Source organism: Somniosus microcephalus, unplaced genomic scaffold, assembly GCF_052327205.1.
Source record: "Somniosus microcephalus isolate GS21.2 unplaced genomic scaffold, FLI_Smic_1.0 scaffold2, whole genome shotgun sequence".
Lineage (NCBI taxonomy): Eukaryota > Metazoa > Chordata > Chondrichthyes > Squaliformes > Somniosidae > Somniosus > Somniosus microcephalus.
The window spans coordinates 3229951-3374129 of record NW_028225189.1 but is presented as its reverse complement, the minus strand read 5'-3'; the positions used below and the strand labels follow the sequence as shown (position 1 = coordinate 3374129).

General features: G+C 48.6%; 1 protein-coding gene and 1 pseudogene across 1 annotated transcript; one reads left to right on the top strand and one right to left on the bottom strand.

Annotated features, from left to right (window-relative positions):
* Positions 1 to 66159: 66159 nt before the first annotated feature.
* On the top strand, positions 66160 to 143823 carry LOC147084106 (uncharacterized). The gene is made up of 3 exons (XM_085979886.1): positions 66160 to 67515; positions 110067 to 110186; positions 143797 to 143823. The coding sequence occupies exons 1-3, from the start codon at positions 66352 to 66354 to the stop codon at positions 143821 to 143823; spliced, it is 1311 nt and encodes a 436-aa protein (XP_085836012.1). The 5' UTR covers positions 66160 to 66351.
* LOC147084107 (ferritin heavy chain B pseudogene) lies at positions 83870 to 85387 on the bottom strand (annotated as a pseudogene).
* Positions 143824 to 144179: the final 356 nt, after the last annotated feature.

Sequence of the window (144179 nt, the reverse complement as noted above, 5' to 3'; positions counted from 1 at the left end):
GATGGGATAGTGTAGAGGGAGATTTACTCTGTATCTAACCCGTGCTGTACCTGCCCTGGGAGTGTTTGATGGGACAGTGTAGAGGGAGCTTTACTCTGTATCTAACCCATGCTGTACCTGCCCTGGGGGTGTTTGATGAGACAGTGTAGAGGGAGCTTTACTCTGTACCTAACCCGTGCTGTACCTGCCCTGGGAGTGTTTGATGGGACAGTGTAGAGGGAGCTTTAGTCTGTATCTAACCCGTGCTGTACCTGCCCTGGGAGTGTTTGATGGGACAGTGTAGAGGGAGCTTTACTCTGTATCTAACTCATGCTGTACCTGGCCTGGGAGTGTTTGTTGGGACAGTGTAGAGGGAGCTTTACTCTGTATCTAACCCATGCTGTACCTGCCCTGGGAGTGTTTGATGGGACAGTGTAGAGGGAGCTTTACTCTGTATCTAACCCGTGCTGTACCTGCCCTGGGAGTGTTTGATGGGACAGTGTAGAGGGAGCTTTACTCTGTATCTAACCCGTGCTGTACCTGCCCTGGGGGTGTTTGATGGGACAGTGTAGAGGGAGCTTTACTCTGTATCTAACCCTTGCTGTACCTGCCCTGGGAGTGTTTGATGGGACAGTGTAGAGGGAGCTTTAGTCTGTATCTAACCCGTGCTATACCTGCCCTGGGAGTGTTTAATGGGACAGTGTAGAGGGAGCTTTACTCTGTATCTAACTGATGCTGTACCTGGCCTGGGAGTGTTTGTTGGGACAGTGTAGAGGGAGCTTAACTCTGTATCTAACCCGTGCTGTACCTGCCCTGGGAGTGTTTGATGGGACATTGTAGAGGGAGCTTTACTCTGTATCTAACCCGTGCTGTACCTGCCCTGGGAGTGTTTGATGGGACAGTGTAGAGGGAGCTTTACTCTGTATCTAACCCGTGCTGTACCTGCCCTGGGAGTGTTTGATGGGACAGTGTAGAGGGAGCTTTACTCTGTATCTAACCCGTGCTGTACCTGCCCTGGGAGTGTTTGATGGGACAGTGTAGAGGGAGCTTTACTCTGTATCTAACCCATGCTGTACCTGCCCTGGGAGTGTTTGATGGGACAGTGTAGAGGGAGCTTTACTCTGTATCTAACCCATGCTGTACCTGCCCTGGGAGTGTTTGATGGGACAGTGCAGAGGGAGCTTTACTCTGTATCTAACCCGTGCTGTACCTGCCCTGGGAGTGTTTGATGGGACAGTGTAGAGGGAGCTTTACTCTGTATCTAACCTGTGCTGTACCTGCCCTGGGAGTGTTTGATGGGACAGTGCAGAGGCTGCTTTACTCTGTGTCTAACCCGTGCTGTACCTGCCCTGGGAGTGTTTGATGGGACAGTGTGGAGGGAGCTTTACTCTGTATCTAACCCGTGCTCCACCATTCAATAAGATCATGGCTGATCTGATCTTGGCCTCACCTCCACTTTCCTGCCTGTTCCCCATGACCCTCGACCCCCTGTAGTTCAAACATCTGTCTATCTCCGCCTTGAATATATTCAGTGACTCCGCCTCCACAGCTGTCTGGGGTAGAGAATTCCAAAGATTCACGACCCTCAGAGAAGAAATTCCTCCTCATCTCCGTTCTAAATGGGCGACCCCTTATCCTGAGACTATGCCCCCGAGTTCTAGATTCCCCCATGAGGGGAAACATCCTCCCAGCATCCACCCTGTCGAGCCCCCTCAGAATCTTATGTTTCAATAAGATCACCTCTCATTCTTCTAAACTCCAGTGAGTATCGGCCCAACCTGCTCAACCTTTCCTCATAAGACAACCCCTTCACCCCAGGAATCAACCTCGTGAACCTTCTCTGAACTGCCTCCAATGCAAGTATATCCCTCCTTAAATAAGGAGACCAACACTGTACGCAGTACTCCAGGTGTGGTCTCACCAACGCCCTGTACAGTTGTAGCAGGACTTCCCTACTTTTAATCCCCCTGTAATAAAGGCCAACATTCCATTTCCCTTCCTAATTACTTGCTGTACCTCCATGTTAACTGTTTGTGTTTCATGTACGAGGACACCCAGATCCCTCTGTACCGCAGCATTCTGTAGTCTCTCTCCATTTAATAACAATTTGCTTTCCTATTCTTCCTACCAAAGTGGATAACCTCACATTTTCCCACATTATACTCCATCTGCCAATGTTTTGCCCACTCACTTAACCGATCCATATCCCTTTGCAGACTCTGGCCTAGAAATTGGGTTTTGGCTTAGCCAGGGCTTTAGCGCCAGAGGTTAGTGCCGGCGCTAAGTCCCACTGCGCGCGCCAAAAATTCAGTAGTACTGAAGGGTCTTAGCGCCTGGAAAAGGGCGCTAACTGCCGTTTAGCGCCGCAATTCCGGCGCTGCGGCACCCGATGCGGTGCGGCAGGCTGGGGAAGTGCAGGCCTCCTCCTTCCGTTAAGGAGGAGCTGCCTGCACCCGGCCGCGGCCCGCGCAAATCTGTTTAAAAATGAGCCCGGCACCTCGGACAAGTGCCGGGCTTGCATCTGTTCCGGGGGTGGGGGGGAGAAGTCCGGGGAGGGAGCTGCGGGCAGGCGGCCGGCCACCGCGGGGCCTTTAATGCACCGGTGCAAACACATGTTGGACTCTGTTGCCAGAGTCTTAGTTGCAGCTGCCACGGGCGAGGCGGCCGCAACTGAATTTTGGCGCTGGGGCCCGTCGGCATGGCAACCGGGACGCTGCGCACACCGATGATGTCATCGGTGCCGGCGCAGCGCTACCGGTGCAACGCCGCTTTAGGGCCCCAGGGAATTTTTCAACTGGCCATAACTCTGGCGCTAGTCCCTCTAGCGCCTCAAAAGCGGCGCTAAGGCTAGTGAATTTCTAGGCCTCTGTGTCCTCCTCACAACTTGCTTTCCCACCTATCTTTGTATCGTTAGCAAATTTGGCTACAGTACACTCGGTCCCTTCATCCAAGTCATTAATATAGATTGTAAATAGTTGAGGACCCGGCACTGATCCCTGTGGCACCCCACTAGTTACAGTTTGCCAACCTGAAAATGACCCATTTATCCTGATTCTCTGTTTTCTGTTAGTTAGCCAATCCTCTATCCATGCTAATATATTACCCCCAACCCCGTGAGCTCTTATCTTGTGCAGTAACCTTTTATGTGACACCTTATCGAATGCCTTCTGGAAATCCAGATACACTACATCTACTGGTTCCCCTTTATCCACCCTGCTCGTTACATCCTCAAAGAGCTCCAGTAAATTTGTCAAACATGATTTCCCTTTCATAAAACCATACTGACTCTGCTTGACGATATTATGATTTTCTAAATGCCCTGCTATCACTTCCTTAATGGGACAAGTTCAGAAACAAAAGATGACACGAGATGAAGTGTAAACGGAAATGGCAGCTGCCATGTGAGAGAGACAAAAAATGAAAGAAAGAGATCGGGGCCGAGGTTATGATCTGAAATTGTTGAACTCGATGTTGAGTCCAGAAAGCTGTAAAGTGCCTAATCGAAAGATGAGGTGCTGTTCCTCGAGCTTACATTGAGCTTCATTGGAACAGTGTAAGAGGGCGAGGACAGAGAGGTCAGAGTGGGAGTGGAGCGGAGAATTAGTGACAGGCGACCCGAAGCTCGGGGTCACCCTTACCGACTGAACGGAGGTGATCTGCAAAGCGGTCACCCAATCTGCGGTTGGTCTCCCCAATGTAGAGGAGAATTAAAGTGACAGACTAATCTAATTGAATTTTTTGATGAAGTAACAGGGAGGATCGATGAAGGGAATGCAATGGATGTTGTCTACATGGATTTTCAGAAGGCGTTTGACAAAGTACCACATAGAAGGCTGGTTAACAAAATTGAGGCTCATGGAATAGGTGGGTCAGTGGCAGCTTGGATAAGGAATTGGCTTAAGGACAGAAAACAGTGAGTTGTGGTAAATGGCTGTTTTTCAGACTGGAGGATGGTAGACAGTGGTGTTCCCCAAGGGTCAGTGCTGCGGTCACTGGAGGATTGTAGACAGTGGTGTTCCCCAAGGGTCAGTGCTGGGGCCACTGCTTTTTTTGATAGATAGATAGATATCGATATAATAGATGCATTGCTGGTCATCTTCCAAAATTCGATAGTCTCTGGAACAGTTCCCATGGATTGGAGGGAAGCTAATGTTACCCCACTATTCAAAAAAGGTGGAAGAGAGAAAATGGGGAATTATAGACCGGTAAGTCTGACATCAGTAGTGCGGAAAATGTCCATTATAAAAGATTTAATAGCAGAGCACTTGGAAAACAGTGACACGATCGGACAAAGTCAACATGGATTTACAAAAGGTAAATCATGGTTGACTAATCTCCTGGAATTTTTTGAGGATGTAACTGGTAAAATAGATAAGGGATGTGGTGTATTTGGACTTTCAAAAGGCTTTCGATAAGGTCCCGCATAAGAGATTAGCATGTAAAGTTAAGGCACATGGGATTGGGGCAAGGTATTGACTTGGATAGAGAACTGGTTGGCAGACAGAAGCAAGGAGTTGGAATAAATGGGTCTTTTTCCGAGTGGCAGGCAGTGACTAGTGGGGTACCGCAGGGATTGGTCCTTGGACCCCAGCTAGTCACAATGTATATTAATGATCTAGAAAAGGGAACTAGATGTAATATCTCCAAGTTTGCAGATGACACAAAGCTGGATGGGCGTGTGTGCTGTGAGGAGGATGCTGAGAAACTCCAGTATGATTTGGACAGGTTGGGTGATTGGGCAGAAGCATGGCAGATGCAATATAACGTGGATAAATGCGAGGTTATCCACTTTGGTGTCAAAAACAGGAAGACAGATTATTATCAGAATGGCAATAGATTGGGAGAAGAGGAAGTGCAACGAGACCTGGGTGTCCATGTGCACCAGTCGCTGAAGGTAAGCATGCAGGTGCAGCAGGCAGTTAAGAAGGCAAATGGTATGTTGGCCTTCGTAGCGAGAGGGTTTGAGTACAGGAACAAGCATGTCTTCCTGCAGTTGTACAGGGCCTTGGTGAGACCACATCTTGAGTATTGTGTGCAGTTTTGGTCACCTTATCTGAGGAAGGATGTTCTTGCCATGGAGGGAGTGCAATGAAGATTCACCAGGCTGATACCTGGGATGGCAGGCATGACATATGAGGAGAGATTGGGTCGATTGGGCTTATACTTGCTGGACTTTAGAAGAATGAGAGGGGATCTCATTGAAACTTATAAAATTCTAATAGGACTAGACAGACTAGATGCAGGAAGGATGTTCCCGATGGTCGGGGAGTCCATAACCAGGGGTCACTGTCGAAGGATAAGGAGTATTTAGGACAGAGATGAGGAGGAATTTCTTCAACCAGGGAGTGGTGAACTTGTGGAATTCTCTACCACAGAGGGCGGTGGAGGCCAATTCATTAAATATATTCAAGAAGGAGTTGGATATATTTCTTAAGTCTAAAGGGATCAAGGGATATGGAGAGAAGGCAGGGACAGAGTACTGAATTTGAATGATCAGCCATGATCATATTGAATGGCGGAGCAGGCTCGAGGGGCCGAATGGCCTACTCCTGCTCCTATCTTCTATGTCTCTATATTTCCCTCACTGATTGCGGCTCTTCACCAACACTGACTTTACAAAGAAAGCCCCGCGCGGCAGCCTGGAGCTCAGGGGCCCAGCGCGCAGGAGGATGATTGACAGGGGCCCAGGGTGTGTCCTGAGCATGCGCGGTGTGGGCCGGGCGCCTGTGGAGCAGGAGAGGGCGCGGCCATGTGGCGCATGCGCGGGGTCAGCCACAACTCAGCGCGGTGGCTGGAGCGCTTTCTGGAGCGCGGGGGCTTGTGGGGATTGCAGCCACCATTACTGTTGATCCTTTCAACCAACTTGTGCAGCAGCTGGGGCCTGAAAATCAGCTTCACTGCCCCTGGGCTGGGAAAGGGGGACATGAGACAACGTTCTCCCTCTTACCCCTTTCTACACTCCTTTTACAGGGTTTTAGAAGTGGAGCATTTACAGACAGGAAGCTCAGACCAAACATCACCTCAAGATCTGTCAGAATCGTTGGATTCATCAGGACCTGAATATCATCGGCCTTTGCACATGGAAGGAGAGAGCAGCGATCGCAGCACAGACCAACTGCACACGTGTTCCATGTGTGGACTCGCCTTCAGCCGATCGCCTGACCTGGCGAGACATGTGCACCGTCACACCGGGGAGAAACCGGGTAAAGGTGGGGATGGTGGGAATGGATTCAGTTCCCCGTCTACGTCAGAAGTTCATCGGCGCAGTCACCCCAAGGACAGTCCGTTCACCTGCTCCGTGTGTGAGAAGGGATTTGTTTATCCATCCCACCTGCTGAGACACCAGCTTGTTCACACTGATGAGAAACCATTTAAATGTTCTGACTGTGGGAAGAGCTTCAAATACTCCAGGGATCTGAAGCAACACCAGCAAGTTCACACCGATGAGCGCGCGTTTAAATGTTCTGACTGTCAGAAGAGCTTTAAATGCTCCGGGGACCTGAAGCAACACCAGCTTGTTCACACTGATGAGAGACCGTTTAGATGTTCTGACTGTGGGAAGTGCTTTAAAAGCTCCAGGGCTTTGACCAGACACCAGCGAGTTCACACTGGGGAGAGACCGTTCACCTGCTCCGTGTGTGGAAAGGGATTCCTGCAGTCCACCAACCTGCTGGCACACCAGCTTGTTCACACTGGGGAGAGGCCATTTCCCTGCTCTGTGTGTGGGAAGGGATTCTCTGATTCATCCAACCTGCTGATACACCAGCTTGTTCACACTGATGAGAGACCATTTACATGTTCTGACTGTGGGGAGAGCTTTAAATGCCCCGGGGCTCTGACCAGACACCAGCAAGTTCACACTGATGAGAGAGCGTTTAAATGTTCTGTCTGTCAGAAGAGCTTTAAAAGCTCCACAGACCTGAAGCAACACCATCTTGTTCACACTGATGAGAGACCCTTTAAATGTTCTGACTGTGGGAAGAGCTTTAAATGCTCCGGGGCTCTGACCACACACCAGCGAGTTCACACTGATGAGAGAGCGTTTAAATGTTCTGTCTGTCAGAAGAGCTTTAAATACTCTGGGGAACTGAAGCAACACCAGCTTGTTCACACTGATGAGAGACCGTTTACATGTTCTGACTGTGGGAAGAGCTTTAAAAGCTCCAGGGCTCTGACCAGACACCAGCAAATTCATACTGGGGAGAGGCCGTTTCCCTGCTCTGTGTGTGGGAAGGGGTTCTTGCAGTCCACCAACCTGCTGGCACACCAGCTTGTTCACACTGATGAGAGAGCGTTTCCATGTTCTGACTGTGGGAAGAGCTTTAAAAGCTCCAATGACCTGCTGAGACACCAGCGAGTTCACACTGTTCTGTAGCACAGGGCCCTGGTGAAATGAACGTGGAATGGATGAATGTTTTATACATTTTGTACTATTGTTTAATCTTTCAATCTGTTGTGCTGATGATTCCCTTGATTTGACTGTTAATGTTATTTTAGTTTTTCTCCTTATTGGCCTATTAAAAGTCAACCATCACAACCAATAAAACCTGTAACATAAAAAAAAACATCTGGGTGTGAATCTAATAATAACCTCACGGACCATATAGGTGTGATAACCAGATGGGCTTGTGGTTATAGTCTGGTCACAGATGGACTAAGTTCCCTGAATTAGCAGGAGTTCAGGACGCGGTCAACAGACGGGTCCAAACAATCCCATTTCCTGAGCAGTAACCAAGCTTGTGTATAAGAACAGGCCACTTAAGCCGTTGTCAGTTGGAACAGACTCGAGAAGATCGCGCGTGAATCCACTGTACTTCTATTCTCCAGATTGAGGGAATTATCACCCGATCTGTGTTATGCAGCGATCTTAATAAAGTCTGGAGAGACAATTTGTGTTCTTGTGAGCTTGATTATCTGATATCCGAAACCCTGGGACTCCCGATCATTAGAGTCAACCTCAGTGTGTGCAAAGGGATTCCCTGGTGTATCCCACCCGCTGACACACCAGAGTGTCCACAGTGTGACTGCGGTGGGTCGATTCCACTGTTTCCGATGCCTTTAATCACATCCAGGACTGAACCATGTTAATTCAGGCAACTGGGGCTTGTTAATGTTAAAACCCCAATAACTGGGCTGGATTTAAAGATTATTCCCTGTTCTCTCAGTAGTCGTGAGCAGAGAGAAGCTGATGTTATAGAATCATAGAGCACAGTAGGATGCCTTTCGGTCCATCGTGCTGGTGCCGGCTCTCTGAAAGAGCGATGCAATTAGTCCCACTGCCCTGCTCTTTCCCCACAGCCCTGCAAATTTCTGCTTTTAGTATATATCCAATTCCCTTTTGAAAGTTACTATTGAATCTGCTTCCACCTCCCATTCAGGCAGTGCATTCCAGATCACCACAATTCGCTGTGTAAAAAAAGTCTCCTCATTTCCTCTCTAGATTCTTTTGCCAATGATCTGAAATCTGTGTCCTCTCGTTACCGACCCTCCTGCCAGTGACAACAGCTTCTCCTTGTTTGCTCGATCAAAACCTCTCATAATTTTGAGCACCTCGATCACAGCTCCACTTAACCGTCTCTGCTCCAAGTTATATTGCTGTTGTTTTGTGAATTGTTGCTGTGATCGAGGTGCTGGATGTCCGTGCCTGGGGAATGGGACATTCTATCCTCGTGAGCACCGAGTGTCAGCATCCAGCAATCTCTGGTCAGGGACTGTCTTTTTAAACTGCCTCACTTGAGCTTTTTGACTCCCTGATTTCATTATTAAACATTTCAGAGTTTTTGCAGAGTGACCAAGGCTAAACAGATAAATGTGAGATATTACATTTTGATAGGAAGAATGGGGAGGTCACTTATCACTGGGAGGGTGCGAGTCTAGGTGGGGTAGAGGAACAAAGGGATCTCGGAGTACAAATACACAAATCACTAAAAGTTGCGACACAGGTTAGCAAGGCCATAAAAAAAGCAAACCAAGCACTAGGGTTTATTTCTAGAGGGATAGAATTGAAAAGTAGTGAAGTTATGCTAAACCTGTATCGAACCTTGGTTAGACCACACTTAGAGTACTGCGTACAGTTCTGGTCGCCATATTATAAAAAGGATATAGAGGCACTGGAGAGGGTGCAGGGAAGATTTACAAGGATGATACCAGAAATGCGAGGGTATACATATCAGGAAAGGATGAACAGGCTGGGTCTCTTTTCTCTTGAAAACAGAAGGCTGTGGGGTGACCTAATAGAGGTCTTTAAAATTATGAAAAATGTTGATAGAGTGGATACAGAGAGAATGTTTCCACTTGTGGGGAAGAGCATAACTAGAGGCCTCAATATAAGATAGTCACCAAGAAATCCAATAGGGAATTCAGAAGAAACTTCTTTACCCAGAGAGTGGTGAGAATGTGGAACTCGCTGCCACAGGGAGTGGTTGAAGCGAATAGTATCGATGCATTTAAGGGGAGGCTAGACAAGCATATGAGGGAGAAGGGAATCGAGGGTTATGCTGATAGATTTAGATGAGGAAAGACGGGAGGAGGCTCGAGTGGAGCATAAACACCGGCATGGACTGGTTGGGCCGAATGGCCTGTTTCTGTGCCGTATATCCGATGTAATCCTATGTCAAGTATCCCAGCTGGCTTAGCTCCAGGCACTTTAGCTCAGTGGGCAGCACTCTCACCTCTGAGTCAGAAGGTCGTGGGTTCAAGTCCCAGTCCAGAGACTTGAGCATAAAAATCTAGGCTGACACTCCAGTACTGAGAGAGTGCTGCGCTGTCAGAGGTGCCGTCTTTCGGATGAGATGTTAAACCGAGGCCCCCGTCTGCTCTTTCAGGTGGATGTAAAAGATCCCATGGCACTACATTGAAGAAGAGCAGGGGAGTTCTCCCCGGTGTCCTGGGGCCAATATTTATCCCTCAATCAACATCACTGAAATAGATTATCTGGTCATTGTCACATTGCTGTTTGTGGGAGCTTGCTGTGCGCCAATTGGCTGCTGCGTTTCCTACATTACAACAGTGACTACACTTCAGAAGTACTTCATTGGCTGTAAAGCACTCTGGGACGTCCTGAGGTTGTGAAAGGCGCTATATAAATGCAAGTCTTTCTTTCTCAGCAAGAGGGTGAGTGTCAGTGGTTGGAGGGAGGAGCTCAGTGTTGTCAGTGCATGGACACAGACAGATTGAAGCTAAAAGACAGAGAATGCTGAAGTTTGGAATGAGATGAGCCGTTTGCCTCGATAAGGGAGGTGGTTGCTAAGAGACCTACAGCGCTAATAACACTGCAAACTGCTCAGGCAGCAGACTTGTTGCAACATGTGAGGTCACGAGTGAGTTGGTGGACAGACAACAGAGACTTCTGCATTCCTGAGAGACAAACTGGTTCTGTAACCGGGAGAACAGGTTGAGGGAGTCACCCTATGTGGGACGGCTCGCCTGAGGTGTTAACACAGAGTCAGCTTGGGAATGGGATGATCAATGAATCATAGAATCAAAGAAATTTACAGCACACAAGGAGGCCATTCGGCCCATCTTGTCCGTGCCGGCTGACAAAGAGCTATCCACCCTAATCCCACTTTCCAGCACTTGGTCCGTAGCCTTGTAGGTTACGGCACTTCAAGTGCATAGCCAAGTACTTTTTAAATGTGATGAGGGTCTCTGCCTCTACCACCCTTTCAGGCAGTGAGTTCCAGACCCCCACCACCCCCTGGGTGAAAACATTTCTCCTCAAATCCCCTCTAAACTTCCGACCAATTACCTTAAATCTGTGCCCCCTGGTTATTGACCCTTCTGCTAAGGGAAATAGGTCCTTCCTATCCACTCTATCTAGGCCCCACATAATTTTATACACCTTAATTAGGTCTCCCCTCAGCCTCCTCTGTTGCAAAGAAAACAACCCCAGCCTATCCAATCTTTCCTCATAGCTAAAATTCCCCAGCCTAGGCAACATCCTGCTAAATCTCCTTTGCACCCACTCTAGTGCAATCACATCCTTCCTGTAATGTGGTGACCAGAACTGCACGCAGTGTTCTAGCTGAGGCCTAACTAGTGTTTTATACAGTTCAAGCATAACCTCCCTGCTCTTATATTCTATGCCTCAGCTAATAAAGGCAAGTATCCCGTGTGCCTTCTTAACCACCTTATCTACCTGTCCTGCTACCTTCAGGGATCTGTGGACATGCACTCCAAGGTCCCTCTGATCCTCTGCACTTCTCAGTGTCCTACCATTGATAGTGTATTCCCTTGCCTTGTTAGCCCTCCCCAAATGCATTACCTCACAGTTCTCCAGATTCAATTCCATTTGCCATGGTGTGGAGATGCCGATGTTGGACTGGGGTGGACAAATGCAAGAAGTTACACAACACCAGGTTATAGTCCAACAGCTTTATTTGAAATCACAAGCTTTCAGCAGCCATGATCTCATTAAATGGCGGAGCAGGCTCGAAGGGCCGAATGGCCTACTCCTGCTCCTATCTTCTATGAATCAAAGGTGTGAATGGTGTCCAAACAGGTCAGTCAGGAAAACATGATATCAAAGAACAATGAGGTGGGGTCACAAGGGGTCAAATGTTGCAGATGCTGGGGTCTGTATGGAAAACAAAAAACAGACAAAAATCATTTTTTTTGCTGGAAATCACATCAGGTCCAGTCGCATCTGTGTAGAGAGAACAAGCCAACGACGACTCGAGTCTGGATGACCCTACGTCAGGTGGGGTTACATGTAGCGTGACATGAACCCAAGATCCCAGTTGAGGCCGTCTTCATGAGTGCGGAACTTGGCTATCAGTTTCTGCTCGACAATTTGGCGTTGTCGTGTATCTCGAAGGCCACCTTGAAGAATGCTTACCCGAAGATCGGAGGCTGAATGTCCTTGACTGCTGAAGTGTGCCCCGACTGGGAGGGAACACTCCTGCCTGGCGATTGCTGCGCAGTGTCCGTTCATCCGTTGTCGCAGTGTCTGCATGGTCTCGCCGATGTACCATGCTCCGGGGCATCCTTTCCTGCAACGTATGAGGTAGACAACGTTGGCCGAGTCACATGAGCATGTACCATGTACCTGGTGGGTGGTGTCCTCACGTGTGATGACGGTATCTGTGTTGATGATCTGGCATGTCTTGCAGAGGTTGCCGCGGCAGGGTTGTGTGTTGTCGTGGTCGCTGTTCTCCTGAAAGCTGGGTAATTTGCTGCGAAAGATCGTCTGTTTGAGGTTAGGCGGCTGTTTGAATGCGAGTAGTGGAGGCGTGCGGATGGCCTTAGCAAGGTGTTTGTCGTCATCGATGATATGTTGAAGGCTGCGAAGAACATGGCATAGTTTAACATCCCTGTAGCCTTAAGAAATATATCTAACTCCTTCTTGAATATATTTCATGAATTGGCCTCTACTGCCTTCTGTGGTAGAGAATTCCACAGGTTCAACACTCTCTGGGTGAAGAAATTCCTCCTCATCTGAGTCCTAAATGGCTTACCCCTTATCTTTAGACTGTGACCCCTGATTCTGGACTCCCCCACCATCGGGAACATCCTTCCTACATCTAGTGTCTAGTTCTGTTAGAATTTTATAAGTTTCAGTGAGATCCCCTCTCATTCTTCTAAACTCCAGCGAATATAAGCCCAATTGACCCAATCTCTCCTCATACGTCATTCCTGCCATCCCAGGTATCAGTCTGGTGAATCTTCACTGCACTCCCTCCATGGCAGGAACATCCTTCCTCAGATAAGTCGACTAAAACTGCACACAATACTCAAGGTGTGGTCTCACCAAGGCCCTGTACAACTGCAGCAAGACGTCCTTGCTCCTGTACTCGAATCCTCTCGCTATGAAGGCCAACATACCATTTGCCTTCTTAACCGCCTGCTGCACCTGCATGCTTACCTTCAGCGACTGGTGCACAAGGACACCCAGGTCTCGTTGCACTTCCCCTTTTCCCAATCTATTGCCGTTCAGATAATAATCTGCCTTCCCGTCTTTGCCACCAAAGTGGATAAACTCGCATTTATCCACGTTATATTGCATCTGCCATGCATCTGCCCAATCACCCAACCTGTCCAAATCATACTGGAGTTTCTCTGCATCCTCCTCACAGCACACACACCCACCCAGCTTTGTGTCATCTGCAAACTTGGAGCTATTACATCTAGTTCCCTCGTCTAGATCATTAATATATATTGTGAATAGCTGGGGTCCTAGGACTGATCCCTGCGGTACCCCACTAGTCACTGCCTGCCACTTGGAAAAAGTCGCGTTTATAGATAGGGCATTCTGGGTAACAACCACCGCCATTGTCTCGGTCGGCTGAGTAGCGCAGAGATACATTTGGAGCAAGCAATAGGAGGAGGATGAGAAGATCAATGAAAGTTGATTCCTGTGATTTCAGATACCGGGATGAGCCGTGCGGCGTCCATTGGAGCAATGCTCGGATACACTCAGCACATGGGCAACTAGCACAATTTTAGAAAGGGTTAGAAGATGAGATTAAATTGTTATAGTTTATTATTCTATTAAAAAAATTAAGTGGATGATTAGCATGGGTTAGATACAGATTAAGACTCCCTCCGCACTGTCCCATTAAAAACTCCCAGGACAGGTACAGCAGGGATGAGATACAGAATACAGCTCCCTTTACATTCATGGGATGTGGGCATCGCTGGCAAGGCCAGCATTTATTGCCCATCCCTAATTGCCCTTGAGCAGGTGGTGGTGAGCCGCCTTCTTGAACCGCTGCAGCCCTTGTGGTGAAGGTGCTTCCACAGTGCTGTTAGGGAGGAAGTTCCAGGATTTTGACCCAGTGACGACGAAGGATCGGCGATATATTTCCAAGTCAGGATGGTGTGTGACCTGGAGGGGAACTTACAGGTGGTGGTGTACCCATGCACCTGCTGCCTTCGTCCTTCTAAGTGGTAGAGGTCGTGGGTTTGGGAGGTGCTGCTGAAGAAGTATTGGCGAGTTGCTGCAGTGCATCTTGTAGATGGTACACACTGCAGCCACAGTGCGCTGGTGGTGGAGGGAGTGAATATTTAAGGTGGTGGCTGGGGTGCCAATCAAGCGGGCTGCTTTATCCTGGATGGTGTTGTAAGAACCGGGTTTTTCTGGTCCTCTTCTTGAGTTCCGTAGTACGAAGAATTCCAGGCTCGAGGGTTCGGAGAGTTAAAACAACATCATTTTATTCATTACTGTCCGGAGTGGTCATACAGCATATCGACAATACATTCGTGTCCCGAGGGTCACCCCGGGTTAGACACGTGGTGCCAGCATTTATGTCCCCGGGAGATGTCTGACCCTCTTGATGTTCCACACGCCTTCTGGCTAAGAGAGAGAGAATACCGGTGATGTGCCTCAATAATTCCGAGACTCGATGTTAGCGAAACAAAACAAGGCTTTTATTAACTTAGAAAGTAACACGTAAGAGAGAGAGGTATCTTCCTTCTGGAGACTGAGGCCAGACTGAGCTAGCTTACAAAAGGGGCCAGGTATGGGCGGAGCCCTACACACAGCACATTCCAGCACATTCCAATAAACAATACAATGAGGACTGGGGGAAGGGAAATGACACTGAAACCGACCACAGTCACAGGCAGTGATGAATGGAATATTTCATCACATTCACCCCTTCTATAGATTTAGTCTGTTCGGGGGTTTGATAGTCCTTTGCGACCGACGTGGCTGTTGTGGTGCTGCGGGTGTCGGCTGGGTGTCCCCGGTAGCCTCCTGGGTCTCTGCCGGGGGTGCCGCCAGGGTTGTTGAAGGGGTAGTTGGTGGGGGTGCCATTGGTCGATGTTCTTCCGGGGGTGATGGAAGAGTAGTGGGTGGGTAAGAGTTGCTGTGATCGTTGTTGCTGCTATTGCCGTGGTTGTTGTCGATGCCGGCTGGGGCGACGTCTTTTACGGACATGGTGTCCTCCCTTCCGTCGGCGTGCCGGACATATGCGTATTGGGGGTTGGCGTGGAGTAGGTGTACTGGCTCCACGAGAGGGTCCGTCTTGTGGCCCCTCACATGCCTTTGCACGAGTACCGGACCTGGGGTGGAGAGCCATGACGGCATGGATACGCCTGAGGTGGATTTCCGGGGAAAGACAAACATTCGTTCATGAGGCGTGGCATTAGTGGCCGTACACAATAGCGACCGTATCGAATGGAGCACATCCGAGAGGACTTCCTGCCAGCGGGAGATAGGGAGGCCCTTGGTCCTTAGAGCTAGAGTGACTGCTTTCCATACTGTCCCGTTCTCTCGCTCCACTTGGCCGTTACCCCGGGGGTTGTAGCTGGTGGTACGGCTCATGGCGATCCCCTTGGACAGCATGTACTGGCGTAGCTCTTCACTCATGAAGGACGCCCCCCTATCCGCATGGACGTAGCTCGGCATACCGAACAGGCAGAACAGGCTGTTGAGGCATTTAATGACCGTGGCGCTGGTCATGTCTGGGCAGGGGAAGGCGAATGGGAACCGGGAGTATTCGTCCACAATGTTCAGGAAGTAAACATTGCGGTCGACGGACGGGAGGGGGCCCTTGAAATCTAAGCTGAGCCGCTCAAAGGGCCGTGTAGCTTTGATTAAGTGGGCTCTATCGGGGCAGTAGAACCGAGGCTTGCACTCAGCGCAAGTGTGGCAGTTCCTGGTCAGAGACCGAACTTCCTCAATCGAGTAGGGTAAGTTACGGGACTTTATGAAGTGGAACAGCCGCGTGACCCCTGGGTGGCAGAGGTCGTTGTGGAGGGTCTGTAGCCGATCCCCGGTGGCGCTGGCACACCTCCCTCGTGAGAGGGCGTCAGGGGATTCGTTAAGGGCCCCTGGCCGGTAAATGATGTCGTACTCGAAGGTGGAGAGCTCGATCCGCCACCTAAGAATCTTATCATTTTTAATCTTCCCCCTCTGTTTATTATTGAACATAAATGCTACCGACCGCTGGTCGGTAAGTAGGGTGAAGCGTTTGCCGGCTAGGTAGTGGCGCCAGTGGCGCACTGCCTCCACGATGGCTTGGGCCTCCTTTTCCACGGAGGAGTGTCTGATCTCGGGCCCTTGGAGGGTCCTCGAGAAGAAAGCTACGGGCCGCCCCGCCTGGTTGAGGGTGGCCGCCAAGGCGAAGTCAGACGCATCACTTTCCACTTGAAATGGAGTGTTCTCGTCCACTGCCTGTAGCGTGGCCCGCTCAATATCCTGCTTAATGCTTTTGAAGGCGGCGTGGGCCTCAGCAGAGAGCGGAAAAGAGGATGCTTTCAAGAGGGGGCGGGCTTTGTCGGAGTAGTTGGGGACCCATTGGGAATAATAAGAAAATAACCCCAGGCACCTTTTCAGGGCTTTGGGAGTGTTGGGCAGGGGCAGCTCCCGTAGGGGGCGCAATCGGTCGGGGTCTGGTCCGATTTCCCCATTCTCCACCACGCTGCCTAGTATGCAGAGGCGCGTGGTGTTGAAAACGCACTTGTCCTCGTTGTAGGTGAGGTTGAGTTTTTGTGCGGTTTCCAGGAACCTCTCGAGGTTCGAGTCGTGATCCTGCTGATTGTGGCCGCAGATGGTGACATTGTCGAGGTAGGGGAAGGTTGCCTGCAAGTGGTGGTCATCGACCATGCGGTCCATCTCCCTCTGAAAGACCGAGACCCCATTCGTCACCCCAAAGGGGACTCTGAGGAATTGGTAGAGGCGTCCGTTCGCCTCGAAGGCGGTGTACGGGTGGTCCTCTGGTCTGATAGGGAGCTGGTGGTACGCTGACTTGAGGTCGATGGTGGAGAACACCCGGTATTGGGCGATTTGGTTCACCATTTCTGATATGCGGGGTAGCGGGTAGGCGTCTAGTTGGGTGTACCTGTTGATCGTTTGACTATAGTCGATCACCATCCGTTTCTTCTCGCTACCCCTTACCACTACCACTTGGGCGCGCCACGGGCTGTTGCTGCGTTCAATAATGCGCTCTTTCAGGAGCCTGTCTACCTCGGTCGCGATAAACCACCTGTCCTCCCAGCTGTACCTCCTGCTTTTGGTCGCTATTGGCCGGCAGTTAGGGGTAAGGTTCGCGAATAGCGAAGGCGGCTTTACCTTCAGGGTAGCCAGACCGCACACTGTGAGGGGCGGCTGGGACCCACCGTACTTGAGCGTGATGCTTTGGTGGTTGCACTGGAAATCCAGGCCCAAGATCACGCTCGCACATAGGTTCTTCATGATTAATACTTTAAAATTATCGTATACAGTTCCGTTAATGCCCAATTGTACCGTGCAGTAACCCAGAATGGTCGATGTCTGGGTTTTATCAGCCATAGAGATGGTACCCTGAGCAGGGACCACCTTTAGGGAGAGTTGTTGTGCCAGTTCAGGGTGGATAAAACTCTCCGTGCTTCCACTGTCAATTAAACATTTAACCCGGCACCCGTTTACCTCGATGTCCACCATTGATTTGGATAGCGGGTGCGGCCTGGTCTGGTCCACTGTGACCGATGCCACTGTAGGGCCCTGATTGATACAAGATGGCGTCCACGCTGAGAGGTTCGTACAAACCTTTAAAAAAGCAGTAAGGGCCATGTGCGATGACGACATTCCACTGCAGCATAAGGTGGACAATTTCCTGTTAGCCGACAGAAATGCGACACATGCAGTCACCAACCAGACCCCGGCCATGATGTTCTTTAACTGAAGTTTGAGATCTCGTCTGGATTTGCTCAGACCAAATGTACGAAGAGATGTTGAGAATAAGCAATTCCAGCACATCAATGAGAAGCCGACAAGGAGCTTCAATGTAGGGCAACCAGTCTTGGCCCGCGACTACCGAACAGAGAAATGGCAACCAGGAACGATATGCACACGGCAGGGGCCACTAATGTACACAGTGGATGTTGGGGAGAACATTGTGAGACGCCATGTCAACCAGATCCTAGAGTCACAGGAACGAGTCAACTCCAGGTCTCGCGTACCTGGTGATGAACCCGACATACAGGTAGCATCTACCCCAGAAACAGTAGCATCGGAAGCTGATGAACCAACCGATGACAGGGGGCCAGAATCGCCTCCGCACCAAGAGCAAGACACTCAGGAAAGGCGCTATCCAGAAAGGATCAGGAAGCCGCCCCAAAGACTGAATTATAAATGGACTATTTGCAGTTAATGTTGCATGTTAAAAGTGTTAATTGTTAAATGAATGTTATGGTACTGTTAATCTAAAAGGGGAGGAATTGTAGTGTATGTACATTTAAGGGGAGAACTACTTTTTACAGCTCCTGTATACTGTAGTACCGGCAGTGACCACAGCTGTATATAAACCCTGAGTAGGGATCTGTACTTTAGTTTTAGAGTAACCTTCATCCAGTAAACACCTGTTGATTGTTCCTCTGCAGTCTCTGTCGATTTATTGAAGGACACCATACATCAAAATTCACGGATTTAACAAGTTATGCTAAGCCTTTATAAAACACTGGCTAGGCTTCCGCTGGAGTATTGTGTTCAATTCAGGGCACCGCAGTTTAGGAAGGATGTCAAGGCCTTAGAGAGGGTGCAGAAGAAATTTACTGGAATGGTTCCAGGGATGAGGGACTTCAGTTATGTGGAGAGACTGGAGAAGCTGGGGTTGTTCTCCTTGGAGCAGAGAAGGTTAAGGGGAGATTTACTAGAATGGTACCGGGGATGAGGGACTTCAGTTACATGGAGAGACTGGAGAAGCTGGGGTTGTTCTCCTTGGAGCAGAGAAGGTTAAGGGGAGATTTGATAGAGGTGTTAAAAATCATGAATAGTTTGGATAGAGTAAATAAGGAGAAACTTTTTCCAGCGGAGGAAGGGTCGTTAACCAGAGGACACAGATTTAAGGTGATTGACAGAAGAACCAGAGGTGACATGAGGAAACTGTTTTTATAGAGCGAGTTGTTGTGATGGGGAATGCGCTGCCTGATAGGGCGGTGGAAGCAGATTCAACAGGAGCCTTCAAAAGGGGACGGGATAAATACTTGAACGGAAATAAATTGCAGGGATATAGGGAAAGAGCGGAGGAGTGGGACTAACTGGATTGCTCTTCGAAAGAGCCGGTGCAGACTCGATGGGCCGAATGGCCTCCTTCTGTGCTATTCTATGAATACAGAGAGACAATGTCCCTTCAAACATCGAGGTGTTACGCTGAGGTAAGGAGACACATTGTCCCTTTTGTTACAAAGGAGAAGACAAAAAGGTCACAGACTCTTTAACTGACACCAATACTCCGAGAGAAGAGGATGTGACGGTCGATGTCTGTAATGAAATCTGTTTGTCTTGATTCTGTCAGTCTGTTTGTCTTGATTCTGTATTCGTTTTGCACTCATGTATATTACCCTCCCCCACGGTGTATCGTTTCACTTCCTCTTTCCCGACTAACCTGGAAGGTTCTAGGTCTTGGCTCTTGGCTCCGCCCCTGACTTCTCTTACATAAAGATCCCAGGATCTGTATGACTCATTCCTGTGAACCAGTCGGCGTGTTGAGATGTTAGCTCTGATCTTAGTGATTAAAAGCCAACTTGTTTAAGTCTATAACTTCTAGTTTTGTGGTTATTGAAGGCCCATCAATTTTAATCACTAAAGAATACTAGGATGGGTCGACTGCTAAAACCAGAGCATCTGGACTTGGATCCACATTCTGCTGAAGCATCAAATCAATTTGGACACTGGCTCAAATGCTTCGAACTCTTCGCGGGGGCCTCATCCGCTAGCGAGGTAGATAAACTGAGTCTACTGACTACTCGCGTAAGTCATCGGATTTATTCATTCATCCGGGATGCCACCTCTTACACGGAGGCCATCACTATCCTGAAGGCCCAATACCAGAGGCCGGTAAATGAAGTGTACGCCAGACATCTGCTGGCTACACGCAGGCAGCGACCAGAGGAATCAATGGACGATTTCTTACAGGGCCTAAAGGACCTGGTCCGGGACTGTAACTGCAAGGCCGTGACGGCCAACGCGTACTCTGACGAATTGGTCCGCGATTCCTTCATCACGGGCCTCAAATCGAATTATATCCAGCAGAGACTGCTGGAGAAGGAGGTCCTGGACTTAAAAAAGGCAGTGGCCACTGCGCGATCGCTGGACGTGGCCCAGAGAAACTCTGACTCTTATTCTTCTGGCCATGTGGCCCTCACCGCCTCGTGCGCGCCGAGGGGGCCGCCATCTTGGAATCAGCCATCTTCACCATTCAGGTCTCAGACCAGCTCTACGCCGCCGGAGTCCCCACACAGAAGTTCACCCAGGAGTCCTACTACAGCGGCAATGTCTCGAGGCCCGAAATGCTACTTCTGCGGCCAGGCCAAGCACCCCAGACAACGATGCCCAGCGAAGGACGCTACATGCTTCAAATGTAAGAAAAAGGGGTATTTTAGCAAAGTCTGCAGGGGGAATCCATTTTCCAACTCCGTCACCGCCTCGTGCGTGCTGTGCGGGCCGCCATCTTGGGATCCGCCATCTTTTCCCGACTCAACGGCCGCCCAGGGCCCAACAGTGGCTTCGATCATGGTGGATCAATCCAGGCCACACCCGTTGACAAAATCCATGATGGACATACAGGTAAACGGGAATTTAACTAAATGTTTAATTGACTGTGGGAGTACCGAGAGTTTTATCCACCCTAGCCTGGTACGGCGGCACTCATTAACAGTAACCCCTACACGGAGCAGAATTGCAATGGCTGCTAAGCCCCACACTTCGGACATTTTGGGCTACTGTGTGGTAACACTGACTGTAAAAGGCACGGACTACAAGGATTTTAAACTCCTCGTGATGCCAGAACTCTGTGTTAATGTAATCTTGGGCCTGGACTTCCAGTGCCACCACAAAAGTGTCACGCTAGCATATGGCGGGTCCCAGCTGCCACTCACAGTCTGTGGCCTATCAACCTTAAAAATCAGCCCGCCCTCTTTATTCGCTAATCTCGCTCCGAACTGTAGGCCCATAGCGACCAAAAGTAGACGGTACAGTCTGGAAGACAGACACTTTATCAAGGCGGAAGCGGACAGACTCCTGCGGGAAGGCATTATTGAATGCAGTACCAGCCCGTGGCGTGCCCAAGTAGTCATAGTTAAAAATAGCAAAAAGAAACGGATGGTAATTGACTACAGCCAGACTGTTAATATTTATACCCAGCTGAACGCCTACCCTTTACCCCGCATATCAGAAATGGTCAACCAGATTGCGCAATACCGAGTCTTCTCGACTATCGACCTCAAATCCGCGTATCACCAGCTCCCCATTAGAACGGAGGACCGCCCATACACCGCCTTCGAGGCGAACGGGCGCCTCTACCATTTTCTCAGAGTGCCCTTCGGGGTAACAAATGGGGTCTCGGTCTTCCAACGTGAGATGGACCGCATGGTTGATGAGAATAAACTAAGAGCTACCTACCCCTATCTGGACAATGTCACTATCTGCGGGCACAACCAGCAAGACCACGATCTAAATCTTGCGAGATTTTTAAAAACTGCCCGAAAGCTGAATCTAACCTACAACAGAGACAAATGTGTCTTCAACACAACCCGTCTCTGTATCCTCGGCTGTGTGGTGGAAGATGGGGTAATTGGACCGGACCCTGACCGATTACGCCCCCTAAAGGAACTGCCCCTGCCACACAATCCCAAAGCTTTAAAAAGGTGCCTGGGATTTTTTTCGTATTATGCCCACTGGGTGCCCAATTACTCTGATAAGGCCCGACCCCGCATTAAATCGACGTCCTTCCCACTATCAGCTGAAGCTCGGGAGGCTTTCACCAGTATTAAACAGGACATTGAAAGGGCTGCAGTGTGTGCAGTGGATGAATGCATTCCCTTTCAAGTCGAAAGCGATGCATCAGACTTTGCCTTAGCTGCGACCCTCAATCAGGCTGGGAGACCTGTGGCCTTCTTCTCCCGAACCCTTCAGGGACCTGAAATCAGGCACTCTTCTGTCGAGAAGGAGGCACAGGCTATAGTGGAGGCAGTGCGGCACTGGAGACACTACCTAACCGGCAAACGTTTCACCCTGCTCACCGACCAGTGGTCGGTGGCTTTCATGTTTAATAACAAACAAAGGGGGAAAATCAAGAATGACAAAATACTCAGATGGAGGATCGAACTATCCACGTTCGACTATGATATTATGTACAGGCCGGGAGCCCTTAATGAACCCCCAGACGCCCTATCGCGGGGAATGTGTGCCAGCATTCATACGGACAAATTACAGGGTCTCCACAACGACCTCTGTCACCCAGGGGTCACCCGACTATACCATTTTATAAAGTCCCGCAATCTGCCCCACTCCATCGAGGAGGTCAGGGCAATGACCAGAGCCTGCCACATCTGTGCGAAATGCAAGCCTCGTTTCTACAGGCCTGACCGTGCACACCTTATCAAAGCCACACGGCCATTCGAGCGCCTAAGTCTGGACTTCAAGGGACCCCTTCCCTCTGCCGACCGTAACGTATTCATTGATGAATATTCCCGCTTCCCCTTCGCCATTCCCTGCCCAGACATGACCAGTGCCACGGTCATCAAGTGTCTCTGTAATCTATTCTGCATGTTTGGCATGCCGAACTACATACACAGCGATAGGGGGACGTCATTCATGAGTGACGAGCTGCGCCAGTTCTTGCTCTCGAAGGGGATAGCCACTAGCAGAACCACTAGCTACAACCCCCGGGGTAATGGGCAAGTGGAAAGGGAGAATGCTACTGTTTGGAAGGCTGTCACGTTGGCCTTAAAGTCAAAAGGCCTTCCCACCTCCCGCTGGCAGGAAGTCCTCCCAGACGTGCTCCACTCCATAAGGTCTCTGTTATGTACAGCCACTAACGCTACCCCTCACAAAAAGATGTTAGTTTTCCCACGGAAATCCACCTCGGGCATATCTCTACCCGCGTGGCTGACGTCTCCAGGGACAGTACTATTGCAGAAGCACGTGAGAGGCCATAAAACGGACCCCCTTGTGGAAAAGGTACAGCTCCTCCATGCAAACCCTCAGTACGCCTATATCGAATACTCTGACGGGCGAGAGGACACTGTTTCCATAAAAGACCTCGCTCCCTCGGGGAGCGGAGAGAATGATGGGAGACTACCCGATGAAGACCTACACTACAAAGAGACAGGACGCCCAGAGGTATCAATACCCAACTTTAACCTGGAGGACACTGCAGATAACCTGGAAGACACTGCGGAGGCCCGGACAGCGGAGGAACCAGAATCCACTCCCCTGGAGGCCCCCCAACTGGCTTTGCACCGATCACTGAGAACTGCAAAACCTCCTGACAGACTCACTTATACCAACTTTTAAGAAACATCACCCCGATGGACTAAATCTATAGAAGGGGTGAATGTAATGAAATCTGTTTGTCTTGATTCTGTCAATCTGTTTGCCTTGATTCTGTATTCGTTTTGCACTCATGTATATTACCCTCCTCCACTGTGTATAGTTTCACTTCCTCTTTCCCGAATAACCTGGAAGGTTCCAGGTCTTGGCTCTTGGCTCCGCCCCTGACTTCTCTTACATAAAGATCCCAGGATCTGTATGACTCATTCCTGTGAACCAGTCGGCGTGTTGAGATGTTAGCTCTGATCTTAGTGATTAAAAGCCAACTTGTTTAAGTCTATAACTTCTAGTTTTGTGGTTATTGAAGGCCCATCAATGTCCCTTTAACTGGGCCGCACATGCCTGTGATTAAAGGCATCGGAAACAGTGGAATTGACCCACCGCAGTCACACTGTGGACACTCTGGTGTGTCAGCGGGTGGGATACACCAGGGATTCCCTTTCCACACACTGAGGAGTACTCCAGATGTGGTCTCACCAATGCCCTGTATAACTGAAGCATAACCTCCCTACTTTTGTATTCAGTTTCCCTCACAATAAACAATAACATTCTATTCGCTTTCCTGATTACTTGTTGTACCTGAATACTAACCTTTTGTCATTCATGCATTAGGACACCCAGATCCCTCTGCATCTCAGAGCTCTGCGATCTCTCACCATTTAGATAATATGCTTCTTTTTTATTCTTCCTGCCAAAATGGACAACTTCACATTTTCCCACATTATACTCCATTTGCCAGATCTTTACCCACTCACTTATCTATATCCCTTTGTAGCCTCCTTATGTCCTCTTTACAATTTACTTTCCTACCTATCTTTGTGTCATCAGCAAATTTAGCAACCATGCCTTCAGTCACTTCATCCAAGTCATTTATATAAATTGTAAAAAGTTGAGGCCCCAGCACTGATCCCTGTGGCACACCACTCGTTACATCTTGCCAATCAGAAAATGACCCATTTATGCCTACTCTCTGTTTCCTGTTAGCTAGCCAATCTTCTATCCATGCCAACATGTTACCCCCGACACCATGTGCTTTTATTTTCTGCAATAACCTTTGATGTGGCACCTTATCAAATGCCTTCTGGAAATCTAAGTACAGTACATCCACCGGTTCATTGAAACATAGAAATATAGAAGATAGGAGCAGGAGTAGGCCATTCGGCCCCTCGAGCCTGCTCTGCCATTCAATGAGATCATGGCTGATCATCCAAATTCAGTACCCTATCCCTGCCTTCTCCCCATATCCCTTGATCCCTTTAGCCTCAAGAAATATATCCAACTCCTTCTTGAATACATTTAATGAATTGGCCTCCACTGCCTTCTGTGGTAGAGAATTCCACAGGTTCACCACTCTCTGGGTGAAGAAATTACTCCTCATCTCTGTCCTAAATGGCTTACCCCTTATATTTAGACTGTGACCCCTGGTTCTGGACTCCCCAACTATTGGGAACATCCTTCCTGCATCTAATCTGTCCAGTCCTGTTAGAATTTTATGTTTCAATGAGATCCCCTCTCATTCTTCTAAACTCCAGCGAGTATAAGCCCAATCGACCCAATCTTTCCTCATACGTCATTCCTGCCATCCCAGGTGAATCTTCGCTGCACTCCCTCCATGGCAAGAACATCCTTCCTCAGATAAGGCGACCAAAATTTCACACAATACTCAAGATGTGGTCTCACCAAGGCCCTGTACAACTGCAGCAAGACATCCTTGTTCCTGTACTCAAACCCTCTCGCTACGAAGGCCAACATACCATTTGCCTTCTAACCGCCTGCTGCACCTGCATGCTTACCTTCAGCGACTGGTGCACAAAGACACCCAGGTCTCGTTGAACTTCCCCTTTTCCCAATCTATTGCCGTTCAGATAATAAGCTGCCTTCATGTTTTTGCCACCAAAGTGGATAACCTCGCATTTATCCACATTATACTGCATCTGCCATGCTTCTGCCCAATCACTCAACCTGTCCAAATCATACTGGAGTCTCTCGGCATCCTCCTCACAGCACACACGCCCACCCAGCTTTGTGTCATCTGCAAACTTGGATTAATTACATCTAGTTCCCTCGTCTAGATCATTAATATATATTGTGAATAGCTGGGGTCCAAGGACCGATCCCTGCGGTACCCCACTAGTCACTGCCTGCCACTCAGAAAAAGACCCGTTTATTCCAACTCTTTGTTTTCTGTTTGCCAACCAGTTCTCTATCCAAGTCAATACCTTGTCCCCAATCCCATGTGCCTTAACTTTACACGCTAATCTCTTATGCGGGACCTTATCGAAAGCCTTCTGAAAGTCCAAATACACCACATCCACTGGTTCTCCCTTATCTATTTTACCAGTTACATCCTCAAAAAATAAATAAGGAGAAACTGTTTCCAGTGGAGGAAGGGTCGGTAACCAGAGGACACAGATTTAAGGTGATTGGCAAAAGAACCAGAGGTGACATGAGGACTCTTTTTTTCCACAGCGAGTTGTTGTGATGGGGAATGCGCTGCCTGATAGGGCGGTGGAAGCAGATTCAACAGGAGCCTTCAAAAGGGGGCGGGATAAATACTTGAACTGAAATAAATTGCAGGGATATAGGGAAAGAGCGGAGGAGTGGGACTAACTGGATTGCTCTTCGAAAGAGCCGGCACAGACTCGATGGGCCGAATGGCCTCCTTCTGTGCTATTCTGTGATTCTATGAATACAGAGAGACAATGTCCCTTTAAATATCGAGGTGTTACGCTGAGGTAAGGAGACACATTGTCCCTTTAGTTACAAAGGAGAAGACAAAAAGATCGCAGACTCTTTAACTGACACCAATACTCCGAGAGAAGAGGATGTGACGGTCGATGTCCCTTTAACTGGGCCGCACATGCCTGTGATTAAAGGCATCGGAAACAGTGGAATCGACCCACCGCAGTCACACTGTGGACACTCTGGTGTGTCAGCGGGTGGGATACACCAGGGAATCCCTTTCCACACACTGAGGTTGACTCTAATGATCGGGAGTCCCAGGGTTTCGGATACCAGATAATCAAGCTCACAAGAACACAAATTGTCTCTCCAGACTTTATTAAGAGCGCTGCATAACACAGATCGGGTGATAATTCCCTCAATCTGGAGAATAGAAGTACAGTGGATTCACGCGCGATCTTCTCGAGTCTGTTCCAACTGACAACGGCTTAAGTGGCCTGTTCTTATACACAAGCTTGGTTACCGCTCAGGAAATGGGATTGTTTGGACCTGTCTGTTGACCGCCTCCTGAACTCCTGCTAATTCAGGGAATTTAGTCCATCTGTGACCAGACTATAACCACAAGCCCATCTGGCTATCACACCTATACGGTCCGTGAGGTTATTATTCGATTCACACCCAGACATTGTGCCTTTTCTTTTCTGGCACTTCATCCCATAACACGGGTACAGGGGCTCAGTAATGTTTCATTCATCAGAAAAAGACAAAGTACAACAACATACTGGGCAGCTTAACAAAATCTCATCATAATTACGGGGCCATAAATATAAGAGTCACTAAGAAATCCAGTAGTGAATTCAGGAGAAATATCTTTACCCAGAGAATGGTGAGAATGGGGAACTCGCTACCACAGGGAGTAGTTGAGGTGAACAGCACAGATGTATTTAAGGGGAAGCCACATGAGGGAGAAAGGAATGGGAGGAGATGTTGATCGGGTTAATTGAAGTAGGGTGGGTGTGGGGCTTAAACACTGGTATGGACCAGTTGGGCCGAATGGCCTGTTTCTGTGCTGTACATTCTATGGAACACCATGAACAGTCAATCGAAGGGAATCATCAGCACAACAGATTGAAAGATTAAACAGCAGTACAAGAATTTATAAAACATTCATCCATTCCACGTTCATGTCACCCCAGCTGTCTGTGGGGCCCTGTGCTACAGAACAATGTGAACTCGCTGGTGTGTCAGCAGGTGGGCTGACCGAGTGAATCCCTTCCCACACACAGAGCAGGTGAACGGTCTCTCCCCAGTGTGAACTCACTGGTGTCCCTTCAGATTCCCGGAGCTTTTAAAGCTCATCCCACAGTCAGAACAGTTAAATGGTCTCTCATCAGTGTGAACTCGCTGGTGTGTCACCAGGCTTGATGACTGAGTGAATCCCTTCCCACACACGGAGCAGGTGAACGGCCTCTCATCAGTGTGTACTCGCTGGTGTCTCACCAGGTGGGCTGACTGAGAGAATCCCTTCCCACACACGGAGCAGGTGAACGGTCTCTTCCCAGTGTGAACTCGCTGGTGTCCGTTCAGATTCCTGGAGCTTTTAAAGCTCTTCCCACAGACAGAACATGTAAATGGTCTCTCATCAGTGTGAACAAGCTGGTGTTGCTTCAGATCCTTGGAGCATTTGAAGCTCTTCCCGCAGACAGAACATTTAAATGGTCTCTCATCAGTGTGAACTTGCTGGTGTAGCTTCAGTTCCATGGAGCTTTTAAAGCTCTTCCCGCAGACAGAACATTTAAATGGTCTCTCATCAGTGTGAACTCGCTGATGTGTCAGTAGGTTGGATGACCGAGTGAATCCCTTCCCACACACGGAGCAGGTGAATGGCCTCTTTCCTGCTTTCTCCAGCTGGTCTCCCTTCAGCTCCTGGGACCTTTTAAAGCTTTTCCTACAGTCGGAATGTTTCACCAGTTTCTCCCCAGTGTGAACTCGCTGGTGTATCATCGGAGCGGATGGCTGAGTGAATCCCTTCTGGAACACAGGGCCGGTGAACGGGCTCTCCCCAATGTGTAGCCACTGGTGTCGCTTCAGGTGCTTGTAGATCTTGAAGCTCTTCCCACACTCAGAACATTTAAAAGGTCTCTCATCAGTGTGAACTCTCTGGTTCACTGGTGTGCCAGCAGATTGGAGGACCGATTGCATCAGGTCCTGACGAATCCTGTAACTCTGTCAGATCTTGACGTGATGTTTGGTCTCAGCCTCCTGTCTGTAAAGGCTCCACTTCTAAAGCCCTGTGAAAGGAGTGTAGAAAGGGGTAAGACGGAGAATGTGGTCTCAATTTTTTAAATATAATCATTCATAGAAACATATAAGATAGGAGCAGGAGTCGGCCATTCTGCCCCTCGAGCCTGCTCCACCATTCAATTGATCCCTTTAGCCTTCACGGGATGTGGGCGTCGCTGGCAACACCAGCATTTATTGCCCATCTCTAGTTGCCCTTGAGAAGGTGGTGACGAGCCGCCGCCTTGAACCGCTGCAGTCCGTGTGGTGAAGGTGCTCCCACAGTGCGGTTACACTTCTTTGCAGTGGTTTGGTACAACTGAGGGGCTTGCTAGGCCGCTTCAGAGGGCAGTGAAGAGACAACCACATTGCTGTGAGTCTGAAGTCACATATAAGCCAGTCAGATTAGTGAACCAGATGGGTTTTTAACGACGGTTTCATGGTCACCATTACTAGCCTTTTAATTCCAGATTTATTTAATTAACTGAATTTAAGTTCTGCAGCTGCCGTGCTGGGATTATATAGAAACATAGAAGATAGGAGCAGGAGTAGGACATTCGGCCCCTCGAGCCTGCTCCGCCATTCAATGAGATCATGGCTGATCATCCAAATTCAGTACCCTGTCCCTGCCTTCTCCCCATATCCCTTGATCCCTTTAGCCTTAAGAAATATATCTAAGTCCTTCTTGAATATATTTAATGAATTGTTAATGACACAGATTTAAGGTTTTGGGCAAGAGATACAGGTTGGACGTGAGGAAAAACTTTTTTACGCAGTGAGTGGTGAGGACCTGGAACTCGCTGCCGACGGAAGTGGTGGAAGCGGAGACACTCGATGTTTTCAAGGGGAGACTGGATAGGCACTTGGGGGAAATAAACTTGCAGGGCTACGGGGATAGAGCGGGGGAGTGGGACTGACTGGATTGTTCTACAGAGAGCTGGCACGGACTCGATGGGCCGAATGGCCTCCTTCTGTGCCTCTATGACTCTATGTGGTTGCTGTGGATCACACTGGGGTCCACCAGCTCCCACATGCTACAGCTGCAACACATCACCTGCCCCGCCATCTCTATTGTATTTTATTTAACTAATTAGGTTTTCAAGTTTTGAAATACCCAATTGTCTATTAATAGTTATTAATCTAAGTAATAACCTTGTTTAATTTATTACATTTAGCTATATGCTTTAGGTCTTTACTGTAACTTAGCCCACAGTCCTAATTAAACCCTAGTTGTTTATATTTTTTTACGTATCAAGCAGCAACTCTTACCCCCACCTCACCGAATTCGCTCACTCACCCAATTCCCGAGTTAAGTACTCTGTAGAAGCCGTACTCCGTAGAACTGGACTCCGTGCTACTTACCTCCCAAACATTTCCCCTTCCACACTCAAAAGGCCGATGAATTTCAGGTCCCGATGAATGGAGTGACTCTCTGAGCTCTTGATATGAAGTTTGGTTTGAGTTTCCCCGTCTGTCAATCCTGCCCTTCTCACAGCCGGTGAAAGGAGTTTCCAAAAGCCATCACTGAGAGTCCAGGACAGAAATTGACAACATTCTCCCCCAGCAACAATTCTCTTGTCCTCACCCAATCACGTTCCCTTAGCAACAAGGTATTGAAACTTCTTTTATACATTCTCGCAAAATATTACACACAGGTGTCTTCAACCAATCTCGCTCCCCAGCAACAACTCCCCGGTCCTCACAGGATACTAGTTTGGCAACATAAAATGACATGGAACCTTCCAGAACTTTGGGCACTTTTTAATGGTTAATTACAAAACGGGCAGTTTTGCAGCTACCAATTACTGTAACTCATCAATACTCACAATTCTGATTCATCGACTTTGCATTATAGAATAGTAGAATTACATTAATACATCCAAAGGGCTTCCAGCAAATAGTTTGCAGAAGGCTGCACCACTGAATAAATGTGAAATATTTAGTGTTTCCCACATTCAATAACTGTTCATTTTATTTTGCCTCATTTGAACACATTAATCTGACTGGCTGAAGGGCACTGATGTAATTTGATTGGAGGCCTTCTATCAATTATCTTGCCTACCCTCAATCTGGCAAGAAACTACTTAAAAATGTCGACTATTCCTCAATTCAATTAATGTCAAGCACAATGGTTTTAATGGGAACAGACACAAACAGTTAATTCCTGCCCCTTGCCCACCACAACAGCACTTAGACACACTATGGGGAATCCTCATGGGACAAAGATGGAAGCTTTGTGAATTTAACACAAAATGGGGGCAGCGAATGTTGTAAAGCCTAAGGGGGAATTACAGTTTGTGTCCCGAGCTGAGCCGCCCCCTCTTAAGCTGAGTTTGTTTTGTCTTGTTTCTTATTTACAAGTTCACTTCTTACAATACATTCTTTAATTCTTTATGTTGCTGCTTTCAGCTATATAATTTTCACCCTAACAGATATGCACTTGAAGTGCCGTAACCTACAAGGCTGCGGACCAAGTGCGGGAAAGTGGGATTAGGGAGGATAGCTCTTTGTCGGCTGGCATGGACAAGATGGGCCGAATCGCCTCCTTCTGTGCTGTAAATTTCTATGATCCTATGATTCATTGATCATCCCATTCCCAAGCTGACTCTGTGTTAACACCTCAGACGAGCCGTCCCACGTAGGGTGACTCCCTCAACCTGTTCTCGCGGTTACAGAACCAGATTGTCTCTCTCAGGAATGCCCAAGGCTCTGTTGTCTGTACACCAACTCACTCATGACCTCACATGTTGCAACAAGTCTGCTGCCTGAGCAGTTTGCAGTGTTATTAGGTCTGTAGGTCTCTTAGCAACCACCTTCCTTATCTAGGCAAAGGGCTCATCTCCTGACTTTGGGTGTCAGCATTCTCTGTCTTTTAGCTTCAATCTGTCTGTGTCCACCCAGTGACAACACTGAGCTCCTCCCTCCAACCACTGACGCTCGCCCTCTTGCTGAGAAAGAAAGACTTGCATTTATATAGCGCCTTTCACAACATCAGGACGTCCCAGAGCGCTTTGCAGCCAATGAAGAACTTCTGAAGTGTAGTCACTGTTGTAATGTAGGAAATGCGGCAGCCAATTGGCGCACAGCAAGCTCCCACAAACAGCAATGTGACAATGACCAGATAATCTATTTCAGTGATGTTGATTGAGGGATAAATATTGGCCCCAGGACACCGGGGAGAACTCCCCTGCTCTTCTTCAATGTAGTGCCATGGGACCTTTTACGTCCACCTGAAAGAGCAGACGGGGGCCTCGGTTTAACATCTCATCCGAAAGACGGCACCTCTGACAGCGCAGCACTCTCTCAGTACTGGAGTGTCAGCCTAGATTTTTATGCTCAAGTCTCTGGACTGGGACTTGAACCCACGACCTTCTGACTCCGAGGTGAGAGTGCTGCCCACTGAGCTAAAGTGTCTGGAGCTAAGCCAGCTGGGATACTTGACATAGGATTACATCGGATATACGGCACAGAAACAGGCCATTCGGCCCAACCAGTCCATGCCGGTGTTTATGCTCCACTCGAGCCTCCTCCTGTCTTTCCTCATCTAAATCTATCAACATAACCCTCGATTCCCTTCTCCCCCATATGCCTGTCATGGCCTCCCCTTAAATGCATCGATACTATTCGCTTCAACCACTCCCTGTGGCAGCGAGTTCCACATTCTCACCACTCTCTGGGTAAAGAAGTTTCTTCTGAATTCCCGATTGGATTTCTTGGTGACTACCTTATATTGAGGCCTCTAGTTATGCTCTTCCCCACAAGTGGAAACATTCTCTCTGTATCCACTCTATCAACATTTTTCATAATTTTAAAGACCTCTATTAGGTCACCCCTCAGCCTTCTGTTTTCAAGAGAAAAGAGACCCAGCCTGTTCATCCTTTCCTGATATGTATATCCTCGCATTTCTGGTATCATCCTTGTAAATCTTCTCTGCACCCTCTCCAGTGCCTCTATATCCTTTTTATAATATGGCGACCAGAACTGTACGCAGTACTCTAAGTGTGGTCTAACCAAGGTTCGATACAGGTTTAGCATAACTTCACTACTTTTCAATTCTATACCTCTAGAAATAAACCCTAGTGCTTGGTTTGCTTTTTTTTATGGCCTTGCTAACCTGTGTCGCAACTTTTAGTAATTTGTGTATTTGTACTCCGAGATCCCTTTGTTCCTCTACCCCACCTAGACTCGCACCCTCCAAGTGATAAGTGACCTCCCCATTCTTCCTACCAAAATGTAATACCTCACATTTATCTGTCAGCCTTGGTCACTCTGCAAAAACTCTGAAATGTTTAATAATGAAATCAGGGAGTCAAAAAACTCAGGTGAGGCAGTTTAAAAAGACAGTCTCTGACCAGAGATTGCTGGATGCTGACACTCGGTGCTCACGAGGATAGAATGTCCCATTCCCCAGGCACGGACATCCAGCACCTCAATCACAGCAAAAATTCACAAAACACTGGCAATATAACTTGGAGCAGAGACGGTTAAGTGGAGCTGTGATCGAGGTGCGCAAATTTATGAGGGGTTTTGATCGAGCAAACAAGGAGAAGCTGTTGTCACTGGCAGGAGGGTCGGTAACGAGAGGACACAGGTTTCAGATCATTGGCAAAAGAATCTAGAGAGGAAATGAGGAGACTTTTTTTACACAGCGAATTGTGATGATCTGGAATGCACTGCCTGAATGGGAGGTGGAAGCAGATTCAATAGTAACTTTCAAAAGGGAATTGGATATATACTAAAGGCAGAAATTTGCAGGGCTGTGGAGAAAGAGCAGGGCAGTGGGACTAATTGCATCGCTCTTTCAGAGAGCCAGCAGCAGCACGATGGGCCGAAAGGCATCCTACTGTGCTCTATGATTCTATAACATCAGCTTCTCTCTGCTTACTAGTACTGAGAGAACAGGGAATAATCTTTAAATCCAGCCCAGTTATTGGGAGCTCTTAACATTAACAAGCCTCAGTTGCCTGAATGGTTCAGTCCTGGATGTGATTAAAGGCATCGGAAACAGTGGAATCGAACCACCGCAGTCACAATGTGGACACTCTGGTGTGTCAGCGGGTGGGATACACCAGGGAATCCCTTTCCACACACTGAGGTTGACTCTAATGATCGGGAGTCCCAGGGTTTCGGATACCAGATAATCAAGCTCACAAGAACACAAATTGTGTCTCCAGACTTTATTAAGAGCGCTGCATAACACAGATCGGGTGATAATTCCCTCAATCTGGAGAATAGAAGTACAGTGGATTCACGCGCGATCTTCTCGAGTCTGTTCCAACTGACAACGGCTTAAGTGGCCTGTTCTTATACACAAGCTTGGTTACCGCTCAGGAAATGAGATTGTTTGGACCCGTCTGTTGACCGCCTCCTGAACTCCTGCTAATTCAGGGAATTTAGTCCATCTGTGACCAGACTATAACCACAAGTCCGTCTGGTTATCACACCTATATGGTCCGTGAGGTTATCAGATTCACACCCAGACGTTGTGCCTTCACTTGTCTGGCACTTCATCCCATAACACGGGTACAGGGGCTCAGTAATGTTTCATTCATCAGAAAAAGACAAAGTACAACAACATACTGGTCAGCTTAACAGAATCTCATCATATTTATGTGGCTATAAATATAAAAGTCACTAATAAATCCAGGAGGGAATTCAGGAGAAACTTTTTTATCCAGAGAATGGTGAGAATGGGGAACTCGTTACCACAAGGAGTAGTTGAGGTGAACAGCACAGATGGATTTATGGGGAAGCCACACAAGGGAGAAAGGAATGGGAGGAGATGTTGATCGGGTTAATTGAAGTAGGGTGGGTGTGGGGCATAAACACTGGCATGGACCAGTTGGGCCGAGTGGCCTGTTTTTGTGCTGTACATTCTATGTAACACCATGAACAGTCAATCGAAGGGAATCATCAGCACAACAGTCTTAAAGATTAAACAGCAGTACAAGAATTTATAAAACATTCATCCATTCCATGTTCATGTCACTCCAGCTGTCTGCGGGGCTCTGCACGACAGAACAATGTGAGCTCGCTGGTGTCTCAGTAGGTGCGATGACCGAGTGAATCCTTTGCCACACACTGAGCAGGTGAACAGTCTCTTTCCTTCACTCTCCAGCTGGTGTCTCTTCAGGCCCTTTGAACATATAAATGTCTTACCACAGTCAGAACTTTTAAATGGTTTCTCATCAGTGTGAACTTGCTGGTGTGTCAGCAGGTGGGATGACTGAGTGAATCCCTTCCCACACACGGAGCAGGTGAACGGTCTCTCCCCAGTGTGAACTCGCTGGTGTCCATTCAAAATCCCAGTGCTTTTAAAGCTCTTCCCACAGACAGAACATGTAAATGGTCTTGCATCAGTGTGAACTTGCTGGTGTTGCTTCAGATCCCCAGAGGTTTTAAAGCTCTTCCCACAGTCAGAACAATTAAGTGGTCTCTCATCAGTGTGAACTCGCTGGTGTGTCAACAGGTGGGATGACCGAGTGAATCCCTTCCCACACACGGAGCAAGTGAATGGCCTCTCCCCAGTGTGAACTTGCTGGTGTCCGTTCAGATTCCTGGAGCTTTTAAACCTCATCCCACAGACAGAACATGTAAATGGTCTCTGATCGGTGTGAACTTGCTGGTGTACCTTCAGTTCCCCAGAGGTTTTAAAGCTCTTCCCACAGGCAGAACAGTTAAATGGTCTCTCATCAGTGTGATATCCGTGGTGTCTCAACAGGTGCGATAACTGAGTGAATCCCTTCCCACACACGGAGCAGGTGAACGGTCTCTCCTCAGTGTGAACTCGCTGATGTGTCAGTAGGTGGGATGACTGAATGAATCTCTTCCCACACACAGAGCAGGTGAACGGTCTCTCCCCAGTGTGAACTCGCTGGTGTGTCAGTAGGTGGGATGGCCGAGTGAATCCCTTCCCACACACAGAGCAGGTGAATGGCCTCTTTCCTGCTCTCTCCAGCTGGTGTCCCTTCAGCTCCTCGGACATTTGAAAGCTTTTCCCACAGTCAGAATGTTTCACCTGCCTATCCTCTGTGTGAACTCGCTGGTGTGCCAGCAGATTCGAGGACCGAGTGAATCCCTTCCCACACACTGAGCAGGTGAACAGAATCTCTCCTGGTCTCTCCAGCTGGTGTCTCTTCAGATCCTGGGACCTTTTAAATCTCTTCCCACAGTCAGAACATTTAATCGGTCTCTCATCACTATGAATAAGCTAGTGTCTCAGGAGGGTGGCAGAATGAGAGAATCGCTTCAAAAACACGGAGCAGGTCAATGGTCTCTCATCAGTGTGGACAAGCTGGTGTCTCAGCAGCACGGAGGGTGCAATAAATCCCTTCCCACACACAGAGTGGGTTAAAGGTCTCTCCCTAGTGTGATCTTGCTCGTGTGTCATCGGAGTGGATGGCTGAGTGAATCCCTTCCCACACACGGGTTTCCCCCAGTGTGAGGCCACTGGTGTCGCTTCAGGTATTTGTAGATTTTGAAGCTCTTTCAGAACATTTAAAAGTTCTCTCCCCAGTGTGAACTCACGGCTGTGCCAGCAGATTGGAGGAGCAACTGAATCAGGTCCTGAGGAATCACGTAACTGTCAGATCTTGACGTGATGTTTGGTTTGAGCTTCCTGTCTGTAAATGCTCCACTTCTAAAACCCTGTAAAAGGAGTGTAGAAAGGGTAAGGGGGGAAGCAGGGTTTTTTTTGGGCTTATTTTGCCTTAGAGTCCAAACAGGGCAGAGCCGGTCCCACTGATGTCCAGCTGTGCCCACAATAACCAGCGGGCCAGAAACAGCCCAATCCACCTCACTGACTTGGCCCTGAAGTCTCATCAAAGTCTCATCAAATGACATCCTTTGTGACTGTGACAAAGGTAAACTATCTCTCCTCGTCCTTCCTGACTTGTCTGCAGCCTTTGACATGGTTAACCACTCCATCCTTCTCCCAATGCCTCTCCACCATCGTCCAGCTGGGTGGGACTGCACTCGCCTGGTTCCATTCTTATCTATCGAATCGTAGCCACAGAATCACCTGCAATGGCTTCTCTTCCCGCTCCCGCATTGTTACCTCTGGTGTCCCCCAAGGATCTATCCTTGGGCCCCTCCTATTTCTCATCTAAATGCTGCCCCTTGGTGACATCATCTGAAAACACAGCGTCAGTTTCCACATGTACGCTGACGACACCCAGCTCTACCTCACCACCACTTCTCTCGACCCCTCCACAATCTCTAATCCGGTTCTGGGTGAGCAGAAATTTTCTCCAATTAAATATTGGGAAGACTAAAGCAATTGTTTTCAGTCCCTGCCACAAACTCTGTTCCCTAGCCACTGACTCCATCCCTCTCCCTAACATCTCTCTGAGGCTGAACCACACTGTTCACAACCTCGCTGTCATATCTGACCCTGAAATGAGATTCCGACCGCATATCCGCAGCATAACAAAGACCGCCTATTTCCACCTCCGTAACATCACCCGTCTCCACCCCTGCCTCAGCTCATCCGCTGCTGAAACCCTCACCCAGGCCTTTGTTACCTCTAGACTCGACTATTCCAACGCACTCCTGGCTGGCCTCCCACATTCTACCCTATGTAAACTTGAGGTGATCCAAAACTACCCGTGTCGTAACTCAACGCCAAGCCCCGTTCACCCATCACCCCTGTGCTCACTGACCTACATTGGCTCCCGGTTAAGCAATACTTCGATTTCAAAATTCACATCCTTGTTTTCAAATCCCTCCATGGCCTCGCCCCTCCCTATCTTAGTTATTCCCTTCAGCCTCACAACCACCCGTCCCCCGCGATAGAATCACAGAAAAATTACAGCACAGAAGGAGGCCATTTGGCCCATCTTGTCCGTGCCGGCCGATTAAGTGCTCTCCACACTAATCCCACTTTCCAGCACTTGGTCCGTAGCCTTGTAGGTTACGGTACTTCAAGTGCATATCCAAGTACCTTTTAAAATGTGATGAGAGTTTCTGCCTCTACCACCCTGTCAGGCAGTGAGTTCCAGACTCCCACCACCCACTGGGTGAAAACATTTCTCCTCAACTCCCCTCTAAACCTCTGACCAATTACTTTAAATCTACGCCCCCTGGTTGTGGACCCTTCTGCCAAGGGAAATAGGTCCTTCCTATCTCGGCCCCTCAGAATTTTATACACCTCAATCAGGTCTCCCCTCAGCCTCCTCGGTTCCAAAGAAAAGAACCTTCCCCCCCGCCCCCCCCCCCCGAGACATCTGCGCTCCTCCAATTCTGCCCTCTTGAGCAGCCCTGATTATAATCGCTCAACCATCAGTGGCCGTGTCTTCTGTTGCCTCGGCCCTAAGCTCTGGAATTCCCTCTCCGCCTTGCTAATTTCTTTTAAGACATAGAAACATTGAAGATAGGAGCAGGAGTAGGCCATTCGGCCCCTCGAGCCTGCTCCGCCATTCAATGAGATCATGGCTGATCATCCAAATTCAGTACCCTGTCCCTGCCTTCTCCCCATATCCCTTGATCCTTTTAGCCTTAAGAAATATATCTAACTCCTTCTTGAATATATTTAATAAATTGGCCTCCACTGCCTTCTGTGGTAGAGAATTCCACAGGTTCACCACTCTCTGGGTGAAGAAATTCCTCCTCATTTCTGTCCTAAATGGGTTACCCCTTATCCTTAGACTGTGGTTCTGGACTCCCCCGCCATCGGGAACATCCTTCCTGCATCTAGTCTGTCTAGTCCTGTTAGAATTTTATAAGTTTCAAAGAGATTCCCTCTCATTCTTCTGAATTCAAGAGAATACAGGCCTAGTTTACTCAATCTCTTCTCATACGACAGTCCCGCCATCCCAGGAATCAATCTCGTGAACCTTCATTGCACTCCCTCTATGGCAAGTATATCCTTCCTTAGGTAAGGAGATCGAAATTGTACACAGTACTCCAGGTGTGGTCTCACCAAGGTCCTATATAATTGGAGTAAGACTTCTTTACTCCTGTACTTATATATTTCTTAAGGCTAAAGGGATATGGGGAGGAGGCAGGGACAGGGTACTGAATTTGGATGATCAGCCATGATCTCATTGAATGGCGGAGCAGGCTCAAGGGGCCGAATGGCCTACTCCTGCTCCTATCTTCTATGTATTCAATCTTTCCTTGTAACTGAAATTCTCTAGTCCTGGCAACATCCTCGTAAATCTCCCGTCTGGAGCACACAGTCACATCTTTCCTGCAATGGGGACGACCAGAACTGCACGCGGTGGCCTAACTGGTGTTTTGTAAAGTTCAAGCAGAACCTCCCTGCTCTTACATGATACAGAGAGAGGCACTGCCCCTTTAAATACCTGGGGGGCACCCATTCCCCTTTAAATGGCCAAGCAATTTTTTTTGTTGAAAAGGGGCCGCAGTCCCCTTTGACTCCCCCCACCCTCTCACCCACCACAAATACTCACAAGAGAGAGAGAGAGAGAGAGGAGGAAGAATGCTGGTCTTTGTCCCTTTAAAAGTGGCTGCCCACCAAAATGTTCACAGCACCAGGGCTCTTTGTTCTGGATAAAAGTCGAAAAGAGAAAAGGTTCACTTATTTTTAAATGAATGCAGTTGATGAATAGCCTTGCAATAAAGGTAATGCAAAGGAATAAACACTCACAAGCTGGGTTTTTTCCACCCCCTCCCTTTAACAGCTCCTGCAGACAATGAAAGCAGGAAAGCGGCCTGCAGCCCACCGAGGTCCCGCACCCCTCCATCCCGCGCCGCCATTGGTTGGAGGACCGTCAGCCCGCCCGGTCCTCCCAACGTTTTTCGCGCTCCTGATTGGCGGGCGCCTCGCGTCAATCACCCCCCCTCCGATTACGCGCTGACGCCAGCACGCAACGCCCAGTGTTCGGTTGGATCGGCGCACGCCACCGCGAGGTAAAAAAAAAGACACCCCACACAAATGAGGAAAAAACAAAAATAATAATAATCGCACTTTAGAGGGGAGGAGGTTGGGGGAATTAATGAGTGTTTTCAATTGGTTTCGCAAAAAAAAATATTTGAAAAGCTTCCCAACGGGGCCAGGCGGGCTGCGCATGCGCTCCAGCCAGCCTTTGTCTCCCCCACGTGGGCCGGGGCCCGGACACGCCCACTTGCCTTCCCCTGCACCAATCACAGCGCGGGCAGGCGCAACACGAGGCTGCCAGTGCGCCTGCGCGGGGCCTCCGGGGACCGCCCGGAAGGCCGGGCCCGGGAAAGAGGCGGAATCAGCGGCCGGGGTAAAGTCAAGTGTTGGGGAATCGATTTAAATCGAGGTGAGGGGGGAGCGGAGAGCGAGATTATAAAGTAAAATACCAGAAAAACCAAACCTGAGAGTCGGGCGGGCGGGACCTCCGCGGACACCGAACGGAGCGGATTGACCCGCGCGGGTGGCGGAGTGAGCCGGAGCAACGTCATTCTGACTGACGGGAGCGCTGACCAATAGGAAGAGGGCTGAGGTGGGAGGACTGAACTGGTCGGACTGGTCCTCCAACCAATGGCGGCGCGGCAAGGGGGCGGGGCCTCCTCTCCAGCTCAGGTGCGCTGGGGCCGATTGTGACGCGCTGTCCCCAGGTGAGAGCAGCTCAGTCAGCACAGAGCTGGGGCTGGAATCTGGGAGAGGGGCCGCAGGCAGCGGGCCTGGCAAAGGGACACAAGCTTCACAATACAACCTTCTTTCAAATGCAAAATTGTTTCCTACACACAGCCTTGGTCACTGCAAAAAAAACTGTTTAACAATTCATCATAACGCCCCTGCTTTAGGAGAGGCGTAGAGTGCAAAAGCAAGGAAGTTATGATGAAACTGTGTAAAAGACTGGAGTCAGCTGTGGCTCAGTGGATAGCAGAGTCGGAAAGTTGTGGGTTCAAATCCCGCTCCAGGGACTTGAGCACATAAAGCAAGGCTGACACTCCAGTGCGGTGCTGAGGGAGCGCCGCACTGTCGGAGGGGCAGTACTGAGGGAGCGCCGCACTGTCGGAGGGGCAGTACTGAGGGAGCTCCGCACTGTCGGAGGGGCAGTACTGAGGGAGCGCCGCACTGTCGGAGGGTCCGTACTGAGGGAGCTCCGCACTGTCGGAGGGGCAGTACTGAGGGAGCGCCGCACTGTCGGAGGGGCAGTACTGAGGGAGCGCCGCACTGTCGGAGGGGCAGTACTGAGGGAGAGCTGCACTGTCGGAGGGGCAGTACTGAGGGAGTGCTGCACTGTCGGAGGGGCAGTACTGAGGGAGTGCCGCATTGTCGGAGGGGCAGTGCTGAGGGAGCGCCGCACTGTCGGAGGGGCAATGCTGAGGGAGCGCCGCACTGTCGGAGGGGCAGCACTGAGGGAGCGCCGCACTGTCGGAGGGACAGTGCTGCGGGAGAGCCGCAATGTTGGAGGAGCAGTAATGAAGGAGCGCCGTCCTATGGATGAGATGTTAAACCGAGGCCCCCGTCTGCCCCCTCAGGTGGATGTGAGGTTGCGAGGTGAGGCCCGATCAGAGTATCGGACCTGTGAGGGGGCAGTGACTGGCGGCAGAGCTTAATAGCGGCGGCAGTTGCGAGGTGAGGCCCGATCAGAGCATCGGACCTGTGAGGGGGCAGTGACTGGCGGCAGAGCTTAAAAGCGGCGGCAGTTGCGAGGTGAGGCCCGATCAGAGCATCGGACCTGTGAGGGGGCAGTGACCGGCGGCAGGGCTTAAAAGCGGCGGCAGCGAACGAGGCCCGACCAGAGAGCTTGGACCTGGGGGAGAGCAGAGGCGCGACCGGCGGCAGTTAAAACCGGCGGCAGCGAACGAGGCCTGACCAATTCAACAGCAGAGGAGAGAGGTAAAAAGTAATCCAAGTGTGACGTCACCAGGAAGCAGGTAAGTGATTGGTTGGTGAGTATTTCTTTTATTACAAGCTTAAATTCTGCAGTTTATATTTTCTTGGGTCTCTGTGGTGTAGTGGGGACAGTTGGTAAATAAGCGCCCTAGAGTATATCTTTAACTCGTGGTATTGAATTAATTAAAATTAATTAAAGGGGTAAGTCATGCCAGGAGAGCCCAGCCCCATGTTGTGCTCCTCTTGCTCTATGTGGGAATTCAGGGACGCTGCCAGTGTCCCCGATGACCACGTGTGCCAGAAGTGCATCCAGCTGCAGCTACTAACGGGCCGTATTGAGGCGCTGGAGCTGCGGATGGATGGGTTGTGGAGCATTCACGATGCTGAGAGGGTCGTGGATTACACGTTTGATGAGTTGGTCACGCCGCAGGGTAGGGCTGCACAGGCAGGAGGGAAATGGGTGACCACCAGGCGGAGCAGTAGAAGCAGGCAGGTAGTGCAGGAGACCCCTGTGGCCATCCCCCTTTCAAACAGGTATACCAATTTGGATACTGTTGAGGGGGATGACTCACCAGAGGAAGGCAGCAGCAGCCAGCTTCCTGGCACCGGGAGTGTTGCTGCTGCTCAGGAAGGGAGGAAAAAGAGTGGGAGAGCAATAGTGGTAGGGGATTCTATCGTAAGGGGAACAGATAGACGGTTCTGTGGCCGTAGACGTGACTCCAGGATGGTTTGTTGCCTCCCTGGTGCCAGGGTCAAGGATGTCACTGAACGGCTGCAGGGCATTCTGAAGGGGGAGGGTGAACAGACAGAGGTCGTGGTTCACATTGGGACCAACGACATAGGTAGGAAGAGGGATGAGGTCCTGCAACAAGAATTTAGGGAGCTAGGGAGCAGATTAAAGCGCAGGACCTCAAAGGTTGTAATCTCTGGATTATTCCCGGTGCCACGTGCTAGTGAGTATAGGAATAGGAGGATAGAGCAGATGAATGCGTGGCTAAAGAGTTGGTGCAGGAGGGAGGGCTTTAGTTTCCTGGATCACTGGGCCTGCTTCTGGGGAAGGTGGGACTTGTACAAGTCGGACGGGTTGCACCTGAACCAGAGCGGGACAAATATCCTCGCGGGGAGGTTTGCTAGCACTGTTCGGGGGGGTTTAAACTAAAATGGCAGGGGGTTGGGAACCTGAGCAGGGAGACAGAGGAAAGGAAAACAGGGATAAAAGCAAAAGATAGGAAGGAGAAAAACAAAAGTGGCAGTCAGAGAAATCAACGGTTTAAATCAAACGTGGCCACAGTAAATAATAATTCTAATAGGTCTAAGAGCGTTAAAAAAACAAGCCTGAAGGCTTTGTGTCTTAATGCGAGGAGCATTTATAATAAGGTGGATGAATTGGCTGCGCAAATAGAGATAAACGAATACGATTTGGTTGGGATTACGGAAACGTGGCTCAAGGATGGCCAAGACTGGGAACTCAACATCCAGGGGTATTCAATATTCAGCAAAGATAGGCAAAAAGGAAAGGGAGGTGGGGTAGCAGTACTGGTTAAAGAAGGGGTTAATACAATTGTAATGAAGGATATTAGCTCTGATGATGTGGAATCTGTATGGGTAGAATTGAGAAATACTAAGGGGAAAAAAACATTAGTGGGAGTGGTATATAGACCTCCAAACAGTAAGGTGGAGGTTGGGGATGGCATTAAAAGGGAAATTAAAGAAGCGTGCAATAAGGGCACAGCAGTCATCATGGGTGACTTTAACCTACATATAGATTGGGCCAACCAAATTAGTAACAATACTGTGGAGGAGGAATTCCTGGAGTGTTTACGGGATGGTTTCCTGAACCAATATGTCGAGGAACCAACCAGAGATCAGGCCATCTTAGACTGGGTATTATGCAACGAGAAAGGATTAATTAGCAATCTTGTTGTACAAGGCCCCTTGGGTCGGAGCGATCATAATATGATCGAATTCTTCATTAAGATGGAGAATGAAGTAGTTGACTCAGAGACTAGGGTCCTCAATTTAAATAAAGGAAACTACGATGGTCTGAGGAGCGAGTTGGGTAGGATTGAGTGGGGAATGGTGCTCAAAGGGTTGACGGTGGATAGCCAATGGCAAGCATTCAAAGACCGAATAGATGAGCTAGGGTACTGAATTTGGATGATCAGCCATGATCACATTGAATGGCGGAGCAGGCTCGAATGGCCGACTCCTGCTCCTATCTTCTGTGTTTCTATGTAAAAGATCCCGTGGTGCTATTTGGAAGAAGCTATCCCCGGTGTTTTGAGCCCAATATTTATCCCTCAATCACCATGACAAAAAAACAAATTATCTGGTCATTATCACATTGCTGTTTGTGGGAGCTTGCTGTGCGCAAATTGCCTGCGCGTTTCCCACATTACAACAATGACTACACTTCAAAATTACTTCACTGGCTGTAAAGCGCTTTGGGACGTCCGGTGGTCGTGAAAGGCAGTTAAGAAGGCAAATGGTATGCTGGCCTTCATTACAAGAGGATTTGAGTACAGGAGTAAAGAAGTCTTACTCCAATTATATCTTCTTCTTTCTTCTTAGGCAGTCCCTCGGAACCGAGGATGACTTGCTTCCACATTAGAAATGAGTTCTCAGGTGTAAGGGTAAACCGGGAGAGCTTCTTCTCCCCGAGACGGACCCTCTGATATAAAGGGTCGACTGGATCCATGTTTATCTGTAATTTAAACAGAGGTCTGGTCGTCTTCCGAGCTCTTTCCCCTAGAGGAGAGGGTAGAATGGGGGTCTTTAGTGTTAAATGGTTTCACCTGGGTCCATTGCTTCCATTGCATACCTGTCGGTTCCTGTAGACAAACACACGTATCACTTGTCATTAATACAGTACATGGCCCCATCCAACGGGCCCCATTCCCTGTCTTCCGATAACTTGCGTCATTACTTGTTGACCTATTCTGGGCAACTCGTCTGGTTTAAGTCCAGCATTCTGCCTTTCTAGATCTTTAAGCTGTTGTTGGTTCCTTACTTCTTTATTTAGTGCTTGTACCTCCTGATTTAGTTGTACTAAGTATCGCCTTAATCTATCTTGTACTGGTCCTGGTTCTCCCACCCCTCCAGCCAAATCCTCTGGTAGTCTCATAGCTCGTCCTGTCATTAATTTATAGGGGGTCAGTCCGGTCGTTCGTCCTGGGGTGGCTCGCAGCCTCATTAGTATGCTGGGTAATAATTCCAACCATCCCTTCCCTGTTTCTTGGATGACTTTTGTCAGTGCGTTTTTCAGTGTCCTATTCATTCTTTCTACCATCCCCGAGCTCTGGGGGTGATATGGTCTGTGATATTTTTATGTCACGTAGCAGGTTACAGATTTCTTTCATTATTTTGCCGGTGAAATGAGTGCCGTTGTCTGAGTCAATTTGCAGAGGCACTCCCCAACGGGGTATAACCTCGGTAGCCAATATTAGTGCAACTGTTTTTGCAGAGCAGTCTCGGGTGGCAAAGGCTTCCACCCACCTGGTAAATTGGTCAATTATTACCAGGCAATATTTCTTCCCCCGGTCCTGCGCTAAGGGGCCGGTAAAGTCAATGTGTAAGTTTTCCCAGGGTCCTTGGGGCCTGGGTTGGTTTGCTACTCTAACTTTACATCTCTGCCCTACATTATTCTTGCGCATATTATACAGCGGTGGCAATATTTCGCTACTTCCCGACCCATCTTTGGCCACCACCAGTACTGTGTCAGTAGGTGCAACATGTTACTTCTGCCAGTATGTGTTACACCATGGTATAGCGCCATCAGTTGTTGTCTACAACATTCCGGTGCCACCACCTGGTTACGTGGGCCCCATTTCTAAATTCCATCTTGTAATTGCGCGCCAGCTTGTCTCCATTTCTCCTTTTCCTCTTTACTAGTATTTTCTTGTAGCTCCATTATATTCACTTCCTGTACCCCACTGACTATCATGACCATATTTATTTTGTTTTTGAACGCGTCATCTGGTTGCATTTCTTCCGCAGCTAGTTTTGCGGCTAGATCTGCATACCTATTCCCCATAGGGGCCTGGTCCTGGGGTACATAGAAGATAGGAGCAGGAGTAGGCCATTCCACCCCTCGAGCCTGCTCCGCCATTCAATGAGATCATGGCTGATCATCCAATTTCGCTACCCTGTCCCTGCCTTCTCCCCATATCCCTTGACCCCTTTAGCCTTAAGAAATATATCTAACAACTCCTTGAATATATTTAATGAATTGGCCTCTACTGCCTTCTGTGGTAGAGAATTCCACAGGTTCACCACTCTCTGGGTGAAGAAATTCCTCCTCATCTCTGTCCTAAATGGCTTACCCCTTATCTTTACACTGTGGCCCCTGGTTCTGGACTCCCCGACCATCGGGAACATCCTTCCTGCATCTAGTCTCTCCAGTCCTATTAGAATTTTATAAGTTTCAATGAGATCCCCTCTCATTCTTCTAAACTCCAGCGAGTACATGCCCAATCGACCCAATTTCTCCTCATACGTCATTCCTGCCATCCCAGGTATCAGCCTGGTGAATCTTCGCTGCACTCCCTCCATGGCAAGAACATCCTTCCTCAGAAAAGGCGACCAAAACTGCACACAATACTCAAGGTGCGGTCTCACCAAGGCCCTGTACAACTGCAGCAAGACATCCTTGTTCCTGTACTCGAACCCTCTCGCTACGAAGGCCAACATACCATTTGCCTTCTTAACCGCCTGCTGCACCTGCATGCTTACCTTCAGCGACTGGTAAACAAGGACACCCAGGTCTCGTTGCACTTCCCCTTCTCCCAATCTATTGCCATTCAGATAATAATCTGCCTTCCTGTTTTTGACACCAAAGTGGATAACCTCGCATTTATCCATGTTATTTTGCATCTGCCATGCTTCTGCCCAATCACCCAACCTGTCCAAATCATACTGGAGTTTCTCGGCATCCTCCTCACAGCACACACGCCCACCCAGCTTTGTGTCATCTGCAAACTTGGAGATATTACATCTAGTTCCCTCGTCCAGATCATTAATATATATTGTGAATAGCTGGGGTCCAAGGACCAATCCCTGCGGTACCCCACTAGTTACTGCCTGCCGCTCGGAAAAAGAGCCATTTATTCCAACTCTTTGCTTCCTGTCTGCCAACCAGTTCTCTATCCAAGTCAATACCTTGCTCCCAATCCCATGTGCCTTAACTTTACACGCTAATCTCTTATGCGGGACCTTATCGAAAGCCTTTTGAAAATCCAAATACACCACATCCACTGCCCCTCCGACAGTGCGGCACTCCCTCAGTACTGCCCCTCCGACAGTGTGTCGCTCCCTCAGTACTGCCCCTCCGACAGTGCGGCACTCCCTCAGCACTGCCCCTCCGACAGTGCGGCGCTCCCTCAGTACTGCCCCTCCGACAGTGCGGCGCTCCCTCAGTACTGCCCCGCCGACAGTGCGGCGCTCCCTCAGCACTGCCCCTCCGACAGTGCGGCGCTCCCTCAGTACTGCCCCTCCGACAGTGCAGAGCTCCCTCAGTACTGCCCCTCCGACAGTGCAGCGCTCCCTCAGCTTTCTGTGACTGGAAGCCTGTGTCCAGTGGGGTACCGCAGGGACCGGTGCTGGGTCCCTTGCTGTTTGTGGTCAACATTAATGATTTGGATGTGAATGTAAAAGGTATGATCAGTAAGTTCGCCGATGACATGAAAATTGGTGGGGTGGTAAATAGCGAGGAGGTAGCCTCAGTCTGCAGGACGATATAGATGGGTTGGTCAGATGTGCGGAACAGTGGCAAATGGAATTTAACCCTGAAAAGTGTGAGGTGATGCATTTTGGAGGGACTAACAAGGCAAGGGAATACACAATGAACGGTAAGACCCTAGGAAAGACAGAGGATCAGAGGGACCTTGGTGTGCATGTACATAGATCCCTGAAGGCAGCAGAACAGGTGGATAAGGTGGTTAAAAAGGCATATGGGATACTTGCCTTCATTAGCCGAGGCATAGAATATAAGAGCAGGGAGGTTATGATGGAGCTGTACAAAACGCTGGTTAGGCCACAGCTGGAATACTGTGTAGTTCTGGTCGCCACGCTATGGAAAGGATGTGATTGCATTGGAGAGGGTGCAGAGGAGATTCACCAGGATGTTACCTGGGCTGGAGCGCTTCAGCTATGAAGAAAGACTGGACAGGCTGGGGTTGTTTTCCTTGGAGCAGAGAAGGCTGAGGGGGGACCTGATTGAGGTGTACAAAATTATGAGGGGCATAGATAGGGTAGATAGAAAGGAACTTTTCCCCTGAGTAGAGGGGTCAATAACCAGGGGGCATAGATTCAAGGTAAGGGGCAGGCGGCTTAGAGGGGATTTGAGGAAAAGCTTTTTTCACCCAGAGGGTGGTTGGAATCTGGAACTCACTGCCTGAAAGGGTGTTAGAGGCAGGAACCCTCACAACATTCAAGAAGCATTTAGATGAGCACTTGAAATGCCATAGCATACAAGGCTACGGACCAAGTGCTGTAAAATGGGATTAGAATAGACAGGGCTTGATGGCCAGCGCGGACGCGATGGGCCGAAGGGCCTCTTTCTGTGCTGTATAACTCTATGACTCTATGACACTGCCCCTCCGACAGTGCGGCGCTCCCTCAGTACTGCCCCTCCGACAGTGCAGCGCTCCCTCAGTACTGCCTCTCCGACAGTGCGGCGCTCCCTCAGTACTGCCCCTCCGACAGTGCAGCGCTCCCTCAGTACTGCCCCTCCGACAGTGCGGCGCTCCCTCAGTACTGCCCCTCCGACAGTGCGGCGCTCCCTCAGCACCGCCCCTCCGACAGTGCGGCGCTCCCTCAGTACTGCCCCTCCGACAGCGCGGAGCTCCCTCAGCACCGCACTGGAGTGTCAGCCTCGCTTTATATGCTCAAGTCCCTGGAGCGGGATTTGAACCCACAACCTTCTGACTCTGCTATTCACTGAGTCACAGCTGACTCCAGTCTTTTACACAGTTTCATCATAACGTCCTTGCTTTTGCACTCTACGCCTCTCCTAAAGCAGGGGAGTTATGATGAATTGTTAAACAGTTTTTTTTTTGCAGTGACCAAGGCTGTCTGTAGGAAACAATTGTGCATTTGAAAGAAGCTTGTATTGTGAAGCTTGTGCCCCTTTGCCAGGCCCGCTGCCTGCGGCCCCTCTCCCAGATTCCAGCCCCAGCTCTGTGCTGACTGAGCTGCTCTCACCTGGGGACAGCGCGTCACAATCGGCCCCAGCGCACCTGAGCTGGAGAGGAGACCCCGCCCCCTTGCCTCGCCGCCATTGGTTGGGGGACCAGGCCGCCCTCGTCTATAAGAACATAAGAAATAGGAGCAGGAGTAGGCCAATCGGCCCCTCGAGCCTGCTCCGCCATTCAATAAGATCATGGCTGATCTGATCCTAACCGCCAATCCACTATCACAGAACCATCTCCTGAATCTAACAGAATTAGACACACGAAATAGGAGCAGGATCAGGCTACACGGCCCCTGGGCCCGCTCCGCTACCCACTGGGCCATGACCGATCCGAACCTAGACTCCTGTCCAAATTCCTGCCCGCTCCCCGTAACCCTTAATTCCCTTTACTTCTAGGAAACTGTCTATTTCTGTTTTAAATTTATGTAATGATGTAGCTTCTACAGCTTTTTGGGGCAGCATATTCCATGGACCTACCACCCTCTGAGTGAAGTAGTTCCTCCTCATCTCAGTTTTGAAAGAGCAGCCCCTTATTCTAAGACTATGCCCCCTGGTTCTAGTTTCACCCATCATCGGGAACATCTTCCCTGCATCCACCCGATCCAACCCCTTCACAATCTTATATGTTTCAATAAGATCGCCTCTCATTCTTCTGAACTCCAATGAGTAGAGTCCCAATCTACTCAACCTCTCCTCATATGTCCATCCCCTCATCCCCGGGATTAACCGAGTGAACCTTCTTTGTACTGACTCGAGAGCAAGTATGTCCTTTCTTAAGTATGGACACCAAAACTGTACGCAGTATTCCAGGTGCGGTCTCACCAATACCTTGTACAACTGAAGCAATACCTCCCTATTTTTATATTCTATCCCCCTAGCAATGAAAGCCAACATTCCATTGGCCTTCTTAATCACTTGCTGCACCTGCATACTAACCTTTTGAGTTTCGTGCACCAGGACCCCCAGATCCCTTTGTACTTCAGTACTTTCCAGTTTCTTGCCATTAAGATAATAACTTGCTCTACGATTTTTCCTGCCAAAGTGCATAACCTCACACTTTCCAGTATTGTATTCCATCTGCCAAATCTCTGCCCACTTACTTAGCCTGTCTATGTCCCCTTGCAGGTTTTTTATGTCCTCCTCACTCACTACTTTCCCTCCCATCTTAGTATCATCTGCAAACTTTGATATGTTACACTCGGTCCCCTCCTCCAAATCGTTAATATAGGTTGTGAAGAGTTGGGGACCCAGCACTGACCCCTGTGGAACACCACTAGTTACTGATTGCCAGTCTGAGAATGAACCATTTATCCCAGCTCTCTGCCTTCTGTTCGATAGCCAATCCTCTATCCATGCCAGAATATTACCCCCAATCCCGTGATTTTTTATCTTAAGCAATAACCTTTTGTGTGGCACCTTGTCAAATGCCTTTTGGAAGTCTAAATACACTACGTCCACTGGTTCCCATTTATCCACCCTATACGTTACTTCCTTAAAGAACTCCAGCAAATTTGTCAAACATGACTTCCCCTTCATAAAACCATGCTGAATTTGTCCTATTAAATTATGATTATCCAAATGTCCTGTTACTGTCTCCTTAATAATGGACTCCAACATTTTTTCCAGCCTTCTATCTACTGCCCTTTTATAATAAGGGTGTTACATTAGCAGTTTTCCAGTCTGCCGGGACCTTTGCCGAGTCCAGGGAGTTTTGGAAAATTATTACCAATGCATCCACAATCTCTACCGCCACTTCCCTCAAGACCCTAGGATGTAAGCCATCAGGTCCAGGTGATTTATCCGCCTTGAGTCCCATTATTTTACCGAGTACCACTTCCTTAGTGATTTTGATCGTGTTTAGCTCCTCCCCCCCCCCCTTTAGCACCCTGTTTGTCCAGTGTTGGGATATTCTTAGTGCCTTCTACTGTAAAGACTGATGTAAAATATTCATTCAGTGTTTTTGCCATCTCCATATTTCCCACCATTAATTTCCCGGGCTCATCCTCTAAGGGACCAACATTTACTTTAGCCACCCTTTTTTTTTAATATAACTATAAAAACTCTTACTATCTGTTTTTATATTTTTTGCTAATTTACTTTCATAATAACTATCTTCCCTTTCTTAATCAATCTTTTTGTTATTTTTTGCTGTCTTTTAAAGTTTTCCCAATCCTCTATCCTCCCACTAGATTTGGCTACCTTATATGCCCTTGTTTTTAGTCGAATACTATCCTTAATTTCTTTACTTAGCCACGGATGGCTGTCTTTTCTTTTACACCCTTTTCTTCTCAGTGGAATATATATTTTTTGGAAGTTGTAAAATAACTCCTTAAATGTACACCACTGATCATGTATCGTCTTACCCTTTAATCTATTTTCCCAATCCACTCTACTCAATTCCGCTCTCATATCTTCATAGTCTCCGTTATTCAAGCTTAGCACGCTTGTTTGAGATCCAACCTTCTCGCCCTCTAATTGAATATGGAATTCAACCATGTTATGGTCACTCATTCCAAGGGGATCCTTTACTAGGACATTTTTAATTAATCCTGTCTCGTTACACAGGACCAGATCTAAGGTTGCTTGCCCCCTGGTCGGTTCAGTTACATACTGCTCAAGAAACCCATCCCTAATACACTCAATGAACTCATCCTCAAGGCAGCCCTGCCCAATTTGATTTGTCCAATTAATATGATAGTTAAAATCCCCCATAATTATAGATGTTCCCTTATTACAAGCCTCAACTATTTCCTGATTGATACTCCGTCCAACAGAGTTGCCACTGTTCGGAGGCCTATAGACTACGCCCACTAGTGTTTTTTTCCCCTTATTATTCCTTACCTCCACCCAAACTGTTTCATTATCCTGATCTTTTGACCCAATATCATTTCTCTGTATTACAGTGATTCCTTCCTTTATTAACATAGCCACCCCACCTCTCCTTCCTTCCTGCCTGTCCTTCCTGATCGTTAAATAACCTGGTATGTTTAATTCCCAGGCATTGTCACCCTGCAGTCATGTTTCTGTAATGGCCACAAGATCATACCCATATGTAGTTATTTGTGCCATTAACTCGTCTATTTTGTTACGAATGCTACGTGCATTCAGATAGAGAACTTTCAAAGATGTTTTGTGACACTTAGTTCCTGCTTTTGCCCTTTTTATTACTTTACCTTTTACTCCATACCTTCTGCCCCTTCCTAACACGCTCTGGTTTTTAATTTCCCCACTGCTACCTAAGTCTATATGACCTTCTCTGTTGTCATTTTTATTATTTGCTCTCTCGGAATCTCCCCCCCACTAGTTAGTTTAAAGCCCTCTCTACAGCCCTAGTTATATGATCCGCCAGGACTCTAGTCCCAGCACTGGCCAAATGAAGCCCGTCCCAACGGAACAGCTCCCTCCTGCCCCAGTACTGGTGCCAGTGTCCCAGGAAGCAAAACCCATTTCTCCCACACCAGCCTTTGAGCCACGCATTTAACTCTCTAATTTTATTTGTCCTAGCCAAATTCGCTCGTGGCTCAGGTGATTATTACCCTTGTGGTTCTGCTTTTTAATTTGGCCCCTAGCTGCTCAAACTCCCTCAGCAGAACCTCCTTCCTTGTCCTATCTATGTCGTTGGTACCAACATGGACCACGACAACTGGATCCTCCCCCTCCCACTTTCTCTCCAGTCCAGAGGAGATGTCCTTAACCCTGGCACCGGGCAGGCAACACAGCCTTCGGGACTCTCGCTCTCGGCTGCAAAGAACTCTATCTATCCCCCTAACGATACTATCCCCTACCACTACAACATTTCTTTTAACTCCCCCCACTTGAATGGCCCCCTGCTCCACGGTGCTGTGGCCAGGTTGCTCATCCTCCCTGCAGTCCCTGCTCCTGTCCCCACAGGGAGTAAGAGCCTCGAACCTGTTGGACAAGTGCAAGGGCTGCGGCTCCTCCAACACTACCTCCTGGATCCCCGTACCTGCCTCACTTCTAGTCACACCATCCTGACCCTGGTCACGGACTACATCTGAATTAATTAATCTAATTGGTGTGAATACCTCGTGATACACAGAGTCCAGGTAACTCTCCCCCTCCCTGATGTGTCTCAGTGTTTGAAGCTCAGACTCCAGCTCTTCAACACGGAGCCGGAGTTCCTCGAGCAGCCAACACTTACTGCAAATGTGATCACTGTGAGCATCAATGGTGTCCACCAGCTCCCACATATTGCAGCAGCAACACATCACCTGATCTCCCATTCTATGTAATTAATTAAATTTATTAATATTATTCTTAAATACCCTCTGTCCCGATTCTAGATGGTGAATATCACACCTTAGAAACTATAAACCAAAGAGATTTAAGCTTAAAAAGGGAGAAACACTTACCAACCAATCAGTTACCCGCTTTCTGGTGACGTCACACTTGGATTACTTTTTACCTCTCTCCTTCCCTCCGAGTTCCCAGACTGGAGACTGGTAAACCTACCTGGTCTCTGGGGCCTTTTATAGCCCCGCTCTGCCGCTCGAGATTCCCGCCGACGCTGTGAGGCCTTACCTGGTCTCTGGGACTTTTATAGCCCCGCTCTGCCGCTCGAGATTCCCGCCAACACTCTTTTTTGGATAGTAATTATTAATGGATGTTGGCCTAGTTCTGCCCTGCATGCATTGTTTACGGTTTTCCTTTGAGTCCGGAGGATACTTTTACAGAATTCTGCATGTAGGATCTCAATTGGGTGTTTGTCCCATTTTGCAAATTCTTGTTGTGTTAGCGGTCCCCACACCTCACTGCCATAGAGTGCAATTGGTTCAATTACTGATTTAAAAATTTTGAGCCAAATGCTAATTGGGATTTCTATTTGGATTGATTTTTTAATGGCATAGAAAGCCCCCTTTAAGAGCCCTCCGCCCACCACTTCCACCTTTTTCTTAAAGTCTTTGAAATTAATAATAAAAATTCTTGCAGAAAAAATGTGAGTGTGTGTCTGACTGTATTTTAGTGAGTATCTGTGTCTGTGTGTCTGTCTGACTGTATGTGTGTGTGTCTGTGTAGAATAGCATCATAGAATGATACAGCACAGAAGGAGGCCATTCGGCCCATCGTGCCTGTGCCGGCTCTTTGAAAGAGCGATCCAATTAATCCCACTCCCCCTGCTCTTTCCCCAAAGCCCTGTAAATGTTTTCCCTTCAAGTATTTATCTCAATCTCTTTTGAATTATAATATCGAATCTGCTTCCACCGCCCTTTCAGGCAGCGCGTTCCAGATCACAACAACTTGGTGTAAAAATCTGTTTCCTCATGTCACCTCTGGTTCTTTTGCCAATCGCCTTAAATCTGGTTTCTGTCCCTTCAGCCATTGGAAACGGTTTCTCCTTATTTACTCTCTCAAAATCCATCCTGATTTTGAACAACTCTATCAAATCTCCTCTTAATCTTCTTTGCTCTAAGGAGAACAACCCCAGCTTCTCCCGTCTCTCCACGTAACTCAAGTCCCTCATCCCTGGTCCCATTCTAGTAAATTTCTTCTGCACCCTCTCTAAGGCCTTGACATCCTTCCTAAAGTGTGGTGCCCAGCGGAAGCCTAGCCAGTGTTTTATAAAGGCTTAGCATAACCTGCTTGCTTTTGTCCTCTATTCCTCTATTAATAAAGTCAAGGATCCTGTTTGCTTTTTTAACAGCCTTCTCAACTTGTCCTGCCACCTTCTAAGATTTGTGTACATACCCCCCGAGGTCTCTCTGTTCCTGCACCCTCTTTAAAACTGGACCATTTAGTTTATATTGCCTCTCCTCATTCTTCCTACCAAAATGGATCACTTCACACTTCTCTACATTAAATTTAATCTGCCACGTTTCTGCCCATTTCACCAGTCTGGCTACATCCCCCTGAAGTCTGTTACTATCCTCATTGTTTGCTACATTTCCGAGTTTCGTGTCATCTGTAAATTTTGAAATTTTGCCCTGGATCCCCAAGTCCAGGTCATTGCTATATATCAAAAAAAGCAGTGGTCCGAATCAATGTTCACGTTAAGTTGCGCAGCCGGCTCACCGCCCTATAAATGGAATAAACGCGCATGCGCGGAAATTTGAATCGGCCGTGCAGCCCGTTAAAGGGGCCACGCACCTCAAAAAAAAAAAAAAAAAAAAAAAAAGAGGGAACACTGGTCCTAATACCGACCCCTGGGGAACATCACTGTTTACCTCCCTCCAGTCTGAAAAGAAACCGTTCACCACTACTTTCTGCTTTCTGTCCCTTGGCAGAAAATTGGGAGGGGGCGAGTGCAAACAGCACCTGATTTCTCGCTAAGCACTCACGGGAGCAGGGGATTTGCCCTACTTTAAATGTCAGTCTCTTACATATACATTAGTAAAAAGGGAGATGCTGTCCCTTTAAAATCGGTCATCCACGGGGACGCGGTCCCTTTAATGAAAATCTCATAGAAAAAGAGAGTGCCTGTCCCTTTAAGGGAACCCCCACCACTCCCATATTTCTCTTAATAAAATGCTTGAAATTAATAATTAAAAACGCAGAAAATTAATATTTAAAAAAGTAATTCAGGGAGAAAAAATATTTTTACTCACATTTGCTTCACAGGGTTTCTTGTTTCTGTTTCATCAATTTAAAAACAAACTGCTTTTTTTATGATCAGCCATGACCGCATTGAATGGCGGAGCAGGCTCGAAGGGCCGAATGGCCTACTCCTGCTCCAATCTTCAATGCTTCTATCTTAAAACAAGTATCTTCTGTAAAATAAAATTAGTTTGAGCTGTAAAATGGGAAAGGAACATTAAAAATAAACTTTCCCAGGATCACAGATTCTGACCAGGCCGCTTTACAAAATGGCGGCAAACCGATCCCAGGTCCCGCCTCCTCCTTCGCCGCGATTGGTTGGAGGACCAAAGCCCCTCGGTCGGTCCTCCAGGCTCCGCCTCCCCTCGCTCATTGGTGGAGAGCTCAGTGTCAGGCAGTGCACGCCGGCGATGTCATGACGTTGCAGGGTGGGCGGTTGCAGCAGGCGGGAAATTAAATTCATTTAAATCAAATCTCCCGTCAGCCTCCTCTGTCCCACTCAGCCGGCGCAAGTCCCGCCCCTCGGGCTCCCCGATTGGTTGGAGGACCCGCCGCCGGCTCGCTCCTCCAGCCCCGCTCGCTCCCTATTGGTCGGAATCTCCCGTCAATCAGGCCCTGGGCCCGGGTCCTATCTTCTATGTACTTTCAGTGATGACTTTTATAAACTGGTTTTACAGGAAGTTAGAAGAGGAGGGGAGAGATTTGAAGACACTCGGTTCCTTTGTGACTCTAAAGTTGCAGCTGACCCCGCGCATGCGCCCCATGGCCCCGCCCCCTCCTGCTCCACAGGCGCACGGCCCGCACCACGCATGCTCAGCACATCCCCTTGGGCCCCTGTCAATCATCCTCCCCCTCTGAACAGGCCCCGCCCCTCCCCCTACTCCGCATGCGCCGCCGGGCCTCGCTCCCGAGGATGAGACGCAACGCGCCTGCGCAGGGCCTCGCATTCTGGGGAAGGCCCGGGCAACCGCGAGAGTCCGGATCACCGGCGGAAAGTGAGTTTTATCAGGGTTTTTTTTAATAGCGGAGAGAAGCGCGGGCGGGGAGATAAATAAAATAAAATACAAACCGCGCCCTCCCGGCACCGAGCGGAGCAGATTCACCGGCCGCAGCTCCTTGTTTTCTGCAGGGAGCCGGACTGGGGCACGTCATCAACTCCACGGGGGTGACTGACGGGAGCTCTGACCAATAGGGAGAGCGCGGGCGGAGCTCGGAGGACTGAGGTGGCGGCGGGTCCTCCAACCAATCAGAGTGCCCGAGGGGCGGGACTTCCGCCGCCTGCTTCTCCCGCTGCTGAGACAAGTGGAATGCAGCAGAGGGCGCTCTTCTGAGTTTGGGGCTCAGGCCTGTTAGTGGAGCAGTGCAGAGGGAACTTTACTCTGCACTGGGCTTTACTCCCTCAGCACTGCACTGGAGGGGCAGCACAGAGTTTTAGACTCCAGTCTCTGGAGTGGGACTTCAACCCACAACCTTCTGACTCAGAGGAGAGAGTGCTGCCGCCTGAGCCACGGCTGACACTCTGTATCTAACCCGTGCTGTACCTGCCCTGGGAGTGTTTGATGGGACAGTGTAGAGGGAGTTTTACTCTGTATCTAACCCGTGGTGTACCTGCCCTGGGAGTGTTTGATGGGACAGTGTAGAGGGAGCTTTACTCTGTATCTAACCTGTGCTGTACCTGCCCTGGGAGTGTTTGATGGGACAGTGTAGAGGGAGCTTTACTCTGTATCTAACCCGTGCTGTACCTGCCCTGGGAGTGTTTGATGGGACAGTGTAGAGGGACCTTTACTCTGTATCTAACCCGTGCTGTACAGGGGGCAATGGGGGGGGAGGAGTTAAAGACGATTAAAATCACTAAGGAGATGGTACTCAGTAAAATAATGGGACTTAAGGCGGATAAATCCCCCGGACCTGATGGCCTACATCCTAGGGCCTTGAGAGAAGTGGCGGTAGGGATTGTGGATGCATTGGTGATTATTTTCCAGAACTCCCTGGACTCAGGAAAGGTCCCGGCAGATTGGAAAACTGCTAATGTAACACCCTTATTTAAGAAGGGAAGTAGACAAAAAGCTGGAAACTATAGACCAGTTAGCCTAACATCTGTGGTTGGCAAAATGTTGGAGTCCATTATTAAGGAAACAGTAACAGAGCATTTGGATAAACATAATTTAATAGGACAGAGTCAGCATGGTTTTATGAAGGGGAAGTCATGTTTGACAAATTTGCTCGAATTCTTTGAGGATGTAACATACAGGGTGGATAAAGGGGAACCAGTGGATGTAGTGTATTTGGACTTCCAAAAGGCATTTGACAAGGTTCCACACAAAAGATTACTGATCAAGATAAGAAATCACGGGATTGGGGGTAATATACTGGCATAGGTGGAAGATTGGCTATCTAACAGAAAACAAAGAGTTGGGATAAATGGTTCGGTCTCGGGCTGGCAATCAGTAACTAGTGGTGTTCCACAGGAGTCAGTGCTGGGACCCCAACTCTTTACAATCTATATTAACGATTTGGAGGAAGGGACCGAGTGCAACATATCCAAGTTTGCCGATGATACAAAGATGGGAGGGAAAGCAGTGAATGAGGAGGACTTAAAAAACCTGCAAAAGGACATAGACAGGCTAAGTGAGTGGGCAGAGATTTGGCAGATGCAATATAATGTTGGAAAGTGTGAGGTTATGCACTTTGGCAGAAAAAATCAAAGAGCAAGTTATTATCTAAATGGAGAGAAACTGCAAAGTGCTACAGTACAAAGGGATCTGGGGGTCCTGGTGCATGAAACACAGAAGGTTAGTATGCAGCTGCAGCAGGTGATCAGGAAGGCCAATGGAATCTTGGCTTTTATTGCGAGGGGGATGGAGTATAAAAACAGGGAAGTCTTGCTGCAGTTATACAGGGTACTGGTGAGGCCACACCTGGAATACTGCGTGCAGTTTTGGTTTCCATATTTAAGAAAAGATATACTTGCTCTCGAGGCAGTTCAGAGAAGGTTCACTCGGTTGATTCCAGAGATGAGGGGGTTGACTTATGAGGAAAGTTTGAGTAGGTTGGGACTCTACTCATTGGAGTTCAGAAGAATGAGAGGCGATCTTATCGAAACATATAAGATGGTGAGGGGGCTTGATCGGGTGGATGCGGTGAGGATGTTTCCACTGATGGGTGAGACTAGAACTAGGGGGCATAATAAGAACATAAGAACATAAGAAATAGGAGCAGGAGTAGGCCAATTGGCCCCTCGAGCCTGCTCCGCCATTCAATAAGATCATGGCTGATCTGATCCTAACCGCCAATCCACTATGACAGGACTATCTCCTGAATCTAACAGAATTAGACACACGAAACAGGAGCAGGATCAGGCTACACGGCCCCTGGGCCCGCTCCGCTACCCACAGGGCCATGACCGATCCGAACCTAGACTCATGTCCAAATTCCTGCCCGCTCCCCATAACCCTTAATTCCCTTTTCTTCTAGGAAACTGTCTATTTCTGTTTTAAATTTATGTAATGATGTCGCTTCGACAGCTTTTTGGGGCAGCATATTCCATGGACCTACCACCCTCTGAGTGAAGTAGTTCCTCCTCGTCTCAGTTTTGAAAGAGCAGCCCCTTATTCTAAGACTATGCCCCCTAGTTCTAGTTTCACCCATCATCTGGAACATCCTCCTTGCATCCACCCGATCCAACCCCTTCATAATCTTATATGTTTCAATAAGATCGCCTCTCATTCTTCTGAACTCCAATGAGTAGAGTCCCAATCTACTCAACCTCTCCTCATATGTCCATCCCCTCATCCCCGGGATTAACCGAGTGAACCTTCTTTGTACTGACTCGAGAGCAAATGTGTCTTTTCTTAAGTATGGACACCAAAACTGTGTGCAGTATTCCAGGTGCGGTCTCACCAATACCTTGTACAACTGAAGCAATACCTCCCTATTTTTATATTCTATCCCCCTAGCAATGAAAGCCAACATTCCATTGGCCTTCTTAATCACTTGCTGCACCTGCATACTAACCTTTTGAGTTTCGTGCACCAGGACCCCCAGATCCCTTTGTACTTCAGTACTTTCCAGTTTCTTGCCATTAAGATAATAACTTGCTCTACGATTTTTCCTGCCAAAGTGCATAACCTCACACTTTCCAGTATTGTATTCCATCTGCCAAATCTCTGCCCACTTACTTAGCCTGTCTATGTCCCCTTGCAGGATTTTTATGTCCTCCTCACTCACTACTTTCCCTCCCATCTTAGTATCATCTGCAAACTTTGATGTGTTACACTCGGTCCCCTCCTCCAAATCGTTAATATAGATTGTAAAGAGTTGGGGACCCAGCACTGACCCCTGCGGAACACCACTGGTTACTGATTGCCAGTCTGAGAATGAACCATTTATCCCAACTCTCTGCCTTCTGTTAGATAGCCAATCCTCTATCCATGCCAGAATATTACCCCCAATCCCGTGATTTTTTATCTTAAGCAATAATCTTTTGTGCGGCACCTTGTCAAATGCCTTTTGGAAGTCTAAATACACTACGTCCACTGGTTCACCTTTATCCCCCCTATATGTTACTTCCTCAAAGAACTCCAGCAAATTTGTCAAACATGACTTCCCCTTCATAAAACCATGCTGACTTTGTCTTATTAAATTATGATTATCCAAATGTCCTGTTACTGTCTCCTTAATAATGGACTCCAAAATTTTACCTACCACAGATGTTAGGCTAACCGGTCTATAGTTTCCAGCCTTCTGTCTACTGCCCTTTTTAAATAAGGGTGTTACATTAGCAGTTTTCCAGTCTGCCGGGACCTTTGCTGAGTCCAGGGAGTTTTGGAAGATTATTACCAATGCATCCACAATCCCTACCGCCACTTCCCTCAAGACCCTAGGATGTAAGCCATCAGGTCCAGGCGATTTATCTGCCTTGAGTCCCATTATTTTACCGAGTACCACTTCCTTAGTGATTTTGATCGTGTTTATCTCTTCCCCCCCCTATAGCCCCCTGCTTGTCCAGTGTTGGGATATTCTTGGTGACCTCTACTGTAAAGACTGATACAAAATATTCATTCAGTGTTTTTGCCATCTCCATATTTCCCACCATTAATTTCCCGGTCTCATCCTCTAAGGGACCAACATTTACTTTAGCCACCCTTTTTCTTTTTATATAACTATAAAAACTCTTACTATCTGTCTTTATATTTTTTGCTAATTTACTTTCATAATCTATCTTCCCTTTCTTAATCAATCTTTTTGTTATTTTTTGCTGTCTTTTAAAGTTTTCCCAATCCTCTATCCTCCCACTAGATTTGGCTACCTTATATGCCCTTGTTTTTAGTCGAATACTATCCTTAATTTCTTTACTTAGCCACGGATGGCTGTCTTTTCTTTTACACCCTTTTTTTCTCAGTGGAATATACTTTTTTTGGAAGTTGTAAAATAACTCCTTAAATGTACACCACTGATCATGTATCGTCTTACCCTTTAATCTATTTTCCCAATCCACTTTACTCAATTCCGCTCTCATACATTCATAGCCTCCTTTATTCAAGCTTAGCACGCTTGTTTGAGATACAACCTCCTCACCCTCTAATTGAATATGGAATTCAACCATGTTATGGTCACTCATTCCAAGGGGATCCTTTACTAGGACATTTTTAATTAATCCTGTCTCGTTACACAGGACCAGATCTAAGGTTGCTTGCCCCCTGGTCGGTTCAGTTACATACTGCTCAAGGAACCCATCCCTAATACACTCAATGAACTCATCCTCAAGGCAGCCCTGCCCAATTTGATTTGTCCAATTAATATGATAGTTAAAATCCCCCGTAATTATAGATGTTCCCTTATTACAAACCTCAACTATTTCCTGATTGATACTCCGTCCAACCGAGTTGCGACTGTTCGGAGGCCTATAGACTACGCCCACTAGTGTTTTTTTCCCCTTATTATTCCTTATCTCCACCCAAACTGTTTCATTATCCTGATCTTTTGACCCAATATCATTTCTCTGTATTACAGTAATTCCTTCCTTTATTAACATAGCCACCCCACCTCCCCTTCCTTCCTGCCTGTCCTTCCTGATTGTTAAATAACCTGGTATGTTTAATTCCCAGGCATTGTCACCCTGCAGCCATGTTTCTGTAATGGCCACAAGATCATACCCATATGTCGCTATTTGTGCCTTTAACTCGTCTATTTTGTTACGAATGCTACGTGCATTCAGATAGAGAACTTTCAAATGTGTTTTGTGACACTTAGTTCCTGCTTTTGCCCTTTTTATTATTTTACCTTTTACTCCATACCTTCTGCCCCTTCCTGACACGCTGTGGTTTTTAATTTCCCCACTGCTACCTAAGTCTATGACCTTCTCTGTTGTCATTTTTATTATTTGTTCTCTAGGAAAGGTTGAGTAGTTTGGGACTCTACTCATTGGAGTTCAGAAGAATGAGAGGCGATCTTATCGAAACATATAAGATTGTGAGGGGGCTTGATCGGGTGGATGCGGTGAGGATGTTTCCACTGATGGGTGAGACTAGAACTAGGGGGCATAATCTAAGATTAAGGGGCTGCCCTTTCCAAACTGAGATGAGGAGAAACTTCTTCACTCAGAGGGTAGTAAATCTATGGAATTTGCTACCCCAGAGAGCTGTGGAAGCTGCAACATTAAATAAATTTAAAATGGAGATAGACAGTTTCCTAGCAGATAAGGGAATAAGGGGTTACGGGGAGAGGGCAGGGAAGTGGACGTGAGTCTAGATTCAGATCAGCCATGATCCTATTGAATGGCGGAGCAGGCCCGAGGGGCCGTATAGCCTACTCCTGCTCCTACTTCTTATGTTCTTATGTACCTGCCCTCGGGAGCAAATTTGGCTAGGGTAAATAAAATCAGAGAGTTAAATGCGTGGCTCAAAGACTGGTGTGGGAGAAATGGGTTTTGCTTCTTGGGACACTGGCACCAGTACTGGGACAGGAGAGTGCTGTTCCATTGGGACGGACTTCACTTGGCCAGTGCTGGGACTAGAATCCTGGCGAATCGAATAACTAGAGCTGTAGAGAGGGCTTTAAACTAATTAGTGGGGGGGGAGGTTTCAAGAGAGCGAAAAATAAAAATGTCAGCGGAGAAGGCAATAGAGCAAGGTAGCAGTGGGGGAATTAAAAACCAGGGCGTATCAGGAAGGGACAGAATATATAAAGATAAAGGTAAAGTAGTAAAGGGGGTAAAAGCAGGAATAAATTGTCACAAAACATATTTAAAAGTTCTTTATCTGAATACACGCAGCTTTCGTAACAAAATAGACGAGTTGACGGTACAAATAACTACACATGGGTATGATCTGGTGGCCATTGCGGAGACATGGCTGCAGGGTGACCATGATTGGGAACTAAACATCCAGGGGTATTTGACTATTAGGAAGGACAGACAGGAAGGAAAAGGAGGTGGGGTGGCTGTGTTAATAAAGGATGGAATCACTGCAATAGTGAGAAATAATATTGGGTCAAAGGATCAGGATAGTGAAACGGTTTGGGTGGAAATAAGGAATAATAAGGGGAAAAAGTCACTAGTGGGCGTAGTCTATAGGCCTCCTAACAGTTGCAACTCTATTGGTCGGAGTATAAATCAGGAAATAGTTGGGGCTTGTAATAAGGGAACAGCTATAATCATGGAGATTTTAACTTTCATATTGACTGGACAAATCAAATTGAGCAGGGCAGCCTTGAGGAAGAGTTCATAGAGTGCATTAGGGATGGGTTCCTTGAGCAGTATGTTACTGAACCAACCAGGGGGCAGGCAATCTTAGATCTGGTCCTGTGTAATGAGACAGGATTAATAAAAAATGTCCTAGTAAAGGATTGTAAGAAGTCACACAACACCAGGTTATAGTCCAACAGTTTTATTTGAAATCACAAGTTTTCGGAGCGCTGCTCCTTCGTCAGGTGAAGTGGAGAGATGCATAAAGACACAGCTTATATAGTCAGAGAATAATGCCAGATGTTTGCAGGTAATCTTTCTAACTGCCAGTTATTTCTGGTGGGCTGGGGCCCGATTGTGACGTCATCAGAGGAAGCGGCCCAATCAGGTGGATGGAGGCAGGTCCGGCCTGTGACTGACGGGAGCTCTGACCAATAGGACGAGGGCTGAGATGGGAGGACTGAACTGGGTGGCCTGGTCCTCCAACCAATGGCGGCGCGGCAAGGGGGCGGGGCCTCCTCTCCAGCTCAGGTGCGCTGGGGTCGATTGTGACGCACTGTCCCCAGGTGAGAGCAGCTCAGTCAGCACAGAGCTGGGGCTGGAATCTGGGAGAGGGGCCGCAGGCAGCGGGCCTGGCAAAGGGGCACAAGCTTCACAATACAAGCTGCTTTCAAATGCAAAATTGTTTCCTACACACAGCCTGCGTCATTCTGCAAAAAAAAACTGTTTAACAATTCATCATAACTCCCCTGCTTTAGGAGAGGCATAGAGTGCAAAATCAAGAAAGTTATGATGAAACTGTGTAAAAGACTGGAGTCAGCTGTGGCTCAGTGGATAGCAGAGTCAGAAGGTTGTGGGTTCAAATCCCGCTCCAGGGACTTGAGCATATAAGGCGAGGCTGACACTCCAGTGTGGTGCTGAGGGAGCACCGCACTGTCAGAGGGGCAGTACTGAGGGAGCTCCGCACTGTTGGAGGGGCAGTACTGAGGGAGTGCCGCACTGTCGGAGGGGCATTACTGAGGGAGCGCCGCACTGTCAGAGGGGCAGTACTGAGGGAGCGCCGCACTGTCGGAGGGGCATTACTGAGGGAGCGCCGCACTGTCAGAGGGGCATTACTGAGGGAGCGCCGCACTGTCAGAGGGGCAGTACTGAGGGAGCGCCGCACTGTCGGAGGGGCATTGCTGAGGGAGCTCCGCACTGTCGGAGGGGCAGTACTCAGGGAGCGCCGCACTGTCGGAGGGGCAGTACTGAGGGAGCGCCGCACTGTCGGAGGGGCGGTGCTGAGGGAACGCTGCTCCATCGGAGGGGCAGTACTGAGGGAGTGCTGCACTGTCGGAGGGGCAGTGCTGTGGGAGAGCCGCATTGTTGGAGGGGCAGTAATGAAGGAGCGCTGCACTGTCGGAGGTGCCGTCCTACGGATGAGACGTTAAACCGAGGCCCCCGTCTGCCCCCTCAGGTGGATGTAAAAGATCCTGTGGTGCTATTTCGAATAAGTTATCCCCGGTGTTTTGAGCCCAATATTTATCCCTCAATCAACATGACGAAAAAGCAGATTATCTGGTCATTATCACATTGCTGTTTGTGGGAGCTTGCTGTGCACAAATTGGCTGCCGCGTTTCCCACATTACAACAGTGACTATACTTCAAAAGTACTTCATTGGCTGTAAAGCGCTTTGGGACGTCCGGTGGTTGTGAAAGGCAGTTAAGAAGGCAAATGGTATGCTGGCCTTCATTACAAGAGGATTTGAGTACAGGAGTATAGAAGTCTTACTCCAATTATATCTTCTTCTTCTTAGGCAGTCCCTCGGAACCGAGGATGACTTGTTTCCACATTAAAAATGAGTTCTCGGGTGTAAGGGTAAACCGGGAGAGCTGCTTCTCCCCGAGACAGACCCTCTGATATGAAGGGTCGACTGGATCCATGTTTACCTGTAATTTAAACAGAGGTCTGGTCGTCTTCCGAGCTCTTTCCCCTAGAGGAGAGGGTAGAATGGGGGTCTTTAGTGTTAAATGGTTTCACCTGGGTCCATTGCTTCCATCGCATACCCATCGGTTCTTGTAGACAAACACACGTATCACTTGTCATTAATACAGTACATGGCCCCATCCAACGGGCCCCATTCCCTTTCTTCCGATAACTTGCGTCATTACTTGTTGACCGATTCTGGGCAACTCATCTGGTTTAAGTCCAGCATTCTGCCTTTCTAGATCTTTAATCTGTTGTTGGTTCCTTACTACTTTATTTAGTGCTTGTACCTCCTGATTTAGTTGTACTAAGTATCGCCTTAATCTATCTTGCACTGGTCCTAAATACATACTTTAGTTCTGTCTTCACAAAGGAGGACACAAATAACCTCCCAGAGATGTCGGGGAACATAGGCTCTAATGAAAGGGAGGAACTGAATGAAATTAGTATCTGTAGGGAAATGGTGTTAGGGAAATTGATGGGATTGAAGGCTGATAAATCCCCAGGGCCTGATAATCTACATCCTAGGGTACTTAAGGAAGTGGCCCTAGAAATAGTAGATGCATTGCTGGTCCTCTTCCAAAATTCGATAGACTCTGGAACAGCACCCATGGATTGGCAGGTAGCTAATGTTACCCCACTATTCAAAAAGGGTGGTGGAGAGAAAATGGGGAATTATAGACCGGTAAGCCTGACATCGGTAGTGGGGAAAATGCTAGAGTCCATTTTAAAGGATGTAATAGCAGAGCACTTGGAAAACAGTGACAGGATCGGACAAAGTCAACATGGAGGGTCCCTAAACTTACATAGAAACATAGAAGATAGGAGCAGGAGTAGGCCATTTGGCCCCTCGAGCCTGCTCCGCCATTCAATGTTCAAGTTTCTGGAGTGGGACTTGAACCCACAACTTTGTGCCTCAGAGGCGAGAGTGCTACCCACTGAGCCACTGGCTGACACTAAAGAACAAGCAGTCCTGACGAACGGTCATCAACCTGAAACATTAACTCTGTTTCTCTCTCCACAGATGCTGCCTGACCTGCTGAGTATTTCCAGCATTTTCTGTTTTTATTGAAGAAACGAGGGAGTGATTGCTGACAGGAGGAATGTTGGGTCGTCCTGCACATGCGCACCTCCTTGGCGGCTGAGGCGAAACACCAACTCGCCCCCACCTGAGCCGCTCATGCGTACCAGATGTTGCGGCTCCGCATGCGCGCCCGATGTTCCAACCGCGGGGTTTTGTGCGCTGAGCATGCGCGTTGTGGACCGATCGGGACGGGCGATTGTGGAGCAGGAGGGAGAGCGTGGGGGCCATGAGCACATGCACGGGACTCGGAGTCAACAGAGTGCTTTCTGGAGCGTGGGGGCTTGTGGGTATTACAGCCGCCATTACTGCTGATCCTTTCAACCAACCTGTGCAGCAGCTGGGGCCTGAAAATCAGCTTCACTGCCCCTAGGTTCGGAAAGGGGAAAATTAAACAACAGTTTGCCTCTGATCCTTTTCTGATCTCAATTTACAGGGTTATAGAAGTGGAGCAGTTACAGGCGGGAAGCTCAGACCAAACATTACGTCAACATCTGACAGAGTCGCTGGATTCATCAGGACCTGAATATCATCGGCCTTTGCACATGGAAGGAGAAAGCAGCGATCGCAGCGATGACAAACCGCACATGTGTTCGGTGTGTGGACGCGGATTCAGCCGATCGCCTGACCTGGCGAGACACATACACCGTCACACCGGGGAGAAACCGGGTAAAGGTGGGGACAGTGGGAAGGGATTCAGTTCCCCGTCTACGTTGGAAGTTCAACGGCGCAGTCACACCAGGGACAGTCCGTTCACCTGCTCCGTGTGTGGAAAGGGATTTGTTTGTTCATCCCACCTGCAAATACACCAGCGAGTTCACACTGATGAGAGACCATTTCAGTGTTCTAACTGTGGGAAGAGCTTTAAAAGCTCCGGGCAGCTGAAGAGACACCAACTTGTTCACACTGATGAGAGACCATTTCAATGTTCTGACTGGGAAGAGCTTTAAAAGCCCCAGGGAACTGAAGGAACACCAGCTTGTTCACAATGATGAGAGACCATTTCAGTGTTCTGACTGTGGGAAGAGCTTTAAAAGCTCCGGGGAGCTGAAGGGACACCAGCTTGTTCACACTGATGAGAGACCGTTTCTGTGTCCTAACTGTGGGAAGAGCTTTAAAAGCCCCGGGGAACTAAAGCAACACCAACTTGTCCACACTGATGAGAGACCATTTCAGTGTCCTAACTGTGGGAAGAGCTTTAAAGTCCCCCGGGAGCTCAAGCTACACCAGCTTGTTCACACTGATGAGAGGTCGTTTAAATGTTCTGACTGTGGGAAGAGTTTTAAAAGCTCCGGGAGTCTGAAGGGACACCAGCTTGTTCACACTGATGAGAGACCATTCACCTGCTCCGAATGTGGGAAGGGATTCACTCAGTCATCCAACCTCCTGTCACACCAGCGAGTTCACACTGGGGAGAGACCGTTCACCTGCTCCATGTGTGGGAAGGGATTCACTCATTCATCCACCATGCAGACACACCAGCTTGTTCACACTGACGAGAAACCCTTTAAATGTTCTGACTGTGGGAAGAGTTTTAAAAGCTCCGGGGAGCTCAAGCGACACCGGCTCCTCCACACTGGAGAGAGGCCATTCACCTGCTCCGTGTGTGGGAAGGGATTCACTCTGTCATCCACCCTCCTGTCACACCAGCTTGTTCACACTGACGAGAGACCCTTTAAATGTTCTGACTGTGGGAAGAGCTTTAAATGCTCCCGGGAGCTGAAGAAACACCAGCGTGTTCACACTGACAAGAGACCCTTTAAATGTTCTGACTGTGGGAAGGGCTTTAAAAGCTCCGGGGATCTGAAGGAACACCAGCGAGTTCACACTGACGAGAGACCGTTTCAGTGTTCTGACTGTGGGAAGAGCTTTAAAAGCTCCGGGGATCTGAAGGAACACCAGCGAGTTCACACGGACGAGAGACCGTTTCAGTGTCCTAACTGTGGGAAGAGCTTTAAAGGCTCCAAGGATCTGAAGGAACACCAGCGAGTTCACACTGACGAGAGACCCTTTAAATGTTCTGACTGTGGGAAGAGCTTTAAAAGCTCTACGAGCCTTAAGAGACACCAGCGTGTTCACACTGATCATCGAATCTAACAGCACAGAAGGAGGTGATTCGGCCCATCCTGTCTGTGCCGGCTCTTTGAAAGAGCTGTCCAATTTAGTCCCAAACCCCAGCTTTATCCCCAGAACTCTGCAAACTAGTCCTCTTCAAGTACGTGTACAATTACCGTTTGAAAGTTCCTGTGGAACCTGATTCCAGCATTCTTTCAGATGGTGCATTCTAGATCTTAACAACCCTCTGTGTGAAAACAATTCTCCTCATTCCCCTCTAGTTCTTTTAGCAACTATTTTAAAGCTGTGACCTTTGGTTACCGACCCACTTGCCAGAGTGAACAGTTTCTCCCGACTTGCTCGATCAAAACCCCTCATTATTTTGAACACCTCTATTAGGTCTCCTTAACCTTCTCTGCTCTAAGGGGAACAATGCCAGCTTCTCCAATCTCTCCACATAACTGAAGTCCCTCATCCCCGGTACCATCCTGGTCAACCTCCTCTGTACCCTCTCCAAGGCCTTGACATCCTTCCTAAAGTGTGGTGCCCAGAACTGTACACAAGACTCCAGCTGAGGCCAAAACCCTGCAGCTGCACAAAACCCTGGTTAGACCACACCTGGAGCACTGTGAGCAGTTCTGGGCATCACACCTTAGGAAGGATATATTGGCCTTGCAGGGAGTGCAGCGTAGGTTTACCAGAATGATACCCGGACTCCAAGGGTTAAGTTACGAGGAGAGATTATATAAATTAGTGTTGTAGTCCCTAGAATTTAGAAGTTAAGGTGTGATCTGATCGAAGTTTTCAGGATATTAAGGGGAACAGATATGGTGGATAGAGAGAAACTATTTCCGCTGGTTGGGCAGTCTAGGATTAGGGGCACAGTCTAAAAATTAGAGCCAGACCTTTCAGGAGTGAAATTAGGAAACACTTCTACACACAAAGGGTGGTAGAAGTTTGGAACTTCCTTCCACGAATGGCAATTGATGCGAGATCAATTGTTAATTTTAAATCTGAGATTGATAGGTTTTTGTTACCCAAAGGTATTAAGGGATATGGGCCAAAGGCGGGTGTATGGAGTTAGATCACAGATCAGCCATGATCTCATTGAATGGTGGGACAGGCTCGAGGAGCTGAATGGCCTCCTACTGTCCTATGTTCCTCACTAGTGATTTGTAAAGGTTTAGTGTAACTTCCTTGTTTTTGTATTCAATGGCACTATTTGCAAAGCCAAGTATCCCACACACTTTCTGAACCGTCTCACCAACTTGCTGTGGCACTTTCAAAGATTTGTGAATATGGACCCCCAGGTCCCTCTGCTCTTGCACCCCCTCAAAATAGTCCCATTTAGATTATACGGCCTCTCCCTGTTGTTTCTCCCAAAGTGCATCACTTCACACTTATCCTCATTTAATTTCATCTGCCTTGTGTCTGCTCATTTCACAGTCTGTCTCTGGCCTTCTGAAGTCTGCTACTACTATGCTCACTATGTACTGGCCGCGCTAGACGTGCTCCTATCTAGTTATCCAGCAAGTTAAACACTTATTCAAAATAATTCTTCGTGAAGCCGTTTGCTGTTTGAAGCCTTTACTTGAACAATTTTGTGAAACTGTAAACAAAGATAAAGTATGTTTTGTACATAAACTGAGTACCATACATTCGATATTACATAAGATATAAACATATTTACAACAGTAGAATAGACTAATTGTATAACTAACTAACATTTGGACTCACTTCTGTAACCATCAAATATTAACCTTTTATAAAAATAGTATTATCAAAATACTACTCTGACAACATTGCTATTATGCTAAGAAACAAAGATACAGATATTGCGCTTGGCCTAACATGAAATCAGATTACATTGGATTGTGAAACCCTTATGGAATCCTCCATTACTGCCAGGTTCTTCCTGGAATTCTACTTCCTGTGTTACACAGAAAGAAAGGTATGAAGGTCAAATGACTTCTCACAGGAAGAAAGGAACAAAGGTCAAATGACCTCACACAGGAAGAAAGGAACAAAGGTCAAATGACCTCTGCTTCATACAAACACACTGCTAACACAATAACCACCACCAGAGGGTACTATCTGCACACATAAAATAGTCCATCGGTCCAGAACACTCCCCGTCTGGGGTCGTTAATGACTCCACATAGTCCGAACTCTACTTGTCACTGGAGTCCTCTGGCGACAAAAGAAGAACCACCTCAGAGACGGTCCATCGGTGTCGATGATAGGATGCAGCTTCCGTAGACTGCTGTGAGGGGGTAGGTTGCGTTCTGCTATGCACAGTTCCAATCTGGGTATGGTGAGGTCTGGCTGGGGCGCCAACTTGACTCTATCAAAGATGAAGCCGATTTTGCTTTGTCCTTCTTGAGTGGTGACCTTCAGATAAGCCACGCTTGCAATGGCCTTAGCGGATGCGTCTGCAAAGACACGAAGCTCTTTGAATTGGGCATTTGAGGGAGAGAAAGACGTAGAGCAGTGAGGTATTTGGATCTCCTGTAAGCCTTGGAATGAGTCTCTCCATCTGTCCCACACTGCTTCCATCTCTTTGGGGAGAGGTGAATCCCACTCTTCAGTGCGTGTGGAGAGTTCCCTGAGGAGCAGCCTGCCTTGTATGGTGACAGGGGCTAAGAAGCCGAGAGGGTCGTATAGGCTGTTGACTGTAGAGAGCACTCCTCTACGTGTGAAGGGTTTCTTGGCGTCTAGGACTTGGAACGTGAACGTGTCTGTTGCTATGTTCCACGACACCCCTAGGCTACGCTGTAGGGGGAGGTCATCAGTGAAGAGGTCTAGGTCCTTGACGTCCTTAGCACGATCTTCAGGGGGGAATGCCTCCATCACTGCTGGTCTGTTAGAGGCTATCTTATGCAGCCTGAGGTTGGATAGTGCAAGTAGTTCCTGGGCTCGTCCGAGGGTACTGATGGCCTCTGCTTCGGTCGGGAATGACTTCAGTGCATCGTCGATGTAGAACTCTCATTCGATGAACCCTCTCACATCACTGCCAAAGTCGTCGTCTTCTTCCTTGGCAGCCCTCCTTAGTCCGTATATGGCGACAGCAGGGGATGGGCTATTCCCAAAGACATGGACACGCATTCTGTAGTCCACAATGTCTCTATTGGGGTCATTGTCTCGATACCACAGGAAGCGGAGGAAGTCTCTGTGGTCTTCTCTCACCACGAAGCAATGAAACGTGCTGGATATCGGCAGTGATGGCGACGGGCTCTTTCCTGAATCTCATGAGCACTCCCAAGAGGCTGTTGTTAAGATCGGGCCCTGTGAGGAGTACGTCGTTGAGAGAGACTCCCTGATATGGTGCACTGGAGTCAAACACCACGCGGATCTATTCCGGCTTTTTGGGGTGATAGACTCCGAAGGAAGGGAGGTACCAACACTCTTGGCCTTCCTGGAGTGGAGGAGCTATCTCTGCATAATCGTTGACAAGCATTTTCTTGACAAATTCTAGGAAGTGTGCTTTCATCTTTTCAGATTCCTGGCGACATCCTACAGGGTATACATTAACGAGGCAATCTTGGAGCATGCTCTTGTGCTCACTCCTTCTCCACACACCTCGGTGCACCTGGATGTAATCTCTGGACCAGCAGCTCCCTCTCTCTCCCCGCCGTGCTCTGAAGCAGGAGGAGGTGTCTCTGACTTCCAAGGAGCTGGGCCTGGGTGTAGTGCTGAAACGTGCCGATCACTTTCACATTCAGTGCATTTTGCATCTACCTTGCAGTTCTTGGCGAGATGGCTCGTGGATGAGCAGCACTTGAAACATGTAGAGTTCTCTTTAAGATATTGATTCCAATCTTCCAGGGACATCTCCCTGAAGCCTCTGCACTTCTTTAAAGGATGGGGCTTGTTGTGGATAGGGCATTGTTTGCTCATATCCTCAGGTTTCTTCTGAATCTTTGTGTGCTCAGTTGAGGACACTTGCATTTTGTGGACAGATATTGGTGTCTTTCCATGTCTGGCAAACTTGTCTCTTCTGGCAAGTGCTGGGTGGGAGGAGAAGAAGTTGAAGCTGGGGTCGTTTCTGGCTTTGGCTTCTTTACGGATGAATTTAACAAACGCAGAGAATGGTGGGAACGCCACGTTGTGCTTTAGCTTGAACTTGGATCCAAACGTTATCCACTTCTCCTGCAGGTTAAATGGAAGCTTCTCAATGATGGGACTTACCCCTATGGAAGTGTCTAAGTACGATAGACCGGGTAGGTAGCCGTCCTGCTTTGCGGCTTTGAGTTCCGACAGCAGATCTCCAAGGTCGCGGAGCTTCTGGGGTTCCTTACTCGTCAACCTCGGAAAGTTCGCCAACCTGTCAAAGAGAGCCCTTTCAATGGCTTCGGGCAAGCCGTAGCTTTCTTCCAGCCTCGCCCAAGCCTTCTTCAACCCCTCTGGCAGCTGCCCCACATTGGCCGCTTTTATCCTGCAGGCCTGTCTGGCGGACTCTGGGCCGAGCCACTTGATAAGGAGGCTGAGCTCTTCTCCTGCCGACAGGTCTAAGCCCGATATGGCATCGTGGAAACAGGACTTCCAAGCCCGATAATTCTCCGGCCTGTCATCAAACTTAATTAACCCCGAAGTCACCAGCTGGGTGCCTGCAAGGTATTTGGCGAGGTCATAGGTGCTGGGACCTGTGCCAGGGTTGCCTTGGCTAGGGGCTCTGTTGGAGGTCTCAAGGAACCGAGAGGGGATTTGCCTCTGACTTTCTCTATTCGGCGTCCTATTCCTCTGCACCGTGTCTTCCTTTCTGCTGGCGGAGACTCTGCGGCTTGAGGCACGCCGTCTGCTTGGACCTTGGTTGGCAACTTGTGGCATGTTTTACGAAGTGCTTGCGTCTGTAGAGATGTGCAGGCCTCCATCCCTTTCTCCTGTAAACTGTATGTCGGCATGGTCGCTCACGTAATCTATGGTGCGCTGTCGTCGATTCTGCTGTGAAACGGGAATTAAAGGTTTGTAAGCTGTCTCGGGATCAACTCCCTCCAAAATTGCCTCGAATACATGTGTCTCGGCTAATGCAGCATCTATCTCTTTTTGTTGCTGCAGAGCGTCTAATGTGGCTTGGAGACGGGCCTATTCAGCCTGGCATTCAACTTGGTGATGGGCCTGTTCCGCTTGGAGTCGGGTCTGTTCTGCTTGGAATCGGGCCTGTTCTGCTTGGAATCGGGCCTGTTCTGCTTGGGGTTCAGCTTGGAGACGGGCCTGTCTTACTTTTATTTCTATTTCACTGTTCGCATGCGCAGCTCTGGCTTGAGCTGCCACTAGCTTAGCCCGTGCTCTGGCGATAGTCACGCTTATTCTAGAACCACCTGATGACCGTGTACTAGCTTGCGATCTGACGTAACCGGAGCTTATAGACCGATTGTCACCTTCTACAGTTTCGTCTGCCTGTTTAAGGTCTTCTCCTCGCTGCAAAGCATTTTCGTTATTATCTTCTGACATGTTGATGTGAGGTAGATGTGCTCTACGAGGTTAAGGCTTACATTGGGTTCCTCCTGCTCTGCTCTTCACAGCTAGCCGTATTGCTATCTTTTCACTGATATCTTTTCACTGATATGTTTTCACTGCTAGCCGTATTGCTATCTTTTCACTGATATCTTTTCACTGTACTGGCCGCGCTAGACATGCTCCTATCTAGTTGTCCAGCAAGTTAAACACTTATTCAAAATAATTCTTCGTGAAGCCGTTTGCTGTTTGAAGCCTTTACTTGAACAATTTTGTGAAACTGTAAACAAAGTTAAAGTATGTTTTGGACATAAACTGAGTACTATACATTCGATATTACATAAGATATAAACATATTTACAACAGTAGAATAGACTAATTGTATAACTAACTAACATTTGGACTCACTTCTGTAACTATCAAATATTAACCTTTTATAAACAAAGTGTTATCAAAATACTACTCTGACAACGTTGCTATTATGCTAAGAAACAAAGATACTCACAGATATTGCGCTTGGCCTAACATATGAAATCAGATTACATTGGATTGTGAAACCCTTATGGAATCCTCCATTACTGCCAGGTTCTTCCTGGAATTCTACTTCCTGTGTTACACAGAAAGAAAGGTATGAAGGTCAAATGACTTCTCACAGGAAGAAAGGAACAAAGGTCAAATGACCTCACACAGGAAGAAAGGAGCAAAGGTCAAATGACCTTACACAGGAAGAAAGGAACAAAGGTCAAATGACCTCTGCTTCATACAAACACACTGCTAACACAATAACCACCACCAGAGGGTGCTATCTGCACACACAAAATAGTCCATCGGTCCAGAACACACTATTTACTACGTTGCCAAGTTTTGTATCATCTGTAAACTTCAAACTTGTTCACCTATACCCAAGTCCAGGTAAGTTATATATAACAAGAAAAGCAATGGTCCTAATCCCGACCCCTGGGGGACCCACTGCATACTTCCCTCCAGTCAGAAAAACATCCCTCAGCACTGCTCACTGTCTCCTATCCCTCAGCCAATTATATACCCAAATTACCATCAGCCCTTTAATACCATGTGCTTCTCTTTTCCGAGTAGGTCTCTTGTGTGGTACTTTATCAAATGGCTTTTGAAAGTCCATAAGAAATAGGAGCAGGAGTGGGCCATACGGCCCCTCGAGCCTGCTCCACCATTCAATAAGATCATGGCTGATCATCGACCTCAACTCCACTTTCCCGCCCGATCTCCATATCCCTTGATTCCCCGAGAGTCCAACAATCTATCGATCTCAGCCTTGAATATACTCAAAGACTCAGCATTCACAGCCCTCTGGGGCAGAGAATTCCAAAGATTCACAACCCTCTCAGTGAAGAAATTCTTCCTCATCTCGGTCTTAAATGGCCGACCCCTTATCCTGAGACTATGCCCCCTAGTCCTAGACACTCCAGCCAGGGGAAACAACCTCTCAGCATCTACCCTGTCAATCCCCTTCAGAATCTTGTATATTTCAATGAGATCACCTCCCATTCTTCTAAACTCCAGAGAGTATCGGCCCATTCTACACAATCTCTCATCATAGTTGGAATAAACGGGTCATTTTCCGAGTGGCAGGCAGTGACTAGTGGGGTACCGCACGGATCGGTCCTAGGACCCCAGCTGTTCACAATATATATTAATGATCTGGACGAGGGAATTGGATGTGATATCTCCAAATTTGCAGACGACACAAAGCTGGGAGGGTATGCTGTGAGGAGGATGTCGTGAAACTCCAGTACGATTTGGACAGGTTGGGTGATTGGGCAGAAATATGGCAAATGCACTATAATGTGGATAAATGTGAGGTTATCCACTTTGGTGGCAAAAACAGGAAGGCAGATTATTTTTTGAATGGCAATAGATTGGGAGAAGGGGAAGTGCAAAGAGACCTGGGTGTTCTTGTGCACCAGTCGCTGAAGGTAAGCATGCAGGTGCAGCAGGCAGTTAAGAAGGCAAATGGTATGTTGGCCTTCGTAGCAAGAGGGTTCGAATACAGGAACAAGGGTGTCTTGCTGCAGTTGTACAGGGCCTTGGTGAGACCGCACCTTGAGTATTGTGTGCACTTTTGGTCGCCTTATCTGAGGAAGGACATTCTTGCCATGGAAGGAGTGCAGCGAAGATCCACCAGGCTGATACCTGGGATGGCAAGAATGACGTATGAGGAGAGATTGTGTCGATTGGGCTTATACTCACTGGAGTTTAGAAGATTGAGAGGGGATCTCATCGCAACCTATAAAATTCTGTCAGGCCTGGACAGACTAGATGCAGGAAGGATGTTTCTGATGGCTGAGGAGTCCAGAACCAGGGGTCGTAGTCTAAGAATAAGGGGTAAGCCATTTAGGACAGAGATGAGGAGGAATTTCTTCACCCAGAGAGTGGTGAACCTGTGGAATTCTCTGCCACAGAGGGCGGTGGAGGCCAGTTCATTAAATATATTCAAGAAAGAGTTGGATATATTTCTTAAGGCTAAAGGGATCAAGGGATATGGGGAGAAGGCAGGGACAGGGTACTTAATTTGGATGATCAGCCATGATCTCAAATGGCGGAGTAGGCTTGAAGGGCCGAATGGCCTACTCCTGCTCCTATCTTCTATGTTTCTATAGGACAGCCCTCTCATCCCAGGAATCAATCTAGTGAACCTTCGTTGCATCACCTCCAAGGCAAGTATATCCTTCCTTAGATAAGGAGACCAAAACTGTGCACAGTACTCCAGGTGTGGTCTCACCAAGGCCCTGTACAATTGGAGCAAGACTTCCTTACTCTTATAGTCCAACCCCTTTGCAATAAAGGCCAACATGCCATTTGCCTTCCTTATTGCTTGCTGTACCTGCATGCTAGCTTTCTGTGTTTCTTGCACGAGGACACCCAAATCTCTCTGAAAACCTACATTTGAAAGTTTCTCACCATTTAAAAATTATTCTGTTTTTCTATTCTTCCTACCAAAGTGAATAACCTCACATTTCCCTACATTATACTCCATCTGCCACCTTACTGCCCACTCACTTAGTCTATCTATATCCCTTTACAGACTCTCTGTGTTCTCCTCACAGCTTACTGTCCCACCTAGCTTTGTATCATCAGCAAACTTGGATACATTACACTCGGTCCCTTCATCTGGGTCATTAATATAGATTGTAAATAGCTGAGGCCCCAACACTGATCCACGCGGCACCCCACTAGTTACAGCCTGCCAACCTGAAAAAGGTCCGTTTATCCCTACTCTGTGTTTTCTGTCCGTTAACCAATCCTCTATCCATGCTACTATATTACCCCCAACCCCGTCAGCCCTAACCTTGTGTAATAATCTTTTATGTGGCACCTTGTCGAATGCCTTTTGGAAATCCAAATATACTACATCCACTGGTTCCCCTTTATCTACCCTGCTAGTTACATCCTCAGATAACTCTAATAAATTTGTCAAACACGATTTCCCTTCCATAAAACCATGTTTACTCAGCCTACCCATGTTATGATTTTCTAAATGCCCTGATACAACTTCCGTAACAATGGATTCCAGCATTTTCCCAACGACTGATGTCAGGTTAACTGGCCTGTCGTTCCCTGTTTTTTCTCTCCCTACTTTCTTGAATAGCGGTGTTACATTTGTGATCTTCCAATCCGCTGGGACCGTTCTAGAATCTCGGGAATCTCAGGAATTTTGGAAGATCAAAACCAATGCATCCACTATTTCTTCAGCCACCTCTTTTAGAACCCTTGGATGTAGGCGGTCAGGTCCAGAGGATTTCTCAGCTTTTAGTCCCATTAGTTTCTCTAGTACTTTACATTAAGTTCCTCTCCCTCATTAAACCCTCGGTTCCCCACCATCTTTGGTATGCTTTTGTGTCTTCTACTGTGAAGAGATACAAAATATTTGTTTTATCGTTTCTGCCATTTCCTTATTCCCCATAATAATTTCTCCTGTCTCTACCTCTAAGGGACCAACGTTGTCAGCTGTGGCTCAGTGGGCAGCTCACTCGCTGTGGTAAACCACTGTTATTGTTGTTCACCGTTGTTGTTGTTGTTGCACACTGTTGTATCTATGCATGCCTCAGCTGGCTCTGCCCCTGGCTCCACCCACAGGCCCAGGTATAAAGGTGACTGCTCTGCAGCCCCCTGCCTTCTTGGAAACCAGTCAACCACAAGAGGCATGCTCTGTTCTTTGTTAATAGAAGCCTTTTAGTTACTCTCCTAACTCTCCGTCTTTTATGAGTAATTCATAGCGCATCAATTTTATTAACAAAAACAAAATGTCGGCACCAAACGCTGAGCAGCAGGAAACGACGGCACCAAACGCTGACCAGCAGGCGCTGCAGCAAACGACGGCACCAAACGCTGAGCAGCAGGCGCTGCTGCATGCCCTCAGACCAACATGCCTGGACCTAGACCCTCAAGAGGCGGGTTCATCTACCAAGTTCGCACAATGGCTGCGTTGCTTCGAAGCTTACCTGGAAGCCTCAGCCGTGACACTAGATGGAAACAAACTAAAAATCCTGTCCTCCAAGGTGGGCCACCAAGTCTACACGCTCATCCAGGACGCGACTACCTACACGGCGGCTATCGATCTGCTAAAAGGACAATACACACGCCCGGTAAATACGGTTTATGCCAGACACCTCCTGAGATCCTGCAAACAGCAGTCCGGGGAATCGTTGGAGGCATTCCTACGGGCACTACAGATACTCGGCCGAGCCTGCGATTGTAAAGAGCTATCAGCCGTGACACACACGGAGGGACTTATCCGAGATGCTTTCGTTGCGGGCCTCAAATCCGACTACTCCCGGCAGAGACTGCTGGAGAAGGGCGAAATCGACCTGAAGAAGGCAGTGTCCCTCGCGCTCTCGCTAGACGCAGCCCACCGGAATATGGACGCATTCTCCCCTAACCACTCCGCACCATGGACACCGCAACCTTGGGTCATGGGACCCCCGGCACCAACTGCTGCAGCGATGTCCAAGGGCCCGAAATGTTACTTTTGTGGCCAGGCAAAACACCCCAGAGCACGCTGCCCGGCGAAAAACACTACCTGCTCTGGCTGCGGGAAGAAAGGACACTATGTCAGCGCCTGCAAAGGTAAAACCGCTAACGCCAGCAGCGCCGCGTGTGAACCGTGGGGGCAGCCATCTTGTCCGCCATCTTGGACACCTCCAGCCGCGTGGGGATCGGGATCATGGGCGCAGCCATTTTGTCCGTCATCTTGGACGCCTCCAACTCCAATCGCGGGTGACCCGGACTCAACCACCGCCTCGTCTGACGACCACAGTGACTCGCTTGACCATACGCTGGCCTCCGTGACGCTGGACCAATCTCTCCCTCACCAACTGTCCAGGTCCATGATGGACATTACGGTAAATGGCCGCGCCACTACCTGCCTTTTCAACAGCGGGAGCACGGAGAGCTTTATCCACCCCGACACGGTGCGCAGTTACTCTCTCCCGGTCCTGCCAACGTGCCATCAGATCTCTATGGCTTCCAAATCCCATTCAGCAGACGTCGGTGGCTACTGTGTAGTGACCCTTTCAGTAAGGGGCACGGAATACAAAAATTTTAAACTTCTTGTCCTGCCCCATCTCTGCGCTGCCGTTCTACTGGGGTTGGATTTTGAGTGCCACCTTAAAAGTGTCACATTAGCGTACAGCGGACCCCTCCCCCCACTCACAGTCTGCAGCCAGCAGCTTTTAAATCGCCCGCCGCGCACCATTTGCAGCCTCTCCACGCTTAAAGTCTCCCCCCCCCTTGTTCGCTAACCTCACCCGCGACTGTAAGCCCATCACTACCAAAAGCAGGCGGTACAGTGCCAGGGATAGGTGCTTCATTAAATCCGAAGTAGCAAGACTCCTGAAGGAAGGGATTATTGAGGGTAACACTAGCCCATGGCGAGCACAAGTGGTGGTAGTGAAGACTGGTGAAAAACAGCGCCTAGTTATTGACTACAGCCAGACGATCAATCGCTACACCCAGTTAGATGCATACCCACTCCCCCGCATATCTGACATGGTCAATCAGATAGCACAATACCGGGTGTTCTCGATGATTGATCTGAAGTCGGCATACCACCAGCTCCCCATCAGGGCTGAGGACCGCCAGTACACAGCTTTTGAAGCTGATGGTCATCTCTACCACTTCCTCCGAGTCCCCTTCGGTGTCACCAACGGGGTTTCGGTCTTCCAAAGGGAGAAGGACCGAATGGTTGACCAGAACACGCTGCAGGCCACCTTCCCCTATCTAGACAACATCACCATCTGCGGCCACGACCAGCAGGACCATGACGTTAACCTAGAGAAATTCCTCCGTATGGCCCAGCGGCTGAATCTAACATACAACAAGGACAAATGTATGTTTCGCACCACATGCCTCGCCATTCTTGGCTGCGTAGTGGAGAACGGAGTCATCGGCCCCGACTCCGACAGAATGCGCCCCCTTATGGAGCTCCCCCTCCCCCACTGCCAAAAAGCACTGAAGAGATGCCTAGGGTTTTTCTCTTACTATGCTCAGTGGGTGCCCAACTATGCGGACAAAGCCAGACCCCTCATCAAGTCCACCTCCTTCCCCCTGACAGCAGAGGCATGTGCAGCCTTCACTCTCATAAAAAAAGATATTGCGAAGGCCACAATGCACGCAGTGGATGAGTCCATCCCTTTCCAAGTGGAGAGCGACGCATCCGACTTCGCCCTAGCTGCAACCCTTAACCAGGCGGGGAGACCCGTGGCCTTTTTCTCAAGGACCCTCCAGGGCCCCGAGATTCGACACTCCTCTGTCGAAAAGGAGGCCCAGGCCATTGTGGAAGCGGTGCAACATTGGAGGCATTACCTGGCCGGAAAATGATTTACCCTGCTCACTGAACAGCGTTCAGTCGCTTTTATGTTTAATAATAATCAGAGGGGCAAAATCAAGAATGACAAGATCTTGAGGTGGAGAATTGAACTCTCCACCTACAATTACGATATCTTGTACCGGCCCGGGAAACTCAATGAGCCCCCAGGTGCCCTATCACGTGGTACATGCGCCAACGCGCAGGTTGATAGACTGCAGACCCTCCACAATGACCTCTGCCACCCGGGGGTCACCAGGTTCTTCCATTTCATCAAATCCCGTAACCTGCCCTACTCCATCGAGGAGGCCAGGACCATGACCAGGAACTGCCAAATCTGTGCCGAGTGCAAACCGCATTTTTATAGGCCAGACAGAGCAAGCCTGATCAAGGCCACTCGTCCCTTTGAGTGCCTGAGCATCGATTTTAAAGGGCCCCTCCCCTCCTCTGACCGCAACGTGTACTTCCTCAACATAATTGATGAGCACTCCCGTTTCCCGTTTGCCATCCCGTGCCCAGACATGACCAGTACCACGGTCATTAAATGTCTGAATGACCTTTTCGCCTTGTTCGGCTTCCCTAGCTATATCCATAGCAACCGGGGCTCATCCTTTATGAGCGATGAACTCCGTCAGTACCTGCTCACGAGAGGTATTGCTACAAGCAGAACCACCAGCTACAACCCCTGGGGGAACGGCCAGGTGGAAAGAGAGAATGCGACAGTTTGGAAGGCCGTCCTCTTAATCTTAAAATCTAAGGGCCTTCCGACCTCTCGCTGGCAGGAGGTCCTCCCTGCGGCGCTCCACTCCATTCGGTCACTGCTTTGTCCGGCCACCAATGCCACCCCCCATGAAAAAATGTTCACTTTCCCCAGGAATTCCACATCGGGGACCTCGCTACCGACATGGCTGACGTCTCCAGGACCTGTCCTACTGCAGAAGCACGTGAGGTCCCATAAAATGGACCCCCTAGTCGAGAGGGTGAGCCTCCTCCACGCCAACCCCCAGTATGCTTACGTGGCGTACCCGGACGGGCGGGAGGACACAGTCTCCATACGAGACCTCGCACCTTCAGGTGCCCCTGAAACACCACCATTGCAGGAGGACACAGTCTCCATACGAGACCTCGCACCTTCGGGTGCCCCTGAAACACTACCATTGCCATCCACCACTACCCACAACCCAACCCCGGTAGATGGCATGCCGCAGCCCCAGGACCCATCATTGACCACCCAACCACTCAATGAGACGCCAGATTCAATGTTGGATGTTGCACCATCACCGCCGCCACCACGATGATCAGGATGGCATACAAGGCCACCTGATAGACTTACTTACACGAACCTTTAGTACACTTCACCCCGCCGGACTCAATTTTAAACAAGGGGTGAATGTGGTAAACCACTGTTATTGTTGTTCACCGTTGTTGTTGTTGCACACTGTTGTATCTATGCATGCCTCAGCATGCCCCTGCTGGCTCCGCCCCTGGCTCCACCCACAGGCCCAGGTATAAAGGTGACTGCTCTGCAGCCCCCTGCCTTCTTGGAAACCAGTCAACCGCAAGAGGCATGCTCTGTTCTTTGTTAATAAAAGCCTTTTAGTTACTCTCCTAACTCTCTGTCTTTTATGAGTAATTGATAGCGCATCACTCGCCTCTGAGTCAGAAGGTTGGGGGTTCAAGTCCCACTCCAGGGACTCGAGCACATAAAGCTAGGCTGACACTCCAGTGCAGTGCTGAGGGAGTGCGGCACTGTCGGAGGGGCCATCTTTCGGATGAGACGTTAAACCGAGGCCCCGTCTGCTCTCTCGGGTGGATGTAAAAGATCCCATGGCAGTATTTTGAAGAAGAGCAGGGGAGTTCTCCCCGTTGTCCTGGCCAATATTTATCCCTCAACCAACATAACAAAAACAGATTATCTGGTCATTATCACATTGCTGTTTGTGGGAGCTTGCTGAGTGAAAATTGGCTGCTGCACTTCCCACATTACAACAGTGACTACACTTCAAAAAGTAAAGTGCTTTGAGACATCCAGTGGTCGTGAATGGCGCTATAGAAATGCAAGTCTTTCTTTACTTTTGCTACTCTCTTCCTTTTTGATGCTTTTGATTTAATGATTAAACATTTAAGAAATTATTGCAGTGACAAAGGCTGTCCGTGAAACTGGAGGAAATTTGTCTTTAAATAATCTTTAAAAAATGTTTTTTAATGTAAAATTGAACATTTTATTGACAGTGAATGACATTTACAGAGCTCAGGTCTCAGCTCTTTGTACAAAGTCACAAGCCCTCATGCCTACAAGGCAGGGGTCCCAGTCTCTACAAGCTTCTTGGTCATCTTCACTTGTTCATCCGGATAATGGGTCTCCAGGAATTCACACAGATGAGGGTCGGCGCTCCCAGTGGAGGGTTTGTGCAGATCCAGCAGACTCTGGTTGACATTCTTCTCCATCTGCAGGGCTCTCTGCATCGCCGAGCGGAGCCTCTCGCTCTCCCGGCCGAACAAGTGGACTGTAATGAAACTTAAAAACTTAAATTAATTTTTGAAACTTATCAAATTAAATTAAATTCACCCCGGCCAGGGTGACAATGCACTCCAGTCCCCGCGGTGCCCACCAGTCTCGGAAGGTCTCAAGTGTGCCGGCAGACACCGCGTGCTCCATCTCCAGGGCCACCCGGGCGTGAACATGGCCGCGGAAGAGAGGCAGGCAATCGGGCCGAAGGACCCCCTCAACCGCCCGCTGCCTGGACCTGTTTATGGCCACTTTCACCAGGCCCAGGAGCAGTCCTATGAGGAGGTCCTCCGCCCTGCCCGCTCCCCTCCGCACCGGGTGACCAAAGATCAGGCGCGTGGGACTGAAGTGCAGCCAAAAATCGAGGAGCAGCCCCTTCAAATAGTGAAAGAGGGGCTGCAACCTCTCACATTCCACATAAATATGGAACACGGACTCCTCCAGGCCGCAGAAATAGCAAGCAGCCTGGGAGTCCGTGAACTTATCCAAAACTTATTGCATGGGACTGCTCCATGCAACACCCTCCAGGCCAAGTCCCCAATAGATAAAGGGAGGACTCCCGCACAGAGAGCCCTCCATTGGGGACCTCTGCCTCTGCTGGACAGCAAGATGGCATGCCAAGGCGTGTCCGGACAGCAGGCGAAGATGACAAAGTGGAGAGTGTGCAGGAGCAGCCCGTACAGGAATCCCCTCCGCGCAGAACTAAACATCACGGAGGGCATTTCCCTGAGATGGCTCAAGTTGAGAGGCGCCGGTTCCCGAGAGGGGTTTTGGGGCCGTGCGCTGATGAGGAATTCCGTCTGAACGGGGGTCAGTTCGGACGGGATCACCCCATGTGCTTGAGCCTCCTCGATACACCTAGTGGAGTTGGGGCCCAGTGCCACTTTCAGCGTCTCGATGGCTTTGAACGCGAGCTGGGTGTTGGCCCAGGACAGACGCTGTGCCAGCTCCTCCGGCGCCATCCAGCCCACTCCTCCGCCATCGAGCAGGTCCCCGACTCTGGTTACCTTGCCAGGCACAGCCCTGCCCTCCGCCAGCCACCCGAACCCGTGATCTTGGAGGTGTGGATTCCTGAACAGCGGCTCCCGAAGGAGAGCCGCCACTCCTGACTGGGGCGAACTCCGCCTGGAGGCGATGCTGTTCCAGACCCATAGCAGTTCCTGGTAAAAGACAGGCAGCTCCCGCAGGTAGGCACGCGTACGGCCCAATTCCACAAACAGGAGCTGCGTGTCATAATTGAGGCCATGCAGCTGGCGGAAGAAATACGTCACCAGCGCACACCATCTCGGAGGATTCTCCACGTACAGGTACCTCTGCAGCCTCTGAAGATGGAAAGTCGCCGCCCGGGTGCGAAGGCACACCAGCGCCTGACCGCCCTCCCTAAGCGGGAGACTCAGAACCGCGGCAGAGACCCAGTGCTTCCTTTTGTCCCAGAGGAAGTCGATGAGCTTCTTCTGCATCTTGGCCACAAACGCAGGGGGAGCGACCAGGTCCGGACCAGATGCTGAGACAAGTGTAATGCAGTAGAGGGCGCTATTCTGAGTTTGGGGCTCAGGCATTTTTTTAAATTAATATTGAACAATTTATTTACAGTTAATGACATTACAGAGCCCAGGTCTCAGCTCTTTGTACAAAGTCACAAGCCATCATTCCCTACAAGGCAGGGGTCTCACACACAATTATATAAACATGAGTACTAAACACAATAAGCTTGATCCAAGTAGTCACTTCAATCACTCTCTCCCAGAGTGAGTTTGTCAAACAGGTCCTCTCCCAGGCCATTCTCAGGGGGTTCCCAGTCTCTTCAAGTTGGTGATGTGATCTCCAAGCTTCTTGATCATCTTCGCCTGTTCATCCAAATAGTGGGTCTCCAGGAAGTCACACAAGTGAGGGTCGGCGCTCCCAGTGGAGAGTTTGTGCAGATCCAGCAGACTCTGGTCGACATTCTTCTCCATCTGCAGAGCTCTCGGCATCGCCTCCAGAGCATTGCTCCACTCATCCTGCTCTGGTTTCTTGATGGCCACCAAGATGATTCGGCCTCTGTGCCGATTCTGGAACTTCCTCAGTTTCTCAGCGTGCTCCTGTTCCTCGTGTGACTGCTCCTTGAAGAACTCGGCAAAGTGACGCGGGGCAACGTCATCCCGGCCAAAGGAGAAGGACTGTCGATTTTTCAAATGGCTCTCCCTCCTTCCAAACACATGTTGTTGATTTCTCTTTGTCTCCCCTCTCACTCTCCTGCAATGGAGGCCATTTGGAGAGGCAGTGATGGAATTGGCTTCCCTCTGGTCTTTCTCTCTCCTCTCCTCTTCTCTCTCTCTTGGCACCTCAGTAGCAGCAACAGTAGTGGTGGTCTCCACTCTGCCCTCTGTCTCTCTGGCTCCTCCTCCTGGTCACAGAGAGCGACCAATCCTCTCCTCCCCTCTCCTTGCTGAGACGGCTCGAGGCAGTTGTTCCTCTTTTGACTGGCTGATTAACAAATCAACTGTAACTTAAGAAAACATCAAACAAAACTAACAAGTCAAATAAAGACTCTAATATAATATCAAATCAAGATATTGTTGGCCGGGGTGATGATGCACTCCAGTCCCTGTGGTGCCCACCCGTCGCGGAAGGCCTCTTTGTGTGCTGGCAGACACCACGTGCTCCATCTCCAGGGCCACCCAGGCGCGAACATAGCCGCAGAAGAGAGGCAGGCAATCGGGCCGAACGACCCCCTCGACCACCTGCTGCCTAAACCTCTAAATGACTATTTTCACCAGGCCCAGGAGCAGTCCCACGAGGAGGTCCATCAACCTGCCCACTCCCCTCCGCACCGGGTGACCAACTGGTACCACAACATGACAGCCACCAGCTGGTTTATGACCAGCGCTCGACCCCTGTAGGACAACACTCGGAGCAGTCCTGTCCAGCGTCCCAGGTGAGCTGTGACTTTGGCCTCCAGCTCTTGCCAGGTCGCCGGCCAGGCACCCTCAGTGGGGCTGAGGTAGACTCCCAAGTAGAGGAGGTGTGTTGTGCTCCAGGCGAAGGGCCTGAACTCCTCCGGCAAGGAGTCCACCCACCACTGACCCACCTGGAGCCCGGAGCATTTCTCCCAGTTGATCCTGGCGGAGGATGCGTCCGAGTAAATCTGCTGGCATTCTCGCATCCTCCGCAAGTCGATGGGATCCGTGAACATGAGGAGCACATCATCGGCGTAAGCCGAGAGGACGACATCCACGCCCGGCCCTTGCAGAGCCAGTCCCGTCAAACTCTTCCGCAAGAGGTGCAGGAAAGGCTCCACGCAGACGGCATATAACTGACTGGACATGGGGCATCCCTGACGCACCCTCCTCCCGAAGCGAAGGGGCGCCGTCAAAGACCCATTAACTTTAATCAGACACTCCGCGGTGGCGTACAGAAGTTGGATCCGGGCGGCAAAATGCATCCCGAACCCAAATGCACGCAGAGTCCGGAAGAGATACTCGTGATCCACCCTGTCGAATGCCTTCTCCTGATCCAGGGAAAGGAAGGCGACTGACTGACCAGCCCTCTGGGAATGGTGGACCAGATGCTGAGACAAGTGGAATGCAGCAGAGGGCGCTCTTCTGAGTTTGGGGCTCAGGCCTGTTAGTGGAGCAGTGCAGAGGGAACTTTACTCTGCACTGGGCTTTACTACCTCCGCACTGCACTGGAGGGGCAGCACAGAGTTTTAGACTCGAGTCTCTGGAGTGGGACTTCAACCCACAACCTTCTGACTCAGAGGAGAGAGTGCTGCCGCCTGAGCCACGGCTGACACTCTGTATCTAACCCGTGCTGTACCTGCCCTGGGAGTGTTTGATGGGACAGTGCAGAGTGAGCTTCACTCTGTATCTAACCCGTGCTGTACCTGCCCTGGGAGTGTTTGATGGGACAATGTAGAAGGAGCTTTAATCTGTATCTAACCCATGCTGTACCTGCCCTGGGAGTGTTTGACGGGACAGTGTAGAAGGAGCTTCACTCTGTATCTAACCCGTGCTGTACCTGCCCTGGGAGTGTTTGACAGGACAGTGTAGAGGGAGCTTTACTCTGTATCTAACCCGTGCTGTACCTGCCCTGGGAGTGTTTGATGGGACAGTGTAGAGGGAGTTTTACTCTGTATCTAACCTGTGCTGTACCTGCCCTGGGAGTGTTTGATGGGACAGTGTAGAGGGAGCTTTACTCTGTATCTAACCCGTGCTGTATCTGCCCTGGGAGTGTTTGATGGGACAGTGTAGAGGGAGCTTTACTCTGCATCTAACCCGTGCTGTACCTGCCCTGGGAGTGTTTGATGGGACAGCGTAGAGGGAGATTTACTCTGTATCTAACTTATGCTATACCTGCCCTGGAAGTGTTTGATGGGACAGTGTACAGGAAGCTTTACTCTGTATCTAACCCGTGCTGTACCTGCCCTGGGAGTGTTTGATGGGACAGTGCAGAGGGAGCTTTACTCTGTATCTAACCCGTGCTGTACCTGCCCTGGGAGTGTTTGATGGGACAGCGTAGAGGGAGCTTTACTCTGTATCTAACCCATGCTGTATCTGCCCTGGGAGTGCTTGATGGGACAGTGTAGAGGGAGATTTACTCTGTATCTAACCTGTGCTATACCTGCACTGGGAGTGTTTGATGGGACAGTGTACAGGAACCTTTACTCTGTATCTAACCTATGCTGTACCTGCCCTCGGAGTGTTTGATGGGACAATGTAGAGGGAGCTTTACTCTGTATCTAACCTGTGCTGTACCTGCCCTCATGAGCAAATTTGGCTAGGGTAAATAAAATCAGAGAGTTAAATGCGTGGCTCAGAGACTGGTGTGGGAGAAATGGGTTTTGCTTCTTGGGACACTGGCACCAGTGCTGGGACAGGAGAGAGCTTTTCCGTTGGGATGGACTTCACTTGGCCAGTGCTGTGACTAGAATCCTGGTGAATCGAATAACTAGTGCTGTAGAGAGGGCTTTAAACTAATTAGTGGGGGGGAGGTTTCAAGAGAGCGAAAAATTAAAATGTTAGCGGAGAAGGCAATAGAGCAAGGTAGCAGTGGGGGAATTAAAAACCAGAGTGTGTCAGGAAGGGACAGAATATATAAAGATAAAAGTAAAGTAGTAAAGGGGGTAAAAGCAGGAATAAATTGTCACAAAACATATTTAAAAATTCTTTATCTGAATGCACGCAGCATTCGTAACAAAATAGACGAGTTGACGGTACAAATAACGACACATGGGTATGATCTGGTGGCCATTCTGGAGACATGGCTGCAGGGTGACCATGACTGGGAACTAAACATCCAGGGGTATTTGATTATTAGGAAGGACAGACAGGAAGGAAAAGGAGGTGGGGTGGCTGTGTTAATAAAGGATGGAATCACTGCAATAGTGAGAAATGATATTGGGTCAAAGGATCAGGATAGTGAAACGGTTTGGGTGGAAATAAGGAATAATAAGGGGAAAAAGTCACTAGTGGGCGTAGTCTATAGGCCTCCTAACAGCTGCAACTCTATTGGTCGGAGTATAAATCAGGAAATAGTTGGGGCTTGTAATAAGGGAACAGCTATAATCATGGGAGATTTTAACTTTCATATTGACTGGACAAATCAAATTGGGCAGGGCAGCCTTGAAGAAGAGTTCATAGAGTGCATTAGGGACGGGTTCCTTGAGCAGTATGTTACTGAACCAACCAGGGGGCAGGCAATCTTAGATTTGGTCCTGGGTAATGAGACAGGATTAATAAAAAATGTCCTAGTAAAGGATCCCCTTGGAATGAGTGACCATAACATGGTTGAATTCCAAATTCAGTTGGAGGGTGAGAGAGTTGGATCTCAAACCAGCGTACTGAGCTTAATTAAAGGAGACTATGAAGGTATGAGAGCAGAGTTGACTAAAGTGGACTGGGAAAATAGATTATGGTGTAAGACAGTACATGAGCAGTGGTGTACATTCAAGGAGATATTTCACAACTTTCAAGAAAAATATATTCCACTGAGGAAAAAGGGGCATAAAAGAAAAGACAGCCATCCGTGGCTAAGTAAAGTAATAAAGGATAGTATCCGACTGAAAACAAGGGCATATAAAGTAGCCAAATCTAGTGGGAGGATAGAAGATTGGGAAGCATTTAAAAGGCAGCAAAGAATAACTAAAAGATTAATTAAGAAAGGGAAGATAGATTATGAAAGTAAACTAGCAAAAAATATATAAACAGATAGTAAGAGTTTATACAGTTATATAAAAAGAAAAAGGGTGGCTAAAGTGAATGTTGGTCCCTTAGAGGAAGAGACTGGGAAATTAGTAGTGGGGAACATGGAGATGGCAAATACGCTGAACAAATATTTTGTATCAGTCTTTACAGTGGAGGACACTAAAAATATCCCAACACTGAACAAACAGGGGGCTATGGGGGGGTGGGGGGGGAGAGCTAAACACGAATAAAATCAATAAGGAGGTGGTACTCGGTAAGATAATGGGACTTAAGGCAGATAAGTCCCCTGGACCTGATGGCTTACACCCTCGGGTCTTGAGAGAAGTAGTGGTAGGGATTGCGGATGCATTGGTGGTAATTTTCCAAAACTCCCTGGATTCAGGAAAGGTCCCAGCAGATTGGAAAACTGCTAATGTAATGCCCTTATTTAAAAAGGGAGGTAGACAAAAGGCTGGAAACTATAGACCAGTTAGCCTAACATCTGTGGTTGGTAAAATGTTGGAGTCCATTATTAAGGAAGCAGTAACAGGATATTTGGATAAGCATAATTTAATCGGACAGTCAGCATGGTTTTATGAAGGGGAAATCATGTTTGACAAATTTGCTCGTATTCTTTGAGGACGTAACAAACAGGGTGGATAAAGGGGAACCAGTGGATGTGGTGTATTTGGACTTCAAAAAGGCATTTGACAAGGTGCCACACAAAAGATTACTGCACAAGAAAAAAAATCACGGGATTGGGGGTAATATACTGGCATGGGTGGAAGATTGGCTATCTAACAGAAAACAGAGAGTTGGGATAAATGGTTCATTCTCGGGTTGGCAATCAGTAACTGGTGGTGTTCCGCAGGGGCCAGTGCTGGGACCCCAACTCTTTACAATCTATATTAACGATTTGGAGGAGGGGACCAACTGCAACGTATCCAAATTTGCCGACAATACAAAGATGGGAGGGAAAGCAGTGAGTGAGGAGGACATAAATAACCTGCAAAAGGACATAGACAGGCTAAGTGAGTGGGCAGAAATTTGGCAGATGGAGTATAAGGGCAGCATGGTGGCATAGTGGTTAGCACTGTTGCCTCACAGCGCCAGGGACCCGGGTTCAAATCCGGCCTCGGGCGACTGTCTGTGTGGAGTTTGCACGTTCTCCCCGTGTTTGCGTGGGTTTTCTCCGGGTGTTCCGGTTTCCTCCCACAGTCCAAATATGTGCAGGTTAGGTTGATTGGCTATGATAAATTGACCCTTAGTGTTAGGGGGATTAAATATGTGGGGTTACGGGAATAGGGTGGGATATGTGTTGGTGTAGGGGTTACGGGGATCGGGTGGGATATGCGTCGGTGCAGGCTCGATGGGCTGAAATGGCCTCTATCTGCACTGTGGGGTTTCTGTGTGATTCTGTGTTTCTGTGTAATGTTGGAAAGTGTGAGGTTATGCACTTTGGCAGAAAAAATCGAAGAGCAAGTTATTATCTAAATGGAAAAAAAACTGCAAAGTGCTACAGTACAAAGGGATCTGGGGGTCCTGGTGTATGAAACACAGAAGGTTAGTATGCAGGTACAGCAGGTGATCAGGAAGGCCAATGGAATCTTGGCTTTTATTGCAAGGGGGATGGAGTATAAAAGCAGGGAAGTCTTGCTGCAGTTATACAGGGTATTGGTGAGGCCACACCTGGAATACTGCATGCAGTTTTGGTTTCCATATTTAAGAAAACATATACTTGCTCTCGAAGTAGTTCAGAGAAGGGTCACTTGGTTGATTCCGGAGATGAGGGGGTTAACTTATGAGGAAAGGTTGAGTAGGTTGGGCCTCTACTCATTGGAATTCAGAAGAATGAGAGGCGATCTTATCGAAACATATAAGATTGTGAGGGGGCTTGATCGGGTGGATGCGGTGAGGATGTTTCCACTGAGGGGTGAGACTCGAACTAGGGGGCATAATCTAAGAATAAGGGGCTGCCCTTTCAAAACTGAGATGAGGAGAAACTTCTTCACTCGGAGGGTAGTAAATCTATGGAATTTGCTACCTCAGAGAGCTGTGGAAGCTGCGACATTAAATAAATTTAAAACAGAGATAGACAGTTTCCTAACTGATAAGGGAATTAGGGGTTACGGGGAGCAGGCAGGGAAGTGGACGTGAGTCTAGGTTCAGATCAGCCATGATCCTATTGAATGGCGGAGCAGGCCCAAGGGGCCGTATGGCCTACTCCTGCTCCTACTTCTTATGTTCTTATGTTTGGACCCGTCTGTTGACCGCCTCCTGAACTCTTGCTAATTCAGGGAATTTAGTCCATCTGTGACCAGACTATAACATCAAGCCCATCTGGCTATCACACCTATATGCTCCGTGAGGTTATTATCAGATTCACACCCAGACGTTGTGCCTTCACTTGTCTGGCACTTCATCCCATAACACGGGTACAGGGGCTCAGTAATGTTTCATTCATCAGAAAAAGACAAAGTACAACAACATACTGGTCAGATTAACAGAATCTCAGCATAGTTATGGGGCCATCAATATAATAGTCATTAATAAATCCAGGAGGGAATTCAGGAGAAACTTCTTTACCCAGAGAGTGATGAGAATGGGGAACTCGCTACCACAGGGAGTAGTTGAGGCCAATGGTATCGATGTATTTAAGCCAGATAAACATAGGAGGATATGTCGGAGGAGGCTCGCGTGGAGCATAAACCCCGGCTTGGACCAGTTGGGCCGAATGGCCTGTTTCTGTGCTGTACATTCGATGTAATAACATGAACAGTCCACCGGCGCGCTCGAGGCCTTCCGTGACCGGTGGGTACCGGAGGGACTGGCGTGCATCATCACCACCAAAAATAGAATTTTAATTTCATTTAAGTTTCCTTTGAACTTTTTTTTGTTATGTTACAGGTTTTATTGGTTGTGATGGTTGACTTTTAATAGGCAATTGCCTGTGATAAGGAGAAAAACAAAAATAACATTAACAGTCAAATCAAGGGAATCATCAGCACAACAGATTGAAAGATTAAACAGCAGTACAAGAATTTATAAAACATTCATCCATTCCACGTTCATGTCACCCCAGCTGTCTACATGGCCCTGCGCTAAAGAACAGTGTGAACTCGCTGGTGACTCAGCAGGTCATTGGAGCTTTTAAAGCTCTTCCCACAGTCAGAACATATAAACGGCCTCTCATCAGTGTGAACAAGCTGGTGTGCCAGCAGGTTGTTGGACTGCAAGAATCCCTTCCCCCACACAGAGCAGGGCCTGGACAGACTAGATGCAGGAAGGATGTTTCTGATGGCTGGGGATTCCAGAACCAGGGGTCATAGTCTAAGGATAAGGGGGTAAGCCATTTAGGACTGAAATGAGGAGGAATTTCTTCACCCAGAGAGTGGTGAACCTGTGGAATTCTCTGCCACAGAGGGCGGTGGAGGCCAGTTCATTAAATATATTCAAGAAAGAGTTGGATATATTTCTTAAGGCTAAAGGGATCAAGGGATATGGGGAGAGGGCAGGAACAGGGTACTGAATTTGAATGATCGGCCATGATCTCATTGAATGGCGGAGCAGGCTCGAAGGGCCGAATGGCCGACTCCTGCTCCTATCTTCTATGTTTCTATGTTTTCTATGTTACCAAGCAATTGCATTGTGTTTGTATTGAACTTGGAGAATAAGGGGAGTCGAAATGTCTGCTAAGAACCAGTAAAGCCAATATTAAGAATTGAATGAAGAATCTTCGGTAAGAATGACATCAAATGGAAACCATTGCTGTCATTGATTTTACGATGGTTTTTGGAACATTTAAAGGTAGAGAAATAATTATGCATGCAATAGTTGAATTGACAGTAAAATAGAAAGCATTCGAAAGCGGTATCAATAAAGACAATTAGCTGACATCAGCAGAGAACATCAAAGAAGAAACCACTGCCAAAAGGGTATAAAAATAAGACCTTTTTAACAGAAAGTCAGAACACGTTGAACGGGCAAAGCATTTCTCAACTTTCCAGAGGCATCTCTGTAAGTCTTTAACTGAGTCTCGGGAAGTCAGATTGATTTTGGTGGATGTTCTGGATTTAGAAATAAGTAAGAAATAAGAAATGTAACAAAGTAAAGATTTGAAAATAAGGATCTCTGAGAAATAAGGAATGTAAGCTAATTGTATTTTGATTTGTTAATGTTGCGACTGATTCAACAGATGTTAACTGAATGTCAGCTCTTAAATAAAACTATATACTTTTAGAATAGTCTCAAAGAGTAATTCTGTATAGACTCGTGAACCCACAAAATCTGTACACAATTTTGTAAGGAGTTGCAGAATTCTGGGGGGTATTCCAGACCCTCATAATATCCAGAAGGTTACATAAGAACATAAGAAATAGGAGCAGGAGTAGGCCAATCGGCCCCTCGAGCCTGCTCCGCCATTCAATAAGATCATGGCTGATCTGATCCTAACCGCCAATCCACTATCACAGAACCATCTCCTGAATCTAACAGAATTAGACACACGAAATAGGAGCAGGATCAGGCTACAGTCTAGTTCAACATATTAAAAGTACTATCCGGAGGATGGTAACATCTTTAGTCATTCCATTCCTTTAGGGAGAGATAGTCTGAACCTTTAGACCCATTTAAGCATCTTATGTAATTCGGCTATCTCCAAGTTAAATTGAGAGTGAACGTCTGGGGAATACGCCTGATCTGGGACAGCCCAAAAGGGCTAGGACAGTAATTATCCCTTCAGACGGGGCCTCAGTTCAACGTCGCATCTGAAAGATGGCACCTCTGACAGAGCAGCTCTCCCTCAATACTGCCCTGGAATGTGAGCCTAGATTAAGTGCTCAAGTTTCCAGAGTGGGACTCAAACCCACGACCTTCTGACTCTAGAGGTGAGAGTGTCACCCACTGAGACGAGGCTGACCCCTCTTAAACTCCAGCCTAGTTACTGGGGTTATCAGCATCTTCAAACCGCCCCCGCCCCCCCCAACCCCATAATTGCCATTATTAACACAGAACAGTCCTTCATGTGATTAACAGCAGAATGGGACCAGTGCACTCAGGTGTGAAATCGCTGGTGTCTCAGCAGGTCAGATGAACTGGTGAATCCCTTTTCACACACGGAGCAGGGGAACGGCCTCTTCCCGGTGTGGGTGAACTGGTGATTCCTAAGATTGGATGAGTGCGTAAACCGCTTCCCGCAGTGAGAGCAGCTGAACGGCCTCTCCCCGGTGTGGATGCGTCGATGCTGCTTCAGGCCCTTGGAGCATTTGAAACTCTTGTCGCAGTCGGAACATTTAAACGGCCTCTCGTTAGTGTGAACCAGCTGGTGTTCCCGCAGAGAGGTGAGACGAGTGAATCCTTTCCCGCACTCGGAGCAGGTGAATGGCCTCTCGTCAGTGTGAACCAGCTGGTGTCTCAGCAGGGTGGAGGAGAGAGTGAATCCCTTCCCACACACAGAGCAGGTGAACTGCCTCTCCCCAGTGTGAACTCGCTGGTGTTTGGTCAGAGCCCCGGAGATTTTAAAACTCTTCCCACAGTCAGAACATGTAAACGGTCTCTCATCAGTGTGAACAAGCTGGTGTCTCAGCAATTTGGATGAAACAGAGAATCCCTTCCCACACACAGAGCAGGGAAATGGCCTCTCCTCGGTGTGAACTCGCTGGTGTGTGGTCAGATCCACGGAGCATTGAAAGCTCTTCCCACAGTCAGAACATTTAAACGGCCTCTCATCAGTGTGAAGTAGATGGTGTCGCTCCAGGTCTGTGGAGCTTTTAAAGCTCTTTTGACACACAGAACATTTAAAGGCTCTCAAATCAGTGTGAACAAGCTGGTGTCTCAGCAATTTGGATGAAACAGAGAATCCCTTCCCACACACAGAGCAGGGAAATGGCCTCGCCCCAGTGTGAACTCGCTGGTGTTCCTTCAGAACCCCGGAGCTTTTAAAACTCTTCCCGCAGTCAGAACATTTAAACGCTCTCTCATCAGAGTGAGCTTGCTGGTGTCTCAGCAGGTGGGATGGATGAACAAATCCCTTCCCACACACGGAGCAGGTGAACGGACTGTCCCCGGTGTGCCTGCGCCGATGAACATCTGACGCAGATGGGGAACTGAATCTCTTCCCGCTGTCCCCACCTTTACCCGGTTTCTCCCCGGTGTGACGGTGCACGTGTCTCGCCAAGGCAGGCAATCGGCTGAAGGCGAGTCCACACACGGAACACGTGTGCGGTTTGTCTGCGCTGCGATCGCTGCTCTCTCCTTCCATGTGAAAAGGCCGATGATATTCAGGTCCTGATGAATCGAGTGACTCTGTCAAATCTTCACGTCGTGTTTGTTCTGAGCTTCCTGTCTGTAAATGCTCCATTTCTAAAACCCTGTAAAAGGAGTGTAGAAAGTAGTAAGAGGGAGAATGTTGTCTCATGTCGCTCTTTCCCAGCTCAGGGGCAGTGAAGCTGATTTTCAGGCTCCAGTTGCTGTCCCCAGGTGAGAGCAGCTCAGTCAGCACAGAGCTGGGGCTGGAATCTGGGAGAGGGGCCGCAGGCAGCACAGAGCTGGAGCTGGAATCTGGGAGAGGGGCCGCAGGCAGCACAGAGCTGGGGCTGGAATCTGGGAGAGGGGCAGCAGGCAGCACAGAGCTGGAGCTGGAATCTGGGAGAGGGGCCGCAGGCAGCACAGAGCTGGGGCTGGAATCTGGGAGAGGGGCAGCAGGCAGCACAGAGCTGGAGCTGGAATCTGGGAGAGGGGCCGCAGGCAGCACAGAGCTGGGGCTGGAATCTGGGAGAGGGGCCGCAGGCAGCGGGCCTGGCAAAGGGGCAATCACTGATTGAATAATAAACAGGGGTAAGGGGACACTAACCTCACATCAGATATGTCTATAGCTTAAGTAGATAGATTTTAAGCCAAACGATGGGACCGATGGCTGCAATTCCTGTGCCATGCGGGAACTCCAGGATGCTTCACGTGTCCTGGTGAACCGCGTGTGCAGGAAGCGCCTCCCATGGCTGGAACTCGAGCTTAGGGTCTCTGAGCTTGGGGAGCGGCTGGAGTCACTGCCGGGCAGACGGGAGGCTGAGAGTTTCCTGGAGCGCACGTTCCAGGAGGTGGTCACCCCGCAGCCACAGAGGCTTCGTGGGAATTGTAACTGGGTGGCCACCCAGCAGGGTTTGAGGCGGCAAGGCAGTGCAGGAATCCCCCGGGAGTTTTCAGTGCTGAATCCCGGTGAGGGTGACGACACCTCGGGGGGAGTGCAGTCCAGAGCGCATCCACTGCACTGTGGGGCAAGGCCAATTTCAGTGGGATGAGAATGGATCTGGCCCGGGTAAATTGGAATCAAAGATTGGCAGGAAAAACTGTAGAGGAACAATGGGCTGCCTTTAAAGAGGAAATAATTCAGGTACAGTCGAGGTACATTCCCACTAAGGGGAAATGTAGGGCAACTAAAGTCAGAGCTCCCTGGATGACGAAAGAGATAGAGAGCAAGATGAAGCAGAAAAAGAGCGTGTATGACAGATGTCAGGTCGAGAATACATCGGAGAATCAGGCTAAATATAGAAAGTTCAGAGGAGAAGTGAAAAAGAAAATACGAGGGGCAAAGAGAGGGTATGAGAATAGAATGGCAGCTAACATAAAAGGTAATCCAAAAGTCTTCTATAGGCAGATAAATAGTAAACGGGTAGTAAGAGGAGGGGTGGGGCCGATTAGGGACCAAAAAGGAGACCTACGCACGGAGGCAGAGGGTAAGGCCGAGGTACTAAATCAGTACTTTGCATCTGTCTTCACCAAGGAAGATGCTGCCATAGACATAGTGAAGGAGGAGGTCGAGGAGATACTGGATGGGAGAAAATTGATAAAGACAAGGTACTAGAAAGGCTGGCTGTACTTAAAGTAGATAAGTCACCAGGACCGGATGGGAAGCATCCTAGTACGCTGAGGGAAGTGAAGGAAGAAATTGCGGAGGTACTGGCCATAACCTTCCAAATCCTCATTAGAAACTGGGGTGGTGCCAGAGGACTGGAGAATTGCAAATGTTTCATCCTTGTTCAAAAAAGGGTGCAAGGACAAACCCAGCAACCACGGGCCAGTCAGTTTGACCTCGGGAGTGGGGAAACTTTTAGAAACAAAAATCAGGGACAAAATTAACAGTGTGGATTAATTAAGGAAAGCCAGCATGAATTTGTTAAAGGCAAATCGTGTTTAACCAACTTGATGGAGTTTTTTGATGAGGTAACAGAGAGGGTTGATGAGGGCAATGCGGTTGACGTGGTGTGCATGGATTTCCAAAAGGCGTTCGACAAAGTGCCAAATAATAGGCTTACCAGTAAAGTTGAATCCCATGGAATAAAAGGGGCAGTGGCTGCATGGATAGGGAATTGGCTAAGTGACAGGAAACAGTGAGTAGTGGTGAACGGTTGTTTTTCGGACTGGAGGAAGTTACACAGTGGTGTTCCCCAGGGGTCGGTTCTAGGACCACTGCTTTTCTTGATCTATATTAAAGACTTGGATGTGGGTGTACGAGGCACAATTTCAAAATTTGCAGATGACACAGAACTTGGAAGTATAGTGAACAGTGAGGAAGATAGTGATAGACTTCAAGTGGACATAGACAGGCTGGTGGAATGGGCGGACACGTGACAGATTAAATTTAATGCAGAAAAATGTGAAGTGATATATTTTGGTAGAAAGAATGAGGAGAGGAAATCTAAACTAAAGGGTACAATCCTAAAGTGGGTGCATGAACAGAGAGACCGAGGGGTATATGTGCACAAATCATTGAAGGTGGCAGGGCAGGTTGAGAAAGCAGTTAAAAAAGCTTACGGGAACCTGGGCTTCATGAATCGAGGTATAGAGTACAAAAGTGTTGAAATTATGATGAAACTTTATAAAACACTAGCTCGGCCTCAACTGGAGTATTGTGTCCAATCCTGGGCACCGCACTTTAGGAAGGATGTGAAGGCCTTAGAGAGGGTGCAGAAAAGATTTACAAGAATGATTCCAGGGATGAGGGATTTCAGTTACATTGATAGACTGGAGAAGCTGGGGTTGTTCTCCTTGGAGCAGAGAAGATTGAGAGGAGATTTGATAGAGGTGTTCAAAATCAAGAGGGGTCTGGACAGAGTAGATAGAGAGAAACTCTTCCAATTGGCAGAGGGGTCGAGAACCAGAGGACACAGATTTAAGGTGATTGACAAAAGAACCAAAGGTGACATGAGGAAAAACTTTTTTACGCAGCGAGTGGTTAGGATCTGGAATGCACTGCCTGAAAGGGTGGTGGAGGCAGATTCAATCACCGCTTTCAAAAGGGAATTGGATAAGTACCTGAAAGAGAAATATTGCAGGACTTCAGATTCCTGGGGCAGGAGGGACCAGTTCTGGGGCAGGAGGGACCTGTCCAAGGTGGACAGGTTGCACCTCAACAGAGCTGGGACCAATGTCCTCATGGGACGGTTAACTAGTGCTGTGGGGGAGGGTTTAAATTAATTTGACAGGGGGATGGGCACCAGGATGAAACATTCGAGAGGAGAAACAAGGTGAAGAGAGGACTGGGAGAGACAAGTAGCACTAGAGGGACAGAATTGCTGGTCATCTTCCAAAATTCGATAGACTCTGGAACAGTTCCCATGGATGTTCTTGCCATGGAGGGAGTGCAGCGAAGATTCACCAGACTGATACCTGGGATGGCAGGAATGACGTATGAGGAGAGATTGGGTCGATTGAGCTTATACTCACTGGAGTTTAGAAGAATGAGAGGGTATCTCAGCGAAACGTATAACATTCTATATCATTGAATGGCGGAGCAGGCTTGAGGGGCCGAATGCTCCTATCTTCTATGTTTCTATGTTCAGACTCAGACAAATGTTAGGGAGAGGGATGGAGTCAGTGGCTCGGGAACGGAGGTTGTGGGGTGTCTGTCCCTTTAACTACAATTCATAGAATTATAGAAATTTACAGCACAGGAGGAGGCCATTCGGCCCATCGTGTCCGTGCCGGCCGACAAAGAGCTATCCACCCTAATCCCACTTTCCAGCACTTGGTCCGTAGCCTTGTAGGTTACGGCACTTCAAGTGCATATCCAAGTACTTTTTAAATGTGATGAGGGTCTCTGGCTCTACCACCCTTTCAGGCAGTGAGTTCCAGACCCCCACCACCCACTGGGTGAAAACATTTCTCCTCAAATCCCCTCTAAACTTCCGACCAATTACTTTAAATCTGTGCCCCCTGGTTATTGATCTGTCTGCTAAGGGAAATAGGTCCTTCCTATCCACTCTATCTAGGCCCCTCATAATTTTATACACCTCAATCAGGTCTCCCCTCAGCCTCCTCTGTTCCCCAGCCTCTCCAATCTTTCCTTGCAGCTAAAATTCTCTAGTCCTGGCAACATCCTCGTAAATCTCCCGTCTCGAGCAGTCACATCTTTCCTGCAATGGGGACGACTAGAACTGCATGCGGTGGCCTAACTGATGTTTTTGTACAGTTCAAGCAGAACCTCCCTGCTCTTACATGATACAGAAAGAGAGAGGCACTGCCCCTTTAAAGACCTGGGGTCACATAGAAGACAGGAGCAGGAGTAGGCCATTCGGCCCCTCGAGCCTGCTCCGCCATTCAATGAGATCATGGCTGATCATCCAAACTCGGTACCCTGTGGTACCCCACTAGTCACTGCCTGCCACTCAGAAAAAGACCTGTTTCTTCCAACTCTTCGCTTTCTGTCTGCCCAACAGTTCTCCATCCAAGTCAATACCTTGCCCACAATCCCATGCGCCTTAACCTTACACGCTGTCGAACGCCTTTTGGAAATCCATGTACACCACGTTAACCGCATTGCCCTCATCAACCCTCTCTGTTACCTCATCAAAAACCTCAATCAGAATCAGAGCGGTTGGGCCCGGCGGATGTGTGGCCAGAGCCCCGGCACCAGGAAACCCAGGGTGCAGCGCCTCCCCCATCCGAGCCGCCGCTTCCCGGTTTCTTCAGCTGGTTCCACCGAGTCCGACTCGGGACAAAGGACAGGAGCCAGGCTCCCAGAATGGCCCACGGCCCCGGGGAGCATGCGCACTCTCAGCGTGGAAATCAGTGCGTTGGATAGAGCGGTTTCTGGGGCGCGGGGAACTGTGGGTGCTGCGGCCGCCATTAGTCAGCGGCTGTCGGGAAGAGTTTTATTGCAGGTGACGGAAGTCGGTCCCTGGCCACCTGTGTAGGTCTTTTTGTTGCAGCAGTTTGAGCTGGAGTGGAGATGGAGGAGAAGCTGCTGGGTTTTCGATGGAATCTGGAACAGTACCCATGGATTGGAGGGTAGCTACTGTTAGCCCATTATTCAAAAAAGGTGGTAGAGAGAAAACGGGGAATTATAGACCGGTAAGCCTGACATCGGTAGTGGGGAAAATGCTAGAGTCCATTATAAAAGATGTAATAGCAGAGCACTTGGAAAACAGTGACAGGATCGGACAAAGTCAACATGGATTCACAAAAGGTAAATTGTGCTCGACTAATCTACTGGAATTTTTTGAGGATGTAACTGGTAAAATAGATAAGGGCGAACCAGTGGATGTGGTGTATTTGGACTTTCAGAAGGCTTTCGATAAGGTCCCGCATAAGAGATTAGCGTGTAAAGTTAAGGCACATGGGATTGGGGGTAAGGTACTGACTTGGATAAAGAACTGGTTGGCAGACAGGAAGCAAAGAGTTGGAATAAACGGCTCTTTTTCCGAATGGCAGGCAGTGACTAGTGGGGTACCACAGGGATCGGTCCTAGGAACCCAGCTATTCACAATATATATAAATAGTCTAGACGAGGGAACTAGATGTAATATCTCCAAGTTTGCAGACGACACAAAGCTGGGTGGGCGTGTGTGCTGTGAGGAGGATTACGAGAAACTCCAGTATGATTTGGACAGGTTGGGTTATTGGGCAGAAACATGGCAGATGCAATATAACGTGGATAAATGCGAGGTTATCCACTTTGGTGTCAAAAACAGGAAGGCAGATTATTTTCTGAATGGCAATAGATTGGGAGAAGGGGAAGTGCAACGAGACCTGGGTGTCCTTGTGCACCAGTCGCTGAAGGTAAGCATGCAGGTGCAGCAGGCGGTTAAAGAAGGCAAATGGTATGTTGGCCTTCGTAGTGAGAGGGTTTGAGTACAGGAACAAGGATGTCTTGCTGCAGTTATACAGGGCCTTGGTGAGACCACACCTTGAGTATTGTGTGCAGCTTTGGTCGCCTTATCTGAGGAAGGATGTTCTTGCCATGGAAGGTGTCCAGCGAAGATTCACCAGGCTGATACCTGGGATGGCAGAAATGACGTACGAGGAGAGATTGGGTCGATTCGACTTGTTCTCGCTGGAGTTTAGGAGAATGAGAGGGGATCTCATTGAAACTTATAAAATTCTGGCAGGACTGAACACACTAGATGCAGGGAGGATGTTCCCGATGGTCGGAGAATCCAGAACCAGGCCTCACAGTCTAAGGATAAGGGGTAGGCCTTTTAGGACAGAAATGAGGAGGAATTTCTTCACCCAGAGAGTGGTGAACCTGTGGAATTCTCTACCACAGAAGGCAGTAGAGGCCAATTCATTAAATATATTCAAGAAGGAGTTGGATATATTTCTTAAGGCTAAAGGGATCAAGGGGTATGGGGAGAAAGCACGGACCGAGTACTGAACTTGGATGATCAGCCATGATCTCATTGAATGGCGGAACAGGCTCGAGGGGCCAAATGGCCTACTCCTGCTCCTATCTTCTACATTTCTATGTTTCTATCTCTTATGTGGGACCTTAGCGAAAGCCTTCTGAAAGTGCAAATGCACCACATCCACTAGTTCTCCGTTATCTATTTTACCAGTTACATCCTCAAAAAATTCCAGTAGATTAGTCAAGCACGATTTACCTTTTGTAAATCCATGTTGACTTTGTCCGATCCGGTCACTGTTTTCCAAGTGCTCTGCTATTACATCTTTTATAATGGACTCTAGCATTTTCCCCACTACCGATGTCAGGCTTACCGGTCTGTAATTCCCCGTTTTCTCTCTACCACCTTTTTTGAACAGTGGGGTAACATTAGCTATCCTCCAATCCATGGGTACTGTTCCAGAGTCTATCGAATTTTTGAAGATGACCAGCAATGCATCTACTATTTCTAGGGCCATTTCCTTAAGTACCCTAGGATGTAGATTATCTTCTATGTTTCTATGTATTCAATCTTTCCTTGTAGCTGAAATTCTCTGGTCCTGGCAACATCCTCGTAAATCTCCCGTCTCGAGCAGTCACATCTTTCCTGCAATGGGGCGAGCACAACTGCACGCAGCACTCTAGCCGGTGGCCTAACTGGTGTTTTTTACAGTTCAAGCAGAACCTCCCTGCTCTTACATGATACAGAGAGAGGCACTGCCCCTTTGAATACCTGGGGGGCACCCATTCCCCTTTAAATGGCCAAGCATTTTTTTTTGTTGAAAAGGGGCCGCAGTCCCCTTTGACTCACCACCCCCACCCTCTCACCCACCACAAATACTCACAAGAGAGAGAGAGAGGAGGAAGAATGCTGGTCTTTGTCCCTTTAAAAGTGGCTGCCCACCAAAATGTTCACAGCACCAGGGCTCTTTGTTCTGGATAAAAGTCAAAAAGAGAAAAGGTTCACTTATTTTTAAATGAATGCAGTTGATGAATAGCCTTGCAATAAAGGTAATGCAAAGGAATAAACACTCACAAGCTGGGTTTTTTTCCACCCCTTCCCTTTAACAGCTCCTGCAGACAATGAAAGCAGGAAAGCGGCCTGCAGACAATGAAAGCAGGAAAGCGGCCTGCAGCCCACCGAGGTCCCGCCCCGCCATTGCTTGGAGGACCGTCAGCCCGCCCGGTCATCCCAGCGTTTTCCGCGCTCCTGATTGGCCGGCGCCTCGCGTCAATCACAAACCCCCTCCGATTACGCGCTGACGTCAGCACGCAACGCCCAGGGGTCGGCTGGATCGGCGCACGCCACCGCAAGGTAAAAAAAAAGACACCCAACACAAATGAGGAAAAACAAAAATAATAATAATCGCACTTTAGAGGGGAGGAGGTTGGGGAATTAATGAGTGTTTTCAATTTGTTTCGGAAATAAAAAAATATTTGAAAAGCTTCCCAACGGTGCGAGGCGGGCTGCGCATGCGCTCCAGCCGGCCTTTGACTCCCCCACGTGGGCCCGGGTAAAGTGTTGGGGAATCGATTTAAATCGAGGTGAGGGGGGGAGCGGAGAGCGAGATTATAAAGTAAAATACGAGAAAAACCAAACCCGAGAGTTGGGCGGGCGGGACCTCCGCGGACGCCGAACGGAGCAGATTGAGCCGCGCGGGGTGGCGGAGTGAGCCGGAGCAATGTGATTCTGACTGACGGGAGCGCTGACCAATAGGAAGAGGGCTGAGCTGGGAGGCCTGAACTGGGCGGCCTGGTCCTCCAACCAATGGCAGCACGGCAAGGGGGCGGGGCCTCCTCTCCAGCTCAGGTGCGCTGGGGCCGATTGTGACGCGCTGTCCCCAGGTGAGAGCAGCTCAGTCAGCACAGAGCTGGGGCTGGAATCTGGGAGAGGGGCCGCAGGCAGCGGGCCTGGCAAAGGGGCACAAGCTTCACAATACAAGCTGCTTTCAAATGCACAATTGTTTCCTACAGACAGCCTTGGTCACTCTGCAAAAAAAAAACTGTTTAACAATTCATCATAACTCCCCTGCTTTAGGAGAGGCGTCGAGTGCAAAAGCAAGGAAGTTATGATGAAACTGTGTAAAAGACTGGAGTCAGCTGTGGCTCAGTGGATAGCAGAGTCAAAAGGTTGTGGGTTCAAATCCCGCTCCAGGGACTTGAGCACATAAAGCGAGGCTGATGGAGCACCGCACTGTCGGAGGGGCAGTAATGAAGGAGCGCTGCAGTGTCGGAGGTGCCGTCTTACGGATGAGACGTTAAACCGAGGCCCCCGTCTGCCCCTTCAGGCGGATGTAAAAGATCCCGTGGTGCTATTTCGAAGAAGTTGTCCCCGGTGTTTTGAGCCCAATATTTATCCCTCAATCAACATGACGAAAAAACAGATTATCTGGTCATTATCACATTGCTGTTTGTGGGAGCTTCCTGTGCGCAAATTGGCTGCCGCGTTTCCCACATTACAACAGTGACTACACTTCAAAAATACTTCATTGGCTGTAAAGCGCTTTGGGACGTCCGGTGGTCGTGAAAGGCAGTTAAGAAGGCAAATGTTATGCTGGCCTTCATTACAAGAGGATTTGAGTACAGGAGTAAAGAAGTCTTACTCCAATTATATCTTCTTTCTTCTTAGGCAGTCCATCGGAACCGAAGATGACTTGCTTCCACATTTAAAATGTGTTCTCGGGTGTAAGGGTAAACCGGGAGAGCTTCTTCTCCCCGAGACGGACCCTCTGATATAAGGGGTCGACTGGATCCATGTTTATCTGTAATTTAAACAGAGGTCTGGTCGTCTTCCGAGCTCTTTCCCCTAGAGGAGAGGGTAGAATGGGGGTCTTTAGTGTTAAATGGTTTCACCTGGGTCCATTGCTTCCGCCGCATACCCATCGGTTCCTGTAGACAAACACACGTATCACTTGTCATTAATACAGTACATGGCCCCATCCAACGGGCCCCATTCCCTTTCTTCCGATAACTTGTGTCATTACTTGTTGACCTATTCTGGGGAACTTGTCTGGTTTAAGTCCAGCATTCTGCCTTTCTAGATCTTTAATCTGTTGTTGGTTCCTTACTTCTTTATTTAGTGCTTGTACCTCCTGATTTAGTTGTACTAAGTATCGCCTTAATCTATCTTGTACTGGTCCTGGTTCACCAGTCGCTGAAGGTAAGCATGCAGGTGAAGCAGGCGGTTAAGAAGGCAAATGGTATGTTGGCCTTCGTAGCGAGAGGATTCGAGTACAGGAACAAGGATGTCTTGCTGCAGTTGTACAGGACCTTGGTGAGACCACACCTTGAGTATTGTGTGCAGTTTTGTTTGCCTTATCTGAGGAAGGATGTTCTTGCCATGGATGGAGTGCAGCGAAGATTCACCAGGCTGATACCTGGGATGGCAGGAATGACGTATGAGGAGAGATTGGGTCGATTGGACTTATATTCGCTGGAGTTCAGAAGAATGAGAGGGGATCCCATTGAAACTTATAAAATTCTAACAGGACTAGACAGACGAGATGCAGGAAGGATGTTCCCGATGGTCGGGGAGTCCAGGACCAGGGGTCACAGTCTAAGGATAAGGGGTAGGCCATTTAGGACAGAGATGAGGAGGAATTTCTTCACCCAGAGAGTGGTGAACCTGTGGAATTCTCTACCACAGAAGGCAGTGGAGGCCAATTGATTAAATATATTCAAGAAGGAATTGGATATATTTCTTAAGGCTAAAGGGATCAAGGGATATGGAGAGAAGGCAGGAACAGGGTACTGAATTTGGATGATCAGCCATGATCTCATTCAATGGCTTCCTGTCTGCCAACCAGTTCTTTTTCCAAGTCAATACCTTGCCCCCAATCCCATGTGCCTTAACTTTACATGCTAATCTCTTATGTGGGACCATATCGAAAGCCTTCTGAAAGTCCAAATCCACCACATCCACTGGTTCTCCCTTATCTATTCTACCAGTTACATCCTCAAAAAATTCCAGTAGATTAATCAAGCACGATTTACCTTTTGTAAATCCATGTTGACTTTGTCCGATCCTGCCACTGTTTTCCAACTGCTCTGCGATTACATCCTTTATAATAGACTCTAGCATTTTCCCCACTACCGATGGGTATGCGATGGAAGAAATGGACCCAGGTATAATTTCCCGTTTTCTCTCTACCACCTTTTTTGAATAGTGGGGTAACATTAACTACCCTCCAATCCATGTGAACTGTTCCAGAGTCTATCGAATTTTGGAAGATGACCAGCAATTCTGTCCCTCTAGTGCTACTTGTCTCTCCCAGTCCTCTCTTCACCTTGTTTCTCCTCTCTAATGTTTCATCCTGGTGCCCATCCCCGTGACAAATTAATTTAAACCCTCCCCCACAGCACTAGTTAACCGTCCCATGAGGACATTGGTCCCAGCTCTGTTGAGGTGCAACCCGTCCACCTTGGACAGGTCCCTCCTGCCCCAGAACTGGTCCCTCCTGCCCCAGGAATCTGAAGTCCTGCAATATTTCTCTTTCAGGTACTTATCCAATTCCCTTTTGAAAGCGGTGATTGAATCTGCCTCCACCACCCTTTCAGGCAGTGCATTCCAGATCCTCACCACTCGCTGCGTAAAAAAGTTTTTCCTCATGTCGCCTTTGGTTCTTTTGTCAATCCCCTTAAATCTGTGTCCTCTGGTTCTCGACCCCTCTGCCAATTGGAAGAGTTTCTCTCTATCTACTCTGTCCAGACCCCTCTTGATTTTGAACACCTCTATCAAATCTCCTCTCAGTCTTCTCTGCTCCAAGGAGAACAACCCCAGCTTCTCCAGTCTATCAATGTAACTGAAGTCCCTCATCCCCGGAATCATTCTCGTAAATCTTTTCTGCACCCTCTCTAAGGCCTTCACATCCTTCCTAAAGTGTGGTGCCCAGAATTGGACACAATACTCCAGTTGAGGCCGAACCAGTGTTTTATACAGTTTCATCATAATTTCACACTTTTGTACTCTATACCTCTATTCATGAAGCCCAGGTTCCCGTAAGCTTTCTTAACTGCTTTCTCAACCTGCCCTGCCACCTTCAATGATTTGTGCACATATACCCCCAGCTCTCTCTGTTCATGCACCCACTTTAGGATTGTACCCTTTAGTTTAGATTTCCTCTCCTCATTCTTTCTACCAAAATGTATCACTTCGCACTTTTCTGCATTAAATTTAATCTGCCACGTGTCCGCCCATTGCACCAGCCTGTCTATGTCCTCTTGAAGTCTATCACTATCCTCCTCACTGTTCACTATACTTCCAAGTTCTGTGTCATCTGCAAATTTTGAAATTGTGCCTTGTACACCCACATCCAAGTCTTTAATATAGATCAAGAAAAGCAGTGGTCCTAGAACCGACCCCTGGGGAACACCACTGTGTACCTTCCTCCAGTCTGAAAAACAACCGTTCACCACTACTCGCTGTTTCCTGTCACTTAGCCAATTCCCTATCCATGCAGCTACTGTCCCTTTTATTCCATGGGCTTCAACTTTGCTGGTAAGTCTGTTATGTGGCACTTTGTCGAAAGCCTTTTGGAAATCCATGCACACCACGTCAACTGCATTGCCCTCATCAACCCTCTCTGTTACCTCATCAAAAAGCTCCATCAAGTTGGTTGAACATGATTTGCCTTTAACAAATCCGTGCTGGCTTTCCTTAATTAATCCACACTGTTAATTTTGTCCCTGATTTTTGTTTCTAAAAGCTTCCCCACTACCGAGGTCAAACTGACTGGCCCAGGGTTGCTGGGTTTGTCCTTACACCCTTTTTTGAACAAGGATGAAACATTTGCAATTCTCCAGTCCTCTGGCACCACCCCAGTTTCTAATGAGGATTTGGAAGGTTATGGCCAGTACCTCCGCAATTTCTTCCTTCACTTCCCACAGCGTACTAGGATGCTTCCCATCCGGTCCTGGTGACTTATTTACTTTAAGTACAGCCAGCCTTTCTAGTACCTTGTCTTTATCAATTTTATCCCATCCAGTGTCTCCTCTACCTCCTCCTTCACTATGTCTGTGGCAGCATCTTCTTCCTTGGTGAACAAATGTAAGAAGTCACACAACACCAGGTTATAGTCCAACAGCTTTATTTGAAATCACAAGCTTTCGGAGCGCTGCTCCTTCTTCAGGTGAAGTGGAGAAATGCATAAAGACACAGCTTATATAGTCAGAGAATCATGTCAGATGTTTACAGGTAACCTTTCCAACTGCCATTTATCACACCTCGGCAGAGAGATAATCACAGCAATCAAAGGTGTGAATGGTGTCCAAACAGGTCAGTCAGGGAAACATTACATCTAAGAACAATGAGGTGGGGTCACAAGGGGTCAAATATTGCAGATGCTGCGGCCTTCGAGACACACGACAACGCAAAATCGTCGAGCAGAAACTGATAGCCAAGTTCCGCACCCATGAGGACGGCCTCAACCGAGATCTTGGGTTCATGTCACGCTACATGTAACCCCACCTGACGCAGGGTCATCCAGACTCGAGTCGACATTGGCTTGTTCTCTCTACACAGATGCGGCCGGACCTGCTGTGATTTCCAGCCAAAAAAAATGTTTTTTGCCTGTTTTTTTGTTTTTCATACAGACCCCAGCATCTGCAATATTTGACCCCTTGTGACCCCACCTCATTGTTCTTAGATGTAATGTTTCCCTGACTGACCTGTTTGGACACCATTCACACCTTTGACTGCTGTGATTATCTCTCTGCCGAGGTGTGATAAATGGCAGTTGGAAAGGTTACCTGTAAACATCTGACATGATTCTCTGATTATATAAGCTGTGTCTTTATGCATTTCTCCACTTCACCTGAAGAAGGAGCAGCGCTCCGAAAGCTTGTGATTTCAAATAAAGCTGTTGGACTATAACCTGGTGTTGTGTGACTTCTTACATTTGTCCACCCCAGTCCAACTCCAGCATCTCCACACCATTCCTTGGTGAAGACAGATGCAAAGTACTGATTTAGTACCTCAGCCTTACCCTCTGCCTCCGTGCGTAGGCCGCCTTTTTGGTCCCTAATCGGCCCCACCCCTCCTCTCACTACCTGTTTACTATTTATATGCCTATAGAAGACTTTTGGATTACCTTTTATGTTAGCTGCCATTCTATTCTCATGCCCTCTCTTTGCCCCTCGTATTTTCTTTTTCACTTCTCCTCTGAACTTTCTATATTCAGCCTGATTCTCAGATGTATTCTCGACCTGACATCTGTCATACATGCTCTTTTTCTGCTTCATCTTACTCTCTATCTGTTTCGTCATCCAGGGAGCTCTGACTTTAGTTGCCCTACATTTCCCCCTAGTGGGAATGTACCTCGACTGTACCTGAATTATTTCCTCTTTAAAGGCAGCCCATTGTTCCTCTACAGTTTTGCCTGCCAATCTTTGATTCCAATTTACCCAGGCCAGATCCATTCTCATCCCACTGAAATTGGCCTTGCCCCACAGTGCAGTGGATGCGCTCTAGACTGCATTCTCCCCCCGAAGTGTCGTCACCCTCACCGGGATTCAGCACTGAGAACCGGTTTGAGAGCGCCAGACTCTCGGGGGATTCCTGCACTGCCTTGCCTCCTCAAACCCTGTTGGGCAGCCACCCAGTTACAATTCCCACAAACTCTCTGTGGCTGCAGGGTGACCACCTCCTGGAACGTGCGCTCCAGGAAACCCTCAGCCTCCCGTCTGCCCAGCAGTGACTCCAGCCACTCCCCAAGCTCAGAGACCCTGAGCTCGAGTTCCAGCCACTGGAGGCGCTTCCTGCACACGCGGTTCACCGGGACACGTGGAGCGTCCCGGAGTTCCCGCATGGCACAGGAATTGCAGCCATCGGTCCCATCGTTTGGCTTAAAATCTGTCTACTTAAGCTATAGATATATCTGATGTGAGGTTAGTGTCCCCTTACCCCTGTTTATTATTCAATCAGTGATTGCCCCTTTGCCAGGCCTGCTGCCTGCGGCCCCTCTCCCAGATTCCAGCCCCAGCTCTGTGCTGACTGAGCTGCTCTCACCTGGGGACAGCGCGTCAAGAAGGAGTTTGATATATTTCTTAAGGCTAAAGAGATCAAGGAATATGGGGAGAAAGCAGGGACAGGGTACTGAGCTTGGATGATCAGCCATGATCTCATTGAATGGCGGAGCAGACTTGAGGGGGCTGAATGGCCTACTCCTGCTCCTATCTTCTATGTTACTGCTAATGAGAGGGAGGAACTGAAAGAAATCAGTATTTGTAGGGAAATGGTGTTCGGGAAATTGACGGGATTGAAGGCCGATAAATCCCCAGGGCCTGATAATCTACATCCTAGGGTACTTAAGGAAGTGGCCCTAGAAATAGTAGATGCATTGCTGGTCATCTTCCAAAATTTGATAGACTCTGGAACCGCCTATCAAATCTCATCTTGGCCTTCTCTGCTCTCAGGAGAACAACCCCAGCTTCTCCAGTCTATCCACGGAACTGTCATCCCTCATCCCTGGAACCATTCTAGTAAATATCTCTGCACCCTCTCCAAAGCCTTCACATCCTTCCTAAAGTGTGCTGCCCAGAATTGGACACAATATTGCCCTGGGGCTGAACTCGTGTTTTATAAAGGTTTAGCATAACTTCCTGGCTTTTGTACTCTCTGCCTCTATTTATAAAGCCCAGGACACTATGAGCTTTATTAACTGCTTTGTTAACCTGTCCTGCCACCTTTAAAGAATTGAGCACAAGCTCCCTTGTAGCACCCACTTTAAAATTGTACCATTTAGCAGGTATTTTCTCTCCTTATCCTAGCAAAATGTATCAGCTCACACTTTTCTGTGCTGAATTTTATCTACACTCCTTTTACAGGGTTTTAGAAGTGGAGCATTTACAGACAGGAAGATCAGACCAGACATCACGTCAAGAACAGACAGAGTCGCTCAATTCATCAGGACCTGATTCAATCGCTCCTCCAATCTGCTGGCACCCCAGAGAGTTCACACTGATGAGAGACCTTTTAAATGTTCTGAGTGTGGGAAGAGCTTCAAAATCTACAAGTACCCAAAGAGACACCAGTGGCTACACACTGGGGAGAGCCCGTTCACCGGCCCCGTGTGTGGAAGGGATTCACTCAGTCATCCGCTCCGATGATACACCAGCAAATTCACACTAGGGAGAGACCTTTAACCCACTCCGTGTGTGGGAAGGGATTAATTGCACCATCCGTGCTGCTGAGACACCAGCTTGTCCACACCGATGAGAGACCGTTGACCTGCTCTGTGTTTTTGAAGCGATTCTCTCATTCTGCCACCCTCCTGAGACACCAGCTTGTTCACATTAAATGTTCTGACTGTGGGAAGAGATTTAAAAGGTCCCGGGATCTGAAGAGACACCAGCTGGAGAGAGCAGGAGAGATTCTGTTCACTTGCTCAGTGTGTGGGAAGAGATTCACTCGGTCCTCAAATCTGCTGGCACACCAGCGAGTTCACACTGGGGAGAGGCCGGTGAAACATTCCGACTGTGGGTAAAGCTTTCAAAGGTCCCAGGAGCTGAAGGGACACCAGCTGGAGAGAGCAGGAAAGAGGCCATTCACCCACTCCATGTGTGGGAAGGGATTCACTCAGTCATCAAGCCTGGTGAGACACCAGCAAGTTCACACTGGGGAGAGACCGTTCACCTGCTCTGTGTGTGGGAAGGGATTCACTCAGTCATCCCACCTACTGACACACCAGCAAGTTCACACTGGGGAGAGGCCATTCACCTGCTCCGTGTGTGGGAAGGGATTCACTCAGTCATCCAACCTGTTGAGACACCAGCGATACCACACTGATGAGAGACCATTTAAATGTTCTGACTGTGGGAAGAGCTTTAAAACCTCTGGGGATCTGAAGCAACACCAGCGAGTTCACTCCGATCAGAGACCATTTACATGTTCTGTCTGTGGGATGAGCTTTAAAAGCGGTGGGATTTTGAACGGACACCAGCGAGTTCACACTGGGGAGAGGCCATTCACCTGCTCTGTGGGTGGGAAGGGATTCACTTACCCATCCCACCTGCTGACCCACCAGCGAGTTCACACTGATGAGAGACCATTTCAATGTTCTGACTGTGGTAAGAGCTTTAAATGTTCGAAGGGCCTGAAGAGACACCAGCTGGAGAGAGAAGGAAAGTGACCATTCACCTGCTCCGTGTGTGCCCTGGAGACAGCTGGGGTGACATGAACATGGAATGGATGAATGTTTTATAAATTCTTGTACTGCTGTTTAATCTTTAAGACTTGTGCTGATGATTCCCTTTGATTGACTGTTCATGGTGTTACATAGAAACATAGAAGATAGGAGCAGGAGTCGGCCATTCGGCCCCTCGAGCCTGCTCCGCCATTCAATGAGATCATGGCTGGTCATCCAAACTCAGTACCCGGTCCCTGCTTTCTCCCCATATCCCTTGATCCCCTTAGCCTTAAGAAATATATCCAACTCCTTCTTGAATATATTTAATGAATTGGCCTCTACTGCCTTCTGTGGTAGAGAATTCCACAGGTTCACCACTCTCTGGGTGAAGAAATTCCTCCTCATTTCAGTCCTAAATGGCTTACTCCTTATCCCTAGACTGTGACCCCTAGTTCTGGACTCCCCGACCATCGGGAACATCCTTCCTGCATCTAGTCTGTCTAGTCCTGTTAGTATTTTATAAGTTTCAATGAGATCTCCTCTCATTCTTCTAAACTCCAGCGAGTACAAGCCCAATCGACCCAATCTCTCCTCATACGTCATTCCTGCCATCCCAGGTATCAGCCTGGTGAATCTTCACTGCTCTCCTTCCATGGCAAGAACACCCTTCCTCAGATAAGGTGACCAAAACTGCACACAATACTCAAGATGTGGTCTCACCAAGGCCCTGAACAACTGCAGCAAGACATCCTTGTTCCTGTACTCAAACCCTCTCGCTACAAAAGCCAACATACCGTTTGCCTTCTTAACCGCCTGCTGCACCTGCATGCTTTCCTTCAGCAACTGGTGCACAAGGATGCCCAGGTCTCGTTGCACTTCCCCTTCTCCCAATCTGTTGCCATTCAGATAATAGTCTGCCTTTCTGTTTTTGGCACCAAAGTGGATAACCTTGCATTTATCCACGTTATATTGCATCTGCCATGCTTCTGCCCAATCACCCAACCTGTCCAAATCATACTGGAGTTTCTCGGCATCCTCCTCACAGTACACAAGCCCACCATAGAATGTACAGCACAGAAACAGGCCATTCGGCCCAACTGGTCCATGCCAGTGTTTATGCCCCACACTTCTTCAATTAACCCAATTAACATCTCCTCCCATTCCTTTCTCCCTCGTGTGGCTTCCCCATAAATCCATCTATGCTGTTCACCTCAACTACTCCTTGTGGTAACGAGTTCCCCATTCTCACCATTCTCTGGGTAAAGACATTTCCCCTGAATTCCCTCCTGGATTTATTCGTGACTATTATATTTATGGCCCCATAAATATGATGAGATTTTGTTAAGCTGACCAGTATGTTGTTGTACTTTGTCTTTTTCTGATGAATGAAACATTACTGAGCCCCTGTACCCATGTTATGGGATGAAGTGCCAGACAAGTGAAGGCACAACGTCTGGGTGTGAATCTGATAATAACCTCACGGACCGTATAGGTGTGATAACCAGATGGGCTTGTGGTTATAGTCTGGTCACAGATGGACTAAATTCCCTGAATTAGCAGGAGTTCAGGAGGCGGTCAACAGACGGGTCCAAACAATCCCATTTCCTGAGCGGTAACCAAGCTTGTGTATAAGAACAGGCCACTTAAGCCGTTGTCAGTTGGAACAGACTCGAGAAGGTCGCGCGTGAATCCACTGTACTTCTATTCTCCAGATTGAGGGAATTATCACCCGATCTGTGTTATGCAGCGCTCTTAATAAAGCCTGGAGAGACAATTTGTGTTCTTGTGAGCTTGATTATCTGATATCCGAAACCCTAGGACTCCTGATCATTAGAGTCAGCCTCAGTGTGTGGAAAGGGATTCCCTGGTGTATCCCACCCACTGACACACCAGAGTGTCCACAGTGTGACTGCGGTGGGTCGATTCCACTGTTTCCGATGCCTTTAATCACATCCAGGACTGAACCATGTTAATTCAGGCAACTGGGGCTTGTAAATGTTAAGAGCCCCCAATAACTGGGCTGGATTTAAAGATTATTCCCTGTTCTCTCAGTACTAGTGAGCAGAGAGAAGCTGATGTTATAGAATCATAGAGCACAGTAGGATGCCTTTTGGCCCATCGTGCTGGTGCTGGCTCTCTGAAAGAGCGATGCAATTAGTCCCACTGCCCTGCTCTTTCCCACAGCCCTGCAAATTTCTGCTTTTAGTGTATATCCAATAAGAACATAAGAAATAGGAGCAGAAGTAGGCCATACGGCCCCTCGGGCCTGCTCCGCCATTCAATAGGATCATGGCTGATCTGAATCTAGACTCACGTACACTTCCCTGCCCTCTCCCCATAACCCCTAATTCCCTTAACTGCTAGGAAAATGTCTATCTCCATTTTAAATTTATTTAATGTTGCAGCTTCCACAGCTCTCTGGGGTAGCAAATTCCATAGATTTACTACCCTCTGAGTGAAGAAGTTTCTTCTCATCTCAGTTTTGAAAGGGCAGCCCCTTATTCTAAGATTATGCCCCCTAGTTCTAGTCTCACCCCTCAGTGGAAACATCCTCACCGCATCCACCCGATCAAGCCCCCTCACAATCTTATATGTTTCGATAAGATCGCCTCTCATTCTTCTGAACTCCAATGAGTAGAGTCCCAACCTACTCAACCTTTCCTCATACGTCAACCCCCTCACCTCTGGAATCAACCGAGTGAACCTTCTCTGAACCGCCTCGAGAGCAAGTATATCTTTTCTTAAATATGGAAACCAAAACTGCACGCAGTATTCCAGGTGTGGCCTCACCAATACCCTGTATAACTGCAGCAAGACTTCCCTGTTTTTATACTCCATCCCCCTTGCAATAAAAGCCAAGATTCCATTGGCCTTCCTGATCACCTGCTGCACCTGCATACTAACTTTTTGTGTTTCATGCACCAGGACCCCCAGATCCCTTTGTACTGTAGCACTTTGCAGTTTCTCTCCATTTAGATAATAACTTGCTCTTTGATTTTTTCTGCCAAAGTGCATAACCTCACACTTTCCAACATTATATTGCATCTGCCAAATCTCTGCCCACTCACTTAGCCTGTCTATGTCCTTTTGCAGGTTTTTTACGTCTTCCTCACTCACTGCTTTCCCTCCCATCTTTGTATCGTCGGCAAACTTGGATATGTTGCACTCGGTCCCTCCCTCCAAATCGTTAATATAGATTGTAAAGAGTTGGGGTCCCAGCACTGACCCCTGCGGAACACCACTAGTTACTGATTGCCAGCCTGAGAATGAACCATTTATCCCAACTCTTTGTTTTCTGTTAGATAGCCAATCTTCCACCCATGCCAGTATATTACCCCCAATCCCGTGATTTCTTATCTTGATCAGTAATCTTTTGTGTGGAACCTTGTCAAATGCCTTTTGGAAGTCCAAATACACTACATCCACTGGTTCCCCTTTATCCACCCTGTATGTTACATCCTCAAAGAATTCGAGCAAATTTGTCAAACATGACTTCCCCTTCATAAAACCATGCTGACTCTGTCCCATTAAATTATGTTTATCCAAATGCTCTGTTACTGTTTCCTTAATAATGGACTCCAACATTTTGCCAACCACAGATGTTAGGCTAACTGGTCTATAGTTTCCAGCTTTTTGTCTATTCCCCTTCTTAAAAACGGGTGTTACATTAGCAGTTTTCCAATCTGCCGGGACCTTTCCTGAGTCCAGGGAGTTCTGGAAAATGATCACCAATGCATCCACAATCCCTACCGCCACTTCTCTCAAGACCCTAGGATGTAGGCCATCAGGTCCGGGGGATTTATCCGCCTTAAGTCCCATTATTTTACTGAGTACCATCTCCTTAGTGATTTTAATCGTGTTTAGCTCCCCCCCCCCCCCCAATTGCCCCCTGTTTGTCCAGTGTTGGGATATTTTTAGTGTCCTCTCCTGTAAAGACTGATACAAAATATTTGTTCAGCGTCTTTGCCAACTCCATGTTCCCTACCACTAGTTTCCCGGTCTCATCCTCTAAGGGACCAACGTTCACTTTAGCCACCCTTTTTCTTTTTATATAGCTGTAGAAGCTCTTGCTATCTGTTTTTATATTTTTTGCTAGTTTACTTTCATAATCTATCTTCCCTTTCTTAATTAATCTTTTAGTTATTGTTTGCTGGCTTTTAAATGCTTCCCAATCTTCTATCCTCCCACTAGATTTGGCTAATTTATAAGACCTTGTTTTCAGTCGAATACTATCCTTTATTACTTTACTAAGCCACGGATGGCTGTCTTTTCTTTTACTCCCCTTTTTCCTCAGTGGAATATATTTATCTTGAAAGATGTGAAATATCTCCTTGAATGTAGACCACTGCTCTTGTACCGTCTTACACTTCAATCTGTTTTCCCAGTCCACTTTAGTCAATTCTACTCTCATACCTTCATAGTCTCCTTTATTTAAGCTCAGTACGCTGGTTTGAGATCCAACTCTCTCACCCTCAAACTGAATTTGGAATTCAACCATATTATGGTCACTCATTCCAAGGGGATCCTTTACTAGGACATTTTTTATTAATCCTGTCTCATTACACAGGACCAGATCTAAGATTGCCTGCCCCCTGGTTGGTTCAGTTACATACTGCTCAAGGAACCCGTCCCTAATGCACTCTATGAACTCTTCCTCAATGCTGCCATGCCCAATTTGATTCGTCCAGTCAATATGAAAGTTAAAATCCCCCATGATTATACCTGTTCTCTTATTACAAGCCCCAACTATTTCCTGATTTATACTCCGACCAACAGAGTTGCAACTGTTAGGATGCCGATAGACTATGCCCACTAGTGACGTTTTCCCCTTATGATTCCTTACCTCCACCCAAACTGTTTCACTATCCTGATCCTTTGACCCAATATCATTTCTGACTATTGCAGTGATTCCATCCTTGATTAACATAGCAACCCCACCTCCCTTTCCTTCCTGTCTGTCCTTCCTAATTGTCAAATACCCTTGTATGTTTCGTTCCCAGTCATGATTATCTTGCAGCCATGTTTCCGTAATGGCCACCAGATCATACCCATGTGTAGTTATTTGCACCATCAACTCGTCAATTTTGTTGCGAATGCTGCGTGCATTCAGATAAAGAACTTTCAAATATGTTTTCTGACAATTTATTCCTGCTTTTACCCCTTTTACTACTTTACCTTTATCATCATACATTCTGTCCCTTCCTGACACGCTCTGGTTTTTAATTCCCCCACTGCTACCTTGCTCTATTGCCTTCTCCGCTATCATTTTTATTTTTCGCTCTACCCCCCCACTAATTAGTTTAAAGCCCTCTCTACAGCCCTAGTTATTCAATTCGCCAGGATTCTAGTCCCAGCACTGGCCAAGTGAAGTCCATCCCAACGGAACAGCTCTCGCCTGTCCCAGTACTGATGCCAGTGTCCCAGGAAGCAAAACCCATTTCTCCCACACCAGTCTTTGAGCCACGCATTTAACTCTCTAATTTTATTTACCCTAGCTAAATTTGCACGTGGCTCAGGTAGTAATCCAGAGATTATTACCCTTGTGGTTCTGCTTTTTAATTTGGCCCCTAGCTGCTCAAACTCCTTCAGCAGAACCTCCTTCCTTGTCCTACCTATGTCATTGGTACCAACATGGACCACGACAACTGGATCCTCCCCCTCCCACTCCAAGTTTCTCTCCAGCCCAGAGGAGATGTCCTTAACCCTGGCACCGGGCAGGCAACACAGCCTTCAGGACTCTCGCTCTCGGCTGCAAAGAACTCTATCTATCCCCCTAACGATACTATCCCCTACCACTACAACATTTCTTTTAACTCCCCCCACTTGAATGGCCCCCCACTCCACGGTGCTGTAGCCAGGTTGCTCATCCTCCCCGCAGTCCCTGTTCCCATCCTCACAGGGAGTAAGAGCCTCAAACCTGTTGGACAAGAGCAAGGGCTGCGGCTCCTCCAACACTAGGCAGCACGGTGGCATAGTGGTTAGCACTGTTGCCTCACAGCGCCAGGGACCCGGGTTCGAATCCGGCCTCGGGTGACTGTCTGTGTGGGGTTTGCACATTCTCCCCGTGTTTGCGTGGGTTTCCTCCGGGTGCTCCGGTTTCCTCCCACAGTCCAAAGATGTGCGGGTTAGGTTGATTGGCTATGATAAATTGACCCTTAGTGTTAGGGGGATTAAATACCTGGGGTTACGGGGATAGGGTGGGATATGCGTTGGTGTAGGGGTTACGGGGATCGGGTGGGATATGTGTCGGTGCAGGCTCGATGGGCCGAAATGGCCTCTATCTGCACTGTGGGGTTTCTGTGATTCTGTGATTCTGTGACTACCTCCTGGATCCCCGTAACTGCCTCACTTCTAGTCACACCATCCTGACCCTGACCACGGACTACATCTGAATTAATTAATCTAATTGGTGTGACTACCTCCTGATACAGAGTCCAAGTAACTCTCCCCCTCCCTGATGTGTCTCAGTGTTTGAAGCTCGGACTCCAGCTCTTCAACACGGAGCTGGAATTCCTCGAGCAGCCAACACTTACTGCAAATGTGATCACCGTGAGCATCAATGGTGTCCACCAGCTCCCACATATTGCAGCAGCAACACATCACCTGATCTCCCATTCTATGTAATTAATTAAATTTATTAATATTATTTTTAAATACCCTCTGCCCCGATTCTAGATGATGAATATCGCACCTTAGAAACTATAAACCACAGAGTTTAAGCTTAAAAAGACAGAAATACTTACCAACAAATCACTTACCCGCTTTCTGGTGACGTTACACTTGGATTACTTTTTACCTCTCTCCTTCCCTCTGAGGTCCGAGACGGGCGACTGGGTCTCTGAAGCTTTTGCAAACTTCCCGCTCGCGCCTCCCGCCGACACCCGCGGTCTGAGGCCTTACCTGGGTCTCTGAAGCCTTTTTAAGCTTCCCGCTCGCGCCTCCCTTTTGAAAGTTACTATTGAATCTGCTTCCACCTCCCATTCAGGCAGTGCATTCCAGATCATCACAATTCGCTGTGTAAAAAAAGTCTCCTCATTTCCTCTCTAGATTCTTTTTCCAATGATCTGAAATCTGTGTCCTCTCGTTACCGACCCTCCTGCCAGTGACAACAGCTTCTCCTTGTTTGCTCGATCAAAACCCCTCCTAATTTTGAGCCCCTTGATCACATCTCCACTTAACCGTCTCTGCTCCAAGTTATATTGCCATTGTTCTGTGAATTGTTGCTGTGATCGAGGTGCTGGATGTCCGTGCCTGGGGAATGGGACATTCTATCCTCGTGAGCACCGAGTGTCAGCATCCAGCAATCTCTGGTCAGGGACTGTCTTTTTAAACTGCCTCACCTGAGCTTTTTGACTCCCTGATTTCATTATGAAACATTTCTGAGTTTTTGCAGAGTGACCAAGGCTGAACAGGTAAATGTGAGGTATTACATTTTGGTAGGAAGAATGGGGAGATCACTTATCACTGGGAGGGTGCGAGTCTAGGTGGGGTAGAGGAACAAAGGGATCTTGGAGTACAAATACACAAATTACTAAAAGTTGCGACACAGGTTAGCAAGGCCATAAAAAAAGCAAACCAAGCACTAGGGTTTATTTCTCGAGGGATAGAATTGAAAAGTAGTGAAGTTATGCTAAACCTGTATCGAACCTTGGTTAGACCACACTTGGAGTACTGCGTACAGTTCTGGTCGCCATATTATAAAAAGGATATAGAGGCACTGGAGAGGGTGCAGAGAAGATTTACAAGGATGATACCAGAAATGCGAGGGTATACATATCAGGAAAGGATGAACAGGCTGGGTCTCTTTTCTCTTGAAAACAGAAGGCTGAGGGGTGACCTAATAGAGGTCTTTAAAATTATGAAAAATGTTGATAGAGTGGATACAGAGAGAATGTTTCCACTTGTGGGGAAGAGCATAACTAGAGGCCTCAATATAAGATAGTCACCAAGAAATCCAATAGGGAATTCAGTAGAAACTTCTTTACCCAGAGAGTGGTGAGAATGTGGAACTCGCTGCCACAGGGAGAGGTTGAAGTGAATAGTATCGATGCATTTAAGGGGAGGCTAGACAAGCATATGAGGGAGAAGGGAATCGAGGGTTATGCTGATAGATTTAGATGAGGAAAGACGGGAGGAGGCTCGAGTGGAGCATAAACACCGGCATGGACTGGTTGGGCCGAATGGCCTGTTTCTGTGCCGTATATCCGATGTAATCCTATGTCAAGTATCCCAGCTGGCTTAGCTCCAGGCACTTTAGCTCAGTGGGCAGCACTCTCACCTCTGAGTCAGAAGGTCGTGGGTTCAAGTCCCAGTCCAGAGACTTGAGCATAAAAATCTAGGCTGACCCTCCAGTACTGAGAGAGTGCTGCGCTGTCAGAGGTGCCGTCTTTCGGATGAAATGTTAAACCGAGGCCCCCGTCTGCTCTTTCAGGTGGATGTAAAAGATCCCATGGCACTACATTGAAGGAGAGCAGGGGCACCTGACCGCAGGCAACGGGCGGGATTGACGTGTCCACTGACCAATAGGGAGAGAGATCGCGGGAGCTGTGGGTGGGTGACGTGTGTGGGGACGTCGTGATGTCATGACATCAACACCACTTGGTATTATTTACCTTTTGTAAATCCATGTTGACTTTGTCTGATCCGGTCACTGTTTTCCAAGTGCTCTGCTGTTACATCTTTTATAATGGACTCTAGCATTTTCCCCACTACCGATGTCAGGCTTACCGGTCTATAATTCCCTGTTTTCTCTCTACCACCTTTTTTGAATAGTGGGGTAACATTAGCTATCCTCCAATCCATGGGTACTGTTCCAGAGTCTATCGAATGTTGGAAGATGACCAACAATGCATCTACTATTTCTAGGGCCACTTCCTTAAGTACCCTAGGATGTAGATTATCAGGCCCTGGGGATTTATCAGCCTTCAATCCCGTCAATTTCCCTAACACCATTTTTCTACAAATACTGACTTCATTCAATTCCTCCCTCTCATTAGACCCTATGTACACCGACATCTCTGGGAAGTTATTTGTGTCCTCCTTTGTGAAGACAGAACAAAAGTATGTATTTAATTAGTCTGCCTTTTCTTTGTTCCCCATTATAAATTCCCCTGATTCTGACTGCAAGGGAGCTACGCTTGACTTCACCAATCTTCCTCTTCACATATCTATAGAAGCTTTTACAGTCAGTTTTTATGTTCCTTGCAAGCTTACTCTCATGATCTATTTTCCCCCTCTTAATTAATCCCTTTGTCCTTCGCTGAATCCTAAACTGCTCCCATTCCTCAGGTTTGCTGCTTTTTCTGGCCAAATTAAATGTCCTCCTTGGATCTTATGCTATCACTAATTTCCCTTGTTAGCCACGGTTGAGTCACCTTTTTTGTTTTATTTTTATGCCAAACTGGGATGAACAAATTCTGTAGTTCATCCATGCGATCTTTAAATGTTTGCCATTGCCTATCCACCTTCAACCCTTTAAGTAACGTTCCCCAATCCATCCTAGCCAACTCGCGCCTCAGACCATCATAGTTTCCTTTATTTAAATTCAGGGCCCTAGTCTCTGAGTCAACTACTTCACTCTCCATTTTAATGAAGAATTCTATCATATTATACTCGCTCTTCCCCAAGGGGCCTTGCACATCAAGATTGCTAATTAATCCTTTCTCATTACATAATACCCAGCCTAAGATGGCCTGATCTCTAGTTGGTTCCTCGACATATTGGTCCAGGAAACCATCCCGTATACACTCTAGGAATTCCTCCTCCACAGTATTGTTACTAATTTGGTTAGCCCAATCTATATGTAGATTAAAGTCACCCATGATAACTGCTGTGCCCTTATTGCACGCATCTCTAATTTCCTGTTTAATGCCATCTCCAACCTCAGCTTTACTGTTACAACTCCCACTAACGTTTTCTGCCCCTTGGTATTTCTCAGCTCTGCCCATACAGATTCCACATCAGAGCTAATATCCTTCCTTATTATTGTGTTAATCTCCTCTTTAACCAGCAATGCTACCCCACCTCCTGCAATACCCACAAGCCCCCGCGCTCCAGATTGAATTTTTTGAGGGGGTGACTAGGTGTGTGGATGAGGGTAGTGCAGTTGATGTAGTCTACATGGACTTCAGTAAGGCTTTTGACAAAGTCCCACATGGGAGACTGGTCAAGAAGGTAAGAGCCCATGGGATCCAGGGCAACTTGGCACATTGGATCCAAAATTGGCTTAGTGGCAGGAGGCAAAGGGTGATGGTCGAAGGTTGTTTTTGTGACTGGAAGCCTGTGTCCAGTGGTGTACCGCAGGGATCGGTGCTGGGTCCTTTGCTGTTTGTAGTGTACATTAATGATTTAGATATAAATGTAGGAGGTATGATCAGTAAATTCGCAGATGACACAAAAATTGGTGGAGTGGTAAATAGCGAGGAGGGAAGCTTCAGGCTACAGGACGATATAGCGGGTTGGTCAGATGGGCAGAACAGTGGCAAATGGAATTTAACCCTGAAAAGTGTGAGGTAATGCACTTTCGGAGGACTAACAAGGCAAGGGAATACACAATGAATGGTAGGACCCTAGGAAGGACAGAGGATCAGAGGGACCTTAGTGTGCATGTACATAGATCCCTGAAGGCAGCAGGACAGGTGGCTAAGGTGGTTAAAAAGACCTATGGGATACTTATATTCTATGCCTCGGCTAATGAAGGCAAGAGCAGGGAGGTTATGATGGAGCTGTACAAAATGCTAGTTAGGCCACAGCTGGAATACTGTGTGCAGTTCTGGTCACCACACTATAGGAAGGATGTGATTGCATGGGAGAGAGTGCAGAGGAGATGCACCAGGAAGGTTTTTTTTAGTTCCATTGTGTATGCGTGTGTATTATTTGTGTCCGCATGCGTGCGTTCACTTGAGCGTTCGATTGTTCGTACATTAAGGCTTTAACACTAAATAACACCACAATATACAAAGTCCCATAACCATATCAGAAATCAATTAAAACTTCAAGTAAACTACTTTTAACCAGAAACCCGAAACTTCTTCAACAAAACAAGTAAATACCAGTTCTACGCCAGTCCTATTGGCACTCTAATAACTCCTCGTTTTCACTTATCTAACCATCTAATGTCATGATCCCAGGAAGTTACCTGGACTGGAGCGCTTCAGCTATGAAGAGAGACTGGACAGGCTGGGGTTGTTTTCCTTAGAGCAGAGAAGGCTGAGGAGGGACCTGATTGAGGTGTACAAAATTATGAGGGGCATAGATAGGGTAGATAGAAAGGAACTTTTCCCCTTAGTAGGGGGGTCAATAACCAGGGGGCATAGTTTCAAGGTAAGGGGCAGGAGGTTTAGAGGGGGTTTGAGGAAAAACTTTTTCACCCAGAGGGTGGTTGGAATCTGGAACTCACTGCCTGAAAGGGTGGTAGAGGCAGGAACCCTCACAACATTCAAGAAGCATTTAGATGAGCACTTGAAACGCCATAGCATACAAGGCTACGGACCAAGTGCTGGAAAATGGGATTAGAATACTCAGGGCTTGATGGCCGGCGCGGACATGATGGGCCAAAGGGCCTCTTTCTGTGCTGTATAAATCTATGCTCAGCACACACCCCGCCTGAGAGTCCGGATCACCGGCGGAAAGTGAGTTTTATTTGTTTTTTTTATATATAGCGGAGAGAAGCACGGGCGGGGAGATAAATAAAAAGAAAATACAAACCGCACCGTCCCAGCACCCTCCCGGCACCGAGCGGAGCGGATTGAGCCCAATCCACCTCACTGACTTGGCCCTGAACTCAAATCAAGTCTCATCAAAGTCTCATCAAATGACATCCTTTGTGACTGTGACAAAGGTAAACTATCTCTCCTCAACCAATCAGGGTGCCCGAGGGGCGGCACTTCCACCACCTGCTTCTCCCGCTGCTGAGACAAGTGGAATGCAGCAGAGGGCGCTCTTCTGAGTTTGGGGCTCAGGCCTGTTAGTGGAGCAGTGCAGAGGGAACTTTACTCTGCACTGGGCTTTACTCCCTCAGCACTGCACTGGAGGGGCAGCACAGAGTTTTAGACTCGAGTCTCTGGAGTGGGACTTCAACCCACAACCTTCTGACTCAGAGGAGTGCTGCCGCCTGAGCCACAGCTGACACTCTGTATCTAACCCATGCTGTACCTGCCCTGGGAGTGTTTGATGGGACAGTGTAGAGGGAGCTTTACTCTGTATCTAACCCGTGCTGTACCTGCCCTGGGAGTGTTTGATGGGACAGTGTAGAGGGAGCTTTACTCTGTATCTAACCCGGGCTGGACCTGCCCTGGGAGTGTTTGATGGGACACTGTAGAGGGAGCTTTACTCTGTATCTAACCCCTGCTGTACCTGCCCTGGGAGTGTTTGATGGGACAGTGTAGAGGGAGCTTTACTCTGTATCTAACCCCTGCTGTACCTGCCATGGAAGAATCACGCGAGACTCTAGAACTGATATAAATGATCTTTATTGACATTCAGACATGATTATTTCACCCAATAACAAAGTCATACAACCTTATTCTGGGAAGCAGCACTCAGAACCGAGAGTGATCAGGACCATATTCTGGGAGAGTCTAACCACCTCCCCTCGACATTCAACAGTATTAGCATCACCGAATCTCCCACCATCCTGGGGGTCATAATTGACCAGAAACTTAACTGGACCACCCACATATATACTGTGGCAACAAGAGCGCATCAGAGGCTGGGTAATCTGCAGCAAGTGTCTCACCTCCTGACTCCCCAAAGCCTTTCCACCATCTACAAGACACAAGTCAGGAGTGTGATGGAATACTCTCCACTTGCCTGGATGAGTACAGCTCCAACAACACTGAAGAAGCTCAACACCATTGTGGCAATATGGTGTTGTGGCAATAACGGAAACGAGCTTAAAAACGGTGAGGACTGGGCACTTAATATTCAAGGGTACAAGGTGTTCAGAAAAGATAGGGAAGGAAAAAAGGGAGGTGGGGTGGCAGTGCTGATTAAGGATGACATTGTAGTGTTGGAAAGGGAGCATGATCTTGAGGGGACAAGGGCAGAATCCATGTGGTTAGAGTTGAGGAGCAAAAAGGGTTTGATCACGCTATTGGGGGTATTCTATAGGCCTCCAACTAGTGAGAGGGAGGTAGAGGAGCAAATCTGCAGGGAAATCGCAGAGACATGCAAGAGCTATAGAGTGGTGATACTGGTGGACTTTAATTACCCAAATATCGATTGGGATAATGCTAGGGTAAAGGGAAAGGAGGGGGAGGAATATCTGAAATGTGTTCAGGAGAATTTCCTTGACCAGTATGTTCTTGGCCCAACGAGGAAGGAGGCATTGCTGGATCTGGTGCTGGGGAATGAGGTGGGCCAGGTCGACCAAGTGTCTGTGGGAGAACACTTAGGTACGAGTGATCATCGTATCATAAGATTTAGATTAGCAATGGAGAGGAGCAAGGAACAATCTAGAGTAGAACTTCTAAACTGGAATAGGGCTAACTTCAATGGGATGCGAAAGGATCGAGCCAGGGTAAAATGGAACCAAAGACTGACAAGAAAATCTGTAATGGAACAATGGGTGATCTTTAAGGAGGAGATGTTCCAAGTACAGGCCAGGTACATTCCAACAAGAGGGAAGGGTAAGGGAACCAAAGCAAGGGCTCCTTGGATGACGAGGATGATTGAGAAGATGATGAAACAAAAAATGATGAATGTCAGGTGAATTCTTCAAGGGAGAACCAGACCAAATACAATAAGTTGAGAGAGGAAGTGAAGATGAAAATAAGATTGGCAAAGAGCGAATGAGAGTAGAATGGCGGTTAACATAAAAGGGAACCCAAAAACCTTCTACCGGCATGTAAACAGTAAGTGTGTAGTAATAGGTGGGGTGAGGCCTATTAGGGACAAAGAAGGTGATATATGCTTAGAGGCGCAAGGCAAGGTTAGAATACTCAATGAGTACTTTGTATCGGTGTTTACTAAGGAGGTGGATGCTGACAAAATATCGGTAGAAGTGGAAAAGGTAGAAGCAATGGAAGGGGTGAAAATTGATAGACAGGGTGTACTAGAAAGACTGGGTATGCTCAGAGTGGGTAAGTCACCTGGTCCAGATGGCTTGCATCCCAGGTTGCTAAGGGAATTGGGGGAGGAGATAGCGGAAGGGCTTACCATAATTTTTCAGTCTTCCCTAGATGCGGAGGAGGTGCCTGTGGATTGGAAAGTGGCAAATGTGACACCATTGTACAAGAAAGGCTGTAAGGACAATCCTAGGAACTACAGGCCGGACAGTTTAACATCAGTGGTGGGTAAACTTTTAGAAACAATAATCAAGCAAAAAATTAACGGGCACTTGGAGAGGTTTAAGCTAATTAAGGAGAGCCAACACGGATTTGTAAAAGGCAGATCGTGTTTGACTAATTTAATTGAATTTTTTGATGAAGTAACAGAGAGGATTGATGAAGGGATGTTGTCTACATGGATTTTAGGAAGGCGTTTGACAAAGTACCACATAGAAGGCTGGTTAACAAAATTGAGGCTCATGGAATAGGTGGGTCAGTGGCAGCTTGGAAAAGATATTGGCTTAAGGGCAGAAAACAGCGAGTTGTGGTAAATGGCTGTTTTTCAGACTGGAGGATGGTAGACAGTGGTGTTCCCCCAAGGGTCAGTGCTGGGGCCACTGCTTTTTTTGATATATATATAAGTGACCTGGATATTGGAATACAGAGTAGAATTTCTAAATTTGCCGATGACACCAAACTTGGGGGTGTGGCAAACAGTGAGGATGATACCAATCGGCTGCAACAGGACATAGAAAGGCTAGCAGAATGGGCAGACAAGTGGCAGATGGAATTTAATACAGAGAAGTGTGAGGTGATGCATTTTGGAGAAGGGACAGCGAGAGGCAATATACACTTAATGGCACAGTTTTAAAGTGTGTGCAGGGACAGAGGGACCTGGGAGTTAAGATCCCTGAAGATGGAGGGACACATTGAGAGAGTGGTTAGCAAAGCATATGGGATCTTGGGCTTCATAAATAAAGGTATTGAGTACAAAAGTAGAGAAGTTATGCTGAACCTTTATAAAGCGCTGGTTAGGCCGCAACTGGAGTATTGCGTCCAGTTCTGGTCACCACACTTTAGGAAGGATGTGAAGGCCCTTGAGAGGGTGCAGAGGAGGTTTACCAGAATGGTTCCGGGGATGGGGGATCTTAGCTACAAGGACAGGTTGGAGAAGCTGGATTTGTTTTCATTAGAGCAAAGGAGGTTGAGGGGTGATTTGATAGAGGTGTACAAGATTATGACGGGTTTGGATAGGCTAGATGGGGAAAGGCTGTCCCCACTAGTTGATGGTACAAGGACTAGGGGACACAGATTTAAGGTTTTGGGCAACAGATACAAGGGGGGATGTGAAGAAAAACTTTTTTACGCAGCGAGTGATGAGGACCTGGAACTCGCTGCCGACGGAAGTGGTGGAAGCGGAGACACTGAGGCCTAGAAATTGGGTATAGCCCCGCATGAGGCGTTAGAACTGGCGATGCGCAAAGTTTATAGCCAGACGAAACTTATCGCCGCCTGGCGCGATATTGGGTTGCATCGCCCCCAAAGGGGATTCAGGCACAAAATCAGCCATTGCACGGTGCTCTTAAGGCGCAAAAGGTCAGGCGCTACTCAATATCGACGCGGACGGGCGCAGCGCAGGTGAACTCAATTACGGGAAAGCACGAGACCTCCAGGCGCCGGCCGGCTCTTAAAGGGGTGGGTTAGTCAGCCTGAGCTTCAACACCCAACGCCCTGTAGGCCTCAGATTCGGCGCTCGCCCTTGTCTGGCGGTACAAACTTGTTCATCATGGAGAAGGTTAGGCAGAGAGCAGAGCGCTTCAGCACTGAGGCTCTGGACCACTTGGTGGCTGCAGTTGAACACAGTCGAGAGGTCCTGTATCCGGATAATGGCAAGAGGCCGAATCAGAAGGCTTATCGACGATCTTGGAGGGAGGTTGCTGTGAGGGTCAACTCCAGCAGCATGGCGACCAGGACCCCTGTTCAGTGCAGGAAGAAATTCAACGACCTCACACGGATCATTAGGGTGAGTGATGGTTTACCAAACTTGTGCTTCCCTCCATCTGCAGCTGACTTCGGGCACCCTGCTGCAATGATGCACCAATGGCCATCTGTCAGTATGCACCCATGGCCCTTTCTGGGCACACACATGGACAGATGTCTCAAGGCCTCATGTAAGGGCTCTTGCACCATGGGGGGCATGTGATGAGGTCTCAAGGCCTCATGTAAGGGCTCTTGCACCATGGGGGGCATGCGATGAGGTCTCAAGGCATCGTGTAACAGAACCTCCCCTTCTTTCCCCTGCAGTCCAAGCTGGCGATGATTCGAAAGGAGCAGCGTCGAACCGGTGGCGGACCTGCACAAGTGGTCACTCTCACGGATCTGGAGGAGAGAGTGCACCAGATACTTGGAGGACGTCTGTCTGGTCCAGTGACCACTGCATCTGCCGACCCCATTACCGACAGCGAGGGTAAGACTCTCACCTTTTTCACCTGTTGCCTTCCACTTGGTCCCCCCGCCAGCATGCATCCTCAGTGTGCAGCCATGTCAGAGCCTTGCCGCAATCTGGCATGCCTTTCAGCAAAGCTGTCCTTTTGCTAAAGCCACTCTTTCACCTCCCACTTTCAGATGAAGGAACTCGGGCTCAATGCGCTGAAGCTGCCAGTGCCAGTGCCACCGGAGGCGAGGACCAGGAGGAATCCGGACCAGCCGTTGCAGAATCCGGGGAGCTGAGACATCTGCAGACTGGGGATAGTAGTCCCCTGGAGGGGAGGGGGGGTGGCTCTGAGGATGAACCAGTTGCCGGACCAAGCGGCATGCAGCAACGCACGGGGGTAGGCAAGTTCGGCCACCGTCTCCCCGCAGGGCAAGGCAGGTCGTCATGACTGCTGCACAGAGTGCAGATGAGGTCCGTCGCCTGGCTGAGATGAGCAAACAGGCCCGGGTCAGACACACGGAGCTGATGGCTGCAGTGGAGAAGATGCCTGAGTCAATAGATTCATTGGCTAGGAGTATGTTGGGCTTCGGGGCAACAATGGAGAGGACTCTGCAGGGCTTTGGGGCAACAATGGAGAGGACTCTCCAGGTGTTCGGGGAAACAATGGACAGGTCTATCCAGGGCTTCGGGGCCACAATGGACAGGACTATCCAGGGCTTCGGCCCAACAATGGAGAGGACTGTCCACGGCTTTGAGTCAGCAATGGAAAGGACTGTTCAGGGCTTCGGACAATCCCTGGAAAGGTCTGTGCAGGGCTTGTCCGAGGCAGTGGAGCGGTCGGCACCTGCCTTGTCCGAAGCCATGGGAAGAACTGTCCAGGCCTTCTCCGAAGCACTGGCACCTGGCACACAGGTCCTCACTGTTGCCACACAGTCACTTGCTGGGCTCCTCCACAGCCAGATTGACGCAACGCGATCTCTCACTGCAGCCACCCTCTCTGCATCAGATAGGATCACCCCGGGCCCTTCCACTCCCGTACAAGGCCAGGAATCAGTGGAGCATGCGATTGTGGTGGATGAGCCGAGCCACTCCCCTCAGATAGCCAGTGTGTCGTCCGACTGTGGTGCAGGTGTCCTCTCTCGGCAGGAGACCACTGCACATGCCAGCGCTGGGACGCCTGCATTGCAGCTGCCACCACCTGCAGGCCACACTGCTTCCAGCCATGGTCACAGTAAGCATCCTGCGTCCGCACCCTCCAAGCCCAGAGGTCGGCCAGGCCGTCCCTCAGGGGCTTCTGCGCTTCCAGACAGTCAGCAAGCGTCCCCCAGCCTTGAGCCCGCCACTGGGGTCCAATTACGTAGGAGCAGCGGGGAGGGAAGGGGCCGGGCGTGAAAGAGAAGTCGTTCTCCCTCAAGGGGCCAGTTGTAGAGGGAGGTGCTGAGACGTTTGTTTGTCCAAATTCAAGGACACCCTCACCTGCTGTTATATTTGCAGAAGGTTTGTTGAGTTTTGCGGCTTTGCCGAACAGTTCACAGTTATTTTGAAAGTTATGGTTTCTGCTCACATTACGTTGTTTAGCTGTAATGAAAGACTTTTGTGTCAATAAACAGAAGTTTCAATGTTGCATGGTGCATGTGACTACTTTCAGTGATGCTGGCATTCAGAGGCCCTCAAACATCCAAAGTGCGCATGAGTTAAGACTCTCATCATTCCACCACAGGGTTGTCGACACGAGTCCAGAGGAGCCTCTGACGTATGGACCTTCCACTTTCAGCAGCCCTTCCATCTTCCTCCTCCTCTGCCTGCTTGTGCAGGGTCCGAGGGAAGATAATGAATTGACGCGTTCGCCTATAAAGGGCATCTGTCACTTGCCGGATGCAACAGCGGACTGCAGCCTGAGCGACAGTCGCATTGTCCCCAATGGCTGACTGAAAGGATCCGTTGGCATAAAAATGGAGGCCATCAGTCAGTGTAACCATCACGGAGAGGTTCTGCAGCGTTCACGCGGCTGCAGATCCTGACCAAGCAGGTGGCACCGATCAGTAACAATGTCCCTCCAGATTCGGAGCCTTCGCAAACACTGCTCCTCCGACATGTCAAGGCTCGTCACCTGCTGCCTAAAGACCCTCGCAGCATCCTGTCGGATTGGCCAACCTCCATTGCCCCTCCTCATTCTGGCCAATCCCGGCCTTCTCTCCCGCCATCTCTCTGCCCCTTCACAGTGTTGGGCGATGAGGCCGTCGCCCTCCAAACAAGCTCCCATTCCGATGCCAGCTGGTCAAAAGGCTTTTAGGTGTAGTGCTGCAAGTGCTTCGGACAGGGTTGAAGGTCCCAAGTACTGTAAAGCTAAATTCCCAGAACTCCGCTCCACATTAGCTCGCCAACTCTCTCTAGCAGCGATCGCAATGAGCAGGCCAAGTGGCAGAAGATTCTGCACTAGAGCTGTCCCCTTTAAATAGCGCCGCCCTACTCCGAGAAGGGCCTGTTAGCCCTCCCTCGAACTGTCACTAATAGCGCTGGGCGCTAAGGCTCCGGGCGCCACCCAATATGCGCTCAGGCGCTCCCAAAAGGTGTTGCACACTGAAATGACATCATGAGCTGCTTGCGCTCACGGGTGCGTGCAAACACTTAGCGCAGGTGCTAAATGTATAGTCAATATCTGAGTTGGCGCTATCCTCATAGCGTTCGCCCCAACATAGGGATTCGTCCCAATTCTAGGTCTCTTTAGGCGCTCAGCGCCGGCGTTACCAACCCAATTTCTAGGCCTCAATGTTTTCAAGGGGAGACTGGATAGGCACTTGAGGGAAATAAATTTGCAGGGCTACGGGGATAGAGCGGGGGAGTGGGACTGACTGGATTGTTCTACAGAGAGCCGGCACGGACTCGATGGGCCGAATGGCCTCCTTCTGTGCCATTATGACTCTATGAGTATGACTAGAACAGTGCGAACTCGCTGGTGTCTCAGCAGGTTGGAGAACTGAGTGAATCCCTTCCCACACACGGAGCAGGTGAAAGGCCTCTCCCCAGTGTGAACTCGCTGGTGTATCAGCAGATTCCCAGAGCTTTTAAAGCTCTTCCCACAGTCAGAACATTTAAATAGTCTCTCATCAATGTGAACTCGCTGGTGTTCAAGCAGAGTCGAGGACTGTGTGAATCCCTTCCCACACACGGAACAGGTGAACGGTCTCTCCCCAGTGTGAACTCGCTGGTGTTCGAGCAGATTCGAGGACTGAGTGAATCCCTTCCCACACACGGAGCAGGTGAATGGCCTCTCCCCAGTGTGAACTTGCTGGTGTATCTTCAGCACCCCGGACCTTTTAAAGCTCTTCCCACAGACAGAACATGTAAATGGTCTCTCATCAGTGTGAACTCATTGGTGTACCTTCAGTTCCGCGGAGCTTTTAAAGCTCTTCCCACAGTCAGAACATTTAAATGGTCTCTCATCAGTGGGAACTCGCTGGTGTCTCAGTAGGTGGGATAACTGAGTGAATCCCTTCCCACACACTGAGCAGGTGAATGGCCTCTTTCCTGCTCTCTCCAGCTGGTGTCCCTTCAGCTCCTGGGACCTTTTAAAGCTTTTCCCAGAGTCGGAATGTTTCACCGGCCTCTCCCCAGTGTGAACTCGCTGGTGTCTCAGCAGGTTGGAGAACTGAGTGAATCTCTTCCCACACACGGAGCAGGTGAACTGCCTCTCCCCAGTGTGAACTCGCTGGTGTATCAGCAGATTCCCAGAGCTTTTAAAGCTCTTCCCGCAGTCAGAACATTTAAATAGTCTCTCATCAATGTGAACTCGCTGGTGTTCGAGCAGAGGCGAGGACTGTGTGAATCCCTTCCCACACACGGAACAGGTGAATGGGCTCTCCCCAGTGTGAACTCGCTGGTGTATCTTCAGCACCCCGGATCTTTTAAAGCTCTTCCCACAGACAGAACACTTGGAAAGCAGTGACAGGATTGGACAAAGTCAACATGGATTTACAAAAGGTAAATCATGCTTGACTAATCTACTGGAATTTTTTGAGGATGTAACTGGTAAAATAGATAAGGGAGAACCAGTGGATGTGGTGTATTTGGACTTTCAGAAGGCTTTCGATAAGGTCCCGCATAAGAGATTAGCGTGCAAAATTAAGGCACATGGGATTGGGGGCAAGGTATTGACTTGGATAGAGAATTGGTTGGCGGACAGAAAGCAAAGAGTTGGAATAAATGGGTCATTTTCCGAGTGGCAGGCAGTGACTAGTGGGGTACCGCAAGGATCGGTCCTAGGACCCCAGCTGTTCACAATATATATTAATGATCTGGACGAGGGAATTGGATGTAATATCTCCAAATTTGCAGACGACACAAAGCTGGGCGGGAGGGTAAGCTGCGAGGAGGATGTCGGGAAACTCCAGTACGATTTGGACAGGTTGGGTGATTGGGCAGAAACATGGCAAATGCACTATAATGTGGATAAATGTGAGGTTATCCACTTTGGTGGCAAAAACAGGAAGGCAGATTATTATTTGAATGGCAATAGATTGGGAGAAGGGGAAGTGCAGAGACCTGGGTGTCCTTGTGCACCAGTCGCTGAAGGTAAGCATGCAGGTGGTTAAGAAGGCAAATGGTATGTTGGCCTTCGTAGCAAGAGGGTTCGAGTACAGGAACAAGGATGTCTTGCTACAGTTGTACAGGGCCTTGGTGAGACCGCACCTTGAGTATTGTGTGCAGTTTTGGTCACCTTACTTGAGGAAGGACGTTCTTGCCATGGAGGGAGTGCAGCGAAGATTCACCAGGCTCATACCTGGGATGGCAGGAATGACGTATGAGGAGAGATTGTGTCGATTGGGCTTATACTCACTGGAGTTTAGAAGATTGAGAGGGGATCTCATCGAAACCTATAAAATTCTGTCAGGTCTGGACAGACTAGATGCAGGAAGGATGTTTCTGATGGCCGGGGAGTCCAGAACCAGGGGTCATAGTCTAAGGATAAGGGGTAAGCCATTTGGGACTGAAATGAGGAGGAATTTCTTCACCCAGAGAGTGGTGAACCTGTGGAATTCTCTGCCACAGAGGGCGGTGGAGGCCAGTTCATTAAATATATTCAAGAAAGAGTTGGATATATTTCTTGAGGCTAAAGGGATCAAGGGATATGGGGAAAAGGCAGGGACAGGGTACTGAATTCGGATGATCAGCCATGATCACATTGAATGGCGGAGCAGGCTTGAAGGGCCGAATGGCCTACTCCTGCTCCTATCTTCTATGTTTCTATGTGAACGGTCTCTCCCCAGTGTGAACTCGCTGGTGTTCAAGCAGATTTGAGGACTGAGTGAATCCCTTCCCACACACGGAGCAGGTGAATGGCCTCTCCCCAGTGTGAACTCGTCAATGTATCTTCAGCTCCCCAGACCTTTTAAAGCTCTTCCCACAGACAGAACATGTAAATGGTCTCTCATCAGTGTGAACTCGCTGGTGTACCTTCAGTTCCGTGGCGCTTTTAAAGCTCTTCCCACAAACAGAACATGTAAATGGTCTCTCATCAGTATGAACTCGCTGGTGTACCTTCAGATCCCCAGAGGTTTTAAAGCTCTTCCCACAGTCAGAACATTTAAATTGTCTCTCATCAATGTGAACTCGCTGGTGTTCGAGCAGAGTCGAGGACTGTGTGAATCCCTTCCCACACACGGAACAGGTGAACGGCCTCTCCCCAGTGTGAACTCGCTGGTGTTCGAGCAGATTCGAGGACTGAGTGAATCCCTTCCCACACACGGAGCAGGTGAATGGCCTCTCCCCAGTGTGAACTCGCTGGTGTATCTTCAGCACCCCGGACCTTTTAAAGCTCTTCCCACAGACAGAACATGTAAATGGTCTCTCATCAGTGTGAACTCGCTGGTGTCTCAGTAGGTGGGATAACTGAGTGAATCCCTTCCCACACACGGAGCAGGTGAATGGCCTCTTTCCTGCTCTCTCCAGCTGGTGTCCCTTCCGCTCCTGGGACCTTTTAAAGCTTTTCCCACAGTCGGAATGTTTCACCGGTCTCTCCCCAGTGTGAACTCGCTGGTGTGCCAGCAGATTAGAGGACCGAGTGAATCTCTTCCCACACACGAAGCAGGTGAACAGAATCTCTCCTGCTCTCTCCAGCTGGTGTCTCTTCAGATCCTGGGACCTTTTAAATCTCTTCCCACAGTCAGAACATTTAATGTGAACAAGCTGGTGTCTCAGGAGGGTGGCAGAATGAGAGAATCGCTTCAAAAACACGGAGCAGGTCAACGGTCTCTCATCGGTGTGGACAAGCTGGTGTCTCAGCAGCACGGAGGGTGCAATTAATCCCTGCCCACACACGGAGCGGGTTAAAGGTCTCTCCCTAGTGTGAACTTGCTGGTGTATCATTGGAGCGGATGGCTGAGTGAATCCCTTCCCACACACGGGGCCGGGGTTTCTCCCCGCTTCAGGTATTTGTAGATTTTGAAGCTCTTTCAGAACATTTAAAAAGGTCTCTCATCAGTGTGAACTCACGGGTGTGCCAGCAGATTGGAGGAGTGACTGAATCAGGTCCTGATGAATCGAGCGACTCTGTCAGATCTTGACGTGATGTTTGGTTTGAGCTTCCTGTCTGTAAATGCTCCACTTCTAAAACCCTGTAAAAGGAGTGTAGAAAGGGTAAGGGGGGAAGCATGAATTTTTTTTGGCTTATTTTGCCTCAAAGAACAAACAGGGTAGAGCCGGTCCCACTGGTGTCTAGCCGTGCCCACAATAACCAGCGGGCCAGAAACAGCCCAATCCACCTCACTGACTTGGCCCTGAAGTCAAATCAAGTCTCATCAAATGACATCCTTTGTGACTGTGACAAAGGTAAACTATCCCTCCTCGTCCTTCCTGACTTGTCTGCAGCCTTTGACACGGTTGACCACTCCATCCTTCTCCCAACACCTCTCCACCATTGTCCAGCTGGGTGGGACTGCACTCGCCTGGTTCCATTCTTATCTATCTAATCGTAGCCACAGAATCACCTGCAATGGCTTCTCTTCCCACTCCCGCATCGTTACCTCTGGTGTCCCCCAAGGATCTATCCTTGGGCCCCTCTTATTTCTCATCTAAATGCTGCCCCTTGGCGACATCATCTGAAAACACAGCGTCAGTTTCCACATGTACGCTGACGACAACCAGCTCTACCTCACCATCACTTCTCTCGACCCCCCCACGATCTCAAATCCGGTTCTGGGTGAGCAGAAATTTTCTCCAATTAAATATTGGGAAGACTAAAGCAATTGTTTTCAGTCCCTGCCACAAACTCCATTCCCTAGCCACTGACTCCATCCCTCTCCCTACCATCTGTCTGAGGCTGAACCACACTGTTCACAACCTCGGTGTCATATCTGACCCTGAAATGAGCTTCTGAACACATATCCGCAGCATAACTAAGAGCGCCTACTTCCACCTCGGTAACATGGCCCATCTCCGCCCTTACCTCAGCTCATCCGCTGCTGAAACCCTCACCCGGGCCTTTGTTACCTCGAGACTCGACTATTCCAACACACTCCTGGCTGGCCTCCCACATTCTACCCCACATAACCTTGAGGTGATCCAAAACTACCCGTGTCGTAACTCAACACCAAGTCCCATTCACCCATCACCCCTGTTTTCAAATCCCTCCATGGCCTCGCCCCTCCCTATCTTAGTTATTCCCTTCAGACTCACAACCACCCGTGACAGAATCATAGAAATAATGACACGGAAGGAGGCCATTCAGCCCATCTTGTCCGTGCTGGCCGATTAAGTGCTATCCACACAAATCCCACTTTCTAGCACTTGGTCCGTGGCCTTGTAGGTTACGGCACTTCAAGTGCATATCCAAGTACTTTTTAAAATGTGATGAGAGTTTCTGCCTCTACCACCCTGTCAGGCAGTGAGTTCCAGACCCCCACCACCCACTGGGTGAAAACATTTCTCCTCAAATCCCCTCTAAACTTCCGACCAATTTCTTTAAATCTATTCCCCCTGGTTGTGGACCCCTCTGCCAAGGGAAATAGGTCCTTCCTATGTCGGCCCCTCAGAACTTTATACACCTCAATCAGGTCTCCCCTCAGCCTCCTCGTTTCCAAAGAAAACAACCTCCTCCCCTGCAAGACATCTGCGTTCCTCCAATTCTGCCCTCTTGAATATCCCTGATTATAATCGCTGCACCATCAGTGGCTGTGTCTTCTGTTGCCTCGGCCCTAAGCTCTGGAAATCCCTCCCTGAACCTCTCCGCCTCTCTTTCATAGAAAATAGGAGCAGGAGTCGGCCATTCGGCCCCTCGAGCCTGCTCCGCCATTCAATGAGATCATGGCTGATCAAAACCCACCTCTGTGACCAAGCTTTTGACCATCTGCCCTAATTTCTCCTTTTGTGACTCGGGGTCACATTTTTCAATGTCTTACAATACTCCTGTGCAGCGCCTTGGGACGATTTCCTACGTTAAAGGCGCTATAGAAATACAAGTTGTTGTTGTTCTCATTGTTGGAGGTGAGCTCTGAACAGGCCCCGCCCCCTCCCCCTACTCCGCATGCACCGCTCCAAGGTGAGCGCGGGCTCTGAACAGGCCCCGCCCCCTCCCCCTACTCCGCATGCGCCGCTCCAAGGTGAACGCGGGCTCTGAACAGGCCCCGCCCCCTCCCCCTACTCCGCATGCACCGCTCCAAGGTGAGCGCGGGCTCTGAACAGGCCCCGCCCCCTCCCCTACTCCGCATGCGCCGCTCCAAGGTGAGCGCGGGCTCTGAACAGGCCTCGCCCCTCCCCCTACTCCGCATGCGCCGCTCCAAGGTGAGCGCGGGCTCTGAACAGGCCCCGCCCCCTCCTCCGCATGTGCCACCGGGGCCCGCTCCCGAGGATGAGCCGCTACCGCGCCTGCGCAGGGCCTCGCATTCTGGGTCGGCCCGGGCAACTGCGAGAGTCCGGATCACCGGCGGAAAGTGAGTTTTGAGAGGGTTTTTTATATATAGCGGAGAGAAGCGCGGGCGGACAGATAAATAAAAAGAAAATACAAACCGCACCGTCCCAGCGCCCTCCCGGCACCGAGCGGAGCGGATTGAGCGGCCGCAGCCCCTTGTCTTCTGTAGGGAGCCGGACTAGGGCACGTCATCAACTCCACGGCGGTCACTGACGGGAGCTCCGACCAATAGGGAGAGAATGGGCGGAGCTTGGAGGACTGAGGTGGCGGTGGGTCCTCCAACCAATCAGGGTGTCCGAGTGGCGGGACTTCCGCCGCCTGCTTCTCCCGCTGCTGAGACAAGTGGAATGCAGCAGAGGGCGCTCTTCTGAGTTTGGGGCTCAGGCCTGTTAGTGGAGCAGTGCAGAGGGAACTTTACTCTGCACTGGGCTTTACTCCCTCAGCACTGCACTGGAGGGGCAGCACAGAGTTTTAGACTCGAGTCTCTGGAGTGGGACTTCAACCCACAACCTTCTGACTCAGAGGAGAGAGTGCTGCCGCCTGAGCCACGGCTGACACTCTGTATCTAACCCGTGCTGTACCTGCCCTGGGAGTGTTTCATGGGACAGTGTAGAGCGAGCTTTACTCTGTATCAAACCCGTGCTGTACCTGCCCTGGGAGTGTTTGATGGGACAGTGTAGAGGGAGCTTTACTCTGTATCTAACCCGTGCTGTACCTGCCCTAAGAGTGTTTGATGTTGACACTAGGTGCTGAGAATGTTAAAATGTTCCTTTCCCCACAGTGACATCCAGCACCTTGAGTACAAAAATTCACTTCAAGAAAGTAACACAAACCCATCAGCTTCTCCCCTGGACACCGACATTGTGAGGACAGATAATGTCTGTAACAAGTCATCAATTAGCTCTTGGCTTATCTTAGAAACAAGGACTCAATAGCTTATTTATTTATACAGAATATTAAAATCCAGTCCAGTTATTGGGGTTTTAACATCCATGAAATATAAGATGGTTACCAATAAATCCAGGAGGGAATTCAGGAGAAACTTGTTTACCCAGAGAGTGGTGTGAATGTGGAACTCGCCACCACAAAGAGTAGTTGAGGCTAAAAGTACAGATGCATTTAAGGGGAAGCCACATGAGTGTGTAAGGAATAGGAGGATATGTTGATCGGGTTAATTGAAGTAGGGTGGGTGTGTGGCATAAACACCAGCATGGACCAGTTGGGTTGAATGTCCTGATTCTGTGCTGTACATTCTATGGATCACCAAGAACAGTCAAAAGAAGTGAATCATCAGAATAACAGTTATATCATTTTTTTGATATATAAAAATGACCTGGATATTGGAATGCAGAGTAGAATTTCTAAATTTGCCGATGACACCAAACTTGGGGGTGTGGCAAACAGTGAGGATGATACCAATCGACTGCAACAGGACATAGAAAGGCTAGCAGAATGGGCAGGCAATTGGGAGATGGAATTTAATACAGAGAAGTGTGAGGTGATGCATTCTGGCAGAAGGGACAGGGACAGGCAATATACACTTAATGGCATAGTCTTAAAGAGTGTGCAGGGACAGAGGGGCCTGGGAGTTAATGTGCATAGGTCCCTGAAGGTGGCAGGACATATTGAGAGTGGTTAGCAAAGCATATGGGATCTTGGGCTTCATAAATAGAGGTATTGAGTACAAAAGTAGAGAAACATAAAAACATAGAAGATAGGAGCAGGAGTAGGCCATTCGGCCCCTCGAGCCTGCTCCGCCATTCAATGCGATCATGGCTGATCATCCAAATTCAGTACCTGGTCCCTGCTATCTCCCCATACCCCTTGATCCCTTTAGCCTTAAGAAATATATCCAACTCCTTCTTGAATATAATTAATGTATTGGCCTCTACTGCCTTCTGTGGCAGAGAAATCCACAGGTTCACCACTCTCTGGGTGAAGAAATTCCACCTCATTTCTGTCCTAAATGGCCTACCCCTTATCCTTAGACTGTGACCCCTGGTTCTGGACTCCCCGACCATCGGGAACATCCTTCCTGCATCTACTCTGTCCAGTCTTGTCAGAATTTTATAAGTTTCAATGAGATCCCCTCTCATTCTTCTAAACTTCAGCGAGTACAAGCCCAATCGTCCCAATCTCTCCTCATACGTCATTCCTGCCATCCCAGGTATCAGCCTGGTGAATCTTTGCTGAACTTCTTCCATGGCAAGAACTTCCTTCCTCAGATAAGGTGACCAAAACTGCACACACTACTTAAGATGTGGTCTCACCAAGGCCCTGTACAACTGCAGCAAGATATCCTTGTTCCTGCACTCGAACTCTCTCGCTACGAAGGCCAACATACCATTTGCCTTCTTAACCACCTGCTGCACCTGCATGCTTACCTTCAGCGACTGGTGCGCAAGGACACCCAGGTCTCATTGCACTAACCCCTTCTCCCAATCTATTGCCATTCAGATAATAATCTGCCTTCCTGTTTTTGCCACCAAAGTGGATAACCTCACATTTATCCACATTATTTTGCATCTGCCATGTTTCTGCCCAATCACCCAACATGTCCAAATCATCCTGGAGTTTGTCGACATCCTCCTCACAGCACACATGCCCACCCAGCTTTGCGTCATCTACAAATTTGGAGATATTACATCTAGTTCCCTTGTCCAGATCATTTATATATATTGTGAATAGCTGGGATCCAAGGACCACATTAGTCAAGCACAATTTACCTTTTGTAAATCCATGTTGACTTTGTCCGATCCAGTCACTGTTTTCCAAGTGCTCTGCTATTACGTCTTTTATAATGGACTCTAGCATTTTCCCCACTACTGATGTCAGGCTTACCGGTCTGTAATTCCCCGTTTTCTCTCGACCACCTTTTTTGAACAGTGGGGTAACATTAGCTATCCTCCAATCCATGGGTACTGTTCCAGAGTCTATCGAATTTTGGAAGATGACCAGCAATGCATCTACTATTTCGAGGGCCACTTCCTTAAGTACCCTGGGATGTAGATTATCTTCTGTGTTTCTATGTATTCAATCTTTCCTTGTAGCTGAAATTCTCTCGTCCTGGCCACATCCTCGTAAATCTCCCGTCTGGAGCAGTCACATCTTTCCTGCAATGGGGCGAGCAGAACTGCACGCAGCACTCTAGCCGGTGGCCTAACTGGTGTTTTGTACAGTCCAAGCAGAACCTCCCTGCTCTTACATGATACAGAGAGAGGCACTGCCCCTTTAAATACCTGGGGGGCACCCATTCCCCTTTAAATGGTCAAGCAATTGTTTTTGTTGAAAAGGGGCCGCAGTCCCCTTTGACTCACACCCCCCCCCCCCCGCCTTCCCCCCTCTCACCCACCACAAATACTCACAAGAGAGGAGGAAGAATGCTGGTCTTTGTCCCTTTAAACGTGGCTGCCCACCAAAATGTTCACAGCACCAGGGCTCTTTGTTCTGGATAAAAGTCAAAAAGAGAAAAGGTTCACTTATTTTTAAATGAATGCAGTTGATGAGTAGCCTTGCAATAAAGGTAATGCAAAGGAATAAACACTCAATTCACAATTCACAATTCAAATCGCTTTATTGGCATGATAAGTTACATCTTATGTTGCCAAAGCTGGGTTTTTCCACCCCCTCCTCCCCTTCCCTTTAACAGCTCCCGCAGACAATGAAAGCAGGAAAGCGGCCTGCAGCCCACCGAGGTCCCGCCCCCCTCCCTCCCGCGCCACCATTGGTTGGAGGACCTTCAGCCCCCCCCCCGGGCCGCCCAGCGTTTTCCGCGCTCCTGATTGGCAGGCGCCTCGCGTCAATCAAACCCCCCTCCGATTACGCGCTGACGCCAGCACGCAACGCCCAGGGGGTCGGTTGGATCGGCGCACGCCACCGCAAGGTAAAAAAAAGACACCCAACACAAATGAGGAAAAACAAGAATAATAATAATCGCACTTTAGAGGGGAGGAGGTTGGGGGAATTAATGAGTGTTTTCAATTTGTTTCGCAAACAAAAAAATTTGAAAAGCTTCCCAACGGTGCGAGGCAGGATGCGCATGCGCTCCAGCCAGCCTTTGACTGCCCCACGTGGGCCGGGGGCCGGACACGCCCACTTGCCTTCCCCTGCACCAATCACAGCGCGGGCAGGCACAACACCAGGCTGCCAGTGCGCCTGCGGGGAGCCTCCGGGGAGCAGAGGGAAGGCCGGGCCCGGGGAAGAGGCGGAATCAGCGGCCGGGGTAAAGTCAAGTCTTGGGGAATCGATTTAAATCGAGGTGAGGGGGGAGCGGAGAGCGAGATTATGAAGTAAAATACCAGAAAAACCAAACCTGAGAGTCGGGCGGGACCTCCGCGGACACCGAACGGAGCGGATTGAGCCTGGCGGAGTGAGCCGGAGCAATATGATTCTGACTGACGGGAGCGCTGACCAATAGGAAGAGGGCCGAGCTGGGAGGACTGAACTGGGCGGCCTGGTCCTCCAAGCAATGGCGGCGCGGCAAGGGGGCGGGGCCGGGGCCTCCTCTCCAGCTCAGGTGCGATGGGGCCGATTGTGACGCGCTGTCCCCAGGTGAGAGCAGCTCAGTCAGCACAGAGCTGGGGCTGGAATCTGGGAGAGGGCCACAGGCAGCGGGCCTGGCAAAGGGGCACAAGCTTCACAATACAAGCTGCTTTCAAATGCACAATTGTTTCCTACACACAGCCTTGGTCACTCTGCAAAAAAAACTGTCTAACAATTCATCATAACTCCCCTGCTTTAGGAGAGGCGTAGAGTGCAAAAAGCAAGGAAGTTATGATGAAACTGTGTAAAAGACTGGAGTCAGCTGTGGCTCAGTGGATAGCAGAGTCAGAAGGTTGTGGGTTCAAATCCCGCTCCAGGGACTTGAGCACATAAAGCGAGGCTGACACTCCAGTGCGGTGCTGAGGGAGCGCCGCACTGTCAGAGGGGCAGTAGTGAGGGAGCGCCGCACTGTCGGAGGGGCAGTACTGAGGGAGCGCCGCACTGTCGGAGGGGGAATACTGAGGGAGCGCCGCACTGTCGGAGGGGCAGTACTGAGGGAGCGCCGCACTGTCGGAGGGGCAGTACTGAGGGAGCGCCGCACTGTCGGAGGGGCAGTGCTGAGGGAGCGCCGCACTGTCGCAGGGGCAGTACTTAGGGAGCGCCGCACTGTCGGAGGGGCAGTACTGATGGAGCGCCGCACTGTTGGAGGGGCAGTACTGAGGGAGCACCGCACTGTCGGAGGGGCAGTGCTGCGGGAGAGCCGCATTGTTGGAGGGGCAGTGCTGAGGGAGCGCCGCACTGTCGGAGGGGCAGTACTAAGGGAGCGCTGCATTGTCGGAGGGGCAGTAATGATGGAGCGCTGCAGTGTTGGAGGTGCCGTCCTATGGATGAGACGTTAAACCGAGGCCCCCGTCTGCCCCCTCAGGTGGATGTAAAAGATCCTGTGGTGCTATTTCGAAGAAGTTATCCCCGGTGTTTTGAGCCCAATATTTATCCCTCAATCAACATGACGAAAAAACAGATTATCTGGTCATTATCACATTGCTGTTTGTGGGAGCTTGCTGTGTGCAAATTGGCTGCCGCGTTTCCCACATTACAACAGTGAATACATTTCAAAAGTACTTCATTGGTTGTACAGCACTTTGGGACGTCCGGTGGTCATGAAAGGCAGTTAAGAAGGCAAATGGTGTGCTGGCCTTCATTACAAGAGGATTTGAGTACAGGAGTAAAGAAGTCTTACTCCAATTTTATCTTCTGCTTTCTTCTTAGGCAGTCCCTCGGAACCGAGGATGACTTGCTTCCACATTAAAAATGAGTTCTCGGGTGTAAGGGTAAACCGGGAGAGCTTCTTCTCCCCGAGACGGACCCTCTGATATAAAGGTTCGACTGGATCCATGTTTATCTGTAATTTAAACAGAGGTCTGGTCGTCTTCCGAGCTCTTTCCCCTAGAGGAGCGGGTAGAATGGGGGTCTTTAGTGTTAAATGGTTTCACCTGGGTCCATTGCTTCCATCGCATACCCATCGGTTCCTGTAGACAAACACACGTATCACTTGTCATTAATACAGTGCATGGCCCCATCCAACGGTCCCCATTCCCTTTCTTCTGATAACTTGCATCATTACTTGTTGACCTATTCTGGGCAACTCGTCTGGTTTAAGTCCAGCATTCTGCCTTTCTAGATCTTTAATCTGTTGTTGGTTCCTTACTTCTTTATTTAGTACTTGTACCTCCTGATTTAGTTGTACTAAGTATCGCCTTAATCTATCTTGTACTGGTCCTGGTTCTCCCACCCCTCCAGCCAAATCCTCTGGTAGTCTCATAGCTCGTCCTGTCATTAATTCATAGGGGGTCAGTCTGGTCATTCGTCCTGGGGTGGCTCGCAGCCTCCTTAGTATGTTGGGTAATAATTCCGACCATCCCTTCCCTGTTTCTTGGATGGCTTTTGTCAGCGCGTTTTTCAGTGCCCTATTCATTCTCTACCATCCCCGAGCTCTGGGGGTGATATGGTATGTGATATTTTTGTGTCACATGTAGCAGCTTACAGATTTCTTTCATTATTTTGCCGGTGAAATGAGTGCCGTTGTCTGAGTCAATTTGCAGAGGCACTCCCCAACGGGGTATAACCTCGGTAGCCAATATTAGTGCAACTGTTTTTGCAGAGCAGTCTCGGGTGGCAAAGGCTTCCACCCACCTGGTAAATTGGTCAATTATTACCAGGCAATATTTCTTCCCCCGGTCCGGCGCTAAGGGGCCGGTAAAGTCAATTTGTAAGTTTTCCCAGGGTCCTTGGGGCCTGGGTTGGTTTGCTACTCTAACTCTACATCTCTGTCCTACATTATTCTTGCGCATATTATACAGCGGTGGCAATATTTCACTACTTCCCGACCTATCTTTGGCCACCACCAGTACTGTGTCAGTAGGTGCAACATGTTACTTCTGCCAGTATGTGTTACACCATGGTATAGCGCCATCAGTTGTTGTCGACAACATTCCGGTGCCACCACCTGGTTACGTGGGCCCCATTTCCAAATTCCATCTTGTAATTGCGCGCCAGCTTGTCTCCATTTCTCCTTTTGCTCTTTACTAGTATTTTCTTGTAGCTCCATTATATTCACTTCCTGTACCCCACTGACTATCATGACCATATTTATTCAGTTTTTGAACACATCCTCTGGTTGCAGTTCTTTTGCAGCCAGTTTTGCGGCTAGATCTGCATACCTATTCCCCATAGGGGCCTGGTCCTGGGGTTCACAGAAACATAGAAGATAGGAGCACGAGTAGGCCATTCGTCCCCTCGAGCCTGCTCCGCCATTCAATGAGATCATGGCTGATCATCCAAATTCAGTACCCTGTCCCTGCCTTCTCCCCATATCCCTTGATCCCTTTAGCCTTAAGAAATATATCCAACTCCTTCTTGAATATATTTAATGAATTGGCCTCCACTGCCTTCTGTGGTAGAGAATTCCACAGGTTCACCACTCTCTGGGTGAAGAAATTCCTCCTCATCTCTGTCCTAAATGGCTTACTCCTTTTCCTTAGACTGTGACCCCTGGTCTGGACTCCC

Excerpts from the sequence above, each read along its gene's own strand:
- LOC147084106 (XM_085979886.1), top strand. The coding sequence starts at position 66,352 with ATGAGAGACCATTTCAATGTTCTGACTGGGAAGAGCTTTAAAAGCCCC. Across the intron at positions 67,516-110,066 it reads GCCTTAAGAGACACCAGCGT|AGAGTTCACACTGATGAGAG; the intron begins GTTCACACTGAT and ends CTGGCACCCCAG. Across the intron at positions 110,187-143,796 it reads AGAGCCCGTTCACCGGCCCC|TTCTTTTGCAGCCAGTTTTG; the intron begins GTGTGTGGAAGG and ends CTCTGGTTGCAG.